At 54.0% G+C, this 136,644-nt stretch overlaps 9 protein-coding genes across 16 annotated transcripts; 7 read left to right on the top strand and 2 right to left on the bottom strand.

The window, feature by feature from the left end:
* The first annotated feature begins 1,897 nt into the window (after positions 1-1,897).
* Positions 1,898-5,413, top strand: ACP5 (acid phosphatase 5, tartrate resistant). The gene is made up of 6 exons (XM_052644030.1): positions 1,898-1,956; positions 2,767-2,854; positions 3,081-3,359; positions 3,569-3,696; positions 3,841-4,186; positions 4,825-5,413. Exons 3-6 carry the CDS (start codon positions 3,081-3,083, stop codon positions 5,101-5,103), a joined length of 1,032 nt encoding a protein of 343 aa, XP_052499990.1. The 5' UTR covers positions 1,898-1,956; positions 2,767-2,854; the 3' UTR covers positions 5,104-5,413.
* An 8,746-nt stretch (positions 5,414-14,159) lies between these two features.
* Positions 14,160-20,128, top strand: ELOF1 (elongation factor 1). Of its 6 annotated transcripts, none has more exons than XM_052643781.1 (5): positions 14,160-14,207; positions 14,818-14,899; positions 18,855-18,988; positions 19,168-19,238; positions 19,489-20,128. In XM_052643781.1, exons 3-5 carry the CDS (start codon positions 18,873-18,875, stop codon positions 19,551-19,553), a joined length of 252 nt encoding a protein of 83 aa, XP_052499741.1. In that variant the 5' UTR covers positions 14,160-14,207; positions 14,818-14,899; positions 18,855-18,872; the 3' UTR covers positions 19,554-20,128. The 6 variants fall into 6 exon arrangements, with proteins under 6 accessions (XP_052499741.1, XP_052499745.1, XP_052499743.1 ...); XM_052643783.1 differs by having other exon boundaries at positions 14,181-14,217; XM_052643782.1 differs by having other exon boundaries at positions 14,181-14,223.
* A 4,748-nt stretch (positions 20,129-24,876) lies between these two features.
* CNN1 (calponin 1) lies at positions 24,877-32,733 on the bottom strand. The gene is made up of 7 exons (XM_052643411.1): positions 32,607-32,733; positions 30,462-30,583; positions 26,914-26,980; positions 26,607-26,744; positions 26,300-26,410; positions 25,698-25,844; positions 24,877-25,605 (listed from the first exon to the last, which is right to left on the bottom strand). The coding sequence occupies exons 1-7, from the start codon at positions 32,667-32,669 to the stop codon at positions 25,360-25,362; spliced, it is 894 nt and encodes a 297-aa protein (XP_052499371.1). The 5' UTR covers positions 32,670-32,733; the 3' UTR covers positions 24,877-25,359.
* Positions 32,734-41,835: 9,102 nt separating this feature from the next.
* On the top strand, positions 41,836-55,922 carry ECSIT (ECSIT signaling integrator). Its single transcript, XM_052642646.1, has 8 exons — positions 41,836-41,917; positions 48,634-48,752; positions 52,928-53,345; positions 53,565-53,788; positions 54,287-54,344; positions 54,479-54,627; positions 54,796-54,901; positions 55,569-55,922. Exons 2-8 carry the CDS (start codon positions 48,657-48,659, stop codon positions 55,811-55,813), a joined length of 1,296 nt encoding a protein of 431 aa, XP_052498606.1. The 5' UTR covers positions 41,836-41,917; positions 48,634-48,656; the 3' UTR covers positions 55,814-55,922.
* Positions 55,923-56,336: 414 nt separating this feature from the next.
* ZNF653 (zinc finger protein 653) lies at positions 56,337-71,083 on the top strand. 2 transcript variants are annotated; one of them, XM_052642645.1, is made up of 9 exons: positions 56,337-56,635; positions 60,372-60,415; positions 62,263-62,478; positions 67,285-67,896; positions 68,038-68,218; positions 68,326-68,437; positions 69,508-69,622; positions 70,347-70,446; positions 70,689-71,083. In XM_052642645.1, exons 1-9 carry the CDS (start codon positions 56,337-56,339, stop codon positions 70,864-70,866), a joined length of 1,857 nt encoding a protein of 618 aa, XP_052498605.1. In that variant the 3' UTR covers positions 70,867-71,083. The 2 variants fall into 2 exon arrangements, with proteins under 2 accessions (XP_052498605.1, XP_052498604.1); XM_052642644.1 differs by having other exon boundaries at positions 67,285-68,218.
* Positions 71,084-72,483: 1,400 nt separating this feature from the next.
* On the top strand, positions 72,484-88,872 carry ELAVL3 (ELAV like RNA binding protein 3). The gene is made up of 11 exons (XM_052642791.1): positions 72,484-72,660; positions 73,253-73,382; positions 73,776-73,997; positions 74,200-74,498; positions 74,693-74,848; positions 81,077-81,293; positions 81,677-81,780; positions 85,237-85,390; positions 85,541-85,766; positions 86,560-86,598; positions 88,542-88,872. The coding sequence occupies exons 1-11, from the start codon at positions 72,484-72,486 to the stop codon at positions 88,870-88,872; spliced, it is 2,055 nt and encodes a 684-aa protein (XP_052498751.1).
* Positions 88,873-92,498: 3,626 nt separating this feature from the next.
* Positions 92,499-106,439, bottom strand: PRKCSH (protein kinase C substrate 80K-H). Of its 2 annotated transcripts, none has more exons than XM_052643251.1 (18): positions 106,244-106,439; positions 105,686-105,838; positions 105,368-105,484; positions 104,833-104,928; positions 104,672-104,729; positions 103,645-103,762; positions 101,864-101,993; positions 97,864-97,948; positions 96,941-97,019; positions 95,187-95,273; positions 94,753-94,929; positions 94,583-94,679; positions 94,043-94,112; positions 93,682-93,771; positions 93,414-93,488; positions 93,221-93,320; positions 92,968-93,141; positions 92,499-92,825 (listed from the first exon to the last, which is right to left on the bottom strand). In XM_052643251.1, the coding sequence occupies exons 1-17, from the start codon at positions 106,437-106,439 to the stop codon at positions 92,995-92,997; spliced, it is 1,875 nt and encodes a 624-aa protein (XP_052499211.1). In that variant the 3' UTR covers positions 92,499-92,825; positions 92,968-92,994. The 2 variants fall into 2 exon arrangements, with proteins under 2 accessions (XP_052499211.1, XP_052499212.1); XM_052643252.1 differs by lacking the exon at positions 106,244-106,439 and adding an exon at positions 106,037-106,180.
* A 475-nt stretch (positions 106,440-106,914) lies between these two features.
* ODAD3 (outer dynein arm docking complex subunit 3) lies at positions 106,915-117,238 on the top strand. The gene is made up of 13 exons (XM_052644180.1): positions 106,915-107,155; positions 108,754-108,875; positions 108,983-109,060; positions 111,032-111,202; positions 111,755-111,856; positions 111,957-112,082; positions 112,293-112,415; positions 113,160-113,312; positions 114,809-114,969; positions 115,056-115,281; positions 116,098-116,259; positions 116,870-116,954; positions 117,120-117,238. Exons 1-13 carry the CDS (start codon positions 106,915-106,917, stop codon positions 117,236-117,238), a joined length of 1,869 nt encoding a protein of 622 aa, XP_052500140.1.
* Positions 117,239-118,000: 762 nt separating this feature from the next.
* Positions 118,001-132,081, top strand: RGL3 (ral guanine nucleotide dissociation stimulator like 3). Its single transcript, XM_052643867.1, has 19 exons — positions 118,001-118,036; positions 118,463-118,576; positions 119,197-119,420; positions 119,583-119,636; positions 119,765-119,979; positions 123,060-123,202; positions 123,331-123,546; positions 124,753-124,856; positions 124,965-125,049; positions 126,914-126,967; positions 127,074-127,160; positions 127,357-127,389; positions 127,485-127,606; positions 128,683-128,778; positions 128,878-128,946; positions 129,033-129,129; positions 130,016-130,168; positions 130,257-130,371; positions 131,885-132,081. Exons 1-19 carry the CDS (start codon positions 118,001-118,003, stop codon positions 132,079-132,081), a joined length of 2,214 nt encoding a protein of 737 aa, XP_052499827.1.
* Positions 132,082-136,644: the final 4,563 nt, after the last annotated feature.

Here is a 136,644-nt window from a genome sequence, read left to right as displayed (position 1 = left end):
CCCTGGAATAAGAGATGGTAACCCATTCCCAGTGTTCTTGCCTGGAGAATCCCAGGGACAGGGGAGCCTGGCGGGCAACAGTCCCTGGGGTCCCAAAGAGCTGAACACGGCGGAGTGACTGAGCACGGCACAGAGCACAGAGAGTATAAAATGGAAAGGGAATGCCCCGCCTCACCCTCAAAGAGTGGAAAGTAATTAACAGCTAGAATATAAATTCCACCAGCACTTGGGGCCCAGCAGAGCAGGTTCTTCCTGGTCTGTCTTGTTCCCTGCTGCGTCTATGGCGGTGGGGGTGGGGGGGTGGTACACCTGCTGGGCATACAGCAGGTGTTCAATGCACGTTGAATCAATGTTTAAGTTTCTTGAATCATGCCTATTTTCAAAGTCAACTTCTTTATGTTGGCATAACTTTAGATTTACAGGAAAATTGCAAAAAAAATTTTTAAATACAGTGCAAAGAGTGGCAACGTACATCTCACTGTTGCCTCAGTGACTAGCGTCCAGTACATGCCACACCTGTAACCACTCCAGGATTGTTTCCTAGTTGCGTTACTATCCACAAAACTCCCAGTGTCACCAGGTTTCCCATAAGTGCCCCTTTTCTGGTCCAAGGTCCCCATGTTCAGTTTGTCCTCCCATTTCTTAGGTCTCCTCCAGTCTGTGGTACATGTTAGTCACTCAATTGTGTCCAATTCTTAGGGACCCCATGGACTGTAATCTGCCAGGCTCCTCTGTCCAAGGAATTCTCCAGGCTGGAGTGGGTACCCGTTCTCTTCTCCAGGAGAATCTTCCTGACCCAGGATCCAATCCAGGTTTTCAGCATTGCAGGCAGATTCTTTATCCTCTGAGCCACCAGGGAAGCCCACAGTCCCTCAAAGTTTGCTTTTTCATGACTGGGCCATTTTTAAACCTGCAGAGCTCTAGGCAGGTTTTCTGTACAGTGGGTTTCCCAGGTGGCGCAGTTGGTTAAGAATCCACTTGCCAGTGCAGGTGAGGAAAGAGACTTGGGTTCCATCTCTCCATCAAGAAGATCCTCTGGAGAAGGGAATGACTACCCACTCCAGTCTTCCTGCCTGAAAAATTCCTTGGATCTGTCCAAGGACAGAGCCTGCAGGCTGTAGTCCCTAAGGTTGCAAAGAGCGGGACTTAAGACAGAACCACCACCAGCAGCTTCTAAAGGAGGCGAGAAGGGTCGTGCCCTAGCTCCTGGAGACTGTTTCAACATAGATTATTTGCACATCTAAGGAAGGTTGAACTCTCTGCCCTCACGCATAATTTAAAGACCAGAAAACTGAGGTTGAAGACGACAGACTTCCTCCCTGGAGGGAGGCGGCAGTCCAGGATTGACGCCCCACCCAGCGCTGCGAAAGGGGGCCCTGGGCACCCCAAGTGTTTGGGTCCCAAGGGTGGAGATTCTGCCGCGTCAGGTTGGGGGGGGGCCAGGGGATGGAAACCGGGACCCCGAGTCACTCTCCCTGGGTTTGGACCGTCCTCCGGGGTGCAGTGCGTCACCCCCAGTTACAGAAGTGCTGCTTGCGCCCCGGAGGCGTGGTGACGCGGGGTGACCCAGCAGGATCCCCGGGTGCGGCCGGCAGGTCCAGGAGGTCCAGGTTCCAGCGCTTCCGGCCGCCGGGGATCACCTGGGCCGCCCCCGGCCGCCACGTCCTTTAAGCCCGGGCAGCCCCGACGGCGAGCGCCCAGCATTCCCGCAGCTCGGCTCGCTCAGTCGCGACTGGCCTTGACCGCGGGCCGCGCCTAATGCAGGTGAGACCGCCCAGCGGGTGTAGACCGGAGGCCTCCACCCGGGGGAGTGGTCTCCGCCTAACCTCGTGACCCACTTCCTGTTTATCTGGGCTGTGGGGTCGGGAGTGGGGGGGGCAAGCAGTCAGCCTGTGTCCTCAAGCCTGGGGATGGGGGGGCCCCATTCACCGTCGCAAGGGGCTGTAGAGAGCTATCGTGAGTGCCTATGGGTCCACGGGGCAGGGGAGAAGGGAGGCAGGGAGGGGAGGGGCAGGTCGGACAGGCCTCAAGAGCAGCCGCCGAGGGTGTGAGCGTCAAAAGCCTGTGGTCACACGGCTCGTCACCAGCTCCCTCCTGCCTGGGTTCCTCCTGCAGGAATGGGGGTGGCGGGAGGCAGAGGGGAAGATGCGGGCAGGACTTCCTGGAAACGGAGGCCCCTGCTGTTTAGGGGAGGAGGGTGACCCTGGGATTGGGGCTCACGTCGGATGTTTCACACACCGGACCCACAACTCAGCCGAGAGACACAGCACACACGCACAGCTGGACTGGGGCGCAAGGGAGGGACACACCGGTCCTCATCCCCCACACTCAGTTCCACTTGAGATCCCAGGCACGCCTCCCTGACACGCCACACAGGGCCCTGTCGGTGGCTCTGTGTCCACCGCCATGGGGACATAGGACAAGCACACAGCAGGCACGCTTGGCTACACGCAGATAACATTTCAGACACACCCAGACATGGGCAGACAAACACGTCCACTGAGGACGCGGACACAGGGTGGGTGACTGCCTGGGAGGGGTGCACTGACAGAGCCTGGCGCACACTCGAGGGCCCATGACACAAACGCGCTCCCCTGGGCAAACGCGGGGGCTGTGCGGGCATGCGAGGCTGCCCTGGAGTGCCAGAGCCCACCGCGAATCCCGTGGCCAGCACTGGGGAACTAACTCCCAGGCTCACATGACCCAAGGGGAGGGCTCCTGGAGCAACTGCCTCACCCTCTCTAATGATCCATTTCCGCCCCCCAGGAAATAAAGGCTCGGTGCCCAGCCGCTCTGCCCTGGAGCTCACCTGCCCCTCTGAGCCCCTAGGCAACTGGCTTGTTCCTCCCTCAGGGTGAGTGCTGGGCCCCTGCACACCCAGCCCTCCCCACCCTGCCGGCTGGATCCTGCTTGCCCGCCCACTGACCCTCCCAGCCAGCTCTTGCCCTGAAGCCCTGGGAACTTGGGCACCAAGCCAGCCCTGCGGGGAGCCCGTCTCTTCCCCTCCCAGAACAGGGCGAGTGGGGGGTCTCAGGGTGGCCTGCTGCCCAAGCCCCGGACGCCTGTCTCTCCCCTCCCAGATGGACATGTGGACGGTGCTGCTCATCCTGCAAGCCTCGCTGGCGCTCCCCCAGGCTGCTGCCGCCACTGCCGCCACCACCCCCACCCCCATGCTGCGCTTTGTCGCCGTGGGTGACTGGGGAGGGGTCCCCAATGCCCCGTTTTACACAGCCCGGGAAATGGCCAATGCCAAAGAGATTGCCAGGACAGTGCAGATCCTGGGCGCAGACTTCGTTCTGTCCCTGGGAGACAATTTCTACTTCAGCGGTGTGCAGGATGTCAACGACAAGAGGTTTCAGGTGTGTGCCACTGGAGTGGTGAGGGTGGGGGGAGGGCGATGCATGGAGAAGCCTCTAGACCTTTTACTAGAGAGGGCAGAGCGACACTGATGGCTGTACACACCGAGCACGCACAGCTTCTCCCTTGTTCCTGGCCCCCGAGTTGGTGGGAGCAGCCAGAGGCTGCTTGAACCTGGGGTGGGTGCTGCCCTTCTCTCTGTCTGCTGCAGGAGACCTTCGAGGATGTGTTCTCTGCCTCACCGCTCCACTCAGTGCCCTGGTACGTGCTGGCTGGCAACCATGACCATCTGGGGAACGTCTCAGCCCAGATCGCCTACTCCAGGGTCTCCAAGCGCTGGTGAGCCTGCTCCCTCCTGCCTCCCCTTCCCACCCCGCACGAGCCTCCTCCCTCAGGGGGGCAAAGAGGCCAACCGGCCAGAGCTGAGCCTGGGGCATCTCTGCCCGAGATGGGCGCCTACCGCCTCCTCCGTACCATCCGCAGGAAGTTCCCCAGCCCTTACTACCGCCTGCGCTTCAAGATCCCCCGGTCCAACGTGTCCGTGGCCATCTTCATGCTGGACACCGTGACCCTGTGCGGCAACTCTGACGACTTTGCCAGCCAGCAGCCCGAGAGGCCCCGCAACTTGGCGATGGCCCGCACGCAGCTGGCCTGGCTCAAGAAGCAGCTGGCAGCGGCCAAGGAGGACTACGTGCTGGTGGCCGGCCACTACCCTGTGTGGTCTATTGCCGAGCACGGGCCCACCCACTGCCTGGTCAAGCAGCTGCTGCCACTGCTGACCACGCACAAGGTCACCGCCTACCTGTGTGGCCACGACCACAACCTGCAGGTGAGGGTCCCGAGGGTGGCCTGGGGTCCTGGTAAGGGGAGGAGGTCCCCAGCCTGGCCATTGTGCCACATGGGGTGGCGTTGGGGGTCCTCCTGTTTGTGTGTGTGTGCTCAGTCGTATCCGACTCTTTGCAACTCTGTGGACTGTAGCCCGCAAGGCTCCTCTGTCCACGGGATTCTCCAGGCAAGAATGCTGGAGTGGGTTGCCATGCCCTCCTCCAGGGGATCTTCCCGACCCAGGGATCAAACCCCATCTCCTTTGTCTCCTGCTTTGGCAGGCAGCTTCTTTACCACTGAGCCCCCTGGCAGTTCCCCTCCTGTTTGGAGGCCTCTCAATGATCACTATCCCTCAAACTCTATGCTTGCTAACCAGAAAACAGCTTGAAGTTCCCTAAAAGCCCTCCCAGGGGTCCCTGTTGCCAGTTGCTTACCCAGATCAATACGCTCCCAGAGGTGAAGAAACTGGAGGCTTGGCGGGGGTGGCAAGGTGTGGGGGCCCGGGGTTATGTTCCTTGCTCAAGGTGACTCTGTGGTGAAGCACAGACCTGACCCTGCACCCAGGACAGGTGGGCACCAAGTCCACAATCCACCTAACTGAGGGGCTGGGGGCTCCACTGACCCTGTGTCCTCTGTCCACAGTACCTTCAGGATGAGAACGGCTTGGGCTTTGTGTTGAGCGGGGCCGGGAACTTCATGGACCCCTCAAAGAAACACATGCGCAAGGTCCCCAAAGGCTACCTGCGCTTCCACCACGGGGCTGAGAACTCACTGGGTGGCTTCGCCTATGTAGAGATCAGCCCCAAGGAGATGAGCGTCACTTACATTGAAGCCTCGGGCAAGTCCCTCTTCAAGACCAGGTTGCCGAGGCGAGCCAGGTCCGAGCATCAGCACCGCCGTGGGCTCCACGCTGGGGCCTGAGTGAGAAAGTGCCTCCCTGCCGGTGGGTGGTGGGTCCCACTGGGACACACACACACCCCTGCCCTACTCCCCCTGCCCATGGGCAGGCTTTCTCAGGAGCCCGTGGTGTGATGGCAGAGCAGAAAAGAGAAGGGCAGATGAGGAACTTGTGACATAGATGCCCGTGCCTGAAGGAAACATGGACACATGTACGGGCCAGAGTGCCAGGCCCCGTGACCGGGCTCGCCCAGCCTGAGTTCCAGGCATTGAGGGGCAAGGAGGGAGGGAGGCAGAGCTCTCCCCTGGATCAGGCATCCTTCTGTCACTGCTGAATAGACAATAAAAGAAAAACTTGCAAAGGCTGAACGTGTGTGTTGTGAGCATCTCTTTCCTTACCTCCCCGGCGAGATGCAATACTTGGGGTTGGAAAGGTTGGGGCTCCCTGACCATCCTTGCTCTGCACCTTCATCTCTCAGTCTCATTTGTAACCGACGGGCCTCATCCATGAGTATGATTTTAAGGCCAAACAGGAACTTAAATTGCCGGTGGTCCAGTGGTTAAGAATCTGCCTTCCTAACTCAGACGAGGAGAAATACTATATGACATCCCTTATTGTGTAATAAAAAATAAATGATACACATGAACTTAAAAACAGAAAGAGAGTCACAGACAGAAAAAGAACTTATGGTTGCCAGGGCTGAAGGGATAGTTATGGAGTTTGGGATGGACATGTGCACACTACTATATTTAAAATGGATAATCACAAGGACCTACTGTGGAACTCTGATCAATATTATGTGTCAGCCTGCATGGGAGAGTTTAAGGGAGAATGGATACATGTATATGTATGGCCGAGTTCCTTCATTGTTCACCTAAAACTATCACAACATTGTTAACCGGCTATACCCCGATTCAAAATAAAAAGTTAAAGAAGAATCTGCTTTCCAGTGCAGGGGACATGGGTTCGATCTCCGGTGGAGAAACTAAGATCCGCCCCCCACCATGCTGTGGACCAACTAAGTCTGCACGCACAACTACCCAGCAAGATCCTGAGTGCCTCAATAAGACCCTATGCAGCCAAATAAATTAATTTTTTTTAAAGACAAAATATAAAAAAATAAAAAATAAAGACCAAATAGAGGGATACAACATGAAGCAAGCTTCCTCCTCCAGTGTTCTTTCCTTGCATAATTTAAAAAAAAACTCCCCTTTGTCACAAAGAGCATCTCCACATACATGCAGTTCTGCATGCCTTCTATCTAGCCACAAGTCAAATGTTCATATCAGAACATTCTTTTTTGCTCATGTCAATATGGGATCAGTGCTATTCATACAGTTCTAAAATCTAAACTTTGTAGAAAGGGAAACTATCTCACCCACCTCATGTTTGAAATAGTAGAAATAGAAAAGAAATAGTATTTTTATAAATGTCTTGGGCTTCCTTCGAGGATTTCTGTGTGCAAATAAAGGCAAACCTGATTTTTTTTTTCTCCCCTTTCCCATTTATCTGCACCTCGCTTTTTTACTTTTTGTGTGTTGGATTTTTTTGGCTGTTCCTCAAGGCATGCAGTGTCTTCCTTGACAAAGAGCTATGCTTAGTCTTGCCCGACTCTTTGCAACGCCATGGACCATAGCCCACCAGGCTCCTCTGTCCATGGGGATTCGCCAGGCAAGAATACTGGAGTGGGTTGTCATGCCCTCCTCCAGGGGATCTTCCCAACCCAGGGATTGAACCCAGTTCTCCCGCATTGCAGGCGGATTCTTTACCGTCTGAGCCACCAGGGAAGCCCATAAATGCTGCAGCGGGTAGCCTATCCCTTCTCCAGGGGAAGTTCCCGACCCAGGAATCGAACAATGCAGGGACTTTCTGCATTGCAGGCGGGTTCTTTACCAGCTGATCTACCAGGGGATCAAACCCGAGCCTCTGCAGTGGGGCTGTGCAGACTTCACCACTGGACCACCAGGGAAGTCCTTGAACCTTGCTCTTTTGGTTTTGATTTTGTTTTCTTTTTAAAATCAACTTCACTGAGTTCTTACAGACACATTTTAGAAGTGTGCAGTTCAGTAAGTTTAGACAAAGGCACACACTCCTAAACCCAACGCCACAATCAAGAAACAAGCATTTCCTGCACCTGCAAAGGTTTTCTTTTGCAATTTGCTCTTTCTGCCTGTTGTACCTGGAGATCTGCCCACCCGTCCTCCAGGGAGCTTATTTCTGCTGCTAGAGGCCTCACTGGGTGCCTGGGCCCATTGTCTGTCTACCAAGGAGTGCCCAGATGGCTTCCAATAATTTTGCTGTCCGCAAATCATTCTGCCATAAATGAGCCTGCACGTTTATTTCCACTGTATGCAGAAATGATTGTAGAATAAACAAGATACATTCCTAAGAGGAAGATTGCCCTGCTTTTTGACAGCCATGGATTTTCTGCCTTGTGTCACCAGCTCCTCGCTGGGGCCTACAGAAATTTTTTCCAGTCCTTCCCTCTCACTAGCACAGCCACCTTGGACACCCCCGGACCCGTGCTTTTGTACATCTGTGCAAGTATGTACGGGGGAAAACTTCCAGAATTATTTCAGAGCCTGTTCCTGCTAAAGGACGCTGAAAGCAAAATGCTCACCCTGAGCCAAAAGCTGCAGAGAAATGCACTTAGTTCCCCTCTGGGCTTCTCAGTTGACTAAAACCCACTCACACACAGCCTGACCCAGCCAGTCGCAGGAACTAGTTTCTTGACTCACCATCACCGCCCACTTCAGCACTTCAGCTGCTCTGGGCCAGAACCCAATTGTTGGGGAAATGGCATCTTACTTTGCTACTTTGTAGCAGTCAGTATTGAATTTGTTACATGGTACCTGTGTTACTTAGAAGCACTGATGCTGAAGCGGAAGCTACAATACTTTGACCACCTGATGCAAAGAGCCAACTCATTAGAAAAGACCCTGATGCTGGGAAGGATTGCGGGCAAGAAGAGAAGGGGACGACAGAGGCTGAGATGGTTGGACGGCATTGCTGACTCAATGGACATGAGTTTGAGCAAGCTCCAGGAGATGGTGAAGGACAGGGAAGCCCGGCGTGCTGCAGTCCATGGGGTCACAAAGAGTCAGACAGGACTTAGCGACTGAACAATATGTGTTACTATGCTTCCCAGGTTGTTCAGTGGTAAAGGATCCGCCTGCCAATGCAGGAGACACGGGCTGGATCCTTGGGCTGGGAAGATCCCCTAGAGAAGGAAATGGCAACCCATTCCAGTACTCTTGCCTGGAGAATCCATGGACAGGCAGCCTAGCAGGCTACAGTCCATGGGGTCACAAAGAATTGAACAACTGAACATGCACACACACACACACACACACACATGTTATTACTAAAATTAAGCAAAGCTGGGGACTTCCTCGGTGGTTCAGCGATTAAGACTTTGCCTTCCAATGCAAGGGGTGGAAGTTTGATTTCTGGTCAGGGAGCTAAGATACCACAAGCCTCGTGGCCAGAAAAAAAAAAAAAAAAGAAACAGAAGCAAATTAAATACTTTAAAAATGGTCCACATAAAAAAATCTTTCAAAAAAATTAAGCAAAACTGTCTTACCAAAATGCCAACCCTGAGTTCCTTCCAGCTGGTATTACTACCAGCCGAGCTCTATGCAAAAAAAAAAAAACACCACCACCATCCCAGGACTTCCCTGGCTGTTCTGTGGTTAAGACCCAGTGCAGGGGGCACAAGTTCGCTCTCTGATTGGGGGAAATACTGCATGCCTCATGGTGCAGCTGGAAAAAAAAGAACAAAAAACACACCATCACTTCTAATCTTAACCAAGAAGGAAAGGGCAAGCAGTATCCTGGCTTCTCAGGGTACAGAAGCTTGACAGATTAAGTCAGGTGCCCAAAATCCTGCTCAGGAAGTGGCAGACCCTCTGTCTTAACCAGGACAGTCAAGGCAGCTCACAGCCACCCTGCCTCTCCCCACTGACTCAGAGACTCCAGGCAGGCAGGAGTCTGAATCAGAAGTCGTCCTCGTGTCCCTGTTTGCAGGGCCTGGAGTGTGGAATTAGCCCAACATCCCAGTTCACAGGGCCCAGCGTGTGGAAAGGAGAAGTGACACATTTGAGCTGACACAGGTGGGAAGGAGAACGGGCCCCCCTCCTCCACCAGGGCCGAGACACAGGTGGGAAGAAGAACTGGCCCCCTCCTCCACCAGGGCCGAGACACAGAGGAGAAGGAGAACTGGCCCCCCTCCTCCACCAGGGCCGAGCACTTCTACCTCACGGAGGCCCAAGCCCTGAGCCAACCCAAGGAGCCCCCAAAGGAACAAGGCAGGGTGGACATACGCCCTCAGAGAGGGCTTGCACCCAGCTCAGGGGGGGGGGACAACGTCCACACGGCCATAGTTGGAAAGCTGCCTTGTCAATTACAGGAAATAAGATGGCAGAATTCCTTAAGATCACAGTCACAGAGTTTCATTTCTTCCCTCTCTTCCCAACCAACTGCATCTGATTCAACCATCACAGATATTGCCAACTCTGAACTCCATTCCTCACACCAGATGCTGGGTCTGGCACCAGTGCCCTCACCCAGTTGACAGTTGGCTGTCAGCAGAGAAGCAGGTCATACCCACACTCCTCAAGACTCCTGAACAGTGAGGTGACACCTGCCTGACCAAACAGCAAAATGCACAGTCATCCACACAGCATGACCTTGGCTCCAGGAAAACATCTAGAGGGAATCCAGAAACAAACAGGAGAGAACGATGATGTGATGTAGGTTAAAGTGATGTCGCAACTTTGCGGGAAAGACGTTATCTGCCTTGTCGGTTTGCCCAGAACAAAACAGCCTGACCCCTGCTTCAGAGTGTGTGCAAAAATGAATTACAAGGGACTCACACGTTTTGGTGTAGAAATAAAATACAGTAACTCAACTATATTCCAAAATAAAAGTAAAATTAAATTAACACTACTGTAGAGTAATTCAACTATAATCAAAAAAAGAAGTAAGAAATACAGTAGAAAACAAACACCCACACAGAGATCTGAATAAGATGGCTCATAGTAGCTTTATACGTAACTGTCTCAAACTGGAAACAATCCAAATGTCCATTATCAAGTGAAAGGATAAACAAACTGTGTTCCATCCATCTGATGGAACACAGCTTAATGATAAAAACGAACAACTACTGATATATGCAACATTTGTTGATGTTGTTTGGTCACTAAGTCCTGTCTAACTGTTTTTCGACCCCACGGACTGTAGCCCCACTAGGCTTCTCTGTCCATGGGATTCTCCAGGCAAGAACACTGGAGTGGGTTGCCATTTCCTACTCCAGGGGATCTTACCTGATCCAGGAATCGAACCTGTGGCTCCTGCATTGGCAGGCAAATTCTTTACCAGAGCCACTAGGAAAGTCAAACACAACATGGACATAGGGAATTCTTTGGCGGCCCAGCAGTTAGGACTTTCACTGCCTAGGACACAGGTTTAGTTCCAGGTCCAGGAACTAAGATCCTCCTAAGCTCCAAAGCCCCCCACCAAACAAAACAAAAAAACCATAGACATGTCTCAGACATACTAAGCTGAGTAAAAGAAGCCAAACTCAAAGAGACTTCATATTGTATGATTCTATTTATGTGACTTCCTCAAGAGCACAAAGTTATAGGAACTGAAAACAGATTAGTTGGTGTCAAGGGCTGGGGGGTGGGGTAGGAATTGACTACAAAGAGACATAAGGAAACTTCTTGCGGGGGGAGGGTGAAAACATTTTCTGTGCTGATTAGGGAGACTGTTTCACAGGTGTATGTATTTGTCAAAACGTGCAGTTTGTCTGTCAATTATATCTTCATGAAGATGTGAGAGGAGGGAAGGAAGTAGAGAGAGAAAGAAAAAAAGAAAAAGAGAGAAAGAGAAGAAAGGAAAAAGGAAAGAAAACAAAAAAACAACCGGTGAACTTGGCAATCATTAGGGAATATAGAATTGTCCAAATATACTATGGCAGTCATGCAGTAGCTACCTGTAGATGTACTGACCACTACCAAGAGGAAATATCAAGTTGCAAGGCAACATTATGGTATAAGATAATAGCTCAGATGGTAAAGAATTTGCTTGCAATGCAGGAGACCCAGGTTCGATCCCTGGGTCGGGAAGATCCTCTGGAGAAGGAAATGGCTACCCACTCCAGTATTCTTGCCTGGAGAATCCCATGGACAGAGGAGCCTGGCAGGCTACAGTCCGTGGGGTTGCAAAGAGTCCCACACGACTAAACGATTAACACTACTACTACTACTATGTGTGTATCAGGTTTCCACAAGCAAGATCAAACCAGTCAATTCTAAAGGAAATCAACCTTGAACATTCATTGGAAGGACTGATGCTGAAGCCGAAGCTCCAATGACGCGAAAAGCCAACTCATTGGAAAAGACCCTGATGCTGGGAAAGATGGAGGGCAGAAGTGGACAACAGGGATGAGATGGTTGGATGGCTTCACCAACTCAGTGGACATGAGTTTGAGGAAACTCTGGGAGATGATGAAAGACAAGGAAGCCTGGCGTGCTGCAGTCCATGGGATCGCAAAGAGTCAGTGGGACTGAGGGACTGAACAAGTTAAGACAAGACAAGCCAGATGAGAGTCCTCCAGAGAGGCACTTCCTGGGGTGAAGCTTGGCAGTTCCCAGAGTAACACTACCCCCTAGAGGACTTCTTGGAGATAGGTTTATCGGAAACAATCTCATTACAAGTTCTTTTCTTAAACACTCTCCATGAAACAGTTCTTATCAAGACTTCCAGGGACCAAACACTTGCCAAAGTCAACAGTCAACTGTCTTTCATCTTACTCAAACTCCCAGCCACATGTGACAACAGTTGATCACTCTTGTCTTGAAATACTTTTTTTCTGGAGACTTCTAGGAGAGGACAACCCTCATCTTTCTCCTCCAATCTCATTGGTCTTTCCGGTCTCTTACTGGCTCCTCCTCCTAATCTCTAAGGTTGGGGAGCCCTTTCTTTAAACTGATTATTTTATACTTATTTATTTGGCCGTGCGAGGTCTTAGTTGCGACCTGTGGGATCTAGTTTCCTGACCAGGGATGAAACACGGGCCCCCTGCATCTAGAGCACAGTCTTAGCCATTGGACCACCAAGAAAGTTCCCGGTCTCCTTCCACTTTTGTTTTGTTTTTAATAATTTTATTTGTTCTTTTACTGTGCTGGGTCCTAGTCGCTGCACAAGCTTTTTTCTAGTTTCGCGCAGAGAGCAGCATGAGGGCTTTTCATTGCAGCGGCTTCTCTTGTTGCAGAGCACAGGGCTTCAGTACTTAGAGCACGTGGGCTTAGTGTTGTGGCTTCTGGGCTCTAGAAAACAGGCTCAATAGTTGTGGGGCATGGGCTCTGTTGCTCTGTGGTATATGGGATGTTTCCAGATCAGGGATCAAATCCTGCATTGGCCGGCAGATTCTTTCCCACTGAGTCACCAGAAAAGCACCCCCTGGTCTCCTTCTAGCCTTCTTTTGCTGCACTTTGCCCTTTACCCCTGAAACCCCATGTGACCTCCTCTGGCCCAAGGCTTTAAATCACCTCCATATGTAGATGACTCTCAAAATCACATCCAACTTCTTCTTCTCAGCCCCTAATATCCCTTCCAAAGACTTTTCCATGCCCTCTCTTGCTTCTTTCAAACCTGTCACAGCCAAACACAACCCTTGACCTCTCCTCCAAATCAGTTCTCTCAAGCCTTTCCTCTTCTGAGTAAGAGGCAGCACCCAGGGTTTCCAACCTTGATTCTCCTCTCTCCTTCACTCCCTCTTCTTTTTTTTAAATTATTTTGACTGTGCTGGGTTTTTGTTGCAGCTTGGGGGCTCTCTAGTTGCAGAGCATCAGCTTAGCTGCCCAGTAGTATGTGGGATCTTAGGTCCCTAACCAGGGATTAAACCCCGGTACCCTGCAGTGGAAGGTGGATTCTTAATCACTGGGCCACCAAGGAAGTCCCCCCTTTTAAGTTCTACTTTTGTGTAACTTCTACGCAGCCTCTGGATTTCATCCTGAGCAGCAGTCTCCCGGGAAAGCCAGACTAGCTGGGCAACCTTCTTCACCATCATATGCTCTGAAATCTACACACTCCCCTCTGCTGAGCTGAACAGTGTAGCAACTGATCCTTTATGTTTCTTTTTTATTATTAGAGGATGATTGCTTCACAATGTTGTATTGCTGTACAACATGAATTAGCCATAAGTATACATATGTCCCCTCCCTCTTGAGCTTTCCTCCCACTCCCGCAGCTTCCCACTAGCTGTCTTACACAGGGCAGCACGCATATGTCAATGCTGCTCTTTCAGTTCATTCCACCTGACCCTTCCTCAGCTGTCGTCCGCAAGTTATGTTTCTGACCAGCCTCTTCACTGCTGCTGCTGCTAAGTAGCGGCAGCCTCTTCACTACATTGTGGAAATTGTGGAGCTTTGCTTTCCCCTCCCCTCGCCCTTACTGCCTGTCCAATCTCATGTATTATAGCTTCCACACTCAAAATTGAGCAACAAGACAGAACATCACCAGGGAGTTAGTTAGAAAGGCTGACTTCCAGGTCCCACTCCTGACCTAATGAGCCAGAATCTGTATTAGAATAAGATCCACAGGTTCCTGTTAAAGTTTGACAAGAGCTTCTTACAAGCTTCTCTCACACTCTGATTCAGCCACACAGTTCTGCGCATGTCCTTAGCACTGGGATATATGTGTGTGGCTGACGTTTGGGAGGCCCATGTGAGTTGCAAAGGGCTGGGGCTTGAACTGGGAGAGAAGATAAGTGAAGATGCTGCGGCCAAGGGCGAAGCTGCCTTTCCCTGGCTACTATGGCCAGGTCCACCTCTCCTGAAACGCGGTAACTGCCAGTGCGAGAGCGCACCAAAGTTGTGTCCACAAGCGCCGGCTCTGACTACCAAGTATGGTCAGGCCCTCGTGCAGGCACAACGCGTTCCTGCCGCCGGGCCCGAAATGGGAGTACGCGTGCGCACAGAGAAGATGCTGGAGGAGGCGGGGTTTCCGCTGGGCAGTCCCAGCCTCGGGAGGATGAGAACGCGGGGGAGGTAAGAGATTTCCGCTTCCGCCGAGAGCCGGAAGTCACTGTCTCCCGGGTGAACGAGGCGGTCGCAACAAGGGTGTGAGTGCCGGTAAAGGTTCGCGCGGGTGGACGTTGGGGCCGGGTGGGGCTGGGCGCTCTGCGACCCCAGGGCGCTCACGGGGTCCTGAAGGAGGCGCCGAGGGCCCAGGGCTCGGGGAGCGGCCCATCGGGGAATTTGATTGCCTCAGGTCCCTGCCGGTCCCAGCCCGCTGCTTGGAGGCCTGGATGCTACCGGCGGCTGGCGGGAGGCGACACCAAAGCTTCGGTGAGCCTGGATGAACAGTCCTCCCACCGCCTCTTGAGTTCCACCAGGGGCGATGGCTGAGCTCTCTTCCATCTTCTTGGCGCGCTTTGGACTTAGGTCGCCACCTAAGTATAGTCCCCGGTCCCTGGAACTTTACATGCAGTCAGTCCATACCCCTTTTCTGCAGTGTAGTTGGGGGGCACTATAGTCACTGGGAAAAATGGGATTCTGGGGCCCATCTCTAGCTTCAGGAGACTTGTTTATATATTCGGCAGATAGTTATTTGGCACTTAATGCATACCAGGCGCTAGGCTTGCTGCTGATTCGTCGTTGTTTAGTTGTTCAGTCCTGTCCGACCCCATGGACTGCAACACTCCAGGCTTCTTTGTCCATGGGTTTTCCCAGGCAACAATACTGGAGTCGCCATTTCCTTCTCCACCGGATCTTCTCGACCCAGGGATCAAACCCCAGTCTCCTGCATTAGCAGGTGAGCCACCAGGGCTGCTGATTCCAGCCATGGACAAATCAGGCTCCTACCCTAACCCGCAGAACTGACATTCTAGTTGAAGGACATCTGGTGTGAAGTTCAGAAAGTTGCGTTTTTCTGAGCAGCCCCCAGGTGATTCCGTGGCAGGTGGTACCCAGGGTCTCGCTCTGGGGAAATTTTTTCAACAAAACACTCTGGCCAAAGGTGGGAGCCTGGGCTGCCGAAGTGGCTATGCTTTACTAAAGCCTGCCGGGTCTTGTGGTTAGCCTGCTGCTTTCGTCTTCCGTTGCATCTCACGTCCATCTCCCTGTTGCTCACTGGGCCTCAGCTGTACCAGTCTTCTTTCTGTTTTTCAAGAAAAGCTGGTGCTTCCTTGAAGCCTTTACAACTGAAGCATTTCCAGCCTCTGCCTGCACTGTCTTATGTGGATTTTCTTTCTCTCATCGTTCAGTCCTCATTTTAAATGACCCTTCCCCAGGGGATCCTTCAGGCTCCACCCTTGAGTGAAGTAGCCGTGTCCCAGAAAAGTTCACATAGCCTTGTTTTTTGTTTTTAATTTTATTTATTTACTGGATACCCTGGGTCTTTGTGGCTGCGCTCGGGCTTTTTCTAGTGGTGAGCAGGAGCTACTCTCTAGTTGCACTGCAAAGGTGTCTCATCGCAGTGGCCTCTCGTTGCAGCTCACAGGCTCAGGAGTTGTGGCATGAAGCCTTAGTGACCCCGCAGCATGTCAGATCTTCCCAGACCAGGGATGGAACCCATATCCCCTGCATTAGCTACTGGACTACCGAGGAAGCCCCACGTCGCTCTGTTTTATTAACCTCATAGCACTTGCCAGTGGCTTCCCAGGTGTTGCTAGTGGTGAAGAACCTGCCTGCTAATGCAGGAAACGTAAGAGATTTGGGTTCAGTCCCTGGTTGGGGAAAATCCCCTGGAGAAGGAACTGGCAACCCACTCCAGTATTCTTGCCTGGAAAATCCCATGGACAGAGAAGTCTGGCAGGCCACAGTCCATAGGGTCACAAAGAGAGACGACTGCAGTGACTTAACACACACACACACACACACACACACACACACACACACACACACACAGAGCACTTGTCAATATTTGAAATTTTTTCCCTTATTAGTTAGCTTAAGGGTCTGTCTTCTCCACCAGAATATCAGTTACACAAGAGCAGACACCTCACCTTCCCTGATGACAGCACTGCTGTGGCTTGCTCTAGGCCTGGCATTGGTTGGTTCATTCATTCAGTAAATATTTGTTGAACACGAACTGTTCTAGGCTCTGAGGATACAAAGAAAAAACAGAAATTCCTGCCCACAAGGAGTTCACACTCTGAGGGTGGTGGGCAGGAACCAGTGAGGAAGCTGTTGTGATCATCCAGGCCAGAGAAGACCTGGACTCTGGACTCAGACCACAGAACCAGCCCTGGGAGTGGTGAGAAGTGGTCAGATGCTGGGCATCTTCTAAAGGTAGAACAGTAGGGAACTTTCCTGGCGGTCCAGTGGTTAAGAATCTGAGCTTCTGCTGCCAGGGCGCAGGTTCCATCCCTGATTGGGGGAACTAAGATCCTACATGCCTCAAGGTGTGGCCTAAAACAAACGTAGGGCAGTAGGATCAGGGTGAGATAAGGGGTGTGAGAGGAGGCAAAAGGAACTGAGGTCGAGTCCAGGGTTTTTGGAAAAACCCAGACTTGCTGTCTGCTGAGCTGAAGAAGACTGCAGGAGAGCAGATTGAGGTGTTTGGAGCTGGGTTTTGGACCGGTCATGTTTAAACATTGGTTAGCATCAGGTGTGGCTGAGGCAGGTGGTCAGGAACGCTACAGTTCAGAGGAGGCAGTGGAAGCAGTGACACGGGGTGTGATCTCCATGGAGGTGAATGTATTTGGACAAGGGAGGGGCCCAGAGACTGAACGAGTGGCTTCACTGTCCTTAGCGAATTAGAGAGGTGGGGTGGGGTTGCAGCAGCAGAGACTGCCAGAGCCTGCCATTGAGGAGTGAGTGGGGAGAGTCCTGGGTCTTGAGAGCCCTGTGCAAAGGGTAGGCAGAGAAACTGGTGTGTCCAATGTGCTGAGGGGTGGGGACTGCCCCGTGGGGTGGACGGCATGGCAGGGGCAGCGGAGTGAGAACCGGAGAGAAGGCAGACAGCTCTATTAGAAAAACTCTGTAAAAATGAAGAGATTGTTTTTAATGATGGGCAAAGTCATCCCAAGTGTGTTCATTAATGATCCAGTGGAGAGCAAGTGTGATGCTGGGATCCAAGGCTCAAGGTAACAAACTGTTTTGGGGGAGCAGGGCCGTTCTTCCATAGCAAAAGGGGAAGGTCAAGTGGGTGGTCCTGGTGACTTGTGGATTGTGGATGTTCACCGCCAGCTCCTTCAGTTTACTCAGTGAATTGGAAGCACCCCTAGTTTAGAACAAGAACATCAGATAGAGAGTGATCACACGTGTGAATGAAACACTGGTCTTTCTCTGGCAGGCTGCTGACCTCTGCTAGTCATGGAAGGATGAGACCAGAATCAGGGGTGGGTGGGGGTGGGAGGGGCGCTTCGGGAGGTTAGCCCGGCGCCTGACATGGGAGATTGCACTCAGTGTAGCTGCTGCCGCTTCCCTGTCCACCTGCCTCGAGGCATCTTCCCCTGGACGTGCCGTTTGCCCCAGCACCGTGCTCTTCCTTTGTGTCAGACATCAGAGAACAGGGCCCCTTTTCCCCTGAGCTGCCACCTCCGTCCCCCACCACAACCTTGGAAGTCAGCCCAGACCCTTCCTTCTTACACTGCTCACCCGCTCCACTGGACTGTTCGTTCTTGACATGCTCACCACTGGCTTGTCCCCTCTGTCTCGCTCACCCACTGCTGCTTTTCTCCCCGAACAACTCTGTCCTGGTTCTGTCTTCCTCTTCACCCAGGCTTTCCACCCATCCTGTTCCTTGGTCCCTCTCTTTCTCTTTTTTAAAATATTTATTTATTTATTTATTTGGCTGCACCGGGTCTTAGATGCAGCGTGCAGCATCTTCAGTCTCGTTTCGGCATGCGGAATCCTTAGTTGCAGCATGCAGGATCTTTAGTTGTGGCATGCGAACTCTTAGTTGTGACATGTGCAATCTAATTCCCTGACCAAGGATCGAACCCAGGACCCCTGCAGTGGTAGTGTAGTCTTAGCCACTGGACCACCAGGGAAGTCCCTCCTTGGTCTCTTTAAAACACCAAGCAATTTCATCCCTACACTCCCCACAGCTTTCAGCATCCATCCAAATATTCAGAACACTCCCACCTGCTCCCTCCCCAGCCCCTCTCTCCCCCCAGCCTGCCCCTCTGCTGAACCCACATGGTCCCCAAACCCTGGCCAGGCCCTCAGCCTTTTATATGGCATTTCCTTGCTCCAAATCCATGTCCCCGTTTCTCTGTCCAGCAGCCCCTCATCTGCAAAGAGCCTGCCCAAGGGGCCCCCCAGAAGGCTCTGTCACATACTTTCAGTGTCATTCCTCCTGGGTGGCATTGGCCTGTCCCGTGACAGAAGGAGCAGCCTGAATAAAAGCTCTGGCTCCTGAGCACTCCTGCCTGACCTTCACAGAGTCTCATGCTCACGAGGAACGGTGGCCTCCTGTGTAGGTGCTGGCAGCAGACAGGCCAGGCTCTTACCATATGTCCTGTTCGCCCTCCCTGTGAGACCAGGCTCAGATGGAAACCTCATGCCACTTCATAGACAGGAGACTGAGGCACAGAGAATTTAAGGAACCCACTTGGGATCCTGCAGGGAGTGGGGGAGCTGGGGTTAGAATCCAGGCCACCTGACCCCACAGTGCACTGAAGTGGTCTGCCTGCCCAGCCCCTGGGAGCCTCAGGCAAGACCTCCCTTCTCCAGAGGCAGCCAGCCTGCTTCCTAGGGCATCGGGCTGGGGGGCTGCATGGGGCCCACGAGTCACTGACTTCTGTCCCTTCTGCCCACAGGTTCACTCCCCTACAGACATGGGGCGCAGAAAGTCGAAACGAAAGCCACCCCCCAAGAAGAAGATGACAGGCACCCTGGAGACCCAGTTCACCTGCCCCTTCTGCAACCACGAGAAGTCCTGTGATGTGAAAATGTGAGTGGGGCCGGGGAGCCTGCCTCCCGGGGCCACTTCCTCCTTCCTCAGTTGGGGTGTGGCTCACCCCCACCACTACCCTATCCTCCAATCTGCCCCAAGCCCTCCTGCTTAGGGGGATCATCACCCACAGACAGAGGCCCCTTCCTTCACTAGTCCCTGCACGTTTCCTTTTCCAGGGACCGAGCCCGAAACACCGGAGTGATCTCTTGTACTGTATGCCTAGAGGAATTCCAGACGCCCATCACTTGTATCCTTGGGAAACCGGGCTTTTTCCAGGAGATGGGTTGGGGGTTCTGGGCAGCCCAGAGTGGGCTGCTCGAGCCCTGCAGCGTGCCCTGGGGGCGTGGCCACCAAGAGGAACCAGCGCCACGGGCTGACTTATGTGGTGTGAACAGGATTCAGGGCAGTGGTCTGGCTAACAGTGGCATGAGCTACAGAAAAGTAAACGTGGGAAAGGGGTCCAGTGCTACCAGTTGCCCTTGACCACAGCGGCTCAGATCTGTCAGAACCAGTGGACGTGTACAGCGATTGGATAGATGCCTGCGAGGCTGCCAATCAGTAGCGACACAGATGGCCCACCCCCTTGGCAGCCCCACCCACTGGGTACCAATCGAGAGACATTCCAGGGTGTCCAGGGTGTGGGTCCAGGGCCTTTGCAGCCCCCAGTGTGAGTGTGTGCAGAGTGGGTATGTGTGTATGTGTTTGTGTGCATGCGTGGCTGCAGGTGAGACTGCAGGGGAGTCTTCGTGGGAAGCCGGTAGAGTTGAAGGGTGGTGTGGCCCCGGGGGCCTGAAATGCTTGCTCAACAAGCCTTTGACTGGCTCCAGCCTCTAGCACCTGGGCCACCGGCTTCAGGGCCATGTTTTCTAGAGGCCTGCGTCCTGACCCCCCTCTGCAAGGGCAGGCCCAACAGGCTGCCACCAGCCGCTCCAGCGCCTTCCTGTACCTCACCAGCACTTGGCCATTGAACAGGACTGACTGCTCCCCCTCCCCAGCTGCCTTGGGCTGGGATTCAAGCCACAGTCCCATGGGCCCCCTGGCAGGGCGGCCTGTTTCCATGTTCCCTCGCTTTTGTAGAGGCGGGAGGGGCTGGGCTGGGGACAGCTGTCTGTCACAAGCCCTTAAATAAAGCAGCAAGTGAAGAACTCCCAGTGCTCTGATTCTGTGGGCTCTGGGTCAGACCCAGGGGCTCAACGCAGGAAAAGGGGAGACTGAGGCATTCAGAGGTGGCCCAGCCGGCCGTCTGAAGTGGGATTCGGTCAGTCCTTCAAAGCACCCCATGTTTTATCCACTCTACAAGCATTCACGGTGAAACCCGGGCAGCTGGGCTCAGGGGACAGGGATGAACGCACAGGCACCTGGCCGGGCATTTACAATCACGGTGGAAACCAGGGCCAGCAGAGCCCAGGGTGGGGGTGGGGTGTTCAGGGAGGGCTTCCTGGGGGACCCCCCCGAAGAAGGTCAGGCTCCAGGGCCACCCTGTTTCCTGAGGCTGCTCTCAGATGTGCCTGCCTTCCCGCCTTGTTCCAGCAGCCACCCTGGGAGGAAGATGCTCACAGGTGAGGAAGCAGGCCAGAGATAACGAGGTCATGGGCCCAGGGTCCCACAGCCAGCAGGCTTCACAGCCCAGGGTCTCACTCATGAGTCCAGGGTCCAGGCTAAGGGAACAACTCCTGGCTTCCCCGGGGCTGAATGGGGTGAGGATCCCTGGAGGGGAATAGGGACCGGACTGTTGTCCTAGGCTGGTGGGGAGACTGGAGATGGGGCCAGAGGCACAGGTTCAGTGGAACAAATATTGGTCTTGGCACTTGCCTTGCAGTCCCAGGGGTTGGGACTGCAAGCTTCCACTGCAAAGAAATGTTGGTCTTTGTCCCTGGATCCTGGCACAAAGCTAAAACGCTTGGAATTTCCTGGGCAGCCAGAGTATCTTCATCATTCATAAAGAGCCCATTTTTGCTCACTGGTGAGATTATGCTAATGAGGTGATTTAGAATGGGGCCCTAGACATCCTTGGGGCTTCCCAAGTGGCACAGTGGTAAAGACTCCACCTGCCAGTGCAGGAGACCCAGGTTCAATCCCTATCAGGAAGATTTTTTAAAAGAGGAAATGGCAACCCATTCCAGTATTCTTGACTGGAGAATTCCATGGACAGAGGAGCCTGGGGGGCTGCAGTCTGTGGGGTTGCAAAGAGTTGGACACGACTGAATGGCTAGACAACAGCAAATCAGCATTACCCACAGTGTATGAAGTAAAGTGAAAGTCGCCCAGTCGTGTCTGACTCTTTGTGACCCCATGGATTATACAGTCCATAGAATTTTCTAGGCCGGAATACTGCAGTGGGTAACCTTTCCCTTCTCCAGGGGATCTTCCCAACCCAGGAATTGAACCGGGGCCTCCTGCGTTACAGGCAGATTCTTTACCAGCAGAGTCACAAGGGAAGCCCAAGAATACTGGAGTGGGTAGCCTATCCCTTCTCCAGCGGATCTTCCCAACCCAGGAATCGAACCCGGGTCTCCTGCATTGCAGGTGGATTCTTTAACAACTGAGCTACGAGGGAAGCCCCTCATAGTGTTTAATATGCATTAAGTGCTCAATAACTAACACAGCTGAAGTGACTGAGCACTCAGCAGCCTCAGCATGGGGCTGATTCCTGAGTAGGAACTCTCAGCCAACCTACCAACCTTTGGGAAGGGGCCTAAAGGAGATCAACCTGAATATTCACTGGAAGGGCTGATGCTAAGCTGAAGCTCCAATACTTTGGCCACCTGATGGGAAGCTGACTCACTGGAAAAGACCCTGATGCTGGGAAAGATTGAGGGCAGGAGGAGAAGGGGGGTAGCAGAGGATGAGATGGTTGGATAGAATCACTGACACAATGGACATATTTGTTGCTCGGCCGTGTCCAACTCTGACCCCATGGACTGTAGCCCACCAGGCTCCTCTGTCCATGAGATTTTCTAGGCAAGAATACTGGCATGGTTGCCGGTTGCCATGTCCTTCTCCAGGGGATCTTCCTGACCTAGGGATCAAGTCCATGTCTCCTCTGTCTCCTGCACGGCAGGCAGATTCTATACCCACTGAGCCATTGGGGATATGAATCTGAGCAAACTCCATGAGATAGAGGAGGACAGGGAAGCCTGAAGGGCTACAATCGATGGGGTCACAGAGTCAGACATGACTTAGCAACTGAACAACAACAAGGGGACCTACAGATCAAGTGCTTTGAGAACAAGATCTGATGAACTTCTGCCTTTGGTGAACACTTACAGGTGCCGGAACACATGGAAAGGATTCGGGAGTTCCACACCCCTCCCACGCCTTGCTCTGTATGCCCCTCCCTTCTGGCTCCTCCTGAGTTTGATCCTTCCATAATAAAACCAAAGTAATAATAAAACCAGTGATCTAATAAAAAGTAAAATATTTCTCCAGGTTTTGTGAACCAGTGTAGTAAATTAACAAAATCTGAGGAGTGGGTGGAGGGAACCCTCCCACCCCGATCTATAGCTGGTCGGTCGGTCAGAAGCACAGGGAACAACCTGGACTTGTGATTGGCTCCTGACATGGGGAAAGGTCAGTCCTGAACAGAACCCTTATCCTGTGGGATCAGATGCTGTCTTCAGGTCATGTCAGAATTGAGTTAACTGATTGGTGGTGTTGGAAACAAAAACACACCTGAACAAGCGGACGGCGAGATCCCAGACAATCTGGTAGTCCTGGTGCTCTGGCAGCACGGGGCAGCGCAAGCTCCTCCACGCAGCCCCATGAGCCTGGGCAGCAAGTGGAAGGATGATGGAAACTGTCCCAGGGCCACCCTGAGGACAGAGGTGCCCAGCGTGATTCCTGACACGGTGCCAGAAGATGGTGACACACAAGGGCAGCAAGGAATATGAACAGCAGAGGAAGATGCTGAGCTGGCCAGAAGCCCTAGCCACCAGGCCCAGCCGTTGGGTCTGACGGGTGTTCCCTGAGGCCCACCCCACCCTGACATGCCCCCAATCCGGTGCTCCTACCTTCCCTTCCAAGACCTCACTCAGGTGGGATCCCGCGGCCAAGGCAGGACCTAGTGGACATAGAGTGGTTGGACAGGCACCTGGGTCGGGGGCTGCTCTCTGCGGTCCAGGGAAAGGGGCCTTGCTCTTCTGTCAACCGGGGCCTTGCTCTTCTGTCAACCAGGGCCCGCCTACCCCAGTCTCACAGTCTAAGTGCTAATATGGTGCTGTTTTCCCGAGGAGGCAGGGCCCTGGGCCAGGCAAGGATCCTCCTCAGCATAGCTTCCCCCCACTGGCCCTGGGGGAGCAGGACTCAGGGTAGCCAAGCCAAGAGCTCCTGGAATCTGCTTTATGAGGCCCCAGGGGTTGTGCAAGCACAGGGGGCTTCTGATGTCCATCCCAGCAGTTCCCCCCATTCCAGCCTTGCCCTGCCCCGCCCCACCCCGCCAGCCCACCCTGGGGAGGTGGACTGCTCTGAACCCCCGGCATGGCAGACCACATCCTCTCCATGGAACCCTGGCAGTGGGTAACTTCCGGGCAGGAAAGCAAGAAGAGTGGGGTCTCCCCTGAGATAGGGAGAGTTGGGACCTTGTCCAGGCTACTGGGATCCCTGGCTGGCAGGCCAGGATTGGAGATGAGCCCTGAGCACAGGGCACAGTGTGAGCCAGGCACACAGGCCAACTGCACCCTGTGGTCAGCTACTTAACTGCTCTGTGCCAGTTGGAAAAAAGCCATTGCCCTGGGCATCCGGAGTGCCCATCTTCCCCACTGCCCTGTCCCCTCCCACCTCCCCACAGTTCGGTGGTGGTTTAGTCGCTCAGTCATGCCTGACTCTGCAACCCCATGGACTGTACCCCTACAGGCTCCTCGTCCATGGAATTTCCCAGGCAAGAATACTGATGTAGGTTGCCATTTCCTCCTCCAGGGGATCTTTCCGGACCAGGGATTGAACTCAAGTCTTCTGCACTGGTAGGTGGATTCTTTACCACTGAGCCACCATGGAAGCCCCATAGTCTACTCCAGGACTCAAGGATTCTCTCTGCCCACAGGGGCTTCCAGGACTAGGCTTGTGGTCCATTCTCATGATCAGTGCCAAATACCATCCCCTGTCTGGAGGCATCATTTCAGTGAAGCTTCCTGTGACTCCCACAGGCTTTAATGTCATCATTTTCCTGATGGGAAAACAGACCTAGGGAGGGGAGGTGACTTGCCCAAGGTCACTTGGCTGGCCGGCTCCAAAACTGATTCACATCGTATCTCACCCATCCCAGTGCTGACCTCGACATGACCCACAGGCTCCCAGGGTAGGTACTTGGGCGCTGAGTGTGTGAAGGTGTGTTTTTGTCTTGGGTAGGCATGTGTACTGCACGTGTGAGTATCTGTGTGTGAAAAGGTGTGTGCACTAAGGCTGCAGGGAGTGTGTGTATACCATACACATGAAGTGTGCATTTGTGTGGATTTTTTTTGGGGGGGGTACGAGTCCTGGGTCCACCGAGTACTGTGAGCTCAGTATGTATATCTTAGGGTGCCTGCGTGTGTGTGTGTGTGCCCCTGGGCAGATGTGTGTGCAGGAAATGGAGTGTACCCTGAGCATGCGCGGCAGCCACACAGGCCCTTGGACAGAGCGGCCCTAAGTGCTCAGGTGATTGTGATGGTTGATGATGTTTAGTCGCTAAGTCGTGTCCGACTCTTTGTGACCCCATGGACTATAGCCCGCCGGGCTCCTCTGTCCATGGAATTCTACAGGCAAGAATATTGGAGTGGGTAGCCATTCCCTTCTCCAGGGAATCTTCCCAACCCAGAGATCAAACCCGAGTCCACCTACATTGCAGGCATATTCTTTACTGACCAAGCCACAAGGGAGGCCCCTCGCGTGATTTTACAGCCATTTATTGTGCTCCAGTGAAGTAGAAAAAGAAAGTGCTCGCGTCACAAACGCCGCTGTCACACCCCGTAAGCCAGCTGCAAACCAAACTGAGTGTGTCCGCCAGGGGTCTGGGCATGCAGTTTGCGCCCGCTGCAGGAATGGGGTAGGGAGGGGTTGAGCCTGGGCTCTGCGGGCTTCGCTTGGGAGGGCTTCTTGTCCTGGCAGGGGGGGAACCCAGCTATGGGGAGTGGGGGACAGCGGGGTAGCTTTGCTCAGTGCGTCCTTTGGGTGCTGTGGGGAACACCCAGCTCCATGTTGGACCCTGCAGCTCACCAGGGAGGAGCCCCCTCTCCACAGCCCCCCCCACCTTCTGCTCCCCCCAAACGCTAACCCTGTAGGCAGGTGCCTGGGGGCCAGAGGAGCCATGCAGGGGGAGGGGGTCGGCAGGCCGGGCTAGGCCCTGCCAAGAGCAGCAGCCAGCCTCCCTGGGGGAAGGCAGGAGGCCTGGGGCCCTAGGCGGAGTTGTAGTAGTTGTGTGGGTGGTGGTTGTGGGCCGGCTCGCCCAGCTCAGGGTACTCAGGCGTCAGGCAGTACTTGGGGTCGTAGACCTGGCGGGGCAGCCCATACACTGTCATGCCCCGCTGCGAAGCTCCCTTGTTGCTGCCCATCTGCAGGCTGACATTGAGTGTGTCACAGTGCTCCATGCCCAGCCCCGGCTCGAAGATCTGCCGCTTGGTCCCTGGTGCAGTCATGCCGGCCTGCGGAGGGCAGCGCAACAGTCAGGCCATGGGGGACCGTGAGAGCCCCACCAGCCTGCCACGTGCACGGCCCCCCTTGCCCCGCAACACACCTGGCTGGCTCCCTTGTTGGTGCCCATCTGCAGGCTGATGGTGGCCTGGTCCAGGGGCTGATCCGTGCCCAGCTTGGGGTCATAGAGGTGGCGCCGGGTGCCGTAGGCCGTCATGCCCTGCTGGCTGGCAAACTTGTTGGTGCCCATCTAGGGAGCCAGGAGGAGAGTCACCCGGGGGTTACAGGATCCCACCGAAAGCGACCAGACACAACTGATGTCAGCAGACACATGGCCCTCTAATGAGGCCCTGTTTCCACCCCCCTGGGGCAACAGAATGGAAACTGAGGCTCAGAGAAGGTGTGTCATATGACTGCTAAGTGGCCTGATTTCCAGGGTTCAGCTACTCATCACCTGAGCAATCCTAGCAAGTGTGCTAACCTCCAGGCCTCAGTTTTCCCATCTGTATAAACGGCATGACGGTAACAGTAACCACCCCCTAGGACTGTAAGAGGAGTGAGTTAAGGTACCGAAAATGCTAAGCATAGGGTTTCCTAAAGACCACATATTCTGTACCCGCTCCAACCCACCAAAGCCTGCAGGGACCAGGGTGCCCTCCTCAACCACAGCTCATCAGCAAGACCCAGGCGAGGAAAGAGCCATACCTGCAGCCCGATAATGTTCCGCCCTTCTCTTAGCTTCTCTGGCTCAAATTTCCGTTCCTGCTTCTCCGCGTATTTCACTCCCACGTTCACCTTGTTCCCTTTCGTCTTGGCCTGGGTGAGGAGGGGAGGGCCAGGGACTGACAAAAGAGCCTCTGGGCCACACAGTTGCATTGAAAACCCTGAGAGGCACCCGATTTCCCTCTCTCCGCCAAGCAGGGACTGCGGTGGGAGTACCATGCAAGGGGCGGGGTACAAGAAGCTCCACCCACATCCCAACCCAGAGCGCCCACCCTTCACCCACACTCACCATGCTGGCCAGGGCCAGGAGGGTGGACTGCACTTGCGTGTGGTTGGTGTTCTCGAACAGGTCGTTGGCTTCAAAGATATCGTGGGGCTTCACCCCGTACTTGGTGATGGCCTTGATGAAGTTGCCGATGTTCTCGAGCTGGAGGGGAGCCGGCAGCGGTCAGGGGGCGGGGGCGGGGGGGCGGCGGGGGCGGGGCGGCGGGGCGTGGGCGGGGCTGGGTGGAGGTGGGCGGGGCTACGGGTGGAAGTGGGAGGGGGCTACGGGCCAGAAAGTTAACAAGACTAAAGAGTTGAGAATCGGGGCTTACCTGATGCCAGTTCTGGGTGGACTCATTTACTTTCTTCACGGAGCCTGGCTGGAGCTTATTGATGAACCTACAAGGCGTAGGGGAGGGGGCTGAGGCAGGGGACTCCCTGCTGCCCGTATCCAAGCCCAGCCCAGCGGGACCAGGGATCAGGATGACAATCAGGAGGCGCCAGACTTTTTGGGGTTTCTCACTGCAGTCAGACCTCAGAGACAGTCCCACCACAAACCACCCAAACACGCGGGCTGGACCCAGATGGAAAGCCAACCTCAGGAAGCTGGACCTGTTCTGGTCAGAAAGTCTCCCTACAGGAGGTGGAGAGTAGTCTTCTGGGGTGCCCCCGCCTCACTGGTGACCATGTTTCATTTTCATTTTCTTTCTTTCTTTTTTTTTTTTTTTTTACCTTTGGCTGCTCTGCACCACTTGTAGGATCTTAGTTCCCTGACCAGGGATTGAACCTGGGCCCTCAGCAGTTCAAAGCCCTGAGTCCTAATCACTTGACCACCAGGAAATTCCCCAGGCTCCTTTTCTCATTCCAACCACTACGTCTGGAAGAGCCCACAGCTGAGCACTGGGGCCTCTTCTCAGGCCACCATCACCCCGGTGATCTTGTTCAGCCTCTTGCCTTTATTTATTTGGCTGCGCTGGGTCTTAGTTGTGGCATGTGGGAGGTTTTTTGTTTTGTTTTGTTTTGAGTTGCAGTATGCAGACTCTAAGTTGTGGCATGTGGGATCCACTTCCCTGACCAAGGATGAAACCCAGGCCCCGTGCATGGGGAGTGTGGAGTCTTAGCCACTGGACCACCAGGAAGTCCCCAGTCTCTTGACTTTAAATATCATTCATATGCCAATGACTCCCTCAAAGCTTCCTGCAGCCCACCTCCCACTCTCCATTCCATCTCCCCACGGAGTAATAGTATATTTGCTCAGTCATGCCTGACTCTTTGCAACCCCATAGACTGTAGCCTGCCAGGCTCCTCTGTCCATGGATTCTCCAGGCAAGAATACTGGGGTGGGTTGCCATGCCCTCCTCCAGGGGACCTTCCCAACCCAGGGATGGAACCCAGGTATCCCGAATCACAGAGGGATTTTTTACTGTCTGAGCAACCAAGGAAGCCCATCTCCCCACTACATGTGGGTCTCAAACAAATGCACTGCACCGAGACTCCTGCTATCCACTTCCCCCTACAGAACTCCCTCCATCTTCTGCAGCTCACTAAAAGCCCTCCACTGCCCTTGACACTCCTCTCCCTTTTCCTCACTCCACATCCAATCCCTCAGCAATTCCTTTGGCTCGGCCTCCTGAAGACTTCCAGAAGCCCACCTCCACCCCGCTCTGAGCCACCAGTGTCTCTCTCCTGGGATCCTGCCATGGCCTCCCTGTGGGCTCCCACTTTCCATCTCGTCCCCTCCAGAGGCTCCTAACCCTACAGCTTAAATGCCCTTCTTAGAACAATTCCAGGGGCTTCCCCGGTGGCGCTAGTGGTAAAGAATCTGCCTGCCAATGCCGGAAATGCAGGAGACTCAGGTTTGATCCCTGGGTCAGGAAGATTCCCCGGAGGAGGAAATGGAAATCCACTCCAGTGTTCTTGCCTGGAAAATTCCATGGACAGAAGAGCCTGAGAGGCTACAGTCCATGGAGTCCCAAAAGTCGGACGCGACTGAGCACACAGGCACTCTCACCCCGCAGGGCCAGGGTTTGATCCTGCAAGCTAAGATCCTGCAAGCTGTGCAGTGTGGTCCCCAGAATTCCCATTATGGTTTATTGTAGGATATTAAATAGTTTTCTGTGCTATACAGCAGGACTTTGTATAACTTTGCTGTACAGCAGGCGTGAACACAACTGTAAATCAACTATGTGCTCAGAGGCTCAGCTCTGTCCGACTCTTTGCAACCCATGGACTATAGAGCACCAGACTCCTCTGTCCATGGGATTCTCCCAGCAAGAACACTGGAGTATGGTGCCGTTTCCTCCTCCAGGGGATCTTCCCAACCCAAGGAAACGGCATCTCTTATATCTGCTGCATTAGCAGGCAGATTCTTTACCACTAGTGTCAACTGGGAAGCCTGTAAATCAACTATACTTCAAAAAATCCTAATTATCTTCCAATTAAAAGAAAATATTGGAACCTTGAAAAAAAAAAAACTCCAGTTACTACCCAGTTCAAAACACTCCAGTGCCTTGAGAATAAAAGCCTAACTCCTTAGCATGAATGACACAGCGACCCTGCACTATCTGGTCCCCAGCTAACTCCCTCCACTTTCCCTGGTCACTCCAGCCTCTTCAGCATCCTTGAACCCATAATGCATGTTCCCACCCCAGAGCCTTTGCACTGGCTGTCCCCTTTACCTGACCCACTCTTCCCTAAGATGCCCCAGCAGCAACTTCCCTCACTTCATCCGAGATTCTGCTCCAAAGCTACCTCTTCAGAATGAGCTTCCAAGCCATTCTGTACAAAACAGCAACACTTCATTCCTCCACCCGCCCCCCATCCTTCCCAGCTTGACTTTTCCCCATGGTACTTCCCACCACAGGCCCGTATGTGATTATTTCATCAATTATTTGTTCAATCATCTCCATCAGGACTAAAGTTCTCTATGCGCCCCAAGTCGAGTCTATTTTGTTCACTATCCCCAGTGCCTATACCTGGCTGGCACACAGCAGGTGCTCCATAAATGTGCCTCCTCCATAAACAGGTGGGTCTGCACTCTTTATGGCCTGGGACATCAGACCATCCCCCCATTCCTTGGATATGGTTGAACAGCATCCCCCCAGTCCCTCCCTTTCCAGCAGCTAGGGCTTGGTAACAAGGTGCCTTTGGGCAGCTTCTGGAAGATTCCCAAGCACAACCTCTGGCCCACATGGTTACCCTGCCCTGGGTCAGACTCAGAGATGCAGACAAGACCCTGGGCTGGACTCAGGGTTCCTACCCAGAAATAGGATTGTGGTAAAATCTAGAAGATAGAATCTAGAGTCAGGGCTTGGGAATTGTGAGGGCTGGCCTCTCTCTTGGTGAATAGGTTTTGAGAGGAGGAGAAAATCAGGACCCACTGAAATTATTGTGGCACACCCCTCAGGTGTGTGCGCTCAGTCCCTAAGTTGTGAACGGTTCTTTGAGACCCCATGGACTATAGCCCACAAGGCTCTTCTGTCCATGAGGTTTTCCAGGCAAGAAAGAATACTGGAGCGGGTTGCCATTTCCTTCTCCAGGGGGAATGTGGCTTGGTGCCTTTTAGCTGTGACCTCCCATTCTTGGAACTCTGGAGACAATAAATGCGGCTGCCCTGTATGCCTGGCAGTTCAGACTCTAGGTTCTGAAGTCATTTCTGTTGGAACAGCATGGGACTTTGGGTGACGTGCTTTACCTAACTGGGCCTCTGTTTACTTTACTGTTAAATGGGTACAATGATTATCTGCCACCTCAGAGTTCTCTTTGGAGGTGTCAGGTATCAAGTGTCCAAGCTCTGAGCTCATGGTCATTTTGAAGGGTTCAGGAGTTGAGATGAGGGGTTGGGGGGCAGCCCAAGTGGGCCATGGTTGTCCCCACTCACTCGCAAAGAATGATGCCGTCTTTGAGGCCGTCCATAAAGTTGTTGCCGATGCGGCGCCCCGTCACCCCCTCGATCCACTCTCGGAGCTCCTGCTCCCGCTGGTGGTCATACTTCTGGGCCAGCTGGGGGGTAGGGGGCAGAGAGAGAATGGTGAGGACACAGCGGGGAGTAGGGCTGGCTCGCTGGCCCAATCCAAGGCTCCCTAGTCCCAATCTCTTCCCTCATCCCTTCCCAACTAAGGCAATTCTGTCCCAGCGTCCAATGGAGGGGGGTGGCGGGGGGTGAGGGGGGGGCGCTGAGGACCAGGGTTGAGGTGGCACCTGCCCAGGGGGCCATTCCAGGCATTCTGAGGTTTGGCACCAGAGAACTTGGTCTAAGGGGTGGGGAGAGAGATACTCAGAGCTGGGTGGGGTCGGCGCCTGGCCTCTTGGTTCCCCCTCCAGACCAAACTTGGGGCTTAGCTTCCCCTGGCCCTGCCCCCTCCCTCTCCTGGATGCTTCAGGCAGGGGAGGAGGAGCCCAAAGGAGGTGCCCCGCATGCCGCCTTGCTGGGGGCTGGTCTGCCTCACATCCCTGTCTCGGTGTCTGTCCAGGTCCTCAGCGCTGGGGCTCCCTCTCTGGCTGGGGGAGAGGGTCTGTCTCTGTCTCACTCCGGGCCTCACGCATGTCTGTATTTCTCTCTCTCCCCATCGCAGGATGTCCTCAGCCTCTCTCCCTGCTCTTTCCTTGGCTCTGTCATCCTGTCCCCAAATCTGCCTGTCTGGCTGGGGGTGGGGCTCGTGGTTCGCCCATCTCTGCTTTCGTAGGTCTCTCTCTGTCTCTCCGACTCCAGGTTCCCTTCTCCTGATGGGGGGTGGGGGTGGGAGTGGAGGACTCGGCCCTCTCTCCGCCTCTTCATCCCTGTCTCCGTCTTATCTCACTCCAGGCTCTCCCTCCCCCATCCGTCTCTCTCATGTCTCAGACTTCCAGAATCTGTCTGCGTCTCTCCCTCCTCTCCTCTCCCACTTCGCACCCTCTCCGTATTTCCAGAACCCTCTACCCCAGCTCAGACTGGCCCCCGGCCCCTGGGGGAACCGGCTGCCCCTTCTCCTGGGGGGAGGGAAGGAGGAGGGGCGGCCCCCTCACCTGGCCCCGGCCCTGCCGCCCCCCTCCCCACCAGCCCGGCTTTATAAAGCAAACCGGCCCTTATATAGCGCGGCCCCGCGGGCCGGGCTCCCGAGGCCGCCTTATATGGCGCGGCGGCTCCTCACGGCTCTGGGGCCGGCGCTGGGGGAAGGGGGGGCGCGGCGCTGGGATCCGTCTCCCGCCCGAGCACTCGCCCCCCACCTGCCCCCTCCTCCAGCCCCGAGAATCCCCCTGACCCGAGTGCCCAATCCCAGCTCCTCCCTTCCTGCCTGTGGAACAGTCGATCCGAGCCTCAGTGTTCCTTTCTGTTAAATGGGACAGGGATTATTCCCCTAGCAGCGCTCATGGGAGCGTTCCAGTGGGCTGGAGACTTCAAATTTGCAGCCCTAGAGACGCTGACCCCATTTTGATGGGGGGGAGGGAGCAAGTTCAAGGGCCCAATTCTTCACCTCCCTTATATAGGACCTGAGAGACTTGTCTCCCCTCTCAACCTCAGTTTACCCATCATAGCATGAAAGCCATGTGTCTTCTCAGCTCCAAAATCAGATCTCACTGTGTCCCTAATGCCCACCCTCTGCCCTTCCCCAGCTGTCTCCCTTTCCTTCACAGTTCCCCACACTTTCGGGCCTCACCTCCCAGGAACCCCAGCTCTGGAGTCAGGCCAGGAGTGTGCAAAATCAAGTCTTTCCTCCACTCCCCAGGAACAAAGAGGTTAACAGGGAACCCTGATCAGGCGGGGTTTTCCCAGTGGACCCACTGCCTCAGTTTACCTGTGAGTGCCTGCGTGCCCACACCCCATTTACACCCCAACAGTATAGCTGAGGGCTTTGGGATGCTCAGGCCAAGGAGGTAGGCAGCCCCCTCCCCATGTTGGTCCTTTTTCTGTCTCAGGTTCCAAGTCACTTGGGACAGGCAAGAAGGGGGGACAGGCAAGAAGGGGGTCCAGGGAACCCCAAGAGCCGGGCCTCTGGCCTGGCAGGGCAAGTGGGCCAGGCTGGGGTGGGAGGCCCTCCAGCCCTACCTTGTTCTTGACCTCAGCCGACAGCCCGTAGGCGGGGCCTCGGTTGAAGTGAGCCGAGGACATGCTGGTTGGTGGTGGGTGGGCAGCGGTGGCAGCGCGCTAGGGCCGGCGGCAGCAGCTGAAGCTCCGTCTGCACCCTCTTCCCTCCTCACACGTTTTTGAAGCTCTGGAGGCGGCCCGGGCCTCTTCCAAGCCCGTCCCATTGGCCGTAGGGACCTGCCAAGGGGCGGGGCGCCCCCCACCTCGGCCACCCCCCCTTCGTGATGTCAGGGCCTTGGTATTGGGAGCTGATTGTGTCATTGTTTCCACCTAGGGGGGCGGTCTGGGTTATTCTTTTTTTGGGGGGGGGGGGTTGCTTGGCCAGGGGCTTCCCTGGTGGCTCAGACCGAAAAGAATCTGCCTGCAATTCAGGAGACCGAGGTTCGATCCCTGGGTCTGGAAGATCCCCTGGAGGAGGAAATGGCAACCCACTCTGGTATTCTTGCCTGGAGAGTTCCATGGACAGAGGAGCCTACACCGGCTACAGTGCATGGGGTCACAAAGAGTTGGACATGACTGAGCGACTTACACTTTTCCCTTTCAGTTGCTTGGCCAGACAGAGACCAACCTTGCCCCACTCTCCCCTGTTTACTGGGACTCCAGCTGTGTCTCTTAATTTCTATTTGTCTGATTCTGAGGCCATCTCTCCAGGTCTCTGAGGTCATCATTCTTCATTTCTCACCAGTCTTGAGGCAGGACTACCACCTGTGGTAGTTTATGAGTGCCACGCTGGATTTAAGTCCAGACACCAGCGGTCTATAAATGTAGGCCAGTCCTCTCTAAGCCCCTGTTGCCACATCTGGAAAATGGAGTAATGATAGTGCTCAGGAGAGTGTTGAGAGGATCAGAAGAAATAATGCCTGGGAATTCCCTGGCAGTCCAGTAAAAGACTCCGAAATTCCATTGCAGGTGTCACAGGTTTGGTGCCTGGTCAGGGAGATTCTCATGCCACGGGGTTCGCCCCCCCCCCCCAAAAAAAAAACACAGGAAGAAGAAATAGTGCCTCTGACATGTCTAGGGCAGAGCCTGGTACAGAGAGACTCAGGAAATAGCAGTATATCTGCTGAGAATCTGGCACCCCACTTCTGTCTTCTCCAGCCCCTCATAAGGATCTAGAGGAGCAGAGATCCTGGCTCCTACCCTACCCATCCACATGTGGGCTGTCTGAACCACGGAGTGGCTGTGTTAGTGGGTTCCAGGCCATGGGCACCCCGCCTCCCCCCCCCCCCCCCCATATCCCTGTTCCAGCCAGGCTGGCCTGGAATGAACACCTGTCAGCAGCCTTGCCTGGCCAGGTCTCACCCCTGGGCCACAGGGGTGGATGACATGCCCACATCATACCATGTAGGTTTAGGCCATGTTCCAACTGACTCTTGAGAACCCTATGGACTGCAAGGAGATCAAACCAGTCAATCTTAAAGGAAATCAATCCTGAATATTCATTGGAATGACTGATGATGAAGCTGGAGCTCCAATCCTTTGGCCACCTGATGCGAAGAGCTGACTCATTGGAAAATACAGCGATGCTGGGAAAGATTAAGAGCAGGAGGAGAAGGAGGCGACAGAGGATGAGATGGTTGGATGGCATTATCGACTCAATGGACATGAATTTGAGCAAATTCTGGGAGATAGTGGAGGACAGAAGAGCCTGGTGCGCTGCAGCCTATGAGGCTGCAGAGTGTGACATGACTGAGTGACTGAACACCACCGCCACCACCACCAAAAGTGACACTTGAATAAAATGCCAGCAAACTGTGATGTATCATACATGTTAAGGCCAGCAATTTGCTGGCTACATGCTAAGGGCACAGTCGTGATGTACTAATAGGAAAACAGCCCTTGTGTCAGACCCTGGCCCAAGGGCTGCGCATGCGTCATACCTCACCACACCCTCAGAAGTGGATGTTACTATTATCTTATGCACTTTTCACATGGGGAGACTGAAGCACGGAAAGGCAAGTGTGGACTTCCTTTCCCAGTATCACAGCTCACTAGTGGCAGAGCATTTTGAACCAGGGCCTCTGACCCTAATGCTATGAGGCTAAGGCAAGGTTTCTCAATTTTGGTACTGTTGGCATCCAGACTGGATAATTCACAATGGGGGGCAGGGGCAGGGGCTAGGCGCTGTCCTGGGCATTGTAGAACTTCCAGTCTTTTTTTCTTTCGGCTGCACTGCGCGGGGCATGTGGGATCTTAGTTCCCCACCAGGGATCGAACCCGTGCCCCCTGCGGTGGAAGCACAGAGTCTTAACCACCGGACCACCAGGGAAGTCTACTTGCACCCCTTCCCCCCAAACAGAAATGTCCCCAGAGGTTGCCAAGGGTCCCTGGGAACAGCATGGGGGTGGGAGCGGGTGGCGGCAGATCGCTCTCATTTGAGACCCCGGGAGCTAAGGCAACTAAGGACAAGTTGATGGAGTGTAATGGTATGTTGAAGATAATGCTATAACACATAAAAGGTAGCTAACAATTAGCTCCTACTAAGTACTGAGTGCTTTGGATCTGTTAACTCATTCCTCACAGCAGCCGTATGATGTGTGGGTCTAAGCAATGCACAGAGAGGTGAAGCCGACTGCCCTCAGTCACCCAGCTCGAGGGTGGTGGAGCGAGGACTTCTCCGCGCGGATTCGGAGACCCTGCCCAAGCTGAGCGGTCCTCGGCGGGCCACAGGTCGCTACTGCGCTTGCGAAGACCTTGGCCGAGCTCGGGGCGGCGCCCCCTGGCGGATCAGGGGGGTGGGGGCGGGGCCTGGCGGCATCCGGGCAGCGTTGACGCCACGCGCTGACTCACTCGGCCCCGCCCCCAGCCCGCGGCCGCTTGGCCATTTATAGAATCCGCGCTGGCTCTGAAGTCACGGCCCAGGCACGACGGGGGCGGGGTGGGGGAGCACTTGGCAGCCCCGCAGACGGGGCAGCCCGGGGTCTCCCTAAGGGGCATTCCGTTTTGGGTTCATTTGTCCCTCCAGTTCTGGGTCGGTGTCTTTATTTCTTGCTGTGCCTTTTGGTCTTTCTGTATCCGTTTCTCTGCGTCGCCTAGCCTTTTTCTGTCACAGCCTTTGTCTCTGCGTCTCTATGAATTTACCTGTCTCACTGACTCTTTCTCTCTGTCCCCATGTCTCCCCTATCATCTCTCCGCCTTTGTGTCTCTGTTTCACGCCTCTCGGTCATCGTTTTTCCTCTGTATCCCTGCCTATGTCTGATGGATGGGGCTAGAGGCGGAGACAAGGGACGGAACCCCATCCCCGAGGCCCGTCTTAGAGGACTCCCTCATCACTGGCCGCTCGGCGTGCAGCCCCCCTACTCAGCTCCTAGGTGGCGCTTCCCAGGCCAGCAGCCCCTCTGTGCCTCAGTTTGCCACCTAAATGGGGAAGGATGGGTTTTGTAAGTCATAGTTGCCAGAAGAGTCCCATAACAGTCATGAAAGAAAAGTTCTGTCTTTCCTTAATCTTAGGAGAGCCTAGAAACTTTGTCAGAACTGTCTCTCTCTCTCTCTCTCTCTCTCTCTCTCTCTCTCTCTCTCTCTCTCTCTCTCTCTCTCTCTCTCTTTCTCACACACACACACACACCCCTCTGTTCCTGTCTCCAGGAGACTCAGCCCTTTCTCCCTACGCTTGCCTATCTTGGCAATCTTGGGTCTGCCAGCCCACCCTGCACCTAACTTTCCCCTCCCCAAATGGCTTCTGTTTCTGGAGGGCTCACTCCATGCCAGACACCCTTCCAGGCACAACCTCATTTAAGAGATTTAATCTCTTAAGTGAGATTTAAGATTAAAATTTCACTGTCATATCCACCCTCTTGGGGTGGAAAGTCTTAGACTTTTCTTTTTTTTTTTTTGCCTCACAGCATGTGGGATCTTAGTTCCCTAACCAGGAATCAAATTCTAACCCCTTGCATTGGAAACACAGAGTCGTGACCACTGGACCTCCAGGGAAGTCCCTTAGACTCTTTTTATAAATAAAGAAACCCAAGATTCAGAGAAACCAGGTCAGTCTCCCAGGGTCACACTGCTCCTGCTGCTTCCAGATCCTTCCATGCATATTTCTTATGTGCCCAAGCATGTTCTCAACTTTGTAGACCCTTCCACCTGGACCCATTTCCACAAGATGTCTGTGTGCCCTCTCCCTCATTTCCTCTTCTCAGCTGTCCCCTCTTCAGAGAGGCCCTCCCTGACCACCTGGTCTAAAATAATAGCATCGCCCACCCCCAGACTGTGAGAAGATGGGCAAGGAGTGTGCTGTTTCATTAAGGGTTTGCACCCGGCAGTGAGTATGTTCACCTCCATAAAAGCTTCCATTTGAGTAAGTGATTTTAAAAAGCTCCCCACCACACCCCCTGCCCAGCCTTCCCTGGTGGTACAGTGTAGAATGTGCCTGCCAGTGCAGGGGACACGGGTTCGATCCCTGGTCAGGGAACTGAGATCCCACATGCCCAAGATGCAGCTAAGCCCAAGGGCCACAGCTACGGAAGCCCGCACGCCCTAGAGCCCGTGCTCTGCAATAAGAGAGGCCACAGCAATAAGGAACCTGCATGCTGCAACTAGAGAGTAGCCCCTGCTCATCGCAACTAGAGAAAAGCCTGAGGAGCTACGAAGACCCAGCGCAGCCAAAAAAATTTAAAAAGAAGCTCCCCCACCCCTACTCTTTATCTCCATTTCTTACTTTCTTTTCCTTGTCATCTCCTTCTTGCTTATTACCTCTCATCCTGCACAGAAACTCATCAAAGGCAGAGCTTTGCTTGTTTTGTTCATTGTTTTATCCCTAATACCCAGGAGAGGGTTTGCACACAGCAAACAATGCTTAGTAAATGGAATTGAAATCAGTGAGCCAGGACTCGAATCCACATGAATTTGAAATGTTGGTGCTTAACCACTCACAAAGAAAGGGCATAATTGCCCAGATCCTCTTGGGCTGAGACAGTTGAGTTGGGGTCCCCTTCTCATTTTCATTCCAGCACTCCCCAAAAGACTCCCCAAAAAGGTGAAGAGAGGATTGGGGCACAGGCTGGGGTTATCCCAGGCCTTTCTACAGTTGCCGACTCCGTCGTCCAGCCTTGAGCTTTGCAAAAAGATGCTTTGTAGGAAAAGCATCTGGTTGAACAAGATAACTCTTTTTTTTTTTTTTAGTATTTAGTTATTTACTTAGTTGTGGTATGCTTGATTTCCTTGAGGCACGCGTGGTCTTTTAGTTGCTGCATGCAGGATCTAATTCCCTGATCAGAAATGGAACCTGGGCCCCCTGCATTAGGAGCACGGATTATTAGCCACTGGACCGCCAAGGAAGTCCCTATGGACTGTAGCCCACCAAGCTCCTCTGTCCATGGGATTTCCCAGGCAGGAATACTCAAGCGGGTTGCATTTCCTTCTCCAGGGGATCTTCCCCACGCAGAGACCGAAACTGTGACTCTTACATCTCCTGCACTGGCAGGTGGGTTCTTTACCACTAGCACCACCTGGGAAGCCAGGGAGTCCCTAAGAGACCTTTTTAAAAAAGTGGGCCAGATTGGCAAAAATCTTAACACCTGACAACGCACAATGCTGGGAGACATAGGGAACATCTTCGATAGGTATGGCAGTTGGTCCATAGCTTTCAAGATGATAAGTGTCCTTACCTTTTCTGGTGACTGATTTTACATGTGAGGTCAACTGGGCCAGGGGATGCCCAGATACTTGGTCAAATGTTATTCTGGGTGTGCCTATGAGGGTGTTTTTGGATGAGATTAAATTTGAATTTGCAGACTGAGTAAAACAGATTGCCCTCCTCAATACGGATGGACTTCATGCGATCAGTTGGAAGCTAGAATAGAACAAAACGTCTGATCTCCCCCTCCATCCAGTAAGAAGGAACTCTTCCTCCCCAACTGCCTTGAACTGGGACATGGTTCTTTTCCTGCCTTTGGACTGAAACATCAGCTTTTCTTGGGTCTCAAGGCTGCCAGTTCTCAGACAGAACTTATACTGTTGGCTCTCCAGATCCTCAGACCTTTGTTCTTGGACTTGAACTACATTATCTATTCTCCTGGGTCTCCAGCTTGCCAACTGCAGGTCTTTAGTCTATAGACACATAATAAATCTGTCTCTCTTCCTCCGTCTCTCTCATATACGTACATTGGGTTGACCAAGATGTTCATTCGGAGTTCTCGTATGAACTTTTTGGCCAACCCAATATATACACATATATATATATTTTTCTATTGGTTCTGCTTTTTTGGAAAGCCCTGACTATCTAATATATTTTCTGAGCCACCAAATCTCTTTTTTAGAATATTCTTAACAACGAATTTGTGTAGGTGTAAAGTAATTTTTTGCAGGGGCCTTTTAAAAACAAGTCACACTGTAGATCTGTCAACATGGAACAGGTGAGAGTCAAAGATGATGGCAGAATATGAGCACTTTGTTTCAGTAAAAGAAAGGCAGTATGGTGCTGTGGTTAAGAGTGGGGGCCTCTGGATCCATATTCCATGGGTTTGGGACACGCCCTGGTGGTTACTGGCTGTGTGACCTAGGACAGGAGTCTTAACCTCTCTGTGCCTCAGTTTCCTCCTCTGGAAAATGGGTATATTAATAGTGCCTGCTTCAGTAGTCCTGGTTGTTTTTAACTTTTTTTTGTTTTGTTTTTTGTTTGTTTTGCCACACTGCAAGACATATGGAACTTCTCCACCAGGGATCAAATCTGTGCCCCCTGCAGTGGAAGAGTGGAGTCCACTGGACCACCAGGGAAGCCCTGTTTTTAACTTTTTATTTGGAGATAAATTTAGGCTTACAGAAAAGTTGCAAAAAATAGCACAGAGAATTCCCAAATACCCTTCACCCTGCTGCCCTGGCTGTTAACATCTTACATAACCATAGTACATTTATCAAAACTAAGAAACTAACCTTGGCACAATACTATTAATAAACTACAGACTTGGTTTGGATTTCTCCAGTTTTTTTAACTCATGTTCTTCTTCTGTTTCAGAACCCAATCCAGGGTTCCTCATTGCATTTAGTTGTCATATCTTCTTAGACTCCTTTGCCTGTGATAGTCCCTCCGTCTTTCCTGACCTTGACTCTTTTGAAGAGTACTGGTCAGTAATTTTACAGCCTGTCTTTCAGTTTGGTTTTTCTTGATTAGACTGGAGATTTTGAATTCCTGGAAAGGATACCAGAAAAGTGATGTTCCCTTCCCATACCACGTGCTAATGATGTCACTATGACTCATTGCTGGTGATGTTAATGTTGGTCCCTTGGTTAAAGTGATGCCTGCCAGGATCCTCCACTTCGAAGCTGCTATTTTCTTCCAGTTATTTTGATAATTGCATGTTTAAGGGTCTACATAAGGGCTTCACACATATTATTGTGCTGTGTTTTCTTTAAATAACAAAATATATGTATAAATGCCTGTGTTTGAATCAACTACTTGTGGAAGGATAAATAAGGAGAGCCGCATCTGCCTCAGGAGGAAGAGAAACACAGAGGGCAGTTAAGGCTGTGACCACATTGGTGAGCCCACCACCGCCCGCCCCTTCGAGCCTTCTTCACCCACAGCGCAGTTGAGCAGAGCGAACTCCACCTACTCAGGGCTTGGCATGCCCAGCAGAGGGCAGTAGTACGCCCAGCGGCTGTCCACGTGGCTGTCAACGTGCTGGGGCGGGGTTGCGCAGTCCTGGACCGGCAGTTGATTGGCTGCAGCCCCTCTTAGGCTGGCCAATCACAGGAATCTTGGCGAGACAGATGTTTGGGGGCTGCAGAGTCGCTGAGGCATCCTAAGGATGGCTGCATCTTTCTGTCCCCCTGTCTGTGCCCTGCTTCATGGAGGCCAAAGGCTTGCAAAAGTAGCTTTATGGGAGCGGAGAGCTGTCCTCTCCGGGAGCCTCTGCTACTGCCAACCCCCCTTATTTTGTGCTATTTGGGTTGTTAGCTTAAAATCAGGGCTTTCTGGGAGCAGCCCAGGAGCCCCTCACACCACTCTGACCTTCTCATATTCCCCTGTTCATTCCAGCCAATCACAAAGGGCCTTTGCAGTTGCCCCTCGTACCCAGTGTGTGTGTGTGTGTGTGTGTGTGTGTGTGTGTGTGTGTGTACATGTGTGCGCATGGTCAATCATTTCTGACTCTTTGCACCCTCATAGACTGTAGCCCGGCAGACTCTTCTGTCCATGGGATTTCCTCAGCAAGTATACTGAAGTGGATTGTCATTTCCTCCTCCAGGAGATCTTCCCGACCCAGGGATAGAACCCGTATCTCATGTGTAGGCAGGCAGATTCTTTACCATTGAGCCATCTGGAAAGCCCCATGTTGAGTCCCCTGTAATAACAATAGCATAGGGAATCCTCTGGTGGTCCAGTGGTTAGGACTGGAGGTCCGAGCTTCCACTGCAGGGTGCATAGGTTTGATCCCTGGTAGGGGAACTAAGATCCACACACCAAGATGGTGCAGCAAAAAAAAAATTTTTTTAATACCCCCCAAAACCCCCGTATACATAAGGTTATTATACTTGGCCCATTTCAGGAGTGAGACAATCAAGGCACAGATGGAGTAAGCACTAGCCCAGACCCACGAAACTAGATTAACAGAGCCTGTCTCTACCTGAGCTTCCCAGGTGGCGCTAGTGGTAAAGAACCCGCCTGCCAATGCAGGTTGGACTTAAGACACACGGGTTTGATACTTGGGTCTGGAAGATCCCTGGGAGAAGGAAGTGGTAACCCCCTCCGGTATTCTTGCCTGGGAAATCCCAGGGACAGAAGAGCCTGGTGGGCTGGAATCCATAGGGTTCACAACTGAAGCGACTTGGCATGCACAAGCACATGCACAAGCACATGCACAAGCACATCTCCGTCACTAATGATAATGCTGACAACTCAGTGCCTGGCTCAAACATTTGTAGAACAAGTGAAGGAATCCACATCACTTCCACCTTTAATATTTCATTCCCACATTTCAGGTGGGAAAACTGGGGCCGCCCAGGTGTATTCACAAACACACACCTCCGCCCCTTACTCCCACCCCCACCCTCGACAAGTCCAGTCTCGCATTGCTCAGTCACTCCTTCCCCATGCAAACTCCTAAGTCCCCTGTGCTGTTGGCCTAAAGGTGGGGTCCGCCTCCTTACGAGGCGGGACCAAGGACTTTCCACCTTTCTATTGGCGTTTCTCCCTTTGGGGCGGGACCTCTCGAAACCGGCGGTCTTGATTTGCTGTCTCCCTGGCGGCCCGTGACCCGGAACATCTCTGGGCAACATGGCGGCGCCCAGCGGCAAGAGAGAACGGGCAGGGATTCCGCGGCCAGCCGCGTGAATAGGTAGGTTGCACGTGGGGAGGCAAGCGCGAACTTCTGGGCACCGGGGAGGCCCGTTCTGGGCTGGCAGTGTGGAAGGGAGGCTTCGGAGGACCCCGGTTTCCGGGCCAGGGCACCATGACCTTTCGGCGTACCGGGCCGGGTTGTGCCGGCAAAAGCCGCACTCAGCTTACCTATCTCTCCACGTCCCTAATTTCCAGTTTTGCATATGAGACAGCTGAGGCTCAGAGAGATTAGAGCCTTCTTTCACGGTCACGCTTCAAGTCGGCCGCTAGGCTGGATTTCGACCCCGGGTCTGTCGCTGTCACCCAAAGGAGTCAAAATCCTGGCAGCCAGCCTCAGAGCTGCTGTAGGTCCATCCTGCCTAGGGGTTCAGATTTTTATAAGTTTGGTGGAAATTTAGCTCTTCCTGATTCAGCTGACACTTGTTGGGTACCTACATTATACCAGGCACTGTCCCGGGTGCTGGAGACAGCAATAAGGCAGACACACACACACACACACACACACACACACACACTGGAGACAGCAATAAGGCAGACACACACACACACTGGAGACAGCAGTAAGGCAGACACACACACACACACTGGAGACAGCAATAAGGCAGACACACACACACGCACACACACACTGGAGACAGCAATAAGGCAGACACACACACACACTGGAGACAGCAAAAAGGCAGACACATACACACACACTGGAGACAGCAATAAGGCAGACACACACACACACTGGAGACAGCAATAAGGCAGACACACACACACTGGAGACAGCAATAAGGCAGACACACACACACACAGACGCACACACACACTGGAGACAGCAATAAGGCAGACACACACACACTGGAGACAGCAATAAGGCAGATACACACACACACACACACAATCTTCCCAGAGAGTCAGACATTGAACAAATCAGAAATAAGTGAAACATGTGATTTCAGATGCTAATAACTGCTTAAAATGCATTCATCAGGGTAATGGCAGAGACTGGTGAGCTGCCATCTATGGGGTCGCACAGAGTCGGACACGACTGAAGCGACTTAGCAGCAGCAGCAGCAGCAGCAGGGTAATGGGGCTTTAGATTGGGAGTGGGGTGGTGATCAGGAAAGGCTTCTTATTTGACTATAGACCTGAATGACCAGAGACTGATCTGGGGGAATAAATTTCTGAACAGAGAGAAAAGCAAGTTCAAAGGCTCTGAGATTAGAATAAAGCAAACTTATTTAAGAAACAAGTGTAGCTGGAGCTACCAGTAATAAGAAAAGAGTTTTGAGGGGCAGATTCTGATTTAATTTTGTGTGCTGTTTCAGTGATTTTAGGCAGAGAACACTAAAATTACTTTACATTTTAAAAAGCTCCCTCTGACCACTGCAGGGAGAAATGACTGGAGGCAGGTAAGGAAAGAAGTTGAGACTGGATAGGTGAAAAGAGATCAAGGACTGGAGTGGTGGCCTGCAGATGCAGAGAAATGGATGCATTTAAGATGAATTTGGAAGCAACAGGAGTAACTGATGAATTGGAGTGGGGAAGTGAGGGACACAGTGGACTCAGAATTCCCAGGTTTGTGATTTGAATGACTAGCAGTGGTGATGTCATTGGCTAAGATGAGGAGGGACACGTTTAAGCAGGGATATGATTTGGAGCAAAGTAAGTTTGAGATGGCTGGGGAAAATACCAAAGTGGCAGTTAGGTCAGGAGACTTGGGTTCAGGACTGGTGATAAACATTTAGGAGCATCAGCACATCATCATTTCTAAGACTTAAACACACAGAGGAGAAACCTGGAGTTTTGTTAAAATGCAGATTCTGACTCAGTAGGTCTGGATTAAGGCTGAGATCTGGCATTTCTAATAAGCTCCCAGATGATAATACAAATGCAGCTGGTCCCATAGATACTCTTTGAATAGCAAAGGTTTACAATAAGGTCTTAATCTCAGGTGCGTGTTAGAGTCATTGTGGTGCTTTAAAATGCTAATACCTGGGCCCTACCTCTATATATTTTGATTCAGTATATCTGGGGTATGGCCTGGGCATGGGAATTTTTTAAAGCTCCCAAGATAATTCTAATATGAACAAAGTTAAAAAACCATTAGCGCTGCCTACAGGAATACAGAGAGGAGAGGAACACCTCTTTTGGTAGTTGAATGATGTCTTAGGGTAGCAGACAGATAAATTCAGAATGTGGGATTCTTCACAGCCTTATTACTCAGAATTCGGTCTTCAGACCAGCAGCAATCAGCATCACTTGGATGTTTGTTAGATGTACAGTTTCTGGTTCCACTGGACCTGCTGAATCAGGATCTGCATTTTAATAAGATCCTCAGTGATTCATCTGCACATTCAAGTTTGCAAACATTGCAAACTTTAGAGAAAGAAGCAGGGCTTGCTGACTGGCTAAAAAAACAGGCCTGGGTGCTAGGAAGAAAATCAAGAGTGTCAACATGGGAGGAGGGCCTCACCCATGCGAGATAATTCTGAGAAATTGAGCAAAATGAGGCCAAAGAAATAATCACTGGCTTTGTTAAATGGAGAACACACAAGGGGTCTTTACAGGAGTGGTGTCAGTGGAGTGACTGGGGCAGCAGCCAAGTAGGAAAGAGTGAGAAGGGAGTGTAATATGCAGACACCTCTTGGGAGAAGCCGTGCTATAAATGGAACAGAGATGTGGAGCAGAGGCGGAAGGAGATGCTAGAGAAAGTTTAAATGGTGGTAAGAGTGAGCCAAATACTTCCCAGCTCATTTTATGAGGCCAGCATCACCCTGATAACAAAGCAAACAGATATGACATGAAATGAAAACTCTAGCCCAGGTTCTCTTATGAATATGGATACAAAAGTCCTCAACAAAATACTTGCAACCCAATCTAGCAGCAAATAAAGAGAAATACAGCCTGACCAAATGGAATTTATCAGAGAAATGCAATGAGTTTAACAGTTGAAAATTAATGTAATACATGATATTAATAGACTAAAGGACAAAATTCACATGAGTTCAATAGATGCAAAAAAAAAATCATTTGACAAAATATAATGAATGCCCTTTTTGATAAAAATACTCAGCATCTAGTAATAGAAAGGAATGTCCTCAACCCAATAGGTCATCTGTGGACAATCCTATGGCTGACATCATAGTTCATGACAAAAGACTGGATGCTTTCCCCCTAAGATCAGGAACAAGACAAGGATGTGCACTCCGGCCACTTCTATTCACCTTTGCACTGGAGGTTCGGCAAGGACACCTGGGCAAAAAAGAGAAATAAAATGCATCCGGATTAGAAAAGAAGATGTAAAGCTATCTCTATTTGCAGATAACATGATCTTGGATGTAGAAAATCCTAGGGAATCCAATTAAAAATATGTATATATTATTAGGACTAATGCACGTTCAGCAAGGTTGCAAGACACAGGATCAACATATAAAACATAAACTGTGTTTCTATACACTAGCAATGAACAATGTGAAAATGAAACTTCACAATAGCTTCATAAAGAATAAGATACAAATAAACTTAATAAAAGAAGTAAAGGGCTTCTACACTGAAAACTGTAAAATACTTTTAAGAGAAATTAAAGAAGATCTAAATAAATGGAGGGCTTCCCTGGTGGCTCAATGGTAAAGAATCCGCCTGCTAATGCAAGAGATGCAGGTTCCATCCCTGGGTCAGGAAGAGCTCCTGTCGAAGGAAACCCACTCCGGTATTCTTGCCTGGGAAATCCCATGGTCAGAGGAGCCTGGCAGACTGCAGTCTATGGGGTCTCAGAGGAGTCGATCACGACTTAGTGACCAAACCAACAACAACAAATAAATGGAAAGGTATCCCATGTTCATGGATCAAAAATCTTAATATTCAGTCAGTTCAGTTGTTTAGTGTGTCCCACTCTTTATTTCCCAAATTGATCTACAGATTCAACACAATCCCTATCAGAATCTGAGCTTTTTTTTAATCCAGAAATTGACTGCTGATTCTTAAATATATATGTAATAGTGAAGGATCCAGAATAGCCGAATAATATTGTAAAAGAGGAACAAAGTTGTAGGACTTAATACTTCGCAATTTCAAAACTTACAAACCTACAATAAATCACAGCAATGTGTTACTACTCAACATATAGATCAACAGGACAAGGATTGAGAGCCCAGAAGTAAACCCTTACATTTACGGTCGGTTCATTTTCAACAGGAGTTAACAGGGAGAAAAAAAATAGCCTCTTCAACAAATAGTATTAGGACAAGTGGATATCCATATGAAGTGAACCCCTTCCTCACACCAGCCATTTAGAAAGATTAATTCAAAGTGGATCAAAGATTTAAATGTAAGAACTAAAACTCCTAGAAGAAAACAGAGGAGTAAATCTTTATGACCTTGAACCAGGCAATGGTTTTTTATGACCTTGAACCAGGCAATGGTTTTTTTGGATACAACATCAAAAGCACAGCTATAAAAGAAAACCAGAAAACTGGACTTTGTCGGAATTAAAACTTTGTGCTGCTGGAGAAGGAAAGGGCAACCCACTTCAGTAGTCCTGCCTGGGAAATCCCATGAACCATGGAGCCTGGTGGGCTATAGTGTATGAAGTCGCGAAGAGTCAGACACTTAATGAGCACACACACACACAATATTAATAACAACTAACACTCAAAAAACATTTCCTAAGAGCCTTTCCTGTTCTAAACCTCTTATTTAAACAACAACAACAACAAATTGTGCTGCAAGTAATAACATGAAAGCGACAACTCAAAGAATGGGAGAAAGTAGTTGTGAACCATAAAGGTCTAAGCGACTGAATGGAACTGACCCAGAATATGAACAACTCAATAAAACCACTCAATAGTAAAAAAAAGATAAATTACCTAATTTTCAAATGGAGAAAGAATCTAAATAGACATTTCTCTGAAAAAGATACACAACAGATAGTAAGCCCATGAAAAGATGCTCAACCATTACTAGTTTTTAGAGAAATGCAAATCGAAACCACAATGAGATGCCCACTTCACACCCACTAGGATGATGTCTATAATCAAAAAGGCCGACAGCAACAAGTATTGGCAAGAAGGCAGAGAAACTGGAACCCTTATACATTGCCGGTTGGGATACACTGCTGGTGGGGATGTAAAGTGGTGCAGCCGCTTTGGAAGACACTTTGGCAGTCCCTCAAATGATTAAACATAGAGTTACCATATGTCTAGGCAACTTGATTCTAAGTATATACCCAAGAGAAGTATAAATATGTGTTCACACGAAAACTACACAAGTGTTCATAGCAGCAACAGTCATAATAGTCAAAAAGTGGAAAGAAGCCCAAATGTTAATCAGTTGATGAATGGGTAAATAAAATGTGGTTAAATCCATATCGTGAACATATTTTTTTGGCAGTTGAAAGGAAGTCTGTTAGATGTTACAACGTGGATAAACCTTGAAAACATGTTAAGTGAAAGAAGCCAGTCACAAAAGGGCACATATTATATATGATTCCAATAATACGAAATTCTCCAGGCAAAAATACTGGAGTGGGTAGCCATTACCTTCTCCAGGGGGTCTTCCTGACCCAGAAATTGAACCAGGCCTCCTGCATTGCAGGCAGATTCTTTACATTTAGGTTACAAGGGAAGCTCCATGAAATTTCCAGAGGACACAGTAGATTAGGGGTTGCCTAGGGTTGACTGATGACTGCTAATGGATATAAGGTTCTTTTTTGGGCTGAGGGGGCATCTGCGGCACTGCCCTCACAGGAGCTCCCTTCTCTCAGGTAACTGCTAATGGATATAAGGTTCTTTTTGGTGGGGAGCAGTGACAAGCATGTTCGAAAATTGGATTTAGTGACGGCTGCACAATTCTGTGAATATACAGTCGACCCTCGAACAATGTAGTGGTTAGGGGTGCCAACCCTCTGCACAGGTAAAAATCCAAATATAACTTTACAGTTGGCCCTTCATAGCCATGGTTCCACATCCTTAGATTGAGCCAACCACAGGTCACACTATACTGTAGTATGTATATATTGAAAAAAAAATCAGGGACATCCCTGGTGATCCAACGGGTAAGACTCTGCTCCCAAAGCAGGGTGCCCAGATTCAGTCCCTGGTTGGGGAATTAGATCCTGCATGCCACAGCTAAGATTCAGCACAGCCTATATATATATTAAAGTCTTTATTGAATTTGTTATGGTATATTTCTGTTTTTATGTTTTTGGTTTTTTGGCCATCAGACTCCTGGAATCTTAGGCATGTGGTATCTTAGATCCCCAACTAGGGATCAAACCTGCACCCTCTGAATTGGAAGGTGAAATCTTAACCACTGGACTGCCAGGGAAGTCCCACATAAATAAATATGAAAAAGAAACAAGTCAGCCTATAAATGGACCCATGCAGTTCAACCCAGTGTTGTTCAAGGGTCAACTACTGAAACCACATTTAGTTTTATACTAAGGGTCAACTCTATGGCATGCAAATAAAGGTATTAAAACAGAATGACCCGGCAGGGAGGGGAACCAATGCAGAAGCAAATTCCTCCAGACAGTAAAGGATCTGGTCCAGCAGAACAGGGACCCCGATTGTAATCATCACTCCTGCTCCACTCTGTGGGTGAAGAGACCCGTGGAGCCAGTGCGTTAGCCACGCCGTCAGGGACATGGCCTCTGCCCAGGAGAGAGGTCTCATCGCCTTCAGAAGGTGGGCTGCCAGACTGATGCTGTCTCTTTTCTCTTGCCAGGTGGTTGTCCAACAGGCAAAGGCATGAGCTGGGCCCAAGCCATCCTGCTGGCCCGGGGCCTCTCTCGGGGCTGGGGGGGCATCTGCAGCACTGCCCTCACAGGAGCCCCCTTCTCTCAGGTAACTGCTAGTCTTGGGGGGGGCAGGAGGAGGAAAAGGCAGGCAGGCCTGGGATCTGCTCCCAAGTCCTCACTATGCACCCAGTGAAGCCAGCTTGGAGAGCAGAGCTGGGAGGGAAGGAGGTGGGGGTGTTTGCTGAGGACTGGGTCTGGGCTGGTCTGTCTGCTCTGAGCGCTAGTTGAATGTCTGTTACTCATTGTGCTTAGTCACTCAGCTGTACCCAACTCTTTGGGACCCCACTGACTATAGCCTGCCAGGCTCCTCTGTCCATGGGACTCTCCAGGCAAGAATACTAGAGTGGGTTGCCATCCCCTCCTCCAGGGGTCTTCCCAACCCAGGGATCAAACCTGGGTCTCCTGCATTGCAAGCAGATTCTTTATCCTCTGAGCCACCAGGGAAGCCCAAGAATACTGGAGTGGGTAGCCTGTGCCTTCTCCAAGGGATCTTCCTGACCCAGAGAACAAACCGGGTTGTCCTGCATTGCAGGTAGATTCTTTACCAACTGAGCTATCCAGGAAGCCCCTCTTACTCATTATTATTATTGTTTTTTTTTTGTCTGTACCACATGGCTTGCAGGATCTCAGTTCCTGTCCAGAGACTGAACCGGGGCCCCAGTAGTGACAGTGCTGAATCCTAACCACTATTCCACCAGGGAGCTCCCGTGTCTCTCACTCATTTTAAGAAGTGTTGATGGACTTCCCTGCTGGTCCAGTGGTGAAGAATCTGCCTTACAATGCAGGGGATGTGGGTTCCATCCTTGCACTGGGAAGATTCCACATGCCCCAGGGCAACTAAGCTGGCACGCCACTAGAGAGTTAGTGGGCCACAATGAAAGATCCTGCATGCTTCAACTAAGACCTGACGCAGCCAAATAAATCCATGCATATTTTTTAAAAAGCGTTGGTGTCCCCATGGGTGAGGGTCTTAAATTCAAAATTAAGAAGGTCTGAGGTGAGTGGATTTGGGTGGTGACTCTGGTTAACTCCTACATTTACTTGTAAAGATGTGAGCAGAAAATCGAATTTCCTTCCCTTACCCTAAGTGATCATGACCATAAATTACAACAAGGATGATGATGATGGTGACAGTATTAATAGCTCCCTTACTGAACACTTCTGGTGGCCCAGACCCTGAGTTATGCATTTCATTTGCATCATCTCATTTGTAGTGTCTCCCCTTCTTTGGGGCATTCTAGAATTTGCTTTTCTGCTTTTTGCCCTATGCTCATATCACCTGTAGTAGTGCCTCAGTTCAGTTCAGTTCAGTCGCTTAGTCGTGTCCAACTCTTTGCGACCCCATGAATCGCAGCACGCCAGGCCTCCCTGTCCATCACCAACTCCCAGAGTTCACTCAGACTCAACGTCCATCGAGTCCGTGATGCCATCCAGCCATCTCATCCTCTGTCGCCCCCTTCTCCTCCTGCCTCCAATCCCTCCCAGCATCAGAGTCTTTTCCAATGAGTCAACTCTTCTCATGAGGTGGCCAAAGTACTGGAGTTTCAGCTTTAGCATCATTCCTTCCAAAGAAATCCCAGGGATGATCTCCTTCAGAATGGACTGGTTGGATCTCCTTGCAGTCCAAGGGACTCTCAAGAGTCTTCTCCAGCACCACAGTTCGAAAGCATCAGTTCTTCGGCGCTCAGCCTTCTTCACAGTTCAACTCTCACATCCATACATGACCACAGGAAAAACCATAGCCTTGACTAGACGGACCTTAGTTGGCAAAGTAATGTCTCTGCTTTTGAATATGCTATCTAGGTTAGTCATAACTTTTCTTCCAAGGAGTAAGCGTCTTTTAATTTCATGGCTGCAGTCACCATCTGCAGTGATTTTGGAGCCCCCAAAAATAAAGTCTGACACTGTTTCCACTGTTTCCCCATCTATTTCCCATGAAGTGATGGGACCAGATGCCATGATCTTCGTTTTCTGAATGTTGAGCTTTAAGCCAACTTTTTCACTCTCCACTTTCACTTTCATCAAGAGGCTTTTTAGTTCCTCTTCACTTTCTGCCATAAGGATGGTGTCATCTGCATATCTGAGGTTATTGATATTTCTCCTGGCAATCTTGATTCCAGCTTGTGCTTCTTCCAGCCCAACGTTTCTCATGATGTACTCTGCATAGAAGTTAAATAAGCAGGGTGACAATATACAGCCTTGATGTACTCCTTTTCCTATTTGAAACCAGTCTATTGTTCCATGTCCAGTTCTAACTGTTGCTTCCTGACCTGCATATAGGTTTCTCAAGAGGCAGGTCAGGTGGTCTGGTATTCCCATCTCTTTCAGAATTTTCCACAGTTTATTGTGATCCACACAGTCAAAGGCTTTGGCATAGTCAATAAAGCAGAAATAGATGTTTTTCTGGAACTCTCTTGCTTTTTCCATGATCCAGCAGATGTTGGCAATTTGATCTCTGGTTCCTCTGCCTTTTCTAAAACCAGCTTGAACATCTGGGAGTTCACGGTTCACGTATTGCTGAAGCCTGGCTTGGAGAATTTTGAGCATTACTCTACTAGCATGTGAGATGAGTGCAATTGTGCGGTAGTTTGAGCATTCTTTGGCATTGCCTTTCTTTGGGATTGGAATGAAAACGGACCTTTTCCAGTCCTGTGGCCACTGCTGAGTTTTCCAAATTTGCTGGCATATTGAGTGCTGCACTTTCACAGCATCATGGAATTCCATCACCTCCACTAGCTTTGTTCATAGTGATGCTTTCTAAGGCCCACTTGACTTCACATTCCAGAATACCTGGCTCTAGATGAGTGATCACACCATTGTGATTAGGTTGTGAAGATCTTTTTTGTACAGTTCTTCTGTGTATTCTTGCCACCTCTTCTTAATATCTTCTGCTTCTGTTAGGTCCATACCATTTCTGTCCTTTATCGAGCCCATCTTTGCATGAAATGTTCCCTTGGTATCTCTAATTTTCTTGAAGAGATCTCTAGTCTTTCCCATTCTGTTCTTTTCCTCTATTTCTTTGCATTGATCGCTAAAGATGACTTTCTTATCTCTTCTTGCCTACACTTTCACTTTACCCGAATGCTTTTTTTTTTTAATCTCACCTAAGCAGGATATTGGGATGGTTATTGGGTGCAGTAGGACTGAGGGCTCCAGTCTCAGCTCTGCTGCTTTGCAACTTCATAACACCAGGTATCTTGTGTCATCTCCTTGGGCCTCAGTTTCCTCTTCTGTAAAATGGGTACACAAAGAGGCACTCCTTTGATGGACAGTTGGAAAGATTAAATGAGCCTCACTCTCAGAAATGCTCCACAATGCCTGGAATAGAAGACTATTCCATAAGGGACTTCCCTGGAGGTCTAGTGATTAGGACTCACGTACTGCCAGGGCCCAGGTTCTATCCCTGGTTGGGTAATTAGTTCCCTCAAGCCATACAGCACAACCGAAAAAAAAATAAAAGGACATTTGTTGACTGCAAGGGAGCTGAGACAAGAAGGCCGAGCCTCCTCTTGTTCCACTTTAGCTGGGATTATAGGTGGTGGGCAACTCAACTACATGTGTCTGCAAATGGCCAGAAAACACCTTGAGTATTAGCTTTTGAATTACAAATTACAAATGAATTTTAGCAAGTAGGCAAATTCTCAAACATGGAATCTGCAAATAGTGAGGACCAAATATATATATCAGCCTTTTTTTTAAAAAACACAAATGGGATGCTACTGTACACACCGTATCACACTTTCCTTTTTTTCATTTAATGATATACTTTGGAGCTCACTCCTGATCACAGGACACCTCCTCCATGTGTCTTATAGCAGTGGGTGCCCCTTGTCCAGGCTCATGGCCACTTTCTTAATTTTTTCCTTGCTGATGCACATTTGGTCCATTTCCACTGATGCAGCGGATGCACAAATGTCATCTGAGGCAGATATGTTTAGAGCAGTCGGATTTAAATACCGGATGCAAGATTGCTGTGTCAGAGGGCGTTTGTTCATCACCGTGGTGAACAGTGCCTCCACTGGGATATTACCATAGCTGTCTGGCTATGGTAACTGGTAACTTTGTGATGGCGCCTGGTCGTAGGTCTGTAACCAGGGCACCACAGTTCTTCGGAGGCCATTAGGGATGCCCGCTGGCACCTTTCCTAGCAAAGAGCTGGCCAGGCAGTCCCCCAGGGGCACCAGGAGGTGCCAGGTTCCAGCGGTGGTTCTCCATCCGCAGGTACCGCCCCAGGCCCCACGGGGCCTCCACTGCAGTGCAGCCGCCCACAGCCCTGACTCGTCGCTGGTCCCACGCCCACCCGAGCCCCCCAGGCGGCCAGTTAAGGCCCTGGCAGTCCACGAGGAGCTGTTCAGGCCCGCGCTGGATGGGGCACGAGACAAGGCGAACTTCGTGCGGGCGGTGCAGAACTTTGCCGAGTACAACGTGCACAAGCGCGGCCACGTGGACTTCATCTACCTGGCCCTGCGCAAGATGCGCGAGTACGGCGTCGAGCGGGACCTGTCTGTCTACAACCTGCTCCTTGACGTCTTCCCCAAGGAGGTCTTCCGGCCTCGCAACATCTTCCACAGCATCTTCCTCCACTACCCACGGCAGCAGGAGTGCGGGATTGCCGTCCTGGAGCAGATGGAGAACCATGGTGAGGCCCGCAGGCTGGAGTGGGCCCAGGGGCTGCCTCTCTCTCCCATGTCCCGGCCCTCTACCCACTCTGTGGTTCCTCGGCTCTGACCTCTCTGTCTCTCAGTCTGGAGTCCACCTCTCCCCACCCATCCCCCATCACTCAGTCATCTCTCTCTCCCATCATCCCTTCCCTCTTCTTCTCCCTCCCTGAGGCTCTGCCTGCATCTGCCTGGCACAGGGGTGATGCCCAACAAGGAGACGGAGTTCCTGCTCTTGCAGATATTCGGCCGCAAAAGCTACCCCATGCTCAAGCTGGTGCGCATGAAGCTGTGGTTCACCCGCTTCAAGAATATCAACCCTTTTCCCGTGCCCTGGGACCTGCCCCAGGACCCCGTGGACCTGGCCAGTTTGGCCCTACGGCACATGGAGCCTGACCTCAGTGCCAGGGTCACCACCTACCAGGTAGTCACCCCTGGCCAAACCCTCAGCCACCTCCCCAGGGCCAGGCCCCCTTCAGGAACTGGAGTGATTCTGGAAGACAGGCCCTGATTCCCTGGTGGAGCCTTCTCTAGATTCCAGGGCCCTTGGCTGGGACCTCTGTTCCTACCCCACCTCCCCACACTCACTGTACCTTGGGCATGGTCTTCCTGTTCCTTGAGCAGTCTGTGGCAGCTCCCTTCTCAGTGACGCAGCCAAGGTCATGCAGACGGTGGCAGAGGCAGGATTTTCACACAGGTGGGCTGCAGGGTTCCCTCCCCATGAGCATCTCCAGGATCAGTGGCTTTGATCAATCTGATAGAAGCAAGAAGGTGGTGGTCTTGAGTGATGTGTGGGAGGCCCAGTATTTAGGCCTCAGAGGGGCCCTAAATTTCACTAGAACCCTCCTTCCCCATTTCTCTCTCCCCTGCCCCCCCATAGGGGTTGTGGGGGCCACAAGTGTCCACCCTGCTTTCCTTACAGATGCCTTTGCCAAAAGACTCCCCCGACGCAATGGATCCTACAGAGACCCACATCGTAGGTAAGGTCCCACGAAGGGAGGGCGTGCCGCATCCTCACTGAGCCTGCTGGGAGGGCTCTCTGGGCCCTGGGGCACAGCCCCTGAGCCAGAACTACCCCCCATCCCCACCCCATGTGTGTGTGTCTCCACACCAGGGATCCAGAGTCCTGAGCAGCAGAGTGCCCTGGCCCGCCATGACCCAGCCCGCCCAGTCTTCGTTGAGGGCCCCTTCTCCCTGTGGCTTCGAGACAAATGTGTCTATTACCACATCCTCAGAGCTGACTTGCTGCCTCCCGAGGAGCGGGTGAGGGCCCAAAGTGGAAGTCAGGGCAGTGGGAACAGTGAGTTGGCTCAGAGGTGTGGAGGGGGATGAGGGGATGGGGGGACAGGAGGGCAGGGACCAGGGAAGAGGCCACAGGTGGCTTCAAGATCCGGGGCCTCTGACTTTGCCTGCACCACCTCCCTGGGGTAGGAAGTGGAGGAGATTCCAGAGGAGTGGAACCTCTACTACCCGATGCAGCTAGACCTGGCCTACGGGAGGAGCAGCTGGGATGACTACGAGTTTAACATTGATGAAGGTAAAAACCAGGACAGGTCGGATTCTGAACACTGCATGGAACGAGGTTCCGCCTCTGGAGTGGAGGGCTGAGAGCCAGGCCAAGACCTAGTCCAGTTACGACTCACCCTCACAGACCCAGCAGAGGCCCAGGTACACACACACACACACACCTCACAGACCCAGCAGAGGCCCAGGTACACACACACACACACACACCCTCACAGACCAGGTACACACACACACACACACACCCTCACAGACCCAGCAGAGGCCCAGGTATGTACACAGACACACACACAGACACACAGACACACACACGAAGGCTCTAGCCCTGTCAGCCCTCTGTCACTTCCTCCTTCAAACTCTGTGGAACATCCCTGTGCTGGCTACTGGGCATGACCAGGACGGGTCCAGTCCATCCCCTCAGGTTAGTGGTGGAACAGACACGTTACATTCTTGGGGTCCCCAGGAGGAGGTACACAACTCAGTCTCTGGTGGGGGTCAGGAGGATTTCCAGTGGAACCATGAAGAATCAGGAGGCATCACCCAGGTGATGTGTGGAATGGGCAGGCTAGGTGGAGGGGATTGTGTGTGCAAAGGCTTGGACATACACAAAAGGCAAAGGGAGCTTAAAGAGTGTGGGCGTGAGGGGGCTGAACAAACTGAGGGCCTGTCTCTCCCAACAGTGGAGGAAGGGCCTGTCTTTGCCATATGTGTGGCGGGTGCCCATGACCAGGCCACGCTGGCCAAGTGGATCCAGGGCCTTCAGGAGACCAACCCAGCCCTGGCCCGGATCCCGGTGGTCTTCCGCTTGTCAGGGTCCTCCGGGGAGCTCCTGGCATCCTCAGACCTGGAGGAGCCGCCCCCACCCCCACCTGAAGGCCAGGAAGAAGACGACACTCAGCAGCGACAACAGCAGGGCCAGAGCTGACCCTGGGCGGTCATGAGAGCATAGTCCGCGGACTGGTGTGGAGGCATGAGATCACCTATGCGTGTAGAGCAAATAAAAGTCTTCCTGCTTGGGGCTGCCTTGCCTTCTCTCTGGCAGTGTGGTGTCCCTGCCCCTTAATGCTTGATGTCATGCCTTTTCAAGGGCTTCCCCGAACTGAGAGCTCCCTAGTCATCCCTGCAATGCATTCAGGATAAAGGTACAGAGGAAGAATCCCCTACCCCCCGGGGGTCTACGGGTTCTCTTCGCTGTTTCCTCCTCGATCAGCCTCATACTTTCAACTACCCCTTCCGCCTCTTGTTTACTCAAAAGTTTAGCAAGGTATTAAGAAGAGGGAGTTGTTGCAAGCGTTTGTCGCGCGCATGCGCAGCTTCTGCTCTCGGTCTCCTTTTGACGCCGTGGGGCAGTGAGAGTCCATCAGAAATTTCCCGCCGGCGCGGAACATGCGCGCCACTTCCGGCCGGGCTCCTAACAACGGGGGAGGCTGGTAACCAGGGAGGGGGGGATGGCGGAGCGGGCGCCGGAGCCCGAGGCGGAGGCGGAGGCTGAGGCGGGCGCAGGCGGGGAGGCGGCCGCCGAGGAGAGCGCTGCGGGTCGCAAAGCGCGGGGCCGGCCACGGCTTACGGAGTCGGACCGGGCCCGGCGGCGGCTCGAGTCCCGGAAGAAGTACGACGTGAGGCGCGTGTACCTGGGCGAGGCGCACGGGCCCTGGGTGGACCTGCGGCGCCGCAGCGGCTGGAGCGACGCCAAGCTCGCCGCCTACCTCATCTCGCTGGAGCGCGGCCAGCGTAGCGGCCGCCACGGGTGAGGGGGCCCGGCCTGAGGGTGGGAGGGAGTGAGGGAGGAGACGCCCCCATCCCCCGCTGAGCCTGGCCCCGCCCCATTTGCCCCCAGGCCCCGCCCATGGCACCTGTGAGCCCCGCCCGGCGCCCCGGCGGCCGGCCTGGGTCTCCGACTGCAGGTCCTGGGACGCGCCTGGCTCGCGGCCCCACCTCCCGTCGCTCCGACTGCCCAATCCTAGGATGCATCCAGCTTCTCGACCCGCCTCCTGGGCCCTTAGCCCCGCCCCCTAGGGCTCTGGCTGCCCAATCCTGGTATGGGACCCACCTCCAAGCATTCTAACGGCCCAATCTCTGGAGGGGCGGCCCCGCCCTTCTGAAGCCTCACGGTTCTGAGGTCTCCACTGGCCCCAGGAACCTCAAAGGCCTCATCCCCTTAAACCTCCACAGTGTAGCCTGGGGCTGTGACTGAACATCCCAGGGCTCCCAGCCCTAACCGTCCTGAGGTTTCAGTGACCCACCTGGCATTTCATGGGGTCCACTCCCAGAAACCAAGGCCGCATACTCCCAGAGGACCCCTTACAATCCCTCAACCTCTTGGCTCTTGGGGAACACATCTGCCTAGGGAGACTCGGGTGAAGAGGAAACCCCAAGTTAGCTGCTCAGGTGGAGGGCAGAGGTCTTTATGGAACCTTGGTCTTAAAAATCACCTGTAAGGAAGGAATTTTTCTCTTTCTGCCTTATAGGTTGATGTGATGATTAAATGAGTTAAATTACACCCAAATGCTTAGAACAGTGCCCGGAACATAGTGAGCTGTCCGGATATTAGCTGTTGCAATGTTTGTTTCCTATCGCAAGCAGTGCTGCAACATAACCCTGATCTGCCCTGGTTTTCATTTGTATACATTTACACATTTCTCTCAGAGGAGATTCTGGGGATCAGGAGTCAACCAGAACCTGCTGAATTATACCCACTCCCTCTGCAGGGTAGCAGGCTGGCTTATATGCCCAAGAAAGAGCAGGGCAGGAAATGCTAGGAGCTTATACAACTTTAGGCCAGTGTCACAACTACTTGGAGTTTCTGATTCAGTTAGTCTGGGTAGAGTTGCAGATCCTCTATTTTTTCTGAAGAGCTGAAGCTGTTTAGCTGGAGTGGAGAACCGCTGGCCAGAGGGAGCCCCGGGAGGTTCCTAAGCTGAAAGTGGTGTTTCCAGAAGCTTGTCTGGCTGAGCTGCAGCTGTGTGGGCCTGCAGGACTGGGGCAGGGGCACTGAGACACCCAGGCTGTGTGTGGTGTGGCAAAACCTGGCCTCAGGGCACACAACACATGAGTAATCCAGAAAATACACTCAGGGAAGTTTCTTCTTTTAACCTGCATGGCATTTCTGTGTGGGAGGCACTGCAGTTATCCCCACTTCACAGATAAGAAAACTGAGGCCCAGAGGGAACAAAACCTGCTTGAGATTACATAGGCAGTCAGTAGCAAAGATGAGACTTGAACTCCGGTCTGAGTGACACCAAGCCTGTCTCCACCACGAAGTGAAGTTCCCAGCACCCCAGCCATGGTGAGGCTATGAATGGGTGGAAGTGGTTGTGGGTGTTTAGATTTGGGTTTGGGTGAGAATTGAGGCAACCAGTCTGGCCGTTTGGAGAGGAGGTGGGGCCATGGGAGGGCATAGAGCCTCCTGGGATGGGACACTGGGGCACAGATTCCTGAGCAGGAGGGATAGAGGAGCTCAGAGGAGCTGTTCTGGGACCAGACTTGGAGTATGGGAGCTGAGACATGTCATCAGGCTGGACAAGGGTTAGAGAGGGTGGGCATTGGAGCTGAAGAGAGACCCTAGACTGGCTGTCAGGATATTTGTGGCAAGAGGGTGGTCCCAGCCACAGTAAGGAGACCAGTGTCCCAGGTCCTGGCTCTGTGACAATATTGAGACTCATAATGGTCATCATTGGGCTTCCCAGGTGGCTCAGTGGTAAAGAATCCACCTGCAATGCAGGAGACTTGGGTTCAATCCCCTGGAGGAGAAAATGGCAACCCAGTCTGGTATTCTTGCCTGGGAAATCCCATGGACAGAGGAGCCTGGCGGGCTAGAGTCCATGGGGTTGCAAAAGAACTGGACACGACTGAGCAACTAAATAACAATGTGATCATCATCACCATTTGCTGAGTGAATAATTACCAGGCTCTTTATAATGCCTATAATGTCGTGCCAACCCCGTGAAGAAGGTACTGTTATGAGCCCCACTACAGATGGGTAAACTGAGGCACAGGGAGGCAGGGTTGCTCACCCACTGTCCCAGAGCCTGCTGCTATGGTTTAGATGAGGAAAAGCAGAGAAGCAGTCTGAATCAGGTGGGCAGACCCTGAAGCATGGTGGCAGAAAGGTGGAGGGAGGCCCTGGCCAGTCCAGGAAAGATCGCTCTAAAGCATCTCAGAATGTGTGCTAGACTGCAGCTGGGAGGCCCACGTGGGGTCAGGAATCTGCTTGGCAGATCTGGTGGCCATCCTGGTATAGGAGACCATGGGGTCCCCCCTGCCTTTGGGCTCCCCCAGGCCATGGCCCACGGGGGCACACAGTGAGTGTGGGGACCCAGGCAGGGCAGGGGAAAGCTCTGGAGGCAGGTGGACACAATGGCATGGCCTTTGGGCAGGACCCTCGTCGAGTAGGCCATTAGGGCCTGACCGTCTCCCGAGGACTCTGGTCCAGCCTCAGGGGCAGAATGTGCAGGACCTTGGATGGGCTTGTCTGAGGTCAAGTCTATGATGGTGCTGTTGGGTAGCAACTGACTACAGACTCAGTGGCTTTAAAATTACACAGATTTATGATCTCACATTTCTGTAGGTCAGGTGTCTGGCACATTGTAGCTGGATCCTCAGCTCAGGGTCTCAAGGCTGAAATCAAGGTATCAGCCTGATATGCCATTGTTGCCTAGAGGCTCACCCAGGGAGAGACCTGCTTCTAAACTTGCTCAGAGCTTTGGCAGAATCCATCTCCTCGGGGCTGTATGGCTGGGGTTCCTGCAGTCTTGCTGGGCCATTTTCAGGTCCTGGCCCCTCACAGGCCCCCTTGCTCTCTGTCTCCAGTCTGTGGCTTCAGCAGTGCATTTATTATTGTTATTAGTTTTATTCATTTACTTTTGGCTGTGCTGGGTCTTCGTTGCTTCAAGAGCTTTTCTCTAGTTGCGGAGAGTGAGGACTACTCTCTAGCTGTGGTGTGTGGGCTTCTCACTGCAGTGGCCTCTCTTGTTGCAGAGTACAGACTCCAGAGTGTGCAGGCTTCAGTAGCTGCAGCACATGGGCTCAGTAGTTGCGGTTCCCGGGCTCTAGAGCACAGGCTCAGTAGTTGTGGCCACAGGCTTATTTGCTCCACAGCATGTGGGATCTTCCCGGACCAGGTTTCGAACCTGTGACTCCTGCACCGGCAGGCAGAGTCCTCAGCGTTGAGCCAGCAGTGCACTTTTAAAGTCTCCCTGCTTAGGTCAGGCTCCTCAAATAAACTCCCTCTTGATAAGTCTACTTCCCAGTCTGGGGACCCTGGGCGGCTGGCCTTATGCTGAGGGCCTCAGTTTCCCACTCTGTGAGGTCGGTGATGATGGTAGACCCCATTCCAGGGCAGCAGAGCCCAAGTGGAGCCACCGTGGACAGCAGGCCAGGCCCAGGAAGCAGAAGCTTCCATGCTGCCCTACACGAGCAGGATTAGGGTCTCACCATCATCAGTCCCCAGGGTCACTCCGCACTGCCTCCTCTCTCTGTTACAGGAAGCCTTGGGAGCAAGTCCCTAAAAAGCCAAAGCGGAAGAAAAGTAAGTAGGGCTGCAGCCAGGGTGGGGGTGGTGACGGGAGTAAGTGGCTTTGTGGCTGGTTCCCACCCTCCCTCCCTCGCAGATGGTTTATGGAGGGCCCACGTGTGCCAGGCACCATGTGAGATGGGGCAGACTCAGCCCTGCCCTCCCAGAGCCCACAGTCTCACGGGAAAGAAGGGGAGGGTGGGGGCAGGCCAGGCAGGCCTGGGGTGGGGATGTAGGGGCACCAGGAGGCCCAGAGGAGAGTCCTGACCCAGCCTGGGGCTTGGGTGGGAGTGAGGCCAGGAAGGGTCGGAGGCAACCTGAACCAGTGCTGTGCCCAGCAGGAGTGCTGTCATTGCCCCCATCTGACCCAGAAAGGCTGAGTCACTGCCCAAGCTGCACAGCCAGAAAGTGGCCAGGCGAGACCGCAAACCCAGGTCTGTGCATCTCCCAAGGGGTCCCGTCCGCTCCTCTGCTCTCCTGCCCAGTGCGTGGGAGTCAGCCAGGGAGGAGCCAGGCAGAGCAGAGGGAACTGTTTGTGCCCCAGCCTACAGGGCGTGTGGTGTGCCAGGCTCGAGGGGAGCCGGGTGTGGGCTGTTGAAACAGAGGCTGGAGCTCCTGGTCCCAACCCCCTGGCCAAGACCCCGAGCCGTGGGGCAGTGGGTCTTAGGCCACATCCAGCAGGGTGAGGGCCTGTGGTCCAGGGACATCCATCTGATGTCAGTGAGCCCCTCCCCTTCCCCTTCTCATGGTCAGACGCAGAAGCTGAGCTAAGACCGTGACTCCCAATCCCAGAGGAGATAAGGAGGCAAGTGCTGGGTGGGAGAAGTGGCTGCTGGTGGTACCCCATGATCATCACTGGGTTGGTGGCCCCAGCACCATCCCTAGCCCCCAGGACCTTTCCTAGACCCCCTCTTCATCCCCCAGCCTGAGAAGTCAAGGGCACACCTTCCTCCCCGTCGGCTGCAGGACTAGGATCATCACAGGAATCTTAGGTACCATTACCTGTCTTGGGCCCTATCGATGTCGTCACTCCCTGCCTCCGGCAGCCCTTAGGAAGTGGGGACCATTATCCTCCCCCTGCCCAGAAGGGGAAACTGAGGTTCAGAGAAGCTGAGTGGCTTCTGGGAAGTGGCAGAGCTGGGATTTTAGCCCAGGCAGTCCAGCTCCAAGGGCGAGGGGCAGGGCAGGTGTCTGGAGGAGGAGGGCAGAACCCTTGCAGAGGCCCTAAGGCGGGACCATACTTCTGTAGGTGAGGATCTGGGAGGAGGCCCTGAGCCTAGAGTGGAGTGATCAGGGGAGCAGTGGGAGGAGGTGATGGCGGGAGGTGACAGGGCAGGACATGCAGGGCTTGGGAAACCTCGGGGAGGTCTTTGGCTTTTACCCCCGGTGAGATGGGAGCCCCAGTAAATTCTGACCAGAGAAGGGTGGTGACTTGGCCCAAGTGTTCAGAGGTGCCTTCTGTCAGCCGTGGTGGGTAGGGGCAGAGGTGAAAGCTGGGAGAGCAAGGTGCAGCGACTGAGCTGGGCAGGCAGGAGACGCTGAGCTGATGAGGACGATCCTAACTGTAACCGGCGGCTGACAGTTGCCGTGCACCTGCCAGGCACCAGGCTTTGTCGTGTATAAGACTCGACTCCAGCAGTGGGGACAGTCCCTTGGTAGCCTCTGTTGTCTCCAGGGCAGGTCTCACGTTTCTGAGCCTCAGTTTCCTCGTCTGTGTACTGGGGACAGGCCCGTACAGGACTCAGGAGGGTGTCTTAACCTCTGGGGAGCCGTAAGGCCAAGGATGGTTCTGGGGGCCCCGCTGCTGGGTGGGGTTGGGGGCAAGCACTGCCCCTCACGCTGCCCCGCACCTGTGTGTGCAGGGCGGCGACGCAATGTGAACTGCCTGAAGAACGTGGTGATCTGGTACGAGGACCACAAGCACCGCTGCCCCTACGAGCCGCACCTGGCTGAGCTGGACCCCACCTTCGGCCTGTACACCACAGCCGTGTGGCAGTGTGAAGCCGGGCACCGCTACTTCCAAGACCTGCACTCCCCGCTGAAGCCACTCAGCGACTCGGACCCCGAGAGTGACAAAGGTGGGTCTGCTGGGGGAGCAGGGAGGGCGCATCATGGCCTGCGGGGTCTGGGGCTCTGCCAGCATCAGGCCAGCATCACAGACTTCACAGCAAGTAACACGGCCCTGGCGTTGGGTGATCTTGCCGTCCTTGAGTCCTTACAGAGCCCAAGGGCTGGTCCCCATTCTGCAAAGGGACCACCAGGGCATGGCGCAGTGTGCCCAAGGTCAGGGGCAGGCAGGGCTGGGATCCAGGAACCCAGCTCAGCGGCTGGAGGGACTGGCAGGTGCTGGGCCTCTCCTGGCCTGTTTGTTCTCCTTTACTTCCTCCACCTTTTTCTCAGGAACCTCATTCTCTTGCCCTCCCTGTGCCCCATTCTCTGCTCTTGACCTTTCTCTGATCAAGAAGACCAGAGACCCACTTTCCCCTCCTATCTTTCTGTATTTCATCCTCACTCTTTCTGCCCCCCACATCATCTCGTGCCTTTTTCCTCTTCCCCCGCACTGTCTCTCCTCCATCTCACTCCCCTTTTCATCCCTTTATCCCTCCCCCACCACTGGCCCTGCGTGCTCATCTCTCACTGCCCCAGTCCTTCACCTGCCATCCCACACCGCATGCATGCGCGCACACACACACACGTGAGCCAGCGGCCTGCTCAGGACTAGGAGGGCCCCGTTGGCTCTGGTGGGGGAGCAGAGGAGACGTTGTGGGTGGTGAGGGGCTGCCCACCTGCCTCAGGGGCTTGGCACTAGAAGGAACCTGGGGCCCACTGCCAGGCACCCTGCTGGAGCTGAGGGTGGGGTCAGCCACCAGGGCTGGCAAGCATCTCTGAGCAGGTGGCGTCCCAGCTGGCCAAGGGGAAGCCGTGGGCGAGAGGTGTTCCGGGTGGGCACCCCGGCCAACGGCTGTCCCATGGTGTGTCAGCCAGGCTCCCAGAGAGCAGCCAGCCCCATGGCCATCTTGTCCTCCTAATGCCAGGCCCTGCCCTGAACCGCCCTGGCCCCTCCCCACTCCTTCGTCATTAGCAGTTGAGGAAACCAAGGCTCCTGGGAGTCACGTGACTGGCCCATCTGGCTCTGTGTCTGGCTAGGTTGGGGGTGGTACCCAGAAGGGTCCCTTGATGGCCCAGCCCAACTGTGACACCAGTGGCTTCTGGGTCTGGGCTCTCAGGAATGAATCCTGGGAGCAGTTGGCCAGGTCTGTTGTGAGTGCTGGCCAGCGGGGAGGGGGCGGGAGTGGCTGTGTCCCTGTGCCAGCCCGGGCCCCTCAACAGCACCCTTACCAGCTCTCTGCCAAGGGTGGACCTCCTACCAGGACCACAGGATGCTGGTGGGTATATGGCCAGTTCTGTCATTAATGTCGTTATTAACTGGCAAGAAGTCTAGTGTCCACTTAACAGCTGGACATTGTCATTGGGGATCCAGGCACATGCCCTGGCCAGGCCCCAACTCTCTAGGAAGCTGCCCCTGCTCCAGGGTGGAGCCACAGGGCTCAGTCTACCCTAAAGATTACAGAGTGTTAGAAGGAGGGGCAATCGGGACTTCCCTGGCAGTCCAGCAGCTAAGACTTCCTTGCTACCAATGCTGGGGACCTGGGTTTGATTGCTGGTGAGGGAGCTAGCTCCTACTTGCTGCAACTAAAGATCCTGGGTGCTGCGACTAAGACCCAGTGCAGTCAAATAAGTAAATATTTATTTTTTAAAAAAAAGGGGCCATCCCCCCTACCCTACCCCTGCTGCTGCCTAGGGATGAGTCAAGGATGGGTGGGGGAATATTATTATTCTATAATAACTATGATGGGAAACACTGATGAGGTGCTTACCATAAGCCCTACTGTCCTATTTACTCATTTAAATACCCCCAAACACCCCCTGGGTAGGTGCCAAGTTAGCCCCAGGCTCAGAGAGGTTAGCAGGCACCCCTGCTTTACACAGCGGGAGGAGTGGGCACTGGGATCCCCCTCCAGAGCCTGTATTCTCCACGTGACCCTCTGGGACTGTAGGTGTGATATGTAGTACCCAGACAGTATACCCCAGCTGCGTCTCGAGTGAGTAGCTGCAGGGACAGTCATTCATTGGCCCAGTCCGCACTTTCTTCCTGTGTGTGGACATTAGTACCAAATGCCTGGGCAAGATGCCTGGCCCCCTTGGCCTTCATCGCAGCCTTGGTCTTGGATTCCCTCATTCTTACAAACTTGAGCTCAACGTGGACCAATCAGCTGGTACCCTGTGCCCAGGGCCCCCCCCACCATCTGCTTACCGCCTAGAGAAGCAGACAGTAAGCAAGGTAAACAACGCCGAGAGGGAAGTGGAGGTTGGCAAGTACTGGGGGAAACAGGAGAGAAAAGGGCGAAACAAAGTGGTCCAGGGCATCCCTGAAGAAATACCACTTGAGGAAGGTTGTGATGGAGATGAGGGAGGAGCCTACACAGGCATCTGCAGAAAGAGGATTTGGCAGCGCGAGTGGCCAGTGCAAAGGTCCTGAGGCAGAAACCTGCCAGCATCTCCAGGTATGGAAAGGAGGTCAGTGGGGCTGGAGAGGAGGTGACGAGGGCAGATTGTGGGCTCTGTGGCCATGGAAGAGTTGGGCTGTTATGCCAAGTCAGTTGGGAAGGGCATTAACTGAGGTAAGGCCAGAGGCTGACACAAATGCACCACACCTCCTGTGACCTGACACAGCTCACTTCCACTCTCGTTCCACTGGGACTCTGCTGTATTGCCACACCTAACAGCAAAGGCTGCTGGGACATGTAGTCCACCAGGTGTCAGGAGGAAGAGACGGGGGTGAGGGGTGCACAGTGGGGTTGTTCGGTGAGCAGCTGGCCTGTCTCTTCCACAGGAAGCAATGAGCAGATTCTTAGAAAGGGAGGTGACCTAAGCAGATGTTCACAGGCTCCCTCTGACCCTGAAGACAAGATAGGCTTAGTGGGGGACAAGGATGGGAGCAGGGGCACCCAGGAGAAAGAAGTGCATGTTCTGGGCTGGTGGGACTCTGCCCAGGATTTGCAGGGCGGGGATAGGAGAAGCTGCCTGCCCGGGGATGTATTTTGGAAGCAGGGCCAACAGGTTTTGCTGACAGATTGGAAGTGGGTGTGAAAGGGAGAAGTCAAGAAGAGCCCCAGGACTTTGGCCTGAGCAACTGGACAGGCATAGCTGCCACTGGCTTAGATAGGGATGTCTTTGAGCCTTTCTCTGAGGGGAGATTCAAACCAGAATCTGAGACGCCCATAAGACCCAAACACACACCAGAGAGAGCAGTGGAGGACGCAGTGAGGTGTGACAGTCTGCACCTCCACAGGAGGTTCAGGTGAGAACTGTCCACTGGAGGCACCAGGCTATGGGGAGAGATGGCACTATAATAAAAATAGATGCAGGCAGACCTAGGCAACATTGCAGATTTGATTCCAGACCACCTCAATAAAGCAAATATCAAAGTAAAGGGTGACCCATGAGCTTTTTGGTTTCCCAGTGCATGTAAAAGTTATGCTTACACTAAACTGTGATCTGTTAAGTGTGCAAGAGCATTGCAGGGGAAAAGAAAGGTACATTCCTTAATTTAAACATACTTTATTGCTGGGGGATTCCCTGGCAGTCTAGTGGTTAGGACTCTGATCCCACTGCAGACGGCATGAGTTTGATCCTTGGTTGAGGAATTAAGATCCTGCATGCCACACACCTGGGGAACAGTCCAATGAAGTGACTCACAGAGGAGCCCCTAGATAGCTTTAGGATGGGAGCCTGTCACTGGTGGCAGCTCTCAGCCCTGCCCCCAGCCCCCAGAAGCAGATGGGAGCTGGAGAAAGTGAAATTCACTCAGTTGTTTCCAACTCTTTGTGACCCCGTGGACTGTAGCCCGCCAGGCTCCTCCATCCATGGGATTCTCCAGGCAAGAATACTGGAGTGGGTAGCCATTTCCTTATAAAAACTTTTGGGAATTGCCTGGTGGTACAGTGGTTGAGACTCTGTGCTTCTACTGCAGGGGGCACAAGTTCCATCTCTGGTCAGGGAACTAAGATCCTGCACACCCTGCAGCGCAGCCAATAAATAAATACATAAAGTTTTAAACTCTGAAACAGTGAGGTTCTGAGAGTTTCCGGTTGGTGGACACGCTGAGGTGCTGGGAGACTGGTATGTCTGTAGAGAGCCTCGCAGCTCCATGACGGGCCCCACACACACACCTAATGACCTTGCCCTGTGTTCTTCTCCCATCCTGCAAATGCTGAGATGTATCCTTTATAATAAAACTGTAATCAGAAGCAGATCACTTTCTTGAGTTCTGTGAGTTGCTCTAGCAAATTATTGAAACCGAGCAGAGGTCTGCCGGAACCTCTACTTTATAGCCGGAAGTATGGGTGATCTGGGACTTGTGACTGGTATCTGAAGTGGGGTCAGTCTTGTGGGACTGAGTTCTTTAACGTACGGGGTCAGACGCGGTCTCCGGACAGATGGTGTCAGAACTGAATCCAATTGTTGGACACCTGGCTGGTGTCCAGGAGGAGGGCGGTGTTTAATGCGGCCAGCCTGACCAATGCGCTGGGGTGAGTGGAGAGCTGAGGAGAAGCCCCAGCTAGAGCTTGCCAGGCCCATAAGAACAGAAAAGGCTGAAAAGGAGCCACCGGGAGGAGCTAGGAAGCCTGAGTGTGGGTCTGGGGGCTGAGGCAGGGGAGTATCCCAAAGTGCAGGGGCAACAGTGGAGGATATGGGACTGAGCTGACCACTCTTACAGGGGAGTGGCAGTGCCCAACCCCTGGGGCCGGGGGGCTTCCCACAAATACCAGCTGCTGCTGTTGTACACTGTTGTAACCATCCCCTCTCCTCTGTCACCACAGTGGGCAATGGCCTGGTGGCCGGCAGCTCTGACTCGTCCAGTTCCGGCTCTGGCTCTGACTCCGAGGAGCCCCCCGAGGGCCAGCCAACCAAGGCGACGGTAGCCACGGCGGCAGTCACACCCACCAGCCCGGCAGGCAGCAGTGGGCTCATCACACAGGAGGGCGTGCACATCCCCTTCGATGTCCACCACGTGGAGAGCCTGGCCGAGCAGGGCACCCCGCTATGCCCCAACCCGGCCAGCAGTGGGCCGGAGGCCCTGGAGACAGTGGTGTGCGTGCCCGTGCCCGTACAAGTGGGCCCGGGTCCCGGCACCCTCTTTGAGAACGTGCCCCAGGAGGCACTGGGTGAGGTGGTAGCCAGCTGTCCCATGCCAGGCATGGTGCCGGGGTCGCAGGTGATCATCATCGCCGGCCCCGGCTACGACGCCCTCACAGCCGAGGGCATCCACCTCAACGTGGCAGCCGGCAGCAGTGCCCCCGGAGGGGGCCTGGGCGATGAGGTGCCCTGTGCCATGATGGAGGGCGTGGCTGCCTACACACAGACAGAGCCAGAGGGTGGCCCACCCAGTACCATGGACCCTGCTGCCATGACAGGCATTGAGACCAAGAAAGGTCTGGGGGGGCCATGCCAGTCCGGGGGCTGGAAGGGGGGCACATTGGGACCTGGCGAGGGGAGGGCGAGGAGTGACCCCAGAATGAGCTCCTCAATAGCCTTAGTCCCCATGGGCACTCACTCTGTGTCCACCCCCATAGAGAAGGAGGACCTGTACGTGCTCAAGAAGGAGGAGAAGGAGGAGCTGGTGGCCCCCGAGATGGCTGAGCTGGCTGCGACGGTGCCTGAGAGCGCCGAGCCTGAGGCCGAGGCTGACGGGGAGGAGCTAGAGGGCAGCGACATGTCCGCCATCATCTACGAGATCCCCAAGGAACCCGAGAAGTGGGTGCCAGGGTGGGCGGGGGCAGGGAATAGGAGCAGCTCCTGGGACGGAATAGGAGCAGCTCCTGGGGCAGGAGCTCCAACGCCACAGGCTCCTCTCCCTCTAGGAGGCGGCGGAGCAAGAGGTCGAGGGTGATGGATGCCGACGGCCTGCTAGAGATGTTCCACTGCCCCTACGAAGGCTGCAGCCAGGTCTATGTGGCCCTCAGCAGCTTCCAGGTGAGCGCCCCACCCAGGTAGGCCCGGCAGGGCTGCCTGTGCAAGGCGTCTGGGCACTGTGGCTCATGGGGCGAGGCCTCCAGGTGCCACTGGCCTGTCTCGCATGCACCCACCCGGCCCCAGCTGGTCTCAGCCTCACCACAGAGAGGCAGGCATCGCCTCTGTGCCTTCCCCTCCTCCTCCAGCCCCGCCCATCCTGCCTCCTTCGGCCAGCCACTGCCTCTGCACACCCTGTATCCTGCCTGGCCCCAGGGGCTCCCCCACACTCCCCCTCTTCCAGTCTGAACTCTCCCCACCTCTGCCCAGGCCACCCTGTCAGCTCAGGGTGCCTTCTCTCCAAGCTTAACTCTGTGTGCCCCTCTGCCAGGAAGCCCACCCTACTTCCCTCCTCACCCCCGTCACTCACTGCACTACCAGGACATACCTGCAGTGTGCCCCCTGGGGTCTGGAGAGGGTGCCCTGAGAGCAGAGACAGAGTTCCATCACAACCCCACTCCTGGCGCAGGACATGGCTCCAAGAGAACTCTGAATTTGCCAAGTCATGTTTTCATTAAGCACGTATTGAGCCCCGTCTGTGTGCCAGGCCTGGTGCTGCACGCTGGAGTGGTTGTGCCAGTGAGTTAAAGAATGAAAGAACAAAGGAATGAATGACTTGGGGGCTGCCTGCTCCAGGCTCTGGGGGCAGCTCAACAGCACAGAAAGAGTCACTGTGGGGCTGACAGCCCTGGACTCCAGTCCTAGCCCTGTCACTGCCCACCTGTAAGACAAGACCAAACCACTAAGCCTCCAGAGCCTCAGTTTCCCCATCCAAAAGCTGGGCTGGTGGCAGCCCCTTCCCGTGGTTCTGACGTGGTTCTGATGAGGCTGACCGATGCCCTAGCCCAGAGCCTGGCTGGAGCAGGTGCCCAGTTAAGCTGCTCTTTGATCTCAGTTGTGGCCCTGGGCCCCAGCTTGGATCTGGGGGTCCCTCCCAAGGGCAGGGGCAAGCCCCAGCTGGCCCCCATCTGTCCCCACCCTGCAGAGCTCCGAGGTGGGCCCGTGGCACCCACTCCTGTCCCTCTCCCCCCCAGAACCACGTCAACCTCGTGCATCGGAAAGGGAAGACCAAAGTGTGCCCTCATCCTGGCTGCGGCAAGAAGTTCTATTTATCCAACCACCTACGGCGGCACATGATCATTCACTCAGGTCAGGCCCAGGGCCCGGGTGGCAGCTTGAGCTGCAAGCAGGGGGCCCTGGGCCTGGAAGCCAGGGCTGGGAGCAGGGTGCAACCTGGGCCTGGGGCTGCCTCTCTCAGAGCCGCCTCCATGTCCACCGCAAGGGCTGGTGTGAGATGGTGGAAGTAAAGCAGTTCACTGGGCACGTCCCCAGTGGTCAGTAAGCTGGAGCTGCATGGCCACAAGGACACCTGCTATTATGAGTCATGTGTAGCTGGGCAGGGGCTGGCTGCCTCTGCCCTAGCTTAGCCCCTGGGCTCCCCACTTCCACAAGCAATGCTCATGTGGGAGCTGTTTCAGGACTGAGCCAGGACACTGAACCACCCCAGGGTAGGGAAGTGGACTGGAAACAGGATTTCTGTTGCGTCTGCCTCAAGCACCTCACTGACCAGGTCATAGCATATAGGTTCGTGGGGAGCGGTGGTGCCTCCCCGCGTGCCCAGCGGGAGGGCACGGCTTCAGAGTTTTCGAGAAGCCGGAACTTTGGATTTTTATGTGAAATCGCCCCAATAGGGTGAAATATTCGGGTCAAACTCAGGCCCACTGTGGCTTGGCAGTTTGCGTCCTGTGCGCCTGAGGGATCCGAGTTCAGATTCTTGCTCTGCCCAATCGCCTTCCTTGGCAGCCTCCGAGCCTCCTGCGAGGATGAAGCCGCGCTTCATCTTAGCTGCCTTAGTTATCCTAGTCTTCTTCAGGTGTCCGCGAGTTCACCTGTGAAACCTGCGGCAAGTCCTTTAAGAGGAAGAACCACCTGGAGGTACACCGGCGCACGCACACGGGCGAGACGCCTCTTCAGTGAGTGACAGGCCGGAAGGCGGGGGGCCCGCCCAGCGCAGTGCCTAAGGCGGGTGACGTCCCCAGCGTTGCCTCTGGGGTTTCCAGAGTATCCCCAGGTGGCCCCGCCCCTTTCTGGGCCGGCCCCGCCCTAGTGGTTGGGCCCCGTCCCCGAGGCGAGACGACCCCTCCCTGGTGCTGCTCTTCGGCCCCGCCCACTCTGACCCCCACCCCCCCCGTGCCTCCTGCGGGCTCTCCCCCAGGTGCGAGATCTGTGGCTACCAGTGCCGACAGCGCGCATCGCTCAACTGGCACATGAAGAAGCACACGGCCGAGGTGCAGTACAACTTCACTTGCGAGCGCTGCGGGAAGCGCTTCGAGAAGCTGGACAGCGTCAAGTTCCACACGCTCAAAAGCCACCCGGACCACAAGCCCGCCTGATTCGCCCCGACCACTGAACGCCCCTATTTATTCGTCCGATTGGACACCATGCCTGTCAGGGCCGGGACATCCGCGGGCGGCCGCCCGGACCGCGGGCCGGAAGGAGGCGCCCCTGCTCCGCTCTAGGGCTGGGCCCCCGGGGCAGGTCCCCCACCCCCGCCCGATTTCTGGAGCTGGCCCCTAAGGTTGCACTGCTGGAACTGTGTCAAGAGAGAAGAGCGAGATTAAAGAGAAAGGAGATGTTCTTCCCTAGGCTTGATTATTGGGGGAAGGCCGGTGGGCCCCTCTCTGTCTCCAGCCTGGTCCTTTCCTGAGCAAGGCGGAAGCAGACAGAACCCTTTCCTGTCAACCTCCCCTCTGCCTCGGCTACCTGGGCCTGGCAGGCCTGTCCACTCCCTCCTCTGACAAGGTCAGGGATGGAATGTTGGGGCCCTGGAAGCTACTGAACATCTCTCAGGACTCGGGATCTGACTCCCTCTCTTAATTCTATCAGAGAACACTCATTCCTCACCCGCAGTGCACAGGGGCCAGCTGGGGAGATGTTCAGTAAACCCCTAAGTTAAACATCAACAGCTGTGAGAAGCGCCTCACAGAAAGTAGAATGATAATTAGTTTCTGGGGCTGCTGTTTAGGTTGGTGGTCGGGGGGGGGGCGTTGGGGGGCTCTCTGGGGTGGTGGCATTTAACCAGAGTGATAAAGGTTCCATCCCTGAAGGAAGCCGGAGGAGGCAAATGCCCAGTGGAAGGAACAGCCAGTGCCAAAGCCCCGAGGTAGAACTGGGCTCGGCGTGTTCCTGGAACAGGAAACCACGGGGGGTGGGGAGGGATTTGGCAGCGGCAGGGCGGCTGCCTTGGCCCCATTTCCCAGAGGAGGATGCTGAGGCGGCCGCCTCCTCAATGCGGGCCGTCAGGGAGAGGGATGGGGAGCGATTCCAGGCCACGAGGCCGCCAGGTGGCGCGCAAGCCGCGTGGGCCCTGGTGGCCGCAGCCACGTGACTCCAGGGACCGCAGCCGCGAGCCGGGGCACGTGCCCGGGGGAGCCCTGTGGCGCCACGCGCAGATTGGCCCCGCCGGTTCCTCACCAGTTCGTGGGGGCGGGGCCGCAGCTGGGCCTCATTTTATTCTTCGGACTGGGAGCTACCCCAGCCGGGGATAGATGAGTCGGCGAGGATGAGCGAGTCCGGCTGCTGGGGCCGCCCCCGCGAGCCTCCCCGCGAAGCTCAGCCCCCTTCGCTATCCCCGCACAACCGGGAGCCAGCAGTTTCCATGGGAACTGCAGCCGGGTCTGCGCGCCCAGAAGTAGCCTTCCCGTCACTAGCTCAGTTTCCGATCCGACAGGAGCCAGGAGGAACATGCGGCGGGAAACAGGCCATCGGTCGGGGTGCCCGGGGTCGGCAGCGAGGTCGCCCAGGGAAATCCAAATAGGGCCAGCCCGGGACCGCATCGCCACCGCCCCGACTGCGCGGACCATTACGATTGGTCTTCCCTTTTCATCCGCGTGGCCGCGCTCTCGGTTGCTCGCACTTTCATTGGCCCAATCTCGAAGGCATCTTCCCTCAACTGGCCCTCTCAGTGGCCATCCCTGATTGGTCAAATTAGGCTCTCCTCCTTGGGTTTGATGGCACTCTTGGACAGTCTGGAACCTAAAAGGACGTGCAGGGACGAGGATAGAATTCAGGTTGCGACTCTCAAGTTAGGGGATCCGGGTTCCCCCGCCCGCAGCGCCCTGGACCGGGCCGTCGGACCGCTGTCTGTGGTGCTGAAGCCTCACTCGAAGGCGCCCCTAAGTGCTCTAGTGAGAACACCTCCTCGAGACTGGCGGCCGCCCCAACAAAAACGTGCACTTGTGTTCCAAAGGAGACTGCGCCACCCCGTATCGCCTGAGAGAAAGGCCAGGTCCGCTCCCTAGCAGAGAGGGAGCGGGACTCCACAAGCGGATCAATCACGAGCCCCGGAAGCCAGAACATTTACAGGCCAAAACCTTCCACCCGAAGTTTATGGGGTCTGAGAAGGGTCTGATGGTTTCCCGGGTCTGTAGGACACCAGCGGGGTTTGCCTAGAAGCCTGAGCCCCAAACTTCTTCACTCCCTTTGGAGCAGGGCCCCTGACTGTGGTATGCCCATTCCCCACCCACTTGGAATTCTAGAGAACCTACCCTGCTCAAAATCCACAGGATCCCAATTCTTTCTGCAGGCAGAAAATGTTTTCAGCTACCCCCATCTTCCTCCGTGTGGTTCTCCCAAATCTGGGAGGGACGCAGGAGACCCAGGCCTCTGTTCAGTGAAGTCCTGGTTCCTCGTCCCTCTACAGTCTTCTACGTGGACAGCACCGTCTGAAGGCAGTACAATCGAGCCATCATTACCTCCTCACCCTCTCTGCTTCTCCAGCTCCGGGTACTGGACAGAGAGGAACGCTTCCTGTCTTCCAGGCCGAAAGCCCGCCCAAGAAGGGGCGCCAACGCAGGAAGTAAGATCCGTCAGGGCAAAAGGGCCCGAATCTGGCAATTGGAGCCCCCAGGTTGCGTGTACTTTCTGTGTGTGCGAAGCCCTGGCCAGCGCGCGCTCGCTTCCACCTGCCGCGCCGTCGGGCGCCGCGAGGAGGCGGGGCTCGGTTGCTGCAGCCAATAAGCGACGCCGGCGCTAGCAGCTGCTGCTATAAAGGGCTGGGGGCGGCGGCGGCGCGGCCCAGAGCGCGGAGCGCGCAGCGCGGGCTGGAGGGAGGGAGGGAGGGCGGGCGAGGGGAGAAGACTGAACACCGGGGACCCGACCGGCCGGGCCGAGGGGCGGCAGCGAAAGGCAGAGCGCCGAGATCTCTGTCGGGAAGCGCAACCTCCCCGGGCCCCGCGGGGCCACGCAGGGGGCGTTCTCAATCCCGCGCCCGCTCCCTCTTTCCATCCCCTGCTGCCCGCAGGCCACCCCGGGGCCCGGTTATCCGCGTTCGCGTACCCGGGCTCGGGCCGGTCCCCGGCCCTCGAGGGAGCCGCTGCCCTCACCAAGACCTCTGCAGCGGCCGCACCAGAAGCCGCTCCGGCAGGACCCCGGCTTGAGCAACGAGCGCCCCCCAAAGAGTGCACGACCCCCGGAGCCGCCCTCAACACGGACCGCGCCCGCCGGGCACACAAGAATGGTCACTGTAGGTATTCCCCTGTCTCTGAAAGGGAACCTAGTCGGAGAGGGTTTAGGCACAGGCTCCGAGGAGATGGGAGGGGGGGGGGGTAGGACCAGGCCTAGCTAGGCCCGGGTGGGGGGGTAGGACCGAGCCTCGGGGCCTAAGTGTGAGCAGAGCCGCGCCCAGAGTGCTGGGGGCGCTTAGAGTTTGGCTTGAGAGGCCTTAGGGAATCGACCTGCGATTCGGGGGACATCCTACGGAGCCCTGGGGGCGGGATTGCCCCCCTTCAGCAGGCCTGATGGGGGAGGGGCCGCGGCGGCGGAGGATGCCTCCTCCATCCAGGCCCGGACTCAGCAGGCCTCCCAGGCAAACGCAGGGCCCCAATCACTGGTGCTGGGCCAGGACCAGGCGGCAAGGAGTCCCCGAGAGCCCCAGGGAAGGGGTGGCGTCGGATCGCGCGCCCTGGGCCTCGACCGCGCCCGGGAGCCGGGCATCTCGTCCTCGAGCCCGTCGACCTTGCGGCAAGCGGGGAGGGGAGAGGAGGGGGCGCGCCCGGAGGCCCCGCGGGCCCGCCGCCACCGCCGCCGCGTCCCTTTGTTTCTCGGCGCTTCTTCGCGGGCCGTAGCCTCGCGCGGGCGCTTCAGGCTGCGGGGAGGGGGAGGGGAGAGAGGGCCCGCGGGGGGGTTAGTGCTCCGCCGCTCCTGAGCCCCCGCCTCCAGAGGATGGGGAAAGGAGCTCAGGCAGACCCCCTAGGCCAGGTCAAGGCGCCCCACCCTGCCAGAACTCAGGGCCGCGGGGTGACCTTGAACGCGCCCGCCAGCCCGCCCGCCGGCACCCGTCGCCCAGCGCCGGTGCTTTCAGCAGCCGCCGAGCTGGTCAGCTCCCGAGCGCCCAGCCACGCCCGGCCACGCCCTTTCTTACCACGCCCCTGCCCCGCCCATCTAGACCCCGCCCCCGGGGCCCCAGGGGCCCGGCCTCGCCCGAGCCCTCGGATTTCCACTCCACTCGGCAGCCCGGGCGTATCCCGGGGGCGGGGCTGGCCAATTTTAGCCCCACCCCGGCTCCACCCCCGCCCCCGCCGCGCGACTCTGCTCCCCGTCCTTTGTCTGGTCCCAGCGCCCGGGCCTCCTTCTTTCGCTCTTTCTGTCTCTCAGGTCTCTGCGTGTGTCTCTGTACCCTGTATCTCTTTCCGGACCTCTTTTCCGAGTAGTAGCGAGCATAATGGGTGGGGGTATGTTCAGCACTCCCTCCATACCTGGGCCTCTCCCCTTCCAGACATTGAGACCCACCCACCTGGCTCTGAGAAAGGAGGCCTGAGAGAGGCCACCCTTTTCTGCTGTGTGATCTCAGGCCAGCTCCTTTCCCTCGCTGCCTCACGCTCCTCACCCAGGTCTAGGAACGTGAGTGAGGCCTCCTGAGGACCCTCACCACCCCCAGAACAGCCCAGCATACATTGCTCTGATCTCTGCCCCCATTTGAAAAAGGGAAGCTGATGCACAAAGGGAAGAACGTGTGGTCAGAGGTCACACAAGGGCCTTGGAGCACTCGGAGTCCTGGTCACTCTGGCAGAGACCCACCACTGAGACAGGCTGGGAGGAAGTCAGAGGATGAGTTGAGACAGTGATGGCTCTGCATGAAGGGAGGACCCAGAAGTAGGAGGCTCACTTAGCACCACGTGGTGGTCCAGCCTTACCATGCATAGCCACTCAATGCCCTATTGTCGTGGGTGCGCAAGCATCCGTCACTGTGACTAGGACCAGGGGCACAGCTGGAGGCCAAGGGGGTCTGACACAGCAAAATGATCTCAGGTGTGTTCACTGCAAAAATCCATATGTCAGATGTTTGTATGATAGTACAAAAGAGTTGGAGGAAGAGAGAAGGAAGGAGAGACAGAGAAGGGTTCAGAGGGGAAAGAAGGATGGAGGCAAGAGACTCAGACAGAGAAGAGAAACAGGAAAAGTGTAGCAGAAAGAGGGAAAGACCCAGAGGAAAAGCCAGAGATATTGCGAGTGGGAGGGTGGGGGTTGTCTCCCTTTTGCTCCATCTTTAATCTGCCTTCCTTCCCTCTGACTTCACCTCTCCATCCTTGTCCTGGGACAGCCCTCAGCCCTCGGGAAGGTCTCTGTGATCCCTGTGTCATCCTGGGCCATGCATTTGCTGTGGGCTGAAGCCCGAGAGGGTGTGGCCTCCACCAATCCGATCCCCATTAGCAGCTCAGTCGGCTCAGCCTCAGAGGAAATGCGACACTGATCCCTTTAAGCTCTGGCACAGATGCGAGGGAGATGGGGTGGGGAAAGGTTGAGATTAGCAGGCTGGGCTTCAAGATCCCTAGTGGGAACCCCCCAATCTCCTCTTAACCCCATCCAAGTTGAGGATAGCATTCAGGGAGGTGAAGAACCAGTAACCTTGTAGACTCTAGGGTCATCAGATCAAGGAATTAAATCCGAAAACCATCCCTGCCACTTCCTCGTCATCCTGGGCAAGTCACAGCTTCCTTTCACCCTAAATTTCTCCATTTGAGAAATGGAGATGATCTCCAGCTTTCCAGCATGATTGTGTAAAAACAGTGAAAATTATACATGTTCAGTGCACACAGTAGGGCTTCCAAAGCTGGAATCTGATGTGTCTTGCTTACTATGTCCTGCTTTTGGGGGCTTCCATAGACATCAGCAACTGATCACAGAATAATAACTTGCTGAACCCAGACATAAATTCAGACTCCAGCTCTCCATACATGGGGGACCTCTGTGGCATATTTTTAGTGGTCGGACAAAGGCCCAGGGAGGCAGCATGAGTGCCAAAGGACACACAGTGAGGAGGGTGGAAGCAGCATCTTGGTGGCAGCTAGTAAATAACTTGTTGAGTTGAATGAGTAGACTCGGCCAACAGTGTAGGTTTAAATGTAGTGATGCCCAGGGCTTGGTGTTGAGTGGGTGCTCAGCTTTGCTTTGTTATTGTTATTATTTTTATTATTGGCCATTTCACCAAGAGAGTGGGCTCTGGAGTCTAAACCCTGGATCTGAATTCTTGGTCGACTTTTTGCATGCTACCCAACCTTGATTCAACCCCTTCTCCTTCAGTGAGACTCAGCTTTCTCATCTGTCATCTGTTAAATGATGAAAAGAGCTCCGTAACGTTCAATGTTGGGAGAACTGCCTGGGAATTTTCATATAGAGAATTCTGTCTGGCACATAGCAGGCCCTCAACTCATGGCTATGTTATTAGTAAAGTGTTGTTTTAAGACCAGGATGCTGATGTGTGGAGTGTATGTTATTGCTTTCTTTCAGGAGCCTGCAGCAGACATTGCTAATCAACCCAGTCTATGTTCCGGGTGAGCCTGGATGTGGCTTCAGAATAATCCTCCAGGGAATTCCCTGGAGGGCCAGAGGTTAGGATTCCGTGCTCTCTCTGCTGAGGGCCCAGGTTTAATCCCCCATTGGGGAACTAACGTCCCATAAGCTTCATGATGCAGCCAAAAATGGAAAAAAATAAAATCAAAGAATAATTCTCCAGGCAGATCTCCCAGATAGCCACTCCCAGCCAATTGGAGCTGCAGGGGAGTTGACCCTCTGAGCCATCCTTTAAATAAGAATAAATGACAAGGAAGCAGAAGCCCAAAGAAGAGCTAAGATTGTCCCTGAGGACATACAGCCATATGGTAGCAGAGCTCCCCCCAGTGTGCTGGCCAGTCATTAGAAACAGCTCTGAAGTCCAGCATATCCAGGTTTGAAATCAAGTTCTCCATTTATATCATGCAGTGTCTCTGAGTTCTTACTCAGTTCTTACCTAACACGGGAGGTGTCAATGGAGCGGGATGATTATTAATAGCGGGACTGGTGGACAGGACAAGTCTGCTTCCACTTCCCATGACCGTGTATACGGCAGACATAGCCAACTGATCCCAGAATGCTTTCCAGCTGCACCCACGATCAGCTTTAGATCGTTCTCTGGTCACTATACTGGTAATTTGTTGGAGTTTTCAACCAAATGGAGCAGAGGTCCAGAAGTGTGAAGCAGCATACCTAAGGAACAGCTGGAAAATGTGAGAGCCAGCACTAGGCTTCACTGGCAGTAGAAGTCGGAACTACAGACTTCTAATCATTAAAGCTCATGTGCAAATCCCTGTTTCACCATTTAGGGACTGCATGATCTTGGTAGTTTTTTAAACATCTTTGAACCTCACTCTCCACATCTGTTGTCTTAGTCAGCTCAGGCTGACTAAAATACCATTAACTGGGTGGCTTAAACAACAGACATTTATTTCTCATAGTTCTGGAGGCTGAGAAGTCCAAGATCAAGGTGTGGGCTGATTTGGATTTGTGGCGAGGGCCAGCTTCCTGGTTTGCAGATGGTTATATTATCACTGTCTTCATATGGTGGAGAGAGATCATCTATCGCTTTTTATAAGGCTCCATCCTCATGACCTAATTACCTCCCAAATGCCCTGCCTCCAAATACGATCTCATTGGGGATAAGGGTTTCAACATATGAATTTGGAGGGACACAAGTGTTTAGTCCATATGCATGCATACTAAGTTGCTTCATTCATGTCCAACTCTTTGCAACTCTATGGGCCAAAACCCGTCAGGTTCCTCTGTTTGTGGGATTTTCCAGGCAAGAATACTGGAATGGGTCGCTATGCTCTCCTCCAGGGGATCTTCCCAACCCAGGGATCAAACTGCCATCTCTTAGTCTCCTGCATTGGCAGGCAGGTTCTTCACCACTAGTGCCCTCTGGAAAGCCCATTTAGTCCACAGTCTCTCTCTCTCTCTCTCTTTTTCTGTATCATCTCTTAAGCAGGCTTCCCAGGTGGTTCAGTGGTAAAGAAACTTCCTGCCAATGCAGGAGACTCAGGTTCAATCCCTGAGCCAGGAAGATCCCCTGGAAAAGGAAATGGCAACCCACTCCAATTTTCTTTCCTGGGAAATCCCACAAATGGAGGAGCCTGGTAGGCTACAGTCCATGGGGTTCAAAAGAGTCAGATAAGACTCAGCACCTAAACAACATTTCTTAAGCTGAGGAAATAAAACCCTCTTCTTTTCAGAGTTGTGACTAAGGAAAAAAAAAAAAAATTCCTGTAGAGGTCCTTGCTCTGTGCGTAGTACAAAGTATGCCCAAAATCTGGGGACAATGATGGTATTATATTTTGGGGCAGGGATGACTGTGATGATGTGAACCTGCTGGCTCTTTCTAGTTCTATCACCACAATAGACATTGCTAATCAATCACAATGGTCTGTCCTCCTGAAACTGAATATGGCTTTAAATCCTTTTTAATTCATCCCTCTAGGAAGACTCTACCAATCTATTCGGGTTTCTAGGTGAGGGCAACTTATTCACTAGCTGTGCCACAGGAGAAAAACCTAAAGAAATGCTGGCTACTTTCCTTTCTCATGCCCATGACGGACAGTACCAACCAACTCCAGCACTGTTTCCTTCTGAACCCAGATGTGGCTTTAGAATTCATCTCTACATGACTCTTAAGATAGCCATGGCTAATTTTTTTAATTTTCAGCAAAGTGAGTCAGAGGCCCCCAAGAGAATAAGGAGTATATCCAAGGACACAAAACAAGGAGTTAGAGCTGGTACCTGACTGACTGACTGTCATAGAGAATGGTAGAGAGTGGCCTTCAGCTGTAGACAGCTCTGCGTTTGCATTCCAAATGCCACCACTGATATGCTGTGTGACTTCAATAAGTTCCTTAACATCTCTGAGCCTCATATTCCTTGTCATAGCATAATTAACTTCTACTGAGCTGTTGCATGGATCAAAAAACATAGCGTCCGACTCCTTGTGACCCCATGGACTGTAGCCCGCCAGGTTCCTCTGTCCATGGGATTCTCCAGGAAGAATACTGGAGTCGGTAGTATTCTACCCACAGTGCTGGGATTGGTTGGTATTGTCTGTCATGGGCATGAGAAGGGAAAGTAGCCAGCATTTCCTTAGGTCTTCTCCTATGGCACAGTTGGTGAATAGGTTGCCCTCACCTAGAAACCCAAATAGATTGATAGAGTCTTCCTTATATATGGACTTTTTCCAGGTAAAAGATCCCCTTCTCCAGGGGATCTTCCCAACCCAGGAGTTGAACCAGGGTTTCCTGCATTGCAGGCAGATTCTTTACCATCTGAGCCACCAGGGCAGCCCGTTCTTGAACATAGAGGTTAAAAATCCCAAACAAAGAACCATCAAAAAATGTGGCAAATCAAATCAAACAATGTATATAAACAAAACTGCAACATGACCAAGTTTAGTTTAGCTTAGGAAAGTTGACTTAATATTAGAAAATCAATTAATGCGATTCATGATAGTAATATAGTAAAGCAAAAAAATCATTTCAATAGATGTAGAAAAAGATAGTCAATGAAATTCAATATCCATTCCTTAAAAAAAATATCTTGTTAGGATACTGGGAATAAAATTAAACATTCTTAACTTGATAAATGTCATGTACCAAAAAACCTATAGTAAAGATCATATTTAGCTGTGAAATATTTAAAGCATTTCCTTTAATGTTTCAAAAATAAAAAGCCACTATCACAAAGTAGCCCCTGCAATAAGACAAGAAAAATAAATAATAGGTATAGATTGGCAATAAAGAAAAGTATCATTTGCAGATGTTATTATGTTATACATAAAAAAATCCAAAATGGCTCAGTGGAAAAACAGGTGGAGGGGTGTAAATGCCTAGTGGGAAAATTATGCATAAAGCAAAAGAAATATTAACATATTTGGATAGGACTTGCCTTTGGTGGGAAGAGCAAAGTACAAGGTCAGGAATGGGATTATGAGGGTTTCATAGCTAATTAAAAAGATTGCAATTTTAATTCTGAATACAAAAGTATTCATTTCATTATTCTAAAAATGTAGATTGGTTTTAGAAAGGCAAGCATACACGCAAAAGGGCATATATGGCATTTATATATGGACTTTTTCCAGGTAACATAAAATGCTTTGCCCAGTGCTCAAGGAGTGGGAGGGGCTGTAAGAATAATACCTTATCCCCTCTGAATGTTCAAGCCTATGTCAAATATGACACATCTGTCACCACAAACCCTGGTGTGGGGACTGGGCCGTGAGTGGGTGTGGCCTGTTGTCTCCAGCAGATACTCGGCGCCATGGAGTCTCAGGTGGCAGGGGGCCCGGCCGGCCCGGCCCTGCCCAACGGGCCACTCCTTGGTACAAACGGAGCCACTGATGACAGCAAGACAAACCTCATTGTCAACTACTTGCCCCAGAATATGACCCAGGATGAGTTCAAGAGTCTCTTCGGCAGCATTGGTGACATCGAGTCCTGCAAGTTGGTTCGGGACAAGATCACAGGTGTGGCTTCTGGCGGGTAGGGGTAGGGGACGGAAGTGGTAGCCTCAGAAGTACACGTGTGATGTGGAGCCAGAGGTGACCCTGGGTGGGAGGTGATGAGAGCAGGTGGGACCCTCGTGGGGTCTGAGGTATGATGGGGAGCCAGGTGTGAGCCCAGGTAAGAGCAGGTGGGACCTTGGTGGAATGTGAGGTGTGATGGGGAGACAGATGCAACCCTAGGTGGGATACTGGAGGGGTCTGAGGTGTCCTTGGGATAGGGTGGTACACTGGGGGAATAAATAAGGGTGGAATCCTGGTTCTCATAACTGTGATGGGGGTGGTCAGCCTCTCAGGCCTGGGTCTGGGAGGACCCTGGCAGGTCATCGTCCTGGTCCTGCCTGCAGGGCAGAGCCTCGGCTACGGGTTTGTGAACTACTCTGACCCCAACGATGCAGACAAAGCCATCAACACCCTCAACGGCCTCAAACTGCAGACGAAGACCATCAAGGTCAGCGCCCTCGCTCCTGTGACTCCCCATCTTGGCTGTGCCCATTTCCTCTTTTATTACCACCCACCTGAACTGACCCTTCCACTGCCACCCAACCCCCTTGGCCATACCCTCCCCACATGTCCATTCCCCCTACGGCCACCCATCCTCCCCATGGCTCATCCCCTAAGGGGTTCAGATCATTCCCCAAAGGCTTTCTGGCTGGGGCCCCAGAGCCAATGACTCTGGCTCTCTGAATCTCAGCTTCCTCACCTGTTGATGGGGAGATAATCAACTCCACATTCTCTGGCAACTCAACGAGTCAGCCAGGCCCTGGAGGTACCCACCCCCTCAGCTGTAGAAGTGACCAGGGTCTGGTGTGCAGCCCCCTCCCTGCCTTTGTCATGGAAATGGGGGAGGGGGGGCCCATCTGCCATCTGGAGCCTAACTAGGGTCTGGGAGGGTGGGATTAGGGGTGGGCCCTTCCCCCACCTTTGTGCAATGCCCCTCCCCCCCATGACCTCCCCTCTCAGCAGCTGCAGCTGGGACCCTGTGAGCCCAGGTTCCCTGGGAAGGGAGTGGGGGGGAATCACCATGGAAACCCCCTCTCCGGGTTTGCCTGGGGGTGTCTGGGCTCCGCCCCACAAATCTGCTTCTGAATCCTGGGGGAGGGTAAGCTGGGGAGGACGCCCATCTGGCCCCCAGTTTGCCATAAAAACAGAGGTGCTGGAATCTCTTCCTCGCCCTGATGTGGAGGCTGACAAGGGTCTGATGGGTCCCTCTGTGGCCAAGTAGACCCAGAAGCCCCCAGGTTGTGAGGATGGACCCTAGTGACGAACTGTATGACCCAGAGGGCTACTGTGTGCAGGTGATGTAGCATGTGTGTGTAGTGTGTGGCACCCTAGGCTGCAAGACATGGTGTTTGTGGGGCCCCGTGGCTATGTAAGTGGCTGTTATCATGTAGGCCTGGCTGTTATAGACTCAGGTTGTGTTACTCTGTGTCTCTGAGGACATGGTGTTTTCTTGGTAGGTGCTTTGTGACACATTGCAACTCCGGCTGTGACCTGGTGGGGCTGCGTGGGTGTGTCTTGCTATGACAGGGTGTTTGTGTGTTATGGTGAAATTGTGTGGGTGTGTCTACCTGTGCCCCATTCGGGGTGGAATATGTGTGACACTGAGGGCTTGTGCAGTGGTGTGACAGGTGTGTGGTTGGTTCTATGATTCTTACTGTAATTACCCTGGAGTTCCACGAATGTGGCAATGGCCTTGTGTCACCCTCCTGGTGGTGTGGTCACTGGAGCTGTGCAGTGGGTATCCTAGTGAGGCCCTGTGGGTGTGTGCCTGGGTGGCTGTGGTGTTTGGCTGGTCCTAACTAGGTGTTCCAGCAGGTTGTGCCCCAAATATTTCCAGCCAGCCATCGTGTGCCAAGCCCTATCCTGGTCAAGGGGTGTAGGAGGAGCCCATACCCAGGTGAAGGATCTGGGTCAGCCCACGTCACGGAAGGACCCTGAACGCCGACTCTGCCTTGGATGACCCCTGACCCCAAAACCCACCTAGGAGTTCAGTGTCCCTTCCCCTGTCCCCCAGCTCCAATCCATCAACAAGTTGTCATCCCTAAAAAAGGCACAGCCCCTAGGGTGGGGGAGAGTGGAAGCCATCAAATACATTGTCATGAGTTTCATTGTTATTACAGAAATATAGCAGCTGTGGTGTTTGTCTTTTAGTTTTCTGGAGGACCCCGGATGCACACAATTGCATCAGTTAGAATCTCCCTGCCCCCACCCCAGAAGCAATATACCCTTGGCCCAATTTATTCATTTTGTTCATTTTTTAATTAGTGACTTCTAGTGAAGTAATATGCCCTTGCAACTCACCTCCCTAAACAAAAGCTGGATCCTTGACAATGACCTCCTCTACCCAGAGGTTAATTTAGAAGAAACAGAAAGATAGACATCAGCAGAAGTAAGGAAGGAAGGAGCTTATCATCCCACCCCCTGGCCCCGATAGGTCTAGCTCACCCTGTTAGCATTTGGGGGTGGGCCCTCTAGACCATGTTTCCAGGACATTGATAAACACACAATGAGATGGGGTCACACAATAGTCGCTGCTCTGTAAATGGACTTTTCTTTCCCCCACTTTACAATACTCACCACTGTTTCGGGGAAATAAATATACACGTCCACCATTTTTCAAACAGTTGCAGAGAGTTTCATTGTTGGGCTGGACCACAATTAATGAATCGAAGGGTCATAGGGAAATGTGTCTATTTCATAACTGCGAGAAGGGCTTTGAGAGAGGAACGGGGCTAAGGGTGGAGGACCAAATGTGGATGGGAAAGGACCGGGAGGATATTTCACATGAGGCATGGAGGAGAAGAAAGGCGAGGAAGAGAGCTGGAAGCACGGGACAGTGAGTGCAAAGGCCCTGAGGGTGGAGCAAACCTAGTGTTTGGGGAACATGGAGGGAGGCCTGTGTGCCTGGAACAGAGACGTTGAGGGGGACAGTGGGCTGAAATGAGCGAGGGGGTGGTGATGGGTCAGGTCATGCCAGGCTCTGTGGGCCATGAGAAGCACTTGAACTCTGAGGAAGGTGGGAGACACACAGGATTCTAAGCAGAGTGATGTGACCTGGTTCAGATGCTCACAGGTGCCCCCTGGCTGCTGTGGGAGGAACAGCCTGTGGGGGCGCTGTGGAGCAGAGCAGAGAACCAGGGTGGAGCCTGCTACCCTGGTCTGGATAAGCAATGGGAGGAAAATGGGGAGAAGTAGGTGGATTCTGGACAAGGAGGAAGGTGGAGCCGATAGGATGCTGGTGTTTAGACGTGGGTGCGAGAGACACATCGAGAACAACCCGAGGCTGGGGACCTGAGCACCTGGAACGACAGAACTGTCATTACTGAGTAGAGGCAAGTTGGGGTTGCGGAGTGTGACTCCCCCACCATGAAGCCTCCTCACAGGACACCTGGAGGCAGGTATCACGCAGGTGTGCAGTTTGGGGGCCAGTCCCAGTGCTGGCTCAGACATTTTGGAGCTGTCAGGATTGAGCTGCGGGCTAAAGATCTGAGTGACCCTGAGGGTGCCCAGTCTAGTAGGGAAGAGACCGGCCGGCACCCCAGGTTCACTTTCCAAAGAAGTCAGACCTGTCGATGTTGACGGAATGTCCAGCCTGAGAGCATGAGCTAGAGACGCGAAGGTCTCCAAGGTCCCCAGGGAGACACATGACCCCAGAGACGCAGATATTTGTCATCGCTCTACTCAGGCCGAGCCACGTTCCTTATCTTGGTCACGCGTACTCCTCTCTAACCACGCCCTGGTTGACTCCCGCCCACTGCCCATGCCGACTGACGACTCACGGTATTTGTTGAGTAAACGGATGAGGGATGTCTGTCACGCAGCGGCAGTTTGGGTGTTGCCTCACTTTCCCCATCTGTGAAGTGGGTCTTGCCCTCAGCCCTGTCTGCCTGACCCCCTCCCCCAGGTATCCTACGCCAGACCCAGCTCTGCCTCTATCCGAGATGCGAACCTGTACGTCAGCGGGCTGCCTAAGACCATGAGCCAGAAAGAGATGGAGCAACTCTTCTCCCAGTACGGCCGCATCATCACTTCTCGCATCCTGGTGGACCAGGTCACAGGTCAGGCTGCCAGGGAGGGCTCACCTGGCGGGGGCATGCAGGTCAGATACACCCACGTGGGACCAGAGTGGAGAAACAAGCAGCAGCGAAGAGGGGGCGGGGTCACACAAGAGGGGCGGATCCCCATGAAGCCCTCACACCCCACTGCAGGTGTCTCTCGGGGTGTGGGATTCATCCGCTTTGACAAGAGGATCGAAGCTGAGGAGGCCATCAAAGGACTGAACGGGCAGAAGCCGCTGGGTGCGGCCGAGCCCATCACGGTCAAGTTTGCCAACAACCCGAGTCAGAAGACGGGCCAGGCGCTGCTCACCCAGCTCTACCAGTCCTCCGCCCGGCGCTACGCAGGCCCCCTGCACCACCAGACACAGCGCTTCCGGTGAGCCCCTGCTGCTCCCTGCCCCCCAGATACCCCGGAACCGGGTGCCCGAGGCTTGCAGGTGCCCTCCTTGAACCCCGTTCCTGCACAGTGGAGAGACTCCAGGACGGTGCCCACACTCTGGGGCTGCTGAGGGCAGAAAAGAGGAAATGTGGGGGCCTGTCCTGTGTTGAGGCCAGGCCCTTGTACACAGCAGGCACTCAATGTGCATAGGCCACTGTGAGTACTATTATTGGCGACAAGAGTTCTAGAACCACCCGATCGGGTCAGCCCCGGCTGCCCCCTCTCTCAGGCATGTGGCTCCAGCCGCTGGTTCCACAGGTGCAGCCCACAGAGTGCTCCCTGGGGGGCAGGCACCCTTGCTTTTTCTGCTCAGTGATGCCATGAGATCAGAGCCCATCTTGTCCCTTGAGGCTCAGAGAGGCTGTGTCGCTTGCCTGAGCCAGGCCCTTTGGAGAAGAGATTTGAAACTTCCCTTCTAGGGACCCGAGCTGGAGTTGGGGGCAGGTGTGGGGGGTGGGGCATGGGAGAGGAAGACTCAGTGTCCGGTGTGGGAGGGCGAGGGTGCCAGAGAAGAGCCGGTAGCAGCAGGACAGGCGAGAGGCGGGGCCCAAGCGAGGGACCACGGTTCCGTGCCAGGCGGTGCAGCCGGCCGGGGGCAGGCGGGCGGGGGCAGGGCCGGAGGCACTGCTGGACTGCTGGGTGGGGGCGGGGAGAGCAGGCTGGCTGCCCAGTGTCACAGCCAGGGGGTGTGCCCAGAAGCCACCAGTGACCACCCCTTCTGCCTCCACAGGCTGGACAATTTGCTCAACATGGCCTACGGAGTCAAGAGGTAAGAGTGCCCCTGCCCCGCTGCCCCCAGCGCCTCCGTATTCCCTCCTGGGACCTCTGCCCTGATGGAGCCCTCCCCTACCTCACCCCCAGGACTGCCCGTGTATGGGCACCGTGTGACCATCAGGAGATCAGGGGAATATTCAGTCTGCTAAGTGCCTAGAAAGGGCTACTGTGAAATTTGGACCTGGAGGGCCTATCTGTGGCCTTCTCCATTCCACTGAAAGGTAGGCAGGATTGCCCAGGTCACAGCTGTGCCCCCACTGGCCACTGTTGGTCATCTTTGCTGAGGGTCACAGGATGCCCCCTTTCCGCCTCTTAGCGGGCAAGGAACCTTGAGGCCCCTGCTAAACTGTACACATCCTTGATCCTCTGAAGGTCCCTGTTTCTGTAGCATCAAGAGCTACTGAGCACATGCTGAGTGCCAGGAGCGTGGCTTGGGGCTCGGGACCCAGCGTGGCCCAGTCAGACTTGGCCCTGGTGGCCCTGGTGGAAATGGAATGACACTGAGCTTGATGCTTGGCACACAGTGAGGGCTCGCTCGGTAAAAGGCAGCAGCTCTTATGATTATTGTATTATTACGTTATTTCAGTCCTTTGGGGAAGGAGACAGATGAACAGTGATCTGGGAGGTGAAGAGGGTAGGAGACAGGTTGATGGACATCCAGTGGAGACGTCACTCCAGGGCCAGAAGAGAATCAGGGTTCCTGGCAGCAGAGATGGCTTTGCAAAGTCCAAGAGAAGAGAGTGAGCCCAGCAATCATATAAACAGCTAAGCCCCTTGGTGTCCTGGGTCCTGAGGTGTAGAGGAGCCTCAGGAAGGCAGGGAGCCAGCGCGGAATGTGGTGAAGCCAGTTCTGCCCCTTCCTCTGTTCTTTCACTCCACACACCTCTCCCGAGGGCTGACTGGTGCTGGGAGCTGTTCTGGGCCTGGGAGCTGAGGGAACCGAACCTTGCAGGGAAGATGGAGCTGAGAATAAATATCCGATTTAAACAGGAAAAGGCCTAGGGACTTCCCTGGTGGTCCAGTGGTTAAGAGTCTGAGCTTCCACTGCAGAGGGAGCAGGTTCAATCCCTGGTCAGGGAACTAAAATCCTGCATGCCTCGAGGTGCAGCAAAAAAAAAAAAAAAAAAACCATACACACATACATGTGTGCCTGCTAAGTCACTTCAGTTGTGTCTGACTCTTAATGACCCCACGCCTGTAGCCCACCAGGCTCCTCTGTCCATGGGATTCTCCAGATAAGAATACTGGAGTGGCTTGCCATGCCCTCCTCCAGGGGATCTTCCCGACCCAGGGATCGAACCCAGGTCTCTTATGTCCCCTGCACTGGCAGGTGGGTTCTTTACTACTAGCACCACCTGGGAAGCCCACATATGTACATACGTATGTATGTATAAGGCTGAAGAGGGCCAGAGGGAGGAGGTGACCACTCACCCTGGTTCCAGCACTGCCCTTCCGGGTGGGCAGAATGGCGTGTGGGAAAAGAGGTGGCATTGCCAAGGGTGAAGTCAGGGTGGTGTCTGAGTGGGTGGTGAGGATAGGAATTGGGTGGGAAGAAATGCCAAGGGGAGGGTGGTAGCCAGGCGAGGGGAAGGGGTCAGGGATCAACAGGGCTGAGGATCAGGTGGGGTCTAAGGTTATGGGCTCAGGAGGTGGGTTGGGGCTCAGGGAAGGATCATGGGTGAGGACCTAACGTTCAGAGAGGGTCAGAGGTCAGGACAGGGCTTCAGGTCAGGGTGGAGATGGGGGCTGGTGTCTCAGAGTGGCTCAGAGTGTGAGGTTTAAGGTGGATGGGGTCTCGGAGGTCACAGGGCCAATGCAGGGGTCACACAGTCCCAAGGTCACTGCACAGTCAGAGGTCAAGAGGGGTCAGGGGGCATGCCGGGGGTCAGGGCAGAGCCCGCGTGACCCCCAAAGTAGTCCCCTGTCGCTCATCGCCAGGTTCTCACCCATCGCCATCGATGGCATGAGCGGCCTTGCAGGCGTGGGCCTGTCGGGGGGTGCAGCGGGCGCCGGCTGGTGCATCTTCGTGTACAACCTGTCTCCGGAAGCGGACGAGAGTGTTCTTTGGCAGCTGTTCGGGCCCTTCGGGGCGGTCACCAACGTCAAGGTCATCCGTGACTTCACCACCAACAAGTGCAAGGGCTTCGGCTTCGTCACCATGACCAACTACGACGAGGCGGCCATGGCCATCGCCAGCCTCAATGGCTACCGCCTGGGTGAGCGCGTGCTGCAGGTGTCCTTCAAGACCAGCAAACAGCACAAGGCCTGAGGCACCGCCGCCCTCCCCACCCTCCCCGGGCAGCAGAGACAGAGAGAGAGAGACAGGGGGCCCGAGAGAGACAGCGCAGGCAGACCACGGACGGCACGAGGGCCCTGCGTCCCTGCAGAAGCCACAGGGTGAGCACTTGGTGGGAGGGTCTGCAGGGAACGGGGGTGCCTGCGGGGCCCCCTCCCCCATCCTAATGCCCCTCCCCCCTAGGCTGGGCTGTTCACTCTCTCGTCTTGGTTTCGTTCATGGTGAAGGTTTTTGTTTCCTTTTTCGGCTAAAATGAAAGCAGAGATGTGCCCCTAGCCCACCCCTCAACCACCCTCCACGGATGGCTTGGGGTGGGGCACATTGGGGGTGCCCTCCCAGGCCCCCTTGCCCAGGCCTCCCCAGTTACCTAGGTGAGCCTGAGAAGGGGGGGATCAGGTTTAAAAATCCCCAAAAAAGTGAAACATGAGGGGTGTGGTCAGCCCTGGCCCAGAGCCCCTTGGTGTGGAATGTGAGGAGCAGGGGGAGGGGCTGGAAACAGAGACAAAATGAAAAAAAAAAGGGGGGGTGGGAGGGGAAGAAAAACTCTATTTTTGTAAAAAGGGAAATAAGACCTCGTGGAGAATTTTTACTGGGGATTCTTGAACTTGAAAAAAAAAAAACACAAAAAAAGACAAAAAAAAAATATTTTGGCAGGTCATGTTTACCAACTGGGGCAGGGACAGGGAGCAGGGCTTAGGAGCGGAGGGTCCATGGGGCCACACCGAGAAACACAGCCACGCAAAGATACACAGGGGCAGGCAAATGTACATACCCCCCAGGGACACACAAAGCAGCACAGAGGGACCCAGAGACACGCCTCAGGAAAACTCCTTGGCCCAATAAACATGGAAGAGCAAAATATGGGGCTACACACGAACGGCCATGGTGGACTCGTGGGCAAATATGGCCAAGGGCGGAAATGGCCGCGGGTGGGTGTGGCCAGGGGCGGAAGTGGCCGCAGGTGGGTGTGGCCAAGGACAAATGTGCACACGTGAACATGGGAACATTAGGCGATGGGCACGTGGCCATGTGGAGACAGATGCATTTGGACATAAATCTAGATAGCCAGGCATGGAGACACATAGTCACAACACCCAGAAACACACAGACATGCCCACAGCATCGTTCAGGCCCAGGTGAGCGGTCACAGCCCAGACCCCAGCCCAGTCCACAGCCCACTTCCTCTGTTAGCATGGCCAGCCGGCCCCACCCCACCCCCTACACTCTAGCCCCACCAGCCCCACCCCAGGTTCTCTGCAGAGATCTCTCTCCTGGCTCCTCAGTGGTCCCTGCTGCCCACGATCACAGGCGTGCACACACAGCGTCCATGCATCCAGACACAGGATACCTCGTTACCCTTTTGGCATCACGGTGGGCTGGAGGCAGCCCCCCCCACAACACTTGAGGCCAAAGGAACCCCCACCCCCGACCCTGGGCTGAGCCTCCCTGGGCCAAACGCCCTGGCCCACAAGGCCAAGGGGGAGACTGGGCCCTGAGCCTCCCCGCTCCAGAGCCTCCCCCAGCAGCAAGCGCCCACCACTCTCCTGGACAGGCCCAGGGTGGATTGGCCCAGGGGCCCAGCCCCACCTTCTCTTCCCGTCCACTTGTCACCCCCTTTCAGTTTGTTGGGTTTTTCTGTCTTTCCAGATCAGTGAGGGCAGTGGACGCAGCCCCCATCCCGAGCCCCAGCCTCGGCTTCTGTCTGGACTTTTCCATCCCCCTAGTTTTCATTCTTTGTTTAAGAAAAAGAAAAAATCCAACAGAAGCCAAAGGCCAGAGCCCTCGGGAGCCCTCGCAGCCCCTCACCCCCACAGTGGGCCCAGTCAGAACCAAGAATGGCAAACCCTAGTTTCAGCCCCTCCTCCGGTGTCCCTGCGTTTGGTGTCTGGCCTTGGCCCCATCTGACTGCCCAGCTCTCTCTCCCCCACCCCTCCCGGTGTTGTTATTAAACGTCTGTGGAGCTTCTGCTGCAAGGAACAAAAAGAAAAAAAAAAAAAATCAAAAAAGCGACAAAAAAACACAAACAGAAGAGGAAAAAAGCGACAAAAAAAAAAAAAAAAAGGAAGAGAAAAAAAACCACACACAGAGAAGAGATTAAAAAAAAAGAAAAAAAAAAGACATAAACTGGCACCAGTTAACTTTCTTGTACTTTTTTGCCGAATTGAGCTTCTTGTAGTTTTAACTTATTGCTATGTTAACTATTTATCCTTGTTGCCCTGTAAGGACATTTGTGTATATTTCTGTTCCTTCATCCAGTTTGCAAGTTTAAAGGAACCACGATGTTCTCTTTGTTTCTTTAAGTTTTGCCGAGACGTGGTTATGCCTAATTTATTTATAAAAGGGGAAGTGGAATCATTAAAGTAATAATAATTATTAATAACAGTAATGGTAGCCGAGCGGCGCCCCGTGGGGGGGCCTGTGCTCTGCAGGGCGGTCCCTGCAGCCAGCGACGTCCGGGGTCTTTAATGGGATTATTTTTGCTCGTCTTGAGAATTTTTTCAGTCCTATTTAGCTGGTGAAACCCTAGCTTGTTCTTGATACACGAACCTATTTATTCTTGTGGTTTTTAAGTCCTCCCCAACCTCCCCGCTCCCCTCCAGCAGGGCAGGCCCCGCAGCGGGTCCATCCCTCTCCCTCTGTTTTCTTGGGGCTTTCTCCCCTCTGCTGTCCGCCCGCAGCGACGCGTGTCCACACGTGGACAGCGTGGCGGAGGCATCTGTGAGCAATAAGGGCTGGGTTTGTCCCCCACCCTGGGGGAGGCCGGGCTCCAGAGAGGGGGCACCTCCCCACACCCCCCTTCAACTGAGGCCCTGGGCCCCTGCCACCCCCGACTGGGAAGGGACTCCTTTTTCTAAAACACAGAACTCAGCCCAGCCAGCCAGGCCCCCTTCCTGGAGGCCAGCCCCTCACCCCAGGGGAGGTGGGGCCTGGGGTCTTCCGCATCCCTGCGTGGGGCAGGGGCAGGGCCCGTGGGAAAGGGGCTCAGCCCCTCCAGCCCTTCCTTCATCCTGTTATTTATTTGGATGGTTTCAAATCAAGATAGAGTCCATGTTGGAGGTGATAAAAGAACTGTTAAAAAAAAAAAAAAGACAAAAAAAACGCCCAAAACCCAACAAGAACACTGCGTTGAGTTTAGACACTATTTATTACCGGGATTACAGGCCTGGCCGCGGTAACAGACTTTTACATGGAATTGTTTAATTATTTGTACTTTTCATGCCAGAAAAATAAAAGTTCAGAATCTTATGGCCTCAGGTGTCTGTGCTTCCACACACCAATTGGCCCTGCTGTGTGGCTGAGTGCACGCCACTGTCCCTCTCTGGGCCTAGCTCACACCTGGAGCCCCCTGGCTTCCCCACAGCACACGTGATTGGGGTGGTGGGGTCTGAGACCAGCCCAGGAGGAAACCCAGATGGAAGTGACCCAACAGCTGTCTGTTTACATGGCTCCAGGCTCTGCTGTCCACGGGGCATCTCAGGTGAGACCCTCAAACCGGAGCCAGCCCCCCTAGGATCTGCACAGCTGCTTCCCGTGTTCAGCCCTCTCCAGCCCTGGCCCTTCCACACCCCAGCAAAGCCAGGCAGACACAGATGAGTTGGAGGGATCATGTTTATTGTTTGGGGATCACAGGTCAAGTCACTTCCCCACCAAGAGGGAAGGCAGATGCCCTGGGTGGGGGGACAGGGCGGGCCAGGTCCCCAGGGTGTGGGGGCCCAAGCAGGACAGGCTCTTTTATTCCATCTGTGGAGGCAGTCGGGGCCTGGGAACATGGCTCTGCCCCGCTGGCCAACCAAAAGCAGGGCATGGAGCCCTACCTGCTTCCTGCCCTGTGGGGTGGGTGAGGTGACCCACAGGGGCAGGACTTGGTCCACAGACTCGGGGGTGGATGGGCAGCACCACTGGGGGCTGGTTCCACATCTTGATTTCTGGGACCAGAGAGAAACCAAATGAGACAGACGAAGGGAGATGGATGGGGGAGAAGCCATGTGGCCAAGAGCCGCCCGCCCCCCCGCCCCACCATGCTCCCGAACGGTAGGGGACGGGAGTGACCCCCACCTCCCCACCTACCTCTGCGCTGGGCAGGGTGGGGCGGGGCTAGAGCTCATCATGGTCGCCCTCCACAGGGTATTCAGGCGGGGGCTCTGGGCAGGCAGCTGGCGTCATCAGCTCCATGAGGTACTCGCAGCGGCTGGGCTCGGTGGTGCTGGTCACCACTGTCTCCTTCCCACACAGCAGGCGCACCTGGGGTGGGCAGGTGGGGCTCAGGTGGGCTCTGCAGGCCACGTCCCCACTCCACCTCCCCCAGCCTGCGGGCACTCACTGTGGTGGAGCGATTGGGGCCCTGCCAGCAGCCCGTGCCCTGCTCATACTTCATGGCGCTGAACTTGTCGTGGTCGGGGCCAGCCCACGAACCCCAGGTGCTATGGGAGAGTGGGGTGCTGAGAGGGGCTGGCCGGGGCAGCCGAGGGTGGGGATGAGGGGCCGAGAGGGGGGCCTAGCCCAAGCTCACTCACCCAAGGCTGGTGGGGGAGCCGCCGAGTTTGGGTTTCTGCGAGACAAGCTTGAAGGGGCAGAGTCTGTAGATGTACCTGTCATGGGATGGGGCTGGTGGGTGGGGGGACAGGGGTCCCAGCCTCCACGACAACCCCCTACACCGGGGCCATGCAGGCACCTCAAATCCCAGTGACTGCGCCTAAGCCCCCCCGCCTCCCTCCCCACCCCATCCTTGCTCAGGCCCAGACCCATCAAGCCCACCCACCAACGTGCCCAGAGGGGACGCACTCATTGGTGGTGAGCTCGTAGCACTGGCTGTAGAGGTAGGCGAACTCGCCGTTGGGGCCAAAATCAAATGAAATCTCCTGTTCCAGGTTCCTAAAGGGGAGGCCCGGAGGTTAAAGGGCAGTGGGGGATGCCAGCCCGACTCAGGACAATGCAGGAAGGCCCGCTCGAGTGGTGGAGGGTCTCTCGGGGCCTGGGCTCCAGTCCCCTCCGCCTGGGGACTCTCCCTGCAGGAGCCACCGCCAACTTGCAAAAGTTGCCTGAGTGACTTCTCCATCGCCACCATCTCTGGGGAGTTGGGCAGCAGGCGGCCATGGGGCAGTGGAGAAGTGGCCTTGCTGTGACTGCATGGGTACCCCCATACCTGATGGATTCTTCCATGTCCTTCAGGGACCGCTCGGCCTCTTCAAACTTGTTGCGGGCCTCCTGGGCGGCTGGTGGGGTCGGGAAGGAGGTCAGAGGTGTCCCCACCCCATCCATGAAGAGAGGGCAGCGGTGGCGCAGACAGGCCTGATTGCCCCAGCCCCAGGGCTGGCTCTGGGTAAGGACAGAGCCCAGGAACACCCCCTGGGCCTTGCCAGCCGCCAAGCAGACCCTATCGCCCCGCCCAGGCTCTCAGCTCTTGAGGGAGCAGGGCCGGGGCTCCTGGGGCCCTGCTGGTTCCTCACCTGCCAAGGGCGGCACAAACAACAGCCACCCGTGAGGAAGCAGAAGGTCCCCTGGGACTGGTGTGGTGGTGCCAGCTTCCCCAGGGCCCAGAAGCCCCCTCTAGGTGGCTCGGAGTTCCCTGGGCTTGCCTGGGCCAGCCCCAGGCCCCCTAGAGGAGCAGGCAGGGCCTGTTTCTTGGGCCCCTGCACCCGCTGGCGACAGGGAGGGGCCCCTCCCTCCCAGGCTCAGCCCTCACCGTTGATGAAGGCCTGCGTCTGCTCATCATACGGCGGCATCCTGTCCTCCTCGGTGGGGCTGGCCGTCTGGGGGGCTGGGACTGGGGCTGCGGTGTCCTGGGGGTGGGGGGACAGAGTCAGCGAGTGACCCCACTCCCACCCATCACCCCCTCCACTCCTAAACACCCACCTTGTGCTGCTCCCCCTGGGAATCCTCGTCCTCCTCATCCTCATCCTCCTCTGTCTCCTCGTCCTCCTCGTCTTCGTCCTCCTCCTCTGTGGGTGGTGAGGGCATGGGGGGCTGCTCCTCCTTGGGTTCTATCACATCGGGTACAGCAGGCGATGGTGGGTATTCAGTGGGCAGCACCTGCCGGATGTGCGGAGAGGTCGTGCTGAGGACTCGGGGGTCCACCCCACCCCCAGAGCCAAGGGCGGCCCCTTCCAAGGAGCCTAGAGAGAGGGAGGGAGGGACAGACAGCTGGGGGCGGGATGGCTTCTGTAGAGGAGGTGGGGCTGCCCAGCTGGCCAGGGTGGCCCAGTGCCAGAGCTGGAGGCAGTGCCTTTGTGAGGCGTCCGGGGCAGCGAGGGGACTGGGATCACATCCCTTCCCCTCCCTCTACTGACCTCAGACCGGTACTTGTCCCTGATGGTGGCCCAGATTCGGTCATAGAAGAAAGCAGCATCCATCTTCGCGTCTCCCCCAAGGAGGGTCTGTGTGCGTCAGGTTGGGGTGGGGTCAGGGGCAGGACCGCCACGTGCCCCCCACCTCCAACCCAGGCACTCTTGTAGTGGGTGCAGGGGCCCTCAGACTGCGGTGCCAGGCACAGCACGCGCTGACTTGCCCAGGGCCAGACTGGAGCCGGGCAGGGTGAGGAGCGGCTGCCAGAAGGGGGCAGCACAGGCCTGTGGGAAAGAGGCGGGGGCCAGAGAGGTGCCGGGTGGGGACTGGAGACCAGGGAGAGGAGCTGAGAGACAGAGGCCAGGGTGAGGTGGGGAGTGAGGACCAGCAGGGCAGCAATGGGTGGGGAGCAGGGCTCCAGGCCAGTGAGGGCAGAGCTGAGGAGGCGGGTGACCAGGTGTGCACACTGGGTAGGGCGGGGGAGCATGGTTACAGGGAACCTAACACAATAAACTGTGCAAAATTCTGAAAGAGATGGGAATTCCAGACCACCTGACCGGCCTCTTGAGAAACCTATATGCAGGTCAGGAAGCAACAGTTAGAACTGGACATGGAACAACAGACTGGTTCCAAATAGGAAAAGGAGTACGTCAAGGCTGTATATTGTCACCCTGCTTATTTAACTTCTATGCAGAGTACATCATGAGAAACGCTGGGCTGGAGAAAGCACAAGCTGGAATCCAGATTGCCGGGAGAAATCTCAATAACCTCAGATATGCAGATGACACCACCCTTATGGCAGAAAGTGAAGAGGAACTAAAAAGCCTCTTGATGAAAGTGAAAGTGGAGAGTGAAAAAGTTGGCTTAAAGCTCAACATTCAGAAAATGAAGATCATGGCATCTGGTCCCATCACTTCATGGGAAATAGATGGGGAAACAGTGGAAACAGTGTCAGACTTTATTTTTGGGGGCTCCAAAATCACTGCAGATGGTGATTGCAGCCACGAAATTAAAAGACGCTTACTTCTTGGAAAAAAAGTTATGACCAACCTAGATAGTATATTCAAAAGCAGAGACATTACTTTGCCGACTAAGGCCCATCTAGTCAAGGCTATGGTCATGTATGGATGTGAGAGTTGGACTGTGAAGGCTGAGTGCCGAAGAATTGATGCTTTTGAACTGTGGTGTTGGAGAAGACTCTTGAGAGTCCCTTGGACTGCAAGGAGATCCAACCAGTCCATTCTGAAGGAGATCAGCCCTGGCATTTCTTTGGAAGGAATGATGCTAAAGCTGAAACTCCAGTACTTTGGCCACGTCATGCGAAGAGTTGACTCACTGGAAAAGACTCTGATGCTGGGAGGGATTGGGGGCAGGAGGAGAAGGGGACGACAGAGGATGAGATGGCTGGATGGCATCACTGACTCGATGGACGTGAGTCTGAGTGAACTCTGGGAGTTGGTGATGGACAAGGAGGCCTGGCATGCTGCGATTCACGGGGTCGCAAAGAGTCGGACATGACTGAGCGACTGAACTGAACTAAACTGAACTGAACTCCCCACGAGACGCCCTGAGGCACCAGGCAAGGCCTGGCCACACCAGCCAGGCTGGGCCCCCCAGAACCCTGGCCCTAGGCCAGCAGGGGACTCTCCACGGGAGTAGCCCACATAAGGCCTGCCTCTGACCACCCCCGCCCCCCACCCTGAGGTCACCCTGGGGCAATCCCCTCCAGGAGTCCCCAGTGAAGGGGTGGGCCCAGTACCTGGGCTTCCCCTTCTGATAATGCCCCGTCCCCATCTGTGTCCAGCTCCGGGTGGGTCTGCAGCTCAGCCACTGAGACCCTGCAGGGACAAAGGCAGAAGCCGATAGAGCAGTGAGCCCATGGGCTCCTGGTCAACTGCCCCCCAACCCCCACCCCGGGCCAGGGCTCCTCCTGAGAACTTGCTTCAGGACCTTGGGGCAGGGAGAGAAGGCAGGAAGGAAAGTGGGAAAAAATGAGGTCTGGGGTTAGGGCCCAGTCCGGTCTCTACCCTGGGGAAGGCAGGTCCTAGCCACCCCGTCCCCTGTCTCCTACCCGTTCCTGAGGCTCCACAACCCTGAGGAGCGAAAGGGAGGGACAAGCACAGGGGTGGGAGTGGCAGCCGGGTCCTCAAGGCCCAGCTGCCACTCCCTTCCACCCTTAGAGCCCAACCCAGAAACTCCCATGGCCTGGCATCCTCCACCCCAGGAGACCCACACACCCATGGTGGCCCAGGCCCCACATCCTGCCCCTATCCCGCCGCCCACCGCCACTGCCCACCAGGAAGGGGATCGCCCTGCCCATTCTCCCCCCAAGAACCCTCCAAAGTCCCAGGCCTCCCACCAGGGGGCCTGCCCAGCCCTCCCTGTTCCCTAAAGCCCACCCTCCACTGAGCCGTTGACTTGAGGTTGGCCAGCAAGTTCAGGGGCACTGGCCAGGATTTCGTCTTTCACTAAAGTGTCCCAGGCCACAGAGTAGGCTTTCAAAAAGCGCTGAGATTCTGAGTCTCCCTGTCCAGCTCGAGGGAGTGTTTTCCCTCATCTTTTCCCCACCCCCTCACGCCCCCAGGGGATCGGGCTCCAGGGCAAGGAGGTGGGCTCTGGCTGGTTTCCTAAAGCGGGGAGAGGGAGGAGGGAGCCCAGGGCAGGGGGCGCTGGCACACTTACGTGCCGTCCATGTCGTCATCCAGCTCCTGGAAGGCGCTGGCTGCCAGCTCCCGCTCCCGCTGCTCCTTGGAGGTGGCCTGCTGCTCTGTGGAAGGACCAGCTCCATCATCCTCCGTCCCCAGCACCCCCTGGGCTCACTGTATGCCTGGCCATCTGGGTGCTGGGGCTCTGAGTCAGCCCACTGTGGGGGGCAGACTGGGGGCGGGAGCTAGGCAATGAGAAGGGCTGGCCTGTGTGGGGGTAGGGGGATGGAGGAGGTGGGCAGTGCCAGATGGATGGGGGATCCAGCAGGGGCAGCTGGGGGCGTCTGCAGAGAGTCTGAACAATCCATGATGGTGCGAGGGGGAGGACCATAGGTGTGCCACATTCAGGAGGCCCCCAGGAGAAAAGGTCAGGGGACAGAGGCAGGGGTAGGGGCGCAGCCAGGTGAGGCAGATGTCCTGGGGGCCCCACGGACTGTCTCGTGAAGGGGGTGAAGCCACCAGCACAAAAGACGGGAACTGAGCCATGGCCAGAGGACGCAGAGCGCTGCAGCCCCACATGTGCTCCGATGGTCTCTCCTCAGCCTGTCCCCGCCCAACCGGCTGAGAAGGCACCCAGGAAACCACCCCCAGTGCAGCTGCACTATGAGGCTCGGCCATCTCCACCAGGATGAGTGGCCTGTGTCCCAGGAGACAGCCGACAATGTCCTCACAGATGAGAGCCCCAGGCTCAAGTGGATGAAAGGACCTGCCCATGGTCACCCAGCTGGCGAGGAGCACAGCCGGGGACCAAGCCAGGCCACGTGCCTCCACAGCCCATGTTCATCCCCAACACCCTCTGGGAATCCCGGTGACACCGCCATGGCGTGCCACCCCTGAACCTGAGTCAGCAACTCCACACTAAGAAGCTAGGCGCTAGTCTGCCCAGCCTTGTGTAAAAGGATGCTAGACACGGTGCAAAAGAAAGTGGAAACAGAAGCAAAGACCAGAGTTCACTCACTTTCTAACACATGGCCTGGGAAGAAAGAGCAAAGGAACCTGGCAGCAAAGGTGAATGAGAAGACACCTGCAGCTTCAGCCACCAAGGGCCAGCCCCTTGATACACAAGAGCCACTTACGAGCAGTGGAGATCAGAACCAAAAACCCGATGGGAAAAATGGTACCTGGATGAGACAAACCCCACCAGGGTCACACACCAGAACGGACCAACAGCTCTTAAAAAGGAAGCAGGAGTCCCGACACTGGGCTACAACATGGATGGCCCTTGACAACACAATGCTAGGGGAAAGCAGTCAGTCACAAAGGCACTCACTGCCTGACTTCTTGATGTGAAATGTCGAGAGCAGGTCAATCCATGGAAATAGGAAGCCAATGCATGGGGGCCGGGGGCTGGGCACGGGGCCAAGGGGAGATCTGAACGGCCAGTTTAATGGACCTGGGGGTCTGTCCTGGGGTGACAGGAATGTTCTGGAACTAGACAACAGCAACAATGTCCTGCTGGACGTTGTTGACAGTGTGGATGTACCTGACACCACTGAATCAGACACTGAAAACAGGCGGAAATGGTGAATTTGTGACATGACTGGGATTTTACTGCAGTGAGAAAAAAACAAAGGGCAAAGAGTAAAAGGAAACGAGGCACCCGGGGACAGAGCACAACACGCATACACCATGCAGACCAGCGCTGTCCAGCAGCATTTTCTACAGAGGTGGACGTGTGTCACCGCTGAGCACTGGGCCTGCAGCCCGTTCGACACATGTCTGCAGTGCGCATGGCTGGAGCAGAGGCCTGGGAGCAACAAAGAGCAGCAGTTTCGCAGGGCTGGCGGGGGTGTGGGCAGGCAATCAGACCAACATGGCAAGCACACAGGGTACAGAGAGCAGGGAGAAGCCCTCGACGGTAGGGGGCATTGTAACCAGCCAGTGGTGGCCCAAATGCTGTCCCACCCAAGACACTGGGGAGCCAGGAAGACTGCTGGGCCCAAGAATGGCTTGGCCTGAAGGAGGGAGGCCATCAGGAGGCCAGAAGGGCCAGAATGGGCCCAGGGACTTCCCTGGGGGTCCAGTGGTTAAGAATCAGGCTTCCAGCAAAGAACAGGAATCTGTGCAGGGGAAACGGGTTCGATCCCTGGTCCAGGGGGTATTCCATGTGCTATGGAGCCACTAAGCCTGAGCGCAGCAGCTACTGAGCCTGTGCACCCAGAGCCTGCGCGCTGCAACGAGAAGGCCCCACACCCCAACAAAAAGTAGCCCCCGCTGGCCGCAGCTAGAGAAAGGCTGCGAGCAGCAAGGGAGACCCAGCATGGCCAAAAGTAAAGTTAGCAATAAAAAAGCAGACTTCCGATTCTAATTATCTAATAAAAAATTACTTAATAAAATGTAATAATTTAATAGAATCTAATAATCCTAACAAAGAATCAACACAGGGGACACATTTCCGGCTGGGGAACTAAGATAACACATGCCGAGGGACAACTAAGTCCGCCTGCCGCAACTAGAGAAGCCCCCACACCATGCAACAAAGACCCAACAGAGGCGAAAAAAGCTGGGCCCTGAGCGAGGCAGGAGCAGGCTGGTGACTCAAGCCTGCAGATAAGGCACAGGGTCTACAATCGGAATAATGTGGGCATCGGTCTAGCTGGGCAAGCCAGTGGCCTCTTTGGCCTTGTTTGTGAAATGAGGTGATGTCTGGGAAAGGGGAGCAGGGGCAAAAACACGATGATCCTTGTGAAAAAAGCACTGGGTGCTCTGGTCTACCCACCGTCAGCGTGGGAGAGAATACTGGTGTCTGTATCAGGGGTCAGCAAATTTTACTGTAAAGAACCCAATGCTAATATTTTAGGTTTGGCAGGTCATATGGTCCCTGTTGGCAACCCCTGAACTCTGTGGCTTGACAGAAGCAGCTGATGTTATGTAAATAAAGCGGGGGAGTCTCTGCTCATTCACCAACATGGTCTCCGTGTGTGTGTGTGCGTGTGCACGCACGCAGGCGCACACTGCTCAGTCATGTCTGACTCTTTGTGACCCCATGGACTGTAGCCTGCCAGGCTTCTCTGTCCATGGGATTTCCCAGACAAGAATACTAGACCAGGTTGCCATGCTCTCCTCCAGGGGATCTTCCCAACCCAGGAATTGAACCTGCATCTCTCGTGTCTCCTGCATTGGCAGGCGGATTCTTTACCGCTAGCACCACCTGGGAAACCCATGGTCTCCTTGCTGCTCCTTAAAAACTAGACGAGATGCAGCTTCGCGACCTTTGAGCCTGTCCTTTCTACGGGCAGAGGGCTTCCTCCGTCTTCTTCAGTGATGTACTGTGGGCACCTGGGGTAGACCCGGCACATTACAGGCACGCAGTAGATGCTTGTCAGATGAACGACTGAATTACTGATTATGAGAAATCAGGACAGAGAGAGGGAAGGGCGGAAGAACACAGCAGATGCTCAAAGAGATGGAGATCACAGCACGGCCTCAGAAGGCTACCAGCCACTGGTTACCATCCCTGTGACCGGCTGGAGCCACGGCTCCAGATAGTTCTGGCAATGCTTGATCTTACTCTTTCAACTAGTTTGGAGTGGGTTTCTGTCCCACCTCTCCCTTCTATCCACCTTCCACCATGTGTGTCCCTGCAGAAAGCAGACTCAGAACAAATGCCAAGGTTTCAGATTATCCACAACAGCGGTACAATCTGCCAACAGCAAGAAAATGCTGGACCAAGCATAAAAAAAAAAAGTCACCTTAAAACTAACCCCAGGCAGTAGGAGTTGCCAGAGCAAAGAGGAAGTGAAGAAGAGAAGAGAAGGTAGAAGCTGCTTTCATCCTAAAGGATTTTGCCAACCCTGGCAAATGTGGATGTCCATTTTGATAACTCGTGAGGCAAGGGAAATGAAAACCAAGGTCCAAGGTGACCCGCCCCATAACTATGACCCCATGGGACTCCCCTCAGGGCTAAGCTGGGCTGGGAATCAGGCAGCCCTTGCCTGGGGGGCTGGAGGAAGCTCCAGCCTCAACTTCAGACCTACCTTCCCACAGCCTGCGGTGCTGCTCTTTGGCCGCCTCCTCTGGCTTCTCGGCTTCCTCCTTCAGGGTCCGCAGCACCTCCACCTGGTCCTCCAGTGACTTCTTTCCAGCCTGCAGCTCAATGAGCTTTTTCTGGGAAGGCAGAAGACAGGGGCCGGCTCTCGGCCTGTTCTTCCCTCTTCCTCTCCTGCCTCTATTCCACATTATCTTTTCCCAATACACCCCACTCCTGGATCTCCCCCAACCCCTGCTGCTGTGGTTCTCTGCACCCCACTGGAGAGAAATCCAAATACTTCAGTGTACCCCTGAGGCCCTGCATAACCAGGACCCTGTCCCCCTCTCCAGCCTCAACCACCCCTTTGGTATTTTAACTGCCCTAACAACATTCAAAGCTCTCCACACACACTGCCCCCAGTTTTTCACACAGGCTTTCCTTCTGTCTACAACACTCTGCCTGGCTAACTCTGAATAAACCTACAGATTTCGATTTAAATGGAGACCTCCTCCTCCAGGAAGTCTTCCTTGCTTCCTGTGCCCCAAGGTGGGTTCAGAGAGCGGAGGGACCAAGGCAGGGAACATGTGATTGATCCCTGGCCCAGGAAGACTCCACATGCCGAGGAGAAGCTAAACCCATGCGCCACAACTACTGAGCCTGTGCCCTAGAGCCCAGGAGCTGCAACTGCTGAAGTCCACATGCCTAGGGCCGTGCTCCACAATAAGAGAAGCCACTGAATGAGAAACCCACCTGCTGCCACTAGAGAAAACCTGTGTGCAGCAGTGAAGACCCAGCACAGCCAAAAAAGAAAAGGAAAAGAAAAGGAAAAGAAAAGAAAGGGGATTTCCCTGGTGATTCAGTGGCCAAGACTCTGTACTCCCGATTCAAGGGGGCCAGTTTGATCCTTGTCCAGGGAACTAGATTCCACATGCTGCAACTAAGACCCAGCACAACCAAATAAATAAGAACAAAAAATATTGAAGGAAGGAAGGAAGGAACATGTGTGTTGGGTGGGCTCCAGCCTAAGAATGGGGGTCCTAGGCTGTAGGGTCCCTCCCAAGACACTGCCTGACACCTCAACCTGATCTGCTGCCAGGGTCCTCCTGCTGGCCCAGGAGGTCAAAGGTCACTTGACACCAACTTCACCATGTGGCTAAGCATGGGATCTCACTGGCCCCGATACACTGCCCCCTATGAATTCGGGAGGTACCTCACTAACCAGGCAATGGGGGTGGGAGAGGAAGACCTGACCCTTCCCTGGTCTGAGAAGCAGAGCTGGGGCCCTTGTTCAGAGGGTTAATTGGGAGCCCCGAAGGAGCGTTGAGGACTCTGACCCACTAATTAAGGGGGTGGCAGACAGGCAGGGAGAGACACGCCCCTGGGGACTCACCCTCTTCGGCCCTCCCCCCACACATCCCCAGCACCCACCCTACTGAGCTAACCTGGCTGTGGTTGAAGAACCTTGTCTTGAGTCCTCCCCCAGAACTGGTAAGGCATACAGTCACTGGCCTTAACTTACAGATGAGAGCACCCTGGAACCTGGAGGAGAGGCGTCCCTCCTCTGAGCCCACTTTGGTCTGCACCCAAGGCCTAGGTCCATGCCTCTACTGGCTGCTGCCCACCTGGTACCACCCTAAGCAATGACTAAACGTCAAGTGGACACAAGGGTCCAAGGCGCAGACAGACAGCAACTGGCCCCAGGACACCACTGGTCGGGAGCATACGTAAATCCCAGCCAGCCTCACCAGCCTCCGGGTTGTCCTGGCTCAGCCCCACCAAGCCCCTCACCTGCTTCTCCTCCCGGGCCTTCTTCCAGTCCTCAATCAGGATCTTCTTCAGGCGGAAGCCCTCGCGGGTCACCTCTGCCATCTGCTGCAGTGTCTCTCTCTCCTTGCGGCCCTTCTCTCTGCAGGGAAGGGAGACACAAGCACCACTGGGAGGGCGTTTAGTGCCCACTAGGTCTGCCTCTTCCAAAGGGGTTCAACCCCCTGCCATCACCCCATTGTGTGGGCAAAAATTGGAGCTCAAACACTTCTGCTCCCTGCTCCCCAGGTCCTCCTGGCTTCAGAGTCCCTCACCCCTGTCCCAGAGAGGAGGCACAGTGGACAGGGCTCGCTCACCCTCAGGGCCATGGGAGGGACTAGGGGGTGCTGGGACATGAGGCTGGAAGGAGGTTCCCAAGAGGAGAAAGAGACGAGCACACAAGTCAGACTCCCTGACAGAAGGGCTGTCTGGCCAGTAAGCAAAATCTGCTCAGTCTACTCTCTACTTAAGAGACCTTCCATCAGAAAGGTTTACGGAAGTGCCATGACGCTCAGCTTCTCTGAAAAACATATCTGGCCCTGCCACCTGCTCCCAACTCACAGGAGTAGAGGGAGGCTCTCCCTTTTAAACGCCACAGTCCCGATCACTCCCTGACTGCCTTACACTCAGCCTGCATGCACTTGCTTCCATCACCTGCCTGTGAGCATTTCAGTTTTCAGGTCCTGCTGCAGCGGTGCAATTAAAAGCACAGAGTCCCAGGTTAGACCAAGCTCCATTCGAGTCCTGGTTCTGCTATCTCTTAGCTATGAGACCCTGAGGAAGTCATTTTCCTTTCTAAGCGTGAGCGCCCTCATCGGCTGAACAGGCAAACACATGACACTCGGTTCCAAGCCAGAAGGGAAATCGCTGATAGAGCATTCACAGAGCACCTGGCACAGGATGAGCCCTTGACACACAAAAGCAGAGAGGAGAGGGAACCCGATTCACCCAGCAAGGCGAGGCAAGAGAAGGGGGAGAGGGGGACAAGGGAAGGGGGGTGTCAGCTACGTACTTGCAGGTGTTCTCACAGACGATCCCGCTGTTGTATTCGTCGGTCCCATCACAGCAGTCTGAGGGCAGACGTGGGGGCGCCGTCAGGACTTCCCCCAACCCGCAATGCCTCTTTCCCTCCTCCCAGCACCCTGTCCCCCATCGTGGGGCCAGTTCATTCACCACACACTCCATCGTTGACCCATCTGGAGGAGATGTACAGGGCCTTGTAGCCTGTGTTGGTGCAGTGGAAGCTGCCGTTGGGACAGGCAGCTGTGCCTGTGGGGAAAGGAGGGAAGGAGGGTTTGTGGAGTGGGTTCAGGATCCGGCAGGTCACACCCACCACATGCACACAGGAGTGTGAGAAATGTGAGAATAACTGATGCCAGGTAAGGAGAGGAAGGACCACTGCACTCTGGGGCCCTGAAACAAAACGCTCCTGGGCTCGCTCCTGCCTCTCTGCACCGGGGACCTCCTAACTGGGCCCTGCCAAGCCCCCCCCTCCTCCTCTGGGCTCCCATAGCACCTCCACATCTCCTCACCAAACCACTGACCCACTTTATTCTGTGCCTGCTTGCCTCCACTCAACAGAGAGCCCTCTGAGGACGGGACTGGGTCTGGGACACCACACAAGACGTAGCACTCACCAGTTCAATAAACGTACAATGAATGAATGAATGAATGAATGGATGCATGGATGAATGGAGAAAACGCTCACCTGGTTCATCTGAGCCATCTTTGCAGTCACAGTAGTCATCATTGACCTGATCAAAGGGGATACTGGCAGAGCCATCCAGGCAAGTGAAAGGCTTTGACTCGTCGTAGAAGTGATGGTCTGGGGAGGCGGACAAGGGGCCCAGTCCAGGGCAGGAAGAGAGCCCTTTCCATCCAAAGGTACCTCTTCCCACTCCCACCGGCTAAGCATTGCAACCTTCCCTGCCCAGAGTCCAGAACAGAGACCGAAAGCTTAAGTGCCTATCCCGGAAGCCTCCCACACCCCATCCCCACTTCTGGCCACCTCCAGTGGCTCACTCACTGGTGAGGGAGACGCCCCGGGGTCGCTTGACCTCCACGGCCCAACACGTCGGCAGCAGCAGCAGCAGCAATAGTAACATCTCGCTCAAGCCTCGGAAGCCGGAAATGGGTCCTGCCAGAAGGAGGCTACTGGGAGATGCACTGTGACCCCACGCTGCAGCGAGAAAGGGGCAGCAGGTCAGTGGGAGAGGGCTCCTTCCAGGCGAAGGAAGGCGCCTCTACCTCCGGTCAACTGGATTCCTTCATTGCTCCGGGCAAAGAGGTCTCACTTAACTTTCCACACTAGGGGCACGGGGCCCGGGGCGGAGGAGCGGGGCGGCGAGGCGGGGGGGGGGTGTCTCCCCAGTCCTACCTAGTGGAAGGGAATCTCACTTGGCCCAAATCAATGGTGAGCGGAACTCAGAACCTCCGCTTCCTATGGATCGGAGGTGGTTCGCTATCCAGTTCCCGCCAATCGGCCAAAAGGGCTAACAGTTTCCCCCTCCCCAAACGCACACCCTTCGGCTGCCCCTAAATAGGAAATTGGGGGGGTCCTCCCGCCCACTAGTTCACCACATACATGAGGCTGGGGCAAAGGTCAATATCCACCGCGCCCCCCTGACCCAGCAGCCAACGGTTTCTCCTGCAGAAAGGAAGCGGAAGTGTGTGAGAATCGTCACTTCCGGCATCACGCTCCGCGGCCGGAACGGCGGGTCCTGGCTGCCATGTTGGGAGTGGCATGTGGCAGGCTCGGCACCCAGTCGGCCATCTTGCATAGGACTGAAGCCTGAAAGGGAATAGTTCTGAAGGTTCGCGCTTAATGGCGGCGCAAGCTGCCTCCATCTTGGAAGTGGCGAGTTCTGCAGCCGGAACAGAAAGTTCCTGAAAAATGCCCGCGAAACCCCACACCGCCGCCCCCGGTAGAGATGGAGAGGTGGGGAGGAAAAAGGATGAGCACGTGACTCAAAACTACCCTCCCCCGCAGTATCTTTCTGCGGACTGCTCTGCTCGGGTCCCCTGCAGGGACCGCCCCGCTCAACGTCAGCCAATGAGAGTCGTAGACTGGAACGCGGGCGGTTTCCATGGGAACGCTGGAGGGAGGCGGGGAAGGTTACCTAGCAACTGGAGATGCGGCTAGGTCCCGCCGAGCGGTCGACAAGTGTATTCCCAGAGCCCGAGGAACCTGAATTGACGGATCCTAGACAGAGGCAATTCCCCTGACCCCCAGAAGTCCTCGGCCTCAACCCAATCATGACGTCTCCCCTGTGCTGGGCGGCGGCCTCCAACGCCATGCCTTCTCAGGACCAAATTTCAACCCCCTCCAAAGTCAAGGCCACTCAAGTTCAGCTCAAGCCCTACCGCTCTCGAGGCAAGGGCTTGGTGCCTGTCTGGCACTCACTTCATTCCAAGGCAGGACCCTTCCATGCCAGCGAAGGAAAGTCCGCTGTGAACATGCAGGTGGCTGAGTTACAAAGGAAGATACAACTGTTAGGTAAGATGACTCCAGAGGGCCCAGAATGGTGGAGTCAACAGCCCTCTGACCTGGCAGGAGTTCTTTCACTAGCGTTCGTCCAGGTGTCCAGTATCCAGAGGCAAAAATTCATGCTTGGTCGTGGTTTTCCTCATCTTATACAACTTTTCCTGAGCTCAGAACAGAGTGAACTGTATTTCATAATTTTATGTGTGTGCGTGCTAAGTCACTTCAGTCATGTCTGACTCTGTGTGACCCTGTGGACTGCGCCCTGCCAGGGTCTTCTGCCCATGGGATTCTCCAGGCAAGAATACTGAAATAGGTTGCCATGCCCTTCTTCAGGGGATCTTCCCAACACAGGGATCCAACCCACTTCTCTCACGTCTCCTGCATTGGCAGGGGGGTTCTTTTACCACCAGTGCCACCTGGGCAGCCCCTACTTTTATGTAGTTTCAACTTTTCTATCATGCATGGGAGGATGAAGGATATAGATTCTAGAGGCAGATTTTCTGGGTTCAAATATACTGGCCCTACATATGCTATTAATAATTGTTTGATCTTCATGGACCAAGAATAATGTAATTGCTTTCAGTTTGTCCAACCATTAGATGAGGATAGTAACAGTACCACCCCATAGATAGTTGAAATGTGTAAAGTGCTTAGAACAGCGCCTGGCACAGTGCCTGGAACATACTATGGAGTGTGAACCAGTGGTTCTCAATGGACTTGGGCTATTTTGCTCCCCAGAAGACACTTGGCAATGTCTGGAGACATTTTGGTTTGTCACATTGTTTGGCAGCGGGGGGGCGGGGTTTGTTACTGGCATCTAATGAGTAGAGGTCAGGGATGCTGCTCAACATCTGACGATGCACAGGACAGTTCAACACAGCAAATAATCATCTATCTCAAATGTCAGTTGTGCCGAGGTTGGGAAATCTTGGTGTAAACTTATTGCTTTGTTGTTAGGAGGTAATGCATAGTGGTTGAAAGTATGTGCTGGGGAGTCTGACTGTTTGTGAACTTGAACAGTCTAATAAGCATGAGCCTTCTCATGTGTGAAATGGGTATAATATGGGTATGCGTATGTACATACTGGCACATCCTATCTGACACCTAGAAAATGACTAGTCCATCCCTGGCTTTCCAGTGGTTAAGATGCTGCACTTCACTGCAGAGGGTGTGGGTTTGATTCCTGGTTGGAGAACTAAGATCTCACATGCAGTGCAGTACAGAAAAATAAAAGGATTAGTCCAGCATCTCTACGTGCATGCCCAGTCACTCAGTCGTGTCCAACTCTTTGCAACCTCATGGACTATAGCCCACCAGCCTCCTCTATCCATGGGATTTTCCAGGCAAGAATACTGGAGCCAGTTGCCATTTCCTACTCTAGGGGATCTTCCTGGGCCAGGAATCGAACCTATGTCTCCTGAAACTCCTATACTGGCAGGTGGATTCTTTACTACTGATCCATCTGGGAAGCTCTAGTCCTGCATCTAATGCATAACAAATGCTCAGTGTAATATTGTTATACTATTGATACCTACTAAAAGATCTTCCCTTTGGGAAGTCCCGCCTTCCGTGATGCTCTGCTTCTGCCTGCCCACCTCACATAACCCCAGAGGGTGACCGGAAGGCCTTTTATGAGAGCACCCAGTGGAACATCAAGAAGAATCAGGAGACCATTAACCAGCTCTGCGAGGAGACCAGGGTACTGCAACTACAGTTGACAGCCCTGCTCCAGGTGAGGTGGACGAGGTTCCAGGGGTGGGGAGGCAGCATCCCCAAGGGGTGCTCTCAAGGAGAGGGTGGCTGGAATTTGTATTGTGACCCAGGCTTTCCTCCCTGCAGGGAGAGGAGAAAGTGGTCCAGGCAGTGATTCGAGAATGGAAGTCAGAGAAGCCGTACCTGAAGAACAGGACAGGCCAGGTTTGCCTCACTCCCATTCCTCTGACCACCTCCCTTCATTTCTAGCCTGGGTCCCCACCTGACTCCCTGACCCCCATCTCACCCTCTCCAATCCCTTCTCCACACCAGCTGCCATTAATTTATTTCTCAGTCTTTCTCACACACTGACCATGTGCCTGGCATGGCTTTAGGTATTGGTTGCCATACGGTGAAAAACACAGACCATGTCCCCACTCCTCAGAGTCATCTCGGTGGAGAAAGCAGACACCCCCCACCCCAAGAAAAGAACAATAAACATACAAAGAAAGTGATTTCCAATGGTGGCAAGAGAAATAAATAAAACAGAGTGGCTCACTAGAGATGGATGGGGGTTAGGGGTTTGCCTTTTAGATTGTGAGGTGGAGATCTTTGCTTTCTTTAGGAAGGTGATCTTTGAGCTGAGAAGGGGTCAGGCAAGTAGTGATCTGGGGAAAAGCATTCCAGACAGATGGAACAGCAAGTGCAAAGTCCCTTGGGTAGGAACAAAGGTAGAGTGTTGGAGACACAAAGGAGGTCATTGTGGCAGAATGGGAGTGAGTGAGGGGGGCTCCATAGGAAGTGAGGTTAGGGGGGTGAGCAGGGGCAGAACCTTGCATCAGGCTTTGCTGCACGAGTGCAGAGTTTATACTAAGAATCAGAGAAGTGAAGGGACTTCCCTGGTGGTCCAGTGGTTAAGACTCTACACTCCCAATGCAAGGGACCCGGCTTCAATCCCTAGGCAGGCAACTAGATCCCACATACCACAGTTAAATATCCCATGTGCTATAACTATAGACCAGGTGTAGCCAAATAAATATTTAAAAAAAAAAGAAAAGAGAAGTGGAAAATGGGCTCTGAGGAGGCAAGAGTTAGAAGCCATCTAGAGGAGGTTATCAAAGTGAAGGATGATGCTGGCTACACTAGGCCAAAAGAGATAGAAATGGGAAGAAAGAGATCTACCTGGCTCAGTCATATCCAACTCTTTGCGACCCCATGGACTGTAGCCCACCAGACTCCTTTGGCCATGGAATTTTCCAGCAAGAATACTAGAGTGGGTTGCCATTTCCTCATCCAGGGGATCTTCCTGACCCAGGGATTGAACCCATGCATCTACTGCCCTGTAGACAGATTCTTCACCACTGAGCCACCAGGCTCTCTCTGGAGGAAGCTTTGAGACAGAATAGAGAATTGCTAACAAACTGGGTGCAAGTGGGAGAGAAAAAGAGAAGATGAGGATGACGTGAAGGTTTGGGACTTGAGCACCTGGAAGGACAGAGTGCCATGAGCTGAGATGAGGAAGATTCGAAAAGGGCAGTTTTGGAGAAAGATCAAGGATATACTCAAGTTTTGACAGATGGTTTTGAGCTTCCTGTGGAGACATCTAGAAGGCAGTGTAGATGTGGATATACAAGCCTCAGGGGGGAGGCTGAATTGGGATATCTTCAGTGTAGAGGTGGGGCTTCCCAGGTGGTGCTAGTGGTAAAGAAGCCACCTGCCAATGCAGGTAGGCATAAGAGACGTGGGTTGGATCCCTGGGTCAGGAAGATCTCCTGAAGCAGGGCATGACAACCCACTCCAGTATCCTTGCCTGGAGAATCCCCATGGAAAGAAGACCTGGCGGGCTCCAGACCATAGGGTCGCAAAGAGTCGGACACGACTGAAGCCACTTAGCATGCACTCATGCAGTGTAGACGTGACTCAGAAAACCCTGAGACTGGATAGTATCAAGTGGTATGTGTGGTCAGATGAAAGAAGAGCCTCTTCAAAGGCAAAGGAGATGGGTAAGGGGCAACCAGGGCGGTGGCTGCCCACCTGGAAACCAGCCCCCCCCCACCCAAAAAAAGAGGATCTGCAGGAGAAGCGGGATCAGCCAGGTTTCAGATGCTCTACCAAGAGACGAGAGAGAACCAAGATGTGGGAGAAGGAAGGACTAGGTGGGGGTTCAGGCCCCTACTGTTGCTTCCCTCTCTCCAGCAAGCCCTGGAGCATCTGGACTACCGGCTGAACGAAAAGGTGAAGCAACTGAACGCTCTTCGGCACCAGCTGGGACTGCGGCAGAAGTGGCTGGAAGAACTCCAGCTGCAGCACAGTTTGCGCGAGCTGGAGATAGCCGAGGCACAAGACAGCAACACCGAGATGGCCAAGGTAGGGCCTGTGGGGTCTGCAGAGGCCCCGATCCTGCGGGAGGCACTGAGCGGGGAAGGGATCCAGCCCAGGCTTGCTTCCCTCTTGTTGTTCAGTTTGCTCAGGCGTGTCCAACTCTTTGAGACCCCATGGACTGCAGCACACCAGGCTTCCTTGTCCTTCACCATCTCCCTGAGTTTGCTTGAACTCTTGTCCATTGAGTCAATGATGCCATCCAAACTTATTCTCTGTCACCCCCTTCTCCTGCCTTCAGTCTTTCCCAGTATCAGGGTCTTTTCCAGTGAGTCTGTCCTTCACATCAGGTGACCAAAGTATTAGAGCTTCAGCTTCAGCACCAGTCCTTCCAATGAATATTCAGGGTTGGTTTCCTTTTAGGATTGACTGGTTTGATCTCCTTGCTGTCCAAGGGACTCCCAAGAGTTTTCTCAGCACCACAGTTCGAAAGCATAAAGAAAGCAGTCAGCCTTCTTTATGGTCCAACTCTCACATCTGTACTGGAAAAACCATAGCTTTGACCTTTGTTGGCAAAATGATGTCTCTACTTCCCTCTAGACCATGCGGAACCTGGAGAACCGCCTGGAGAAGGCCCGGATGAAGGCAGACGAGGCTGAACACATCACCAGTGTGTACCTGCAGCTCAAGGCCTACCTACAAGTAGGGACCAGGGCGACTGGGGGTGGGTGGGGGGCAGCACATGGGAGGGCCAGTCAAGTTAGGGACATCGGTCACAGGCTCACCCATCTCTCACCCCCAGGAGGAGAGCCTTCACTTGGGGAACCGGCTGGACTTTATGGAGGCTGAGGTGGTGAGAACAAAACACGAGCTGGAGGAACTGCACCTAGTGAATCAGGAGGCGCTCAACGCCAGGGACATTGCCAAGGTGCCAGCCCACCGGCCCCTGGGAATCCTGCCCTGCCACTGCCATGGTCTCCTGGCCTCAGCATCTGAACCCCAGCTGCCCTGAAACCCATCCCGTCTCTGTCCCAGGACCCCACAACTTGCCCCAGTTGTCTTGAGTTGGGCCTGCAGCCCTGGCCCAGAGCCCCAGTAGACGCCAACAGGTCCTGTCGTTCCCCCGTCCACCGTCCAGAACCAACTGCAGTATCTGGAAGAGACCGTGTTCCGAGAGCGAAAGCAGCGCGAACGCTATCTAACCGAGTGCAAGAAGCGCGCGGAGGAGAAGAAACTGCAGAACGAGCGCATGGAGCGCAAGGTGGGCGCACTAGGGATACCGGGCTGAGATCCCAGCCTGCTCCTACTTGGACCGGACCTGCGGGGTCCCCGCCGCGCCCCTACATTAGCTCAGGCCCTAGACCCTTCGGCAGTTCGCAAGTTTCCCCTGACTCTGCCCCCAGCTTCCCAGATGCCAGGGCTCCTCCCACATCCCTGACCCCGCCCTCCAGCCCTCCCCTTACTCTCCTGGGGTCCTCATCCTTCCCCCCCAAACTTGCCCATATCCGAAATTGATCCCCACCTCTAACCGTCCCCTTATCCGACAGGCCCCGCCCCCACGCTCCTGACCCACCTGCTGATGCTGCCTCTAAGGCCCCCCTCAAACCAAGGCCCTGCCAAGCACTCCTGACCCCTACCTGGATGCCTTGCATGTGTGCATGCTAAGTGGCTTCAGTCGTGTCCAACTCTGCGACCCTATGGACTGTAGCCTGCCAAAGCTCCTCTGTCCATGGCATTCTCCAGGCAGGAATACTGGAGTGGGTTGCCATGCCCTCCTCCAAGGAAATCTTCCCGACCCAGAGATGGAACCTGCCTCTCTTGTGTCTCCTGCATGGGCAGGCTGGCTCTTTACCCCTAGTGACCCCTGGGAAGCCCTGACTTGGCCCCAAGCTTGGGGCTCCCCCCTTTCTGAACCCGGTCGGGAGATATTTTCCCAATGCCCCTGGCCTCTGCCCTAAGCCTCAGCTGCAGACTGACCCGGGCCCTGACCCCCACCCATGAGCAGACCCAGCGTGAGCATGTGCTGCTGCAGTCTGACGACACGCTCCAGGACAGCATGCACTCCAAGGAGGAGGAGCTGAAGCGGCGCTGGAGCATGTACCAGATGGAGGTGCTCTTCGGCAAGGTCAAGGACGCCACCGGCGTGGCAGAAACGCACGTGAGTGTGCCCTCAGCCCTCAAGCTCCCAGATGGCCTGAGCCGACCCTGGGAAGCGGATGCACCCAGCCTCCTTTTTTTGCCCGGTCAGTTCCTCAGCGTACAAAAAAAGACACCCCTCCCTCCTTCAGCTGCTGCCCCGTTTCTCTGCTACCTCTCACAGCAAAAGTGACACGAGTTATCTACACTGGCCACCATCCTGTCTTCTGTTCCTTATTTTAAAAAATCATTTTGTTTCTTTATATTTGGCTGTGCTGGGTCTTCACTGTTGTGTGGGCTTTGCTCTAGATGCTGGGAGCAGCGGCTACTGTCTAGTTGCGATGCTCCATGGGCTCCTCATGGCAGTGCCTTCTCTTGTTGCAGACCACAGGCTCAGGAGTTGCAGCCCCTGGGCTCTAGCGCACAGGCCAGGAGTTGCAGCCCCCGGGCTCTAGCACACAGGCTCAGGAGTAGTGGTGCACAGGGTTAGTTGCTCTGCGGCATGTGGGATCTTCCCAGACCAGGGATGGAACCCATGTCTCCTGCATTGGCAGGCAGATTCTTTGCCCCTGGACCACCAGGGAAGCCCCTCTCTCCTGTTCCTGCATACACTGACACTGACTTCTTTGGCATGTCAGCACTAGGAGAATGGGGAATGTTGTCTCTCCTCTCCTGTATCTTCAGCCTCTATAGCAGGGTCTGGGGCCCAGTACCAGCCTCCATCCCAGAGAGGCTGGGCCCCTACTCTAGGACCCGTGCTTGGCAGCATCTTCCTCAAAATTTTCTAAGACTTTAGGTCCCCAGCTGTGAAAGTGTGAAAGTATTAGTCGCTCAGTCACATCAGACTCTTTGCGACCCATGGACTGTAGTCTGCCAGGCTCCTCTGTCTGTGGAATTCTCCAGGCAAGAATACTGGAGTGGGTAACCATTCCCTTCTCCAGGGCATCTTCACTATGCAGGGATCGAACTTGGGTCTCCGACATTGCAGGCAGATTTCTTTACCATCTAAGCCACCACGGACATCTCTGGCTGGTCAACACTAATTCCTCTGGATCCCTGTCTGATTTCTCTGTTTGGGGAACTCTCCAACCCACTACTCATCCCATGGGGTGACCCCCAAGGAGTTCCAGGACTTGGATGTATTGGGTCATCTGGAGCGGTGTGGCCAGATGTCTTTCCAGAAATTGGCCTTGGGGTTGCTCCCACGACCAGTCATATTTTCTCATAGGAGTGGGGGTTGTTGGCACATTGATTTTGGAAAGCAGCTGTGCTCACTGCTGTCGCTGCCCCAACATCTGATTTTGGTTGATTCATTTTCCTTATATAGACAAAGAAGGGCCTGCAAAAATCATTCGTTCAGGGTTGCACACCCTTAAGGCAGCCCTGAGTCCAAGGCTCACAGAGACAGCATTGTGCAGAAGCCATCATCAGCTCAGGCGACTTGTCCCGCTCATCCCTGGGAAAGAAGGAGCAGGACAAGCCCCTGGTTCTGATGGGTCTCTCCGGGTCACCCCCCAGGCAGTGGTGCGGCGGTTCCTGGCTCAGGGTGACACCTTCACACAGCTGGAGGTGCTCAAGAGTGAGAACGAGCAGACGCTGCTGAGACTGAAGCAAGAGAAGCAGCGGCTGCAGCAGGAACTGGAAGACCTCAAGTACTCAGGGGAGGCCCTGCTGGTGAGGTGAGGCCCCATGGTGCCCGGTGGGGGTAAGAGCGGGGCCGGTGTGGTCAACAGTGCCCCAGGGGTGGTCCCTCTGCTCCCTACAGTGAGCAGAAGCGGCAGGCCGAGTTGCAGGGGCGCCTCAAGGTGGAGGAGCAGCGGCGTGCTGATGCTCAGGATCAACTGGACCGGACCGTGAGGGCCTTGCAAATTACCAAGGAGGGCCTGGAGCACCTGGCCGGCAAGCTGAACCACATTGTAGTGGCAGGTCCCACCGACGAGGAAGGCTCACCTGGAGCCTCCCTAGACACGAAAGGCAGTGCCACCCCACAGGTGGGGTTCCCACCCTGAAGTCCACTCCAGAGAGCCCACCCCAGGCCCTGTTCAGGATATGAGAAGCCTGAACACATGGGAAACCCCAACCCACTCCCGAGTCTCCACCCCCCATCTCAGGAAGCACCCCCTTATTACTCAAGAGGCCCAGGACTTCAGAGACCCCTGTCCCATTTCAAATCCCACCCCCATAGGAAAGTCCCACCTAGCCCCCCCTCCATACACACTCAAAACCTAAAAGAGACCCTGCTCCAATCCTGAAGCAGCCATAGATAGACAAGAGAAACCCAATCTGCCCACTGTGGAATCCTTTTTTTTTTTTTCATTTTCACCAAAAAATTTATTGAAGAAAGTATTCACCATTTTGTTCCACTACTTTCTGCCATTTTTCAGTTGTCATTGTTTAGTTGCTCAGTTGCATCCAACTCATTTGCGACCCCATGGACTTTAGCCTGCCAGGCTCCTCTATCCATGGGATTTCCCAGGCAAGAATACTGGGATGGGTTGCCATTCCTTTCTCCAAGAATCTCATTTCTTAAGAAGGTCTTCCGGCAATGGCTTCCCTCCAGTTAATATCCCAGCCTGCCCTCTCACTAAAAGGCTCCTCCTCCCCTCCACCGTCCCCCTGCCCATCCCTTGACTTGGGTCTCTGGAGTTCAGAGGAGTTGCCTCACAAGCGTGGCCCTTGAGGGCAGAGTCCTTACCCAATAGAGGGTAGCACCACTCCTGTGGATAGCCCCTAACTTCAAAGCCCTGCCCCTGGGTGGGGCCTCCCAGGGGCCCCGCCCCTCCCGACTCATCCGGCTCCGCCCCCAGCCGCAGGAGACCGGGCGCTCTGTCGGAAAGGAGCTGGATCCCAAGGTGGATGACTATCTGACCAACCTGCTGGGCCTGGTGGAGGAAAAGCTGTTGAAGCTACATTCACAACTCGAGAACCACAACGTGCCAGAGATGCTTCGCCACGTCGTTGACCGCGAGGTGCCCATTCAGCCAGGGGCTGGGGCGGCAAAGGAGGGGTCGGGGCAACCCCCTGGAGGAGGCTGATGGGCCGGGAATGGGCCTTAGGGACAAGAGATGAGGTTTAAGGAGCCAGGGATGAGCCAGGAGAGTCACTAAAGGGAACTCTGATAACCTGGTAACTCGGCAGGCCAGAGGTCCAGGCCGCAGGGTGAGGGGATGGGCGGTGGGAATCTGGGGTCTGCTCTCTAGAGGACGAAAGGTGGGACCTAGAGACCAGGGGCGGGCCTGGTGGGGAGGCTGGGTATCAGGGTGCACGCTGAGAATAAATGATGGGGCTGCACCCAAGGAAAACTTTACTAGAGTGGGCAGAATTTCCCTGAGGATCCAGTGGTTAGCGCCCTCTTCGCTTCCAATGCAAGGTTCCATCTCTGGTTGCGAAATTGGATACCACACGCCGCATGGCACGACTCCTCTCAAAAAAAAAAAAAAAAGAGGCAGAGGAGTGGGCAGAGGTGTTGAATGGAGTCGGGGTACATCTCAGAGGGGGTTGGGGAGGAGGAGGGGGCACAGACCTCGCTGTACCCCCTGCCAACTCACACCCATCTGTCCCGCTCCCTCCTCCCCCTAGTTCTACGCCACCCTAGAGGGAAAACTGCCGGCGTACAACACCCGCATCGCCCTGCCTGTCGCCGGTCACAAGGACAAGTTCTTTGGTCAGTACAGGCAGGGAAAGGGGGCGGGGCTGGGAGCGCAGGCAGTGCATCGGGAGGTGGTCGGGGCCGAACATACAGGGCCCATGTGCGGATGGGGTGGTAAAGGCCGGGGAGAGAAATCTGGTCCAGGAATGGGCATCTCGATCCCCTCCTCGCCCGACGCAGACGAGGAGGAGAGTGAGGAAGATGACAGCGACGTGGTGTCCCGTGCGGCGCTCAAGATGCGTTCCCAGAAATTAATCGAATCCCGCAGCAAGAGGCGCGGTCGCTCGCGAAGGTCCTAGACGCGCGCTCGCGCCCGCCTGGCGTTTCCGGGCCCCTGCCGCCGGGCCCACGGGGCCCCTTTAAGGGCTGAACGCGGCCCGGACAGGGGAGCGGAGCTGGCAGGCGATGCCCAGAGTGAAGAAGGGGGCTGGGCCGCCGGATGTTCCCACAGTAAATTTCCCCAGGCTGGTCCGCGCCGGTCTCGGAATCGCTCAATAAAGGTCACCGACAAGCCCCTTGAGTATTCGCCTTTCCTTGATCCTGCACCGCCCCATAGACGGCTGCCTCTCAAATCCAGGGCCACAGCCTCAGCCGCCTCCGACCCGGGAGTGATGACTCCCAGGGTTCAGGACACAGATTGGTCTCCTCCGCCCCTCCAGAGAAACGAGATACCGCCACACCTGGGGCAGACCAGCCCTCCCCATCTGAGCAACGGGACTCCCCTCCTGAGGACGCAGACCTGTCCCGGTGTTAGCTATGCACACTAACTCCCCCACACCTGGGGACACACAAAAATACCCTTCCCCTGGTGGGGAGAGGTGTCCTTTCTCCGGGGCTCAGATTCACACACGTTTATCGGGAGAATCCGGACCGCTTCCCAGGAGCTTGGGTTGGGCGCTCGGGTCCAACAGGGCCGTCTGAGAACTGTGGGTCCACTCCGCCCCGCCCCCGCACGGCCCATTCGCCCCGCCCCGCCCCGCCGGCCCAGTGCCCCGCCACTGCTCCCCAGCCGGCCCTTCCGCCTCACTCAGCCGTGCAGCAGAGCGGGCCGAGCGCGGACCATGGAGCGCACAGCAGCGGGCAAGGAGCTCGCCCTGGTAAGGGGACCTGGGGTCCCAGGATCCTACATCCCTGGCGACCCCAGGATCCAGAAACTCCAGGCTCCCAACCGTACCCTTGAACTCTCTCCACAAATTAGGCTCCTTTGAACAGCCTGGGGGGTTCCTACCTCGGGCCTCTGGGCCCCTGACCCAGTGAAATGGCTGGTTCCTTTCCGCGGGGAGTCTCTGAAAGCATCTATGGGAGAGATCATAGACAGACTCCTTGAGACTGGACGCCAAAGTGCCAGCCCATCCTTCCAAGGACCAGAGAGGAGGGTACCCGCGGCGCCAAGGGATTTCCCTGAGCCTGGGCCGGGAAGGGAGGATGAAACTAGAGGGCCCAGGCTTGAGTCCACTGGAGGGGTGGGCAGTGGTCCCGGGACCCTTCCCTCCGCCGCGTCCTGAGCCCGCCTCCGTGTCCAGGCGCAGCTGCAGGACTGGGGAGAGGAGACCGAGGACGGCGCGGTGTACAGTGTCTCCCTGCGGCGGCAGCGCAGTCAGCGTTCGAGTCCGGGGGCAGGGCCCCAGGGCACCCAGGTGAGGAAGGGGTAGGAGGCTGGGGCGGGGCGGAAGGCGACCAGGTGAGGCGGGGCTGAATGGAGGGGCGGGACTGGGGCCCGAAGGAGGGGCGGGGCTTAGAGGCGACCTGGTAAGGATGGAGTGGGGTTTAGGGGCGGCCAGGTGAGTGGGGTAGATGAGGAGGCGGGGCCAGGTGAGACCGCGGTGCTCAGCGGGACCTGGGGACTGAACTGGATGGCTGGGTTTAGGTAAGCCAGGTTTAGTGGGGCGGAGCTGGAAAGGGAGGAGGGGTCTTTAGAAGCGGCCGGGCGAGGGCAAGGTGGGGCGAAGAGCTCGGGAACGCGCCAGTGAAGCGAGGCGGGAGAGCTGAGAGCAGCCTGGGGGTAGGGATGGGGGTGGGGCTTTGGGGGGTGGGGGCGACCGGTGAATAGAGCAGAGGGCGGGCGTAGCCTGGGCGATTGAGGCTGTTCTGGGCGGGCTTCGGGTGTCGTTTATGCACGGTACCTAATGAACTAAGGGAGCGGGGTAGCCAGAAATAGACAGGGTCAGGTGCAAAAGCGGTTCTCCCCAAAGACACATGGGAGATGGGTGCCGGGGCCCACTCCTCTGTGTCTCACTGCGGTCCCCCTGGCCCGCAGGCCCCCAGCCCCGCGGCCGACACCTTCCTTCATTACCGCACCAGCAAGGTGCGGGCACTGAGGGCTGCGCGGCTGGAGCGGCTAGTGCGGGAGTTGGTGTCCGGAGACCCCGAGCAGGACCCAGGCTTCGTGCCCGCCTTCCTGGCCACCCACCGGGCCTTCGTGCCTACTGGCCGCGTGCTGGGCCTCCTCCTGCCGCCACCGGCGCCGCCACTCCCGCCCGGGTCAGTACCAACGGGAGATTCTCCAGTGCCCACCCCAGACTCTCACCTGGATGCTCGATCTACTCTCTCCGGAGCCCTCCCCCTCCCCCCAGAACCTTCCTCCTAAGTCCTCTCCAGCCCTTCCCTTCTTCACCTGATTTGGGTGTGGGGGTGTCTTTCCAGGGTAGAAATCAAGAAAACAGAAGGAAGAGATCTGACTTTCAACAAGAACTTGAGGTTTGCCTCCAATAGGGTGGGGGCGGGAGGGGGGGGCAGGGCAGAGGTCAAAGATCGGATCTGAAATGTAGGAGCTCCCGAGTCTGGAACTGTGGGATGGGCTCTGAGGTCCCACCCCTCTTGGCCAGGGCTGTGGTGTCGGTGCTGGGCTTATGGCTGCGGGACCACCCTCAGGATTTCTGGGATCCCCCTGCCCACTCGGACCTAGGCAGTGTTTGCAGCTTTCTGGGCTGGGCAGCTCCATCAGGGGCTGAGGCCCGGGAGGCCGAAAAGCTGCTAGGAGATTTCCTGAAGGAGGCTGAGGCAGAGCAGGAGGAAGAGGAGCAGTCCCAGACACAGCCAGGTGAGCGGACTGGGGGCGTGATAGTGTCCTGAGCAGGCATTCTCCCTCCCCCAGGGATATTCTCCCCTCCGGAAGATCTACAGATCTTGGGCAAGGTCCTTAGCCCTGTCTGAGCCTCAGTTTCCCCACCGGTAAAATGAGGATAACCCAGTATTGTCATTTATCCCTCACCTCCCCCACCCAACACATGACAACTATAAAGATGGGGTCAGGATATCTTGTGTTTTGGGCTACAAATCATCCTATTGCTACTTGCCTTGGGAGCCACAGAGACCTAGGTTCAAATCCCAGTTCTGCCATTTGCTGACTGTGCGACCTTGAATAAGTCACTTCACCTCTCTGAGCCTGTTTCCTGGGGGCAATGACAGTACTTACCACATTGGCTTCGTTCATTCAACAAATAAACTGCTGATAGGAGCTCCCTGTTCCCTGGGCAAGACAATTGGTAGACAAGTAAATAAGTAATGAGGGCTTTGCAGGCAGATTCTTTACTATCTGAGCCACCAGGGAAACCCAATGAAGCCTTGGCAAATAGTATTATTTTCATTATTGTTGGATGTCAGCAAACTATCTGGCCTTTAATAGAAAAGTTTGCCAAGAATTTCCTGGAGGTCCAGTGGTTAATACATTGCACTAGTGTGCAAGGATGCAGGTTCAATTCCTCGTCAGGGAACTAAGATCCCACATGCTGAGCTTGCCAACCTCTGTTGTAGAGAGCTTTGGAAGGAAGGAAAAATATCCACATACTTCATTCAAACCTTTGTTCAACTGTCACCTCCTCAGATGTGCATTCTCAGATCTCCTCCCAACAGATACAGCCTCCCACTCTGAGTCCTTTTACCTGCCTTATTTTTCTTCATAGAATCCATTGGTCGTGTCCCCAACTCTGTCCCCAGAGTCAGTTACAAGATGGGTTTATTTATTGAAGAATTGCATCCTGCTTATATCATCTTTCACCCATCTGTGTTTGATCTGATCCCTATCACAAAAGCTTCATAACCTTAATCCATTCTTTAATCTTTAGACTAATCTGGCCACATTTCTCTCTGCTTTACAAAGTAGCAGCCACTTCTCTCCCCTAGAGACAAAGTCTCAGCTATTTAAATATGTTTTATCCCTTCGGCTTCTCTCTTGGTTACTAAATATCTTTCTTCCTTTGCCTTCAAGATTTCTCCAGTTTATTCCAAGTCATCCAAGCTGCACAGACTAGTGAGGTAGCTACTAGCCCCATGCGGCTATTGAAATTGAAGTTAATTAACATTAAATAAAAATTAGAATCAGTTCTTTGGTCACACTAGCCACATTTCTAGTGCTCAGTAACCACATCGGGCAGCACAGATAGAAAATATTTTCACCACTGCAAAAAATTCTATTGAAAAGGCTAGCCTAAACTGTGAGTATTTGAGGTCAGAGAAGAAAAATGAACATTTATTGAATGCCAACTGTATGCCAGGCTCTGGGAACTTTAACATGTTTATTTGGGGGTTACTTTTTACCATGATTTCAAACACATACAGAAATAGAGAGTAGTGTAAAGAACACTCACACACCCCTCACTTATTTTCAATAATTATCAATTTAAAAATATATATTTATTTGGCTGCACAGGGTCTTAGTTGTGGTACGCAGAATCTTCAGTCTTCCTCGGGGCATGCAAAATATTTAGTTGTGTCAGATGAACTCTTAGTTGAGGCATGTAGGATCTTGTTCTCTAACTAGAAATCAAACACAGACCCCTGCATTGAGAGTGCAGAATCTTAGTCATTGGACCACCAGGGAAGTCCCTCCTATGCTCACTTTAAAACTAATATTTGGCAATACCACCTGTCCAAATATGAAATGAACAACAGGTAATTAAATGAACTTAAAAATAATAATATATTGCAACAGTAATAGGAGGGAGAAAGAAGACAAAAGCAATTTACACAGCAGTGTTGGTATGTCAGTGTCTGGGCATGCCTCGCTAGAAGACATAATGAAGTTGACCAGTGCCTTCACCTGCCATAGCATCACAGTGAGTATGGAAACCACAGACTAATGCAGGGGAGTGTACCAACGACAAAGATGCTATAGCACAGATGTTAGTGACATCGATTTCCAAAATGGTGAACACTTGCAATTTCCATATAAAACAAAGTCCAGGCTCTCACAGTCCTTGCATTCCTGGAGCCAAAATGATTAGTGTTTATGAGCAAGACTGGGCTTCCCAGGAGGCTCGATAGTAAAGAATCCGTTTGCCAATTCGGGAAACACAGGTTCAATCCCTGGGTTGGGAAGATCCCCTGGAGAAGGAAATGGCAACCCACTCCAATATTCTTGCCTGGGAAATCCCATGGGCAAAAGGAGCCTGGCAGGCTATGGCCCACGGGGTTACAGAAGAGTTGGACACGACTGAGTGACTAAATAGCAACATGAGCAAGATAGTTGGGTTCTAGGTGCAGATTATTGTAAATAGGTTTTTTAAGGACACAAATTTGGAGGGACATTTGGAGGCTGGTGTTAAACGACTCTTCACTATGCATGTCTGGATTTCCAAAGTGTCCCCTAGGGAGCGCCACCATTGACCACCCCCCCACCCCGCCCCCCTCCCCCCCCCCGACCTTGAGAAAAATAATTTATATTTATTGAGTACTTTATAGGAGTCTGGTATGCGTGATCTCATTTGATTTTTTTGATCCATACTTTTGATGAATTAATAATGAATTAATGTTTTCACACTTGGACACTGAAAAAATAAAGCCAGATGAGGAAACCAAGGCACAGAGAGGTTAAAAACTTGTTTTAATTCACACAGCTAGCCCAGTGGATCAATTTGGATTCGAACTTGGGACATTAAGACAATGTCTTAACCTTCCCTTAACCACATGGTTGGGCTTCCCTGGTGGCTCAGTGGTAAAGACTGCCTGCCAGTGCAGGAGATGTAGGAGACAAGGGTTCGATCCCTGGGTGGGGAAGATCTCCTGAAGAAGGGAATGACTGCCCACTCCAGTATTCTTGCCTGGAGAATCCCATGGACAGAGGAGCTTGGTGGCCTACAGTCGGACTGAGCGTTTAAGCTCTCCTAGTCAATGCTCCCTCAGGACCCCTTGGGACTGTCCAGATCCTCTGCCCAGACTCCCCAGTGGGCTGCCTGGAAAACGAGGAGGGCCTCGTGTGGGAAGGCCCTGAGCTTCTGGACTTCAGTGTAGACGATGTGGCGGAGCAGCTGACCCTGATGGACGTGGTGAGTATCAGAGCCGGCCCGTGCGGGTAGGGGCTGGGATAGGGGACGGGTATCGGGTTGGGGAGGGAGGAGGAGTTGGGGGAGATCCCTCTGAGCTCAGATTCCACCCTCCTCCACCCCCTGCTCAGGAGCTCTTCTCGCGCCTGCGGCCCTGCGAGTGTCTGGGCTCCGTGTGGTCGCAGCGGGACCGGCCGGGGGCCGCAAGCATCGCCCCCACTGTGCGCGCCACCGTGACCCAGTTCAACACAGTGACCGGCTGCGTGCTGGGCTCAGTGCTGGGGGAACCGGGCCTGGCCGCCCCGCAGAGGGCGCAGCGGCTGGAGAAGTGGATCCGCATAGCTCAGGTGCGTCTCTGGCGGGAGAGTAGGGGCAAGACATGCCCGAAGCCGAGGCTCAGTGAGAGAGGCTGGGGGCGGGCGGAAGGCCAAGGACGGGTCTCTGGAAAAGCGGAGGGTTGAGGATGGGAGGTGCCTAAGGGAAAGTCCAGCACGTGGCCTTGAGCCGCAGAAGGTTCAGTTCAGTTCAGTCGCTCAGTCGTGTCCGACTCTTTGCGACCCCATGGAATGCAGCACGCCAGGCCTCCCTGTCCGTCACCAACTCCCTAAGCTGCTCATCTCATCTTCTGTGGTCCGGTCCCCTTCTCCTCCGTCTTCAATCTTTCCCAGCACCAGGGTCTTTTCTAATGAGTCAGGTTCTTCGCATCAGGTGGCCATAATATTGTAGCTTCAGCATCAGTCCTTCCAATGAATTCAGGACTGATTTCCTTTAGGACTGACTGGTTTGACCTCCTCGAAGTCCAAGGAGTGGCTGAGAGTACTCCGTGCTGGTTAAGGAATAATAAGGGTGGGATGATGGGTTTCCATTGTAGCTCAGTTGTATGGGCTTCATTGTAGCTCAGTCTGCCTGCAGTGCAGGAGACCCTGGTTTGGCTCCTGGGTCGGGAAAATACCCTGGAGAAGAAAACGGCAATCCACTCCAGTATTCTTGCCTGGAGAACTCCCATGGATAGAGGAGCCTGGCAGGCTACGGTCCATGGGGTCACAAAGAGTCAGACAGGGGTGAGGAACTAAACCACCACCACAAGGATGGGATGGGTGTACTGTGGAAGGAATAGGCTTGGTACCAAGCCAAGAAAAGGAGGTGGAGGTCTGAAAGAGCCCGGTGGAGGTGGGGCAGGAGCCTCTGGGTAGAGAGGAAGAGTAGCACTGGGGCCCAGGAAAGGGAGTGGGGGCGGGGCAAGGCAAGGGGACCAGAGGTTGACACCTGGAGTGAGACTTAGGTTGAGGATGAGGAGTCTGGAACTAGGAGATGCTATGGGTCCATCTAGGGCCCAGGGAGAAGTAAGGAGTGGGGACACGGAAAGCCAAGGTCAGACAAAGGGTACAGAGAGGTAGGTCGGGGAAGAGGCCGAATCCGGGTAGCTTGTCAGATGTGGGGTGAGATGTAAGGGTTTGACCTGGGGTCACAAGTCACGGGATCAAAGGTGGATCATACTTGGGGATCAGGCAGGTTTGAGGTGTGACCAGCACCCCATCCACCCCGCCCCCCAGCGCTGCCGGGAACTGCGGAACTTCTCCTCCCTGCGCGCCATCCTGTCTGCCCTGCAGTCTAACCCCATCTACAGGCTGAAGCGCAGCTGGGGCGCCGTGAGCCGGTGACCAGGGACTGGGGGTGGGGGCGCTGGGGTGGGACCTCTCGCCCACCACATCCCTGCTCTGACTCTTCCCATGGCCACCCGTGACTCCTCTCCTGTCCTCCCCAGGGAACCATTATCCACTTTCAGGAAACTTGCCCAAATTTTCTCCGATGAGAACAACCATCTGAGCAGCAGAGAGATTCTCTCCCAGGTACAGACGGGTGAGGCCCCCGCAGATCCCAGGCCCAGGAAAGGGCCATTGCTTGTCGTTGTCATAACACTCAGCGTCCTTTCCCATACCTCTCGAGCATGGCCTTCCTCCTGTTTGTAGGCAGCCCTGTGTTTTTTTGCTTCTGCTGCCCTCATCAGAGCTCACACTTGATGGCTGCCTTATTTACTCATTCAACAAATATCAGAAGCTACAGTGAAAAGGTCACTGAAGGTCAGAGTCACGGCAAAGAGTGAAAAAAAAATTGTGCTAAGGACTTGACTTTGATCAGCAAAACAAAACAAACAAAAATTGTGCCAATGAGTCTGACTTACTGCAGGCAAGATTTAGGTTCTGACAGCAATTAGGTGCTGGTTCTTGGGGGTGAATCCAGAATAGAGACTTCCCTGGTGGTCCAATGGTTAAGACTCTGAGTTCCTGATGCAGGGGACATGGGTTCAATTCCTGGTCGGGGAACTAAGATCGCACATACCGCAGCATAGTCAAACACTGCAGAATAGATGGCACTGGAAGTCTGTTCTTCCCACCCTCTGCCGGTGTCTCCCCCAGTGTCCCCACCTCTGAGAGGCCCTCCCTATATCCCCCACACCTCCACTCTACCCCCACTGCCCTTATCTCTGCCTGTCCTTAGATTACACATCTAACTTGGTTGTTGCTGTTTCGCCATGGCTGATGTCTGCTCTATGAGGCCAGGAATTTTGTCTGTTTTGTTCACTGCTGCCTCCCCAGCACTCCAAACAGTGCCTGGCCCAGAGTAGGTGATCAATAAATAAAGTGAACAAATGTCTCAAAGAAGGATGCGAGCTCAAGGAACTCTGCATTAAGCATATAGTGTGTGCCAGGCAGTTGCCAGGAGGCTCAGACACAAAGACACAAACACACTTTCCTCCCCTTGGAGGGCTTCAGGCCCCCGATGGGGACACACACAATTAATTGCCCCAGCAATTATATCACTAATTATCAGGCAGAACAATGCTGTGAAGGCAAAGTTCAGGGCATTGCTTGGGAGGGGTCGCCAGGTACAAGGATTCTCATCTGTGTTATAGACCAGCCTTGGGGTCCACGGCATCCACAAGCCCCATCTCTCATCATCCGCTGTGGGGCGTGCCTCCTGCTGCTTATCTGCTCTCTCCTCCTCCCCCCTGTTCACTTTCCCTTGGGTATGGCTGTCCTGGAGGTATCTTCCCTGAGGGAGGGGTCAAAGAGACCCTAGGACTACTCAGTGCTTCTCCTCCCCCTCAGTTAGTTCAGTCACTCAGTCACGTTCAACTCTTTGCAACCCCATGGACTGCAACACGCCAGGCTTCCCTGTCCATCACCAGCTCCCAGAGCTTGCTCAAACTCATGTCCATCGAGTCAGTGATGCCATCCAACCATCTCATCCTCTGTCGTCCCCTTCTCCTCCTGCCTTCCCCAGCACCAGGGTCTTTTCTAATGAGTCAGTTCTTAGCATCAGGTGGCCAAAGTATTGGAGCTTCAGCTTCAGCATCAGTCCTTCCAGTGAATATTCAGGACTGATTTCCTTTAGGATTGACTGGTTTGATCTCCCTGCAGTCCAAGGGACTCTCAAGAGTCTTTTCTAACACCACAGTTAAAAAGCACCAGTTCTTTGGTGCTCAGCTTTCTTTATGGGCCAACTCTCACATCCATACATGACTACTGGAAAAACCACAGCTTTGACTAGATGGACCTTTGTTGGAAAAGTAATGTCTCTGCTTTTTAATATGCTGTCTAGGTTTGTCATAGCTTTTCTTCCAAGGAGCGAGCATCTTTTCATTTCATGGCTGCAGTCACCATCTGCAGTGATTTTAGAACCTAAGAAAATAAAGTCTCTCACTGTTTCCAGGAGGCAACTCAGGGGCCCCAAGAGAAGGATGCCCCTGCAGGAAGCCCGTCCTTGGTGAGTGATGTGGTTTGAGATGAGAGACAAGTGGGATGCTGGGCAGGGGGTGGAGCCTGATGGGGTCACTGATGCCTGAGAGTGACTGGCGCTCTGGGGGCCACAGAAACTGCCCCCAGGCCCCGTCCCCTACCTTGGCACCTTTCTCACGGACCTGGTAATGCTGGATACCGCCCTGCCGGATATGCTGAAGGTCTGAGCCCTGACTCTTGACTCCTTACCCTCAGCACAGTGGGCCTCCTGACCTCTCACCCTTGACCTTGCCCATGCTCCCTGACCCCAGCTCCCTTAGTGCATGGGGTTCCTGATATCCCAGCTCCTGACCTTAATCCTTGAACCCTGACCTTGGAGTCTGAACTGTCTCCAGTTCAGACAAAGTTTGTCCCCAGGGGAATCTCATCAACTTTGAGAAGAGGAGGAAGGTAAGGGGGAGCTGTGGTGGGCAGGGGTGGAGGCGGGGAGGGGGTCCAGGGTCGGGGCAGAGCATGGGCAGAGGTCTCAGAGGCCGCCCCCTCAGGAGTGGGAGATCCTGGCCCGCATCCAGCAGCTGCAGAGACGCTGTCAGAGCTACTGCCTGAGTCCCCGCCCGCCCATCCTGGCCGCCCTGCGTGCCCAGCACAAGCTAAACGAGGAGCAGAGGTGACAACGTGTGGCCTGGTCTGACAGCGCCTCCCCAACCCTGCCACTGATTCTGGATGACACCCCGGATCCGCACACCCCATGCACCTCCCCAGCTCCTCAGATCCCCTCCTGAGCCTTCACCTCACCCCCCGCCAGCCTGTCACCTGACATTGTCTCCAGCCCAGTCGAGGGCCCCAGTTGCCCTCTGACCCCAAACTTTGACCTCATCTGACTTTCTTTTCTTTCTTTTTTATGTTTTTGAAAAGTAACTTTCTTTACTTTTGGCTGCTCGGGCTTTTCTGCAGCTGCAGCGAGTGTGGTCACCCTCTGTTTCTGGTGCACTGCGTTCTCATTGTAACGGCTTCTTTTGCTGTGGAGCATGGGCTCCAGGCACACGGGCCTCGGTAGTTGTGGCTCCTGGACTCCAGAGCACAGGGTCAGTCGTTGTGATGGCTGGGCTTAGTTGTGCCACAGCCTGTGGGATCTTCCCAGATCGAGGATGGAACCAGTATCTCCTGCACTGGCAGGCAGATTCTTTACCGCTGAGCCACCAGAGAAGCCCTCATCTGACTTTTGGACTTCAGCATTTAATGTGTAGCTAGCTGTTCCACTCACCATCCTATCTTTTCTCTTCCCCACCTCTGGCCCTATCTGACCCATGACCCACCTCTGACTCTCTGAGCCCAATCATTGACCCCCAGTTCTGAGTAACTGACTCCAACTTTGACATATATCTGACTTATGACCCCCATTCAGTTGACCCCAATTCAACTGTACCAACTCATTCTATTGAATCCATGACCCTAATCATTGACCCCAGTGATTATCTGACCTTGAACTCTATCCTTGACCCAATCTGACTCCTCAGCCCCACTCTATGAATCCCTGTGTGTCCTGCTAACCAAGCCATCTCATCTAATCACTGATAAGACCCTGAAACTGTAATACCCACATTTATTACCCTGATCTTGACATTGGGTGCCTAATTCCTGGCTGTACCCTCCCTCTACCCCCACAGACACCCAAAACCCAGTTCCTAACCGAACCTAATTCACTTCTCAACCCACCCATCCATCTACATCTTGACCCCACAGCTATCACATCTCCCGGGTCATTGAGCCACCAGCCTCCTCCTGCCCCAGCTCCCCACGCATCCGACGGCAAATCAGCCTGACCAAGCGCCTCAGTGCGTGAGTTGCAGGGAGTATGTGGTGGGTGACGTGGGCAGGGATGGGATCTGCTCCCAGGTCTGGGTTTGGTCTTCACGTCATCCTGTTCCCTATTTTCAGGAAGCTGTCCCGGGAGAGAGTTTCATCCCCTGGTGGAAGTCCTGGGGATCCCTCATCCTCCACCTCAAGGTGAGCATCCTATCTGATGAAGGGACTGGAGAGAGGGGTCAGAGTTCAGGCCAGCCACCCCACTTCAGACTCTGTGTCTCCCCCAGTCTGTCCCCAGCATCCCCTCCATCCAGTCCTAGAACCAAGGACCCTCCTACAGGCAGTCCTCCAGCCTCTCCAGGGCCCCAGAGCCCCAGCACCAAGGTACCAAGACTATGTGTACACATGGGACTGCAGGCACCCAGGGCTGTTGTGTGTGTGTGTGTGTGTGTGTGTGTGTGTGTGTGTATGTTCGCACACACACAGGATTTCACAGCCAGGTATGTGCACAGGAGACCATGAACACAGTTGACTCAGCACTCTGAGCATATGTCTGGGAAACTGCATGCATCTCCACGGACCCACTTAAGGGACTGTCCATCACTTATGCTCAGATCTGGACAAGAGCTTCCACTTACCCACAAGGCACTCTGGGTTGCAGTCACTACTTTTGTAAGGATATGTGTTTTCCCAGGAATGGGCTTCCCTGGTGGCTCAGCAGTAAAGAACCCACTTGCGATGCAGGAAATACATATTCAGTTCCTGGGTCAGGAAGGTCCCCTGGAGAAGGGCATGGCGACCCACTCCAGTCTTCTTGCCTGGAGCATCCCATGGACAGAGGAGCCTGGTGGGCTGTAGTCCATTGGGTTGCAAAGAATTGGACATGACTTAGCACAAACATAAGAGTTTGCATAGCTGGAGGGAAAATGCTGGCATGAATAGCCATAGTATCCATGGGCCCTGTGCAGAGCATTTCGTGTTCATGGGCTTGTGCCCATCCAACAAGTGTGAACAAATGTGGGCACTCGCTGCTCTCAGGTTACACTGGGTTTCTTGTGTGTGAACACGAGTCACGTGTCAATTCCTATAACAGCATAAAGGTCTGTATGTGATGGGATGGCATAGATGCGGGCGTCTATGGGATGGGATGGCATAGATACCCTAATTGCACATCTCCAGGCTCAGGGTACGCAGGAAGATGTGTTGAATACAATGAGGGGCGGGGGCCCTCATGCTCTCCCTGCTCAGCACCCAACCCCGCTCTCCACAGCTGCCCCTGAGCCCAGACCTGCCAGGCCCCTGGCCCCTGGCCCTGCCCTTGAGTGGCCCTCATATCTCCCTCCCTGGGCAGCAGGGCTCAGAGGCCCGCGTCATCCGGGTCAGCATCGACAACGACCACGGCAATCTGTATCGGAGCATCTTGGTGAGGAGCTGAGCCTGAGATCTGCTGGGGACAGCCCTGCCCTTGGGGCTTGGGTGGTCATCCCTTACCTGCCAGCCTCTCTTTGCAGCTCACTAGTCAGGACAAGGCCCCCAGCGTGGTCCAGCGAGCCTTGGAAAAACACAATGTGGCCCAGCCCTTGGTCCGGGACTATCAGCTCTTCCAAGTCCTTCCTGGGGACAGGGGTGAGCAAGGACAGCTTGGAGCCTGGGCTAAGGGGCAGTTGGCTGGGGAGGATGGCAGGCTGACCAGGGTGGTTCTGGAACAGAGTAGGGGTGAGATGCAGCAGGGTGGGGTTAAGAGGCAGAAAAATATTGATGCCTCCCTTAGGTGGGATCATGAGGTTGCCCTAGCTCAGTGTGAGGGAAGGGGGCACCAAAAGTGTCTTCCTAGGATTTATGGGGAAATGAGATTGTCGGGGAACCAGTGGGAGAGGGAGTGTAGAAGGTCATCTGGGCTTCGATCTGTAGAATTGTGAGGTTGTTTGGGCTCAACCTCGTGGAGTACAAGACTGAAGGGAGGGTCTGGGCTTGGATCTGAGGCAAAATGAGTTTGTCCAAGTTTGGTATGGGGACTCTGAAGTTTCTTGAACTTGGCATGGGAGAGGGCCACGTGGTACTGAAATTCAGGGTAGGAAACGAGATTGTTCAATGTAAAGTGAGTAGAAAGTTGTCTGCTTTTAAAGAGAGAGAGGTAACAGGGAACTATATTAAATATCCTGTGACAAACCTTAATTGAAAAGAGTATGTAAAAGCATATATGCGGGCTTCCGTGGTGACTGAGATGGTAAAGAATCTGCCTCAGTGAAAGAGACCAGGGTTCAGTCTGGGTTGGGAAGATCCCCTGGAGAAGGGCATGGCAACCCACTCCAGTATTCTTGCTTGGAGAATTCCATGGACAGAGGAGCCTGGCAGGCTACAGCCCACAGGGCTGCAACACCACTAAGCAACTGACAGTTTCACTTTCTTCACATAGATATATATGTATGAATAACTAAGTCACCTTGCCATACAGGAGAAATTAACAACACATTGTAAATCAGCTTCACTTCAATTAAACGTTTTAAGAAATGAAAAAAATACATATAAAGGAGGGAGAGGCAAGACACTGACATGCTAGGGAATTCCCTGGCAGTCCAGTGATTAGGACTCCACACTTCCACCGCTAGGGGCCTGGGTTCGATCCCTGGTTGGGGAACTAAGATCCTGCAAGCTGTGTGGCGCAGCCAAAAGAAAAAAAACGACTGACATGCTAAAGGGATATATGAGGTTGTTCACATGACAAGTGTGAGGGTTGTACAGGCTGGAAGTGGGAAGTCAGAAGTTGTCCTAGCTTATGGTGAGAGCAGCGTGAACTTGGCTGGGAGTCGGCAGCAGGGGAGAGGGTGGGGTGAGCCGGAAGTTGATCGCGGTGGGAGGCCTGACTTTGCTCAAGCTTCCAGTGCAGGTTGTCTAGACTCCAGGGGAAATAGGAGGAGGTTGCCCAGGTTCCCAGTGGGGGAGACATGAGGTGGTGCAGGCTTGGAGTGGGAAGTTGTCTAGATTTCCAATGAGAGGGGAATGAGGTTGGCTTAGCACTGGCTGGAGGGGTCCAAGATTGTTCAGGTTGCGTGGTGAGTGGTAGAAGTCTCCCTGTGTCCTTCGTGGGGGTAGTGCCAGGTTGAGTGGGCCTTTCACCATTTTCTCCATGCTTGGCCAGAGCTCCTGATTCCTGACAACGCCAACGTGTTCTATGCCATGAGTCCAGCCGCCCCTGGAGACTTCATCCTGCGGCGGAAGGAGGGGCCCCAGCACACAACCTCAGTCTCCCTACCCCCTCCTCCAGGATATGGGCCTCATGGGCAGCAAGGGGTCTGGCTTCTATCACCAGGAGGTGGGGAGGGGCCTCCTCTATGAAAAGCTCCAATTCCCCAGTAGAGGTCATTGTGCTCCATACCCTGTAACCGCCCCCCCGCCCCCATTTTATTGGACCTCACCTCTCTGACCCTCTTGGCACCAGATCCCTATTCCAAAGACACCAGCCCGTGGGGTGGCTGGTGGAGAGCTTCATCTTATAGAAAGGGGTGGGGTGCTAGGGCTCAGACCCTCCCCCAGAGAAACCTTGTAACTATTGGAGACACTCCAAAAGTGGCAAAAATGGATGAAAATAGTGACCAGAGTTATAAAACAGGAGTCAGTCTTGTTTGTTCTGCGCCTATGCCCCAAGTCTACTCTTCATTAGGATAAAAATTTAAATAAGCAAAGAAGGGCTTCCCTGGTGGCTCAGTAGTAAAGAGCCCGCCTGCCGACACAGGAGACACGGGATCCATCCCTGGTCTGGGAAGATCCCACGTGCTGTACAGCAACTAAGCCCGTGTGCCACAACTACTGAGCGTGTGCTTTAGAGCCTGGGAACCCAACTGCTGAGCCCACGTGCTGCATCTCTGAAGTGTGCAAGCTCTAGAGCCTGAGTCCACAGCAAGAGAAGCCACCACAATGAGAAAGCTGTGCGCCGCAGCTAAAGAGTAGCCCCCGCCTGCTGCCTAAAGAAAATCCTGTGCAGCAATGAAGACCCAGCACGTCCAAAAACAAATAAATAAAAATTAAAAAAGAAAAGACAAACTAAGAGCCCTAAGAAAGGGGTTGAGTGAGGCATGGCTGACACCAGCAGCGGGTGGGACTGGGGTTCTGTCACACACAGAGGGTTCAGGACTCTGTCCCTCAACATTGTTGGGGTAATATAATTCTTTCCTGCTGTGTTTATGGGAGAGGGAAGAAATGAAATTCCATCAGGACTTGAGACAAATAACATCATCATGTGAAAAACAATCATAACAACAACAGCAACAACAATAATAATACCCAGTTATGAACTCCCACTCTGCTAGACATCAACTATGGGCTTTATATCTAACTGTATTAATAAGGGTTCTTGCTATTTCAAGTGGTCAAAAACTCAATTCAAACAGATATGGGCAAAAAAATAGAAATGAATGCCCCTGTAATTGAAAAGTTCCATGGGGCCAGCTGCAGGCACTGTTGGATCCAGGGACTCAAAAGATGTCACCAGGACTTTTAACAGAGTCTCTTGCCTCTGATTTGCTCTGAGAATGAGACTGTCCATTGACTCCCGAAATCCAATAACCTTCTATGGTTACAGAAACACTGATTTTTCAACTGGCTACCCAGGGTAAAGACTGTATTTCCAGTCTCCCTTGCAGTGAAATGTGGTCATATGATCAAGTCTCAGCCAATGAGTTGTAAAGGGAAAGGATGTGGGTACATTCCAGGCTCTGCCCTTAAAGAGAAGGGGTATGTCCTCTCCTGCCTTTTTTTGCCTTGGGTTGATTAGAATGAAGATACGGAGTGGATCAGCTTGGACTGGGTGGTTTACACCATCTGAACAACTGAGCTGCAAACTGGAAGGATCATGGCCCTCTGAGACCACGGAGCAAACATACTGTATTGCTGCTACTTGAACTGTTACAAAAGAAAATAAATATCTATCTCAGGACTTCCCTGGTGCTCCAGCAGCTGAGACTTTGCGCTCCCAATGTTGGGGGCCTGACTTCCATCCCTGGTCAGGGAACTAGATGCCACATGCTGAACACCACAACTAAAGATTCTGTGAGCTGTGATTAAGACCTAACACAGCCAAATAAATACATATTCTTCTTAAATGCCTAGCTTATTTAAGCCATCAGTATTATTTGGGTCTCACTAGCCAAAAAAGAAAAAAGTTAATAAATGAATATTGCCCCACTCCAAGGCAGGATCACCCTCATGGGGCAGTGCCATTCTTACACCCCACCAGTTCCACCTGCCATGCAAGGAAAATGCCTGGGACTTCCCTGGCAGTCCATTGGTTAAGAATTCCCCTTGCAATGCAGGGGACATGGGTTTGATCTCTGGTGAGGGAACTAAGATCCCATGTGTCTCAGAACAACTAAGCCTGAATGCCACAACTAGAGAATCTGTACACTGCAACAAAAGATCCCACATGCTGCAACTACGACATGATGCAGCCAAATTAATTCATTTGAAAAAGCAATTGAATGTGAGTAACAGTATTCTTAAATTGTTATTGTTGTTCAGTCACTGAGTCATGTCAGACTATTTGCAAACCCCATGGACTGCAGCACAATCTTCCCTGTCCTTCTTAAATTAGCTTAAGCAAATAATTGCTGTCCTTACTGAGCACTTACTGTGTGGCAGGCATGTTCTCATAACCTGATGTAATCTATTCATAATCCTCACATAAGCCTTATGAGGGGGCATTATTATCATGCCCATTTTATACATGAAAAACCAAGACGAGGGACGGTTAAGTAGCTTATCTAAGGTTTCAGGGCAAGTGACACGCGGAATGCATCAGAACATATGCTCTTACCCAAGGAAACAGTTTACAGTTTCTGCCTCTTTCTCTCTCTCTCTCTCTCACACACACACACACACAAACACACTCAATCCAAATGCAAATTTCCTGAGGAAGAGATTCTCATTGACTTCTGTTTTTTTTGTTTGTTTGTTTGTTTGTTTGTTCCTCGGTAAGGCATGTGGGATTTTAGTTCCCCTCAGTTCAGTTCCGTTGCTCAGTCGTGTCTGACTCTTTGCAACCCCGTGAATTGCAGCATGCCACGCCTCCCTGTCCATCACCAACTCCCAGAGTCCACCCAAACTCATGTGTATCGAGTCGGTGATGCCATCCAGCCATCTCATCCTCTGTCATCCCCTTTTCCTCCTGCCCCCAATCCCTCCCAGCATCAGAGTCTTTTCCAATGAGTCAACTCTTCGCATGAGGTGGCCAAAGTATTGGAGTTTCAGCCTCAGCGTCAGTCCTTCCAATGAACACCCAGGACTGGTCTCCTTTAGGATGGACTGGTTGGATCTTCTTGCAGTCCAAGGGACTCAAGAGTCTTCTCCAACACCACAGTTCAAAAGCATCAATTCTTCAGCACTCAGCTTTCTTCACAGTCCAACTTTCACATCCACACATGACCACTGGAAAAACCATAGCCTTGACTAGATGGACCTTTGTTGGCAAAGTAATATATCTGCTTTTCAATATGCTATCTAGGTTGGTCATAACTTTCCTTCCAAGGAGTAAGCATCTTTTAATGTCGTGGCTGCAGTCACCATCTGCAGTGATTTTGGAGTCCCCCCAAATAAAATCTGACACTGTTTCCACTGTTTCCCCATCTATTTCCCATGAAGTGATGGGACCAGATGCCATGATCTTCATTTTCTGAATGTTGAGCTTTAAACCAACTTTTTCACTCTCCTCTTTCACTTTCATCAAGAGGCTTTTTAGTTCCTCTTCACTTTCTGCCATAAGGGTGGTGTCATCTGCATATCTGAGGATATTGATATTTCTCCCAGCAATCTTGATTCCAGCTTGTGCTTCTTCCAGTCCAGCGTTTCTCATGATGTACTCTGCATAGAAGTTACATAACTAGAGACCAAATCCACGCCCCCTGCAGAAGCACGGAGTCCTAACCACTGGACAGCCAGGGAATCCCTCCACTTCTGTTTTTAAAAGTGCAGGAGGTTTAAAAAAAAAAAAAACAGGTGCAGGAGTACTCAGGAATAACTCTCTCCAGTGGCTAACACAGGTCAGCTGTCTCCCTACACCTCTCAGGTTGGTTTTTCGCTTATCTTTTACTCCACAAATATTTCCTGACCTCCTATTGTATCCCAGGCTCTGTTGTAGGTGCTGGGGATATAGAAATGAACAAAACAGACTAATGAAGGTGGCGAATCAATAGCAAAACATCAAATACATATTACATATTTATACAAAAAGTACAGGGAATGCAAAATGCTGGTGCTGCTGCTGCTACCAAACCATTTAAGGACTGACGTGTGTGGGAGGTGAGGGGTGGGCGGTGAGAGGGTTGCTATTTTGAACAGGTGATCCAGGAGGACTTCACTGAGGAAGTGACATTTAGTTAGAGTCGTGAGTAAACTGAAAGTGAGCTGCATGTCCATGTAGAGGAAGAACCTTGCAAGTGGAGGGAATAGACAGTGCAGAAGCCCACCTTAGCTTCACCATCAGCCAATTTTTTTCCTCCTAATGACAAAGATGTCTCTGGCTACTCCATCTGCCTACCCCGTCATCTAATAGAAAGCTGCACCTCCTTTCCTAGCTACTCCAGGGAAAAGTCCCAGAATGGAAGCTCATTGGATCCCCTTGGGTCACATGCCACCCCTGAACCAATTACCGTGTTCCAGGGAATGGAGCTCTCTGATTGGCTAATCTGGGGCTGGCTGACGCAATAAGGTAGGTATCCCCTGCTTCCCCAGGCATGCATCTCTTTGGGGTGGAGGGTGTTTACCCCAGTTGAAGCTCAGCCCGAGAGAACAGCTTTTATGATTTGTTCTATACTTTACAGATTATTGAAAGAACTGCACGTTCCTTGTAAAATAAAATCCGAAGAGTATACACATGTAAGCAGAAAATGCCCCCAAAATCACAAATAA

Source organism: Budorcas taxicolor, chromosome 7 (genome assembly GCF_023091745.1).
Source record: "Budorcas taxicolor isolate Tak-1 chromosome 7, Takin1.1, whole genome shotgun sequence".
NCBI classification, from domain to species: domain Eukaryota; kingdom Metazoa; phylum Chordata; class Mammalia; order Artiodactyla; family Bovidae; genus Budorcas; species Budorcas taxicolor.
This window is presented reverse-complemented; position numbering and strand designations above follow the sequence as displayed.

Excerpts from the sequence above, each read along its gene's own strand:
- ACP5 (XM_052644030.1), top strand. The coding sequence starts at position 3,081 with ATGGACATGTGGACGGTGCTGCTCATCCTGCAAGCCTCGCTGGCGCTC. Across the intron at positions 3,360-3,568 it reads TCAACGACAAGAGGTTTCAG|GAGACCTTCGAGGATGTGTT; the intron begins GTGTGTGCCACT and ends TGTCTGCTGCAG. Across the intron at positions 4,187-4,824 it reads GCCACGACCACAACCTGCAG|TACCTTCAGGATGAGAACGG; the intron begins GTGAGGGTCCCG and ends CTCTGTCCACAG.
- ELOF1 (XM_052643781.1), top strand. The coding sequence starts at position 18,873 with ATGGGGCGCAGAAAGTCGAAACGAAAGCCACCCCCCAAGAAGAAGATG. Across the intron at positions 18,989-19,167 it reads AAGTCCTGTGATGTGAAAAT|GGACCGAGCCCGAAACACCG; the intron begins GTGAGTGGGGCC and ends TTCCTTTTCCAG. Across the intron at positions 19,239-19,488 it reads ATTCCAGACGCCCATCACTT|ATCTGTCAGAACCAGTGGAC; the intron begins GTATCCTTGGGA and ends ACAGCGGCTCAG.
- CNN1 (XM_052643411.1), bottom strand. The coding sequence starts at position 32,669 with ATGTCCTCGGCTCACTTCAACCGAGGCCCCGCCTACGGGCTGTCGGCT. Across the intron at positions 30,584-32,606 it reads CGGCTGAGGTCAAGAACAAG|CTGGCCCAGAAGTATGACCA; the intron begins GTAGGGCTGGAG and ends CCTACCCCCCAG. Across the intron at positions 25,606-25,697 it reads CCAACAAGGGAGCCAGCCAG|GCCGGCATGACTGCACCAGG; the intron begins GTGTGTTGCGGG and ends TGCCCTCCGCAG.
- ECSIT (XM_052642646.1), top strand. The coding sequence starts at position 48,657 with ATGAGCTGGGCCCAAGCCATCCTGCTGGCCCGGGGCCTCTCTCGGGGC. Across the intron at positions 53,789-54,286 it reads CCAGGGTCACCACCTACCAG|ATGCCTTTGCCAAAAGACTC; the intron begins GTAGTCACCCCT and ends CTTTCCTTACAG. Across the intron at positions 54,628-54,795 it reads TGCTGCCTCCCGAGGAGCGG|GAAGTGGAGGAGATTCCAGA; the intron begins GTGAGGGCCCAA and ends TCCCTGGGGTAG.
- ZNF653 (XM_052642644.1), top strand. The coding sequence starts at position 56,337 with ATGGCGGAGCGGGCGCCGGAGCCCGAGGCGGAGGCGGAGGCTGAGGCG. Across the intron at positions 56,636-60,371 it reads CAGCGTAGCGGCCGCCACGG|GAAGCCTTGGGAGCAAGTCC; the intron begins GTGAGGGGGCCC and ends TCTCTGTTACAG. Across the intron at positions 69,623-70,346 it reads GCACATGATCATTCACTCAG|GTGTCCGCGAGTTCACCTGT; the intron begins GTCAGGCCCAGG and ends AGTCTTCTTCAG.
- ELAVL3 (XM_052642791.1), top strand. The coding sequence starts at position 72,484 with ATGGCACTCTTGGACAGTCTGGAACCTAAAAGGACGTGCAGGGACGAG. Across the intron at positions 73,383-73,775 it reads CTGGCAATTGGAGCCCCCAG|GCCACCCCGGGGCCCGGTTA; the intron begins GTTGCGTGTACT and ends TGCTGCCCGCAG. Across the intron at positions 85,391-85,540 it reads CCTGGTGGACCAGGTCACAG|GTGTCTCTCGGGGTGTGGGA; the intron begins GTCAGGCTGCCA and ends ACCCCACTGCAG.
- PRKCSH (XM_052643251.1), bottom strand. The coding sequence starts at position 106,439 with ATGCAAGATGGCCGACTGGGTGCCGAGCCTGCCACATGCCACTCCCAA. Across the intron at positions 97,020-97,863 it reads GATGACGACATGGACGGCAC|GGTCTCAGTGGCTGAGCTGC; the intron begins GTAAGTGTGCCA and ends TTGTCCCTGCAG. Across the intron at positions 94,680-94,752 it reads CCCAGGGGGAGCAGCACAAG|GACACCGCAGCCCCAGTCCC; the intron begins GTGGGTGTTTAG and ends CCCCACCCCCAG.
- ODAD3 (XM_052644180.1), top strand. The coding sequence starts at position 106,915 with ATGACGTCTCCCCTGTGCTGGGCGGCGGCCTCCAACGCCATGCCTTCT. Across the intron at positions 112,083-112,292 it reads ACGCCAGGGACATTGCCAAG|AACCAACTGCAGTATCTGGA; the intron begins GTGCCAGCCCAC and ends TCCACCGTCCAG. Across the intron at positions 116,260-116,869 it reads GCCACGTCGTTGACCGCGAG|TTCTACGCCACCCTAGAGGG; the intron begins GTGCCCATTCAG and ends TCCTCCCCCTAG.
- RGL3 (XM_052643867.1), top strand. The coding sequence starts at position 118,001 with ATGGAGCGCACAGCAGCGGGCAAGGAGCTCGCCCTG. Across the intron at positions 118,037-118,462 it reads CGGGCAAGGAGCTCGCCCTG|GCGCAGCTGCAGGACTGGGG; the intron begins GTAAGGGGACCT and ends CTCCGTGTCCAG. Across the intron at positions 128,947-129,032 it reads CCCTCATCCTCCACCTCAAG|TCTGTCCCCAGCATCCCCTC; the intron begins GTGAGCATCCTA and ends TGTCTCCCCCAG.